At 34.5% G+C, this 112010-nt stretch overlaps 14 protein-coding genes and 2 long non-coding RNA genes across 23 annotated transcripts; 5 read left to right on the top strand and 11 right to left on the bottom strand.

Annotated features, from left to right (window-relative positions):
• Positions 1–3293: 3293 nt before the first annotated feature.
• On the bottom strand, positions 3294–4012 carry LOC122592003. Its single transcript, XM_043764221.1, has 2 exons — positions 3689–4012; positions 3294–3527 (listed from the first exon to the last, which is right to left on the bottom strand). The coding sequence occupies exons 1-2, from the start codon at positions 4010–4012 to the stop codon at positions 3294–3296; spliced, it is 558 nt and encodes a 185-aa protein (XP_043620156.1).
• A 6453-nt stretch (positions 4013–10465) lies between these two features.
• On the top strand, positions 10466–14650 carry LOC122591083 (mitogen-activated protein kinase homolog NTF6-like). Of its 3 annotated transcripts, none has more exons than XM_043763282.1 (7): positions 10466–10738; positions 11508–11637; positions 11797–11934; positions 12026–12358; positions 13359–13542; positions 13636–13859; positions 14300–14650. In XM_043763282.1, exons 1-6 carry the CDS (start codon positions 10575–10577, stop codon positions 13812–13814), a joined length of 1128 nt encoding a protein of 375 aa, XP_043619217.1. In that variant the 5' UTR covers positions 10466–10574; the 3' UTR covers positions 13815–13859; positions 14300–14650. The 3 variants fall into 3 exon arrangements, with proteins under 3 accessions (XP_043619217.1, XP_043619218.1, XP_043619219.1); XM_043763283.1 differs by having other exon boundaries at positions 14297–14650; XM_043763284.1 differs by having other exon boundaries at positions 14268–14650.
• Positions 14651–14935: 285 nt separating this feature from the next.
• LOC122592726 (enoyl-[acyl-carrier-protein] reductase, mitochondrial) lies at positions 14936–19004 on the bottom strand. Its single transcript, XM_043765021.1, has 10 exons — positions 18702–19004; positions 18509–18606; positions 17107–17238; positions 16716–16859; positions 16537–16639; positions 16292–16391; positions 16051–16127; positions 15898–15976; positions 15352–15470; positions 14936–15195 (listed from the first exon to the last, which is right to left on the bottom strand). Exons 1-10 carry the CDS (start codon positions 18890–18892, stop codon positions 15102–15104), a joined length of 1137 nt encoding a protein of 378 aa, XP_043620956.1. The 5' UTR covers positions 18893–19004; the 3' UTR covers positions 14936–15101.
• Positions 19005–23126: 4122 nt separating this feature from the next.
• On the bottom strand, positions 23127–25529 carry LOC122593175. The gene is made up of 3 exons (XM_043765545.1): positions 24623–25529; positions 23528–24070; positions 23127–23265 (listed from the first exon to the last, which is right to left on the bottom strand). Exons 1-3 carry the CDS (start codon positions 25481–25483, stop codon positions 23164–23166), a joined length of 1506 nt encoding a protein of 501 aa, XP_043621480.1. The 5' UTR covers positions 25484–25529; the 3' UTR covers positions 23127–23163.
• Positions 25530–27872: 2343 nt separating this feature from the next.
• On the bottom strand, positions 27873–33127 carry LOC122592002 (putative respiratory burst oxidase homolog protein H). Its single transcript, XM_043764220.1, has 14 exons — positions 32845–33127; positions 32587–32746; positions 32455–32503; positions 31896–32009; positions 31011–31814; positions 30693–30782; positions 30496–30611; positions 30315–30417; positions 29782–29873; positions 29547–29694; positions 29365–29502; positions 28811–28939; positions 28639–28717; positions 27873–28156 (listed from the first exon to the last, which is right to left on the bottom strand). The coding sequence occupies exons 1-14, from the start codon at positions 33125–33127 to the stop codon at positions 28047–28049; spliced, it is 2415 nt and encodes an 804-aa protein (XP_043620155.1). The 3' UTR covers positions 27873–28046.
• A 1788-nt stretch (positions 33128–34915) lies between these two features.
• LOC122591049 lies at positions 34916–40779 on the top strand. 5 transcript variants are annotated; one of them, XR_006322663.1, is made up of 10 exons: positions 34916–34977; positions 35123–35269; positions 35721–35802; positions 35947–36354; positions 37268–37364; positions 37481–37576; positions 38101–38215; positions 38291–38678; positions 38759–38871; positions 38949–39307. It is a non-coding gene; the product is annotated as an uncharacterized LOC122591049 (long non-coding RNA). The 5 variants fall into 5 exon arrangements; XR_006322666.1 differs by lacking the exons at positions 34916–34977; positions 35123–35269 and adding an exon at positions 40491–40779 and having other exon boundaries at positions 35496–35802; positions 38949–39040; XR_006322664.1 differs by lacking the exons at positions 34916–34977; positions 35123–35269 and having other exon boundaries at positions 35491–35802; positions 37481–37714.
• An 882-nt stretch (positions 40780–41661) lies between these two features.
• Positions 41662–42575, top strand: LOC122591050. Of its 2 annotated transcripts, XR_006322668.1 has the most exons (3): positions 41662–41744; positions 41815–41980; positions 42155–42575. It is a non-coding gene; the product is annotated as an uncharacterized LOC122591050 (long non-coding RNA). The 2 variants fall into 2 exon arrangements; XR_006322667.1 differs by lacking the exon at positions 41662–41744 and having other exon boundaries at positions 41758–41980.
• A 955-nt stretch (positions 42576–43530) lies between these two features.
• Positions 43531–45636, bottom strand: LOC122591047 (ubiquitin-like). The gene is made up of 5 exons (XM_043763238.1): positions 45503–45636; positions 45288–45374; positions 44103–44229; positions 43858–43924; positions 43531–43759 (listed from the first exon to the last, which is right to left on the bottom strand). The coding sequence occupies exons 1-4, from the start codon at positions 45603–45605 to the stop codon at positions 43858–43860; spliced, it is 384 nt and encodes a 127-aa protein (XP_043619173.1). The 5' UTR covers positions 45606–45636; the 3' UTR covers positions 43531–43759.
• A 2897-nt stretch (positions 45637–48533) lies between these two features.
• LOC122591048 (putative respiratory burst oxidase homolog protein H) lies at positions 48534–52281 on the top strand. Its single transcript, XM_043763239.1, has 14 exons — positions 48534–48888; positions 48970–49132; positions 49234–49282; positions 49394–49507; positions 49609–50442; positions 50544–50636; positions 50715–50830; positions 50942–51044; positions 51137–51261; positions 51357–51504; positions 51582–51695; positions 51796–51924; positions 52001–52079; positions 52170–52281. Exons 1-14 carry the CDS (start codon positions 48570–48572, stop codon positions 52277–52279), a joined length of 2496 nt encoding a protein of 831 aa, XP_043619174.1. The 5' UTR covers positions 48534–48569; the 3' UTR covers positions 52280–52281.
• Positions 52282–52696: 415 nt separating this feature from the next.
• Positions 52697–59686, bottom strand: LOC122591046 (kinesin-like protein KIN-5D). Its single transcript, XM_043763237.1, has 23 exons — positions 59554–59686; positions 58980–59179; positions 58760–58889; positions 58441–58596; positions 57864–58340; positions 57127–57224; positions 56870–57026; positions 56715–56784; positions 56544–56620; positions 56368–56421; positions 56201–56281; positions 55986–56097; positions 55748–55834; positions 55476–55651; positions 54870–55031; positions 54680–54787; positions 54407–54565; positions 54241–54324; positions 53957–54162; positions 53771–53872; positions 53572–53681; positions 53304–53455; positions 52697–53165 (listed from the first exon to the last, which is right to left on the bottom strand). The coding sequence occupies exons 2-23, from the start codon at positions 59132–59134 to the stop codon at positions 52944–52946; spliced, it is 3135 nt and encodes a 1044-aa protein (XP_043619172.1). The 5' UTR covers positions 59135–59179; positions 59554–59686; the 3' UTR covers positions 52697–52943.
• Positions 59687–62759: 3073 nt separating this feature from the next.
• Positions 62760–63759, top strand: LOC122590462 (chitinase 2-like). The gene is made up of 2 exons (XM_043762663.1): positions 62760–62820; positions 62912–63759. Exons 1-2 carry the CDS (start codon positions 62760–62762, stop codon positions 63757–63759), a joined length of 909 nt encoding a protein of 302 aa, XP_043618598.1.
• Positions 63760–65544: 1785 nt separating this feature from the next.
• On the bottom strand, positions 65545–66077 carry LOC122592564 (histone H4). Its single transcript, XM_043764824.1, has one exon. It carries the CDS (start codon positions 65998–66000, stop codon positions 65689–65691), a length of 312 nt encoding a protein of 103 aa, XP_043620759.1. The 5' UTR covers positions 66001–66077; the 3' UTR covers positions 65545–65688.
• Positions 66078–76599: 10522 nt separating this feature from the next.
• LOC122592001 lies at positions 76600–77490 on the bottom strand. The gene has a single exon (XM_043764219.1). It carries the CDS (start codon positions 77488–77490, stop codon positions 76600–76602), a length of 891 nt encoding a protein of 296 aa, XP_043620154.1.
• A 418-nt stretch (positions 77491–77908) lies between these two features.
• On the bottom strand, positions 77909–78964 carry LOC122592563 (chitinase 2-like). The gene has a single exon (XM_043764823.1). It carries the CDS (start codon positions 78926–78928, stop codon positions 78011–78013), a length of 918 nt encoding a protein of 305 aa, XP_043620758.1. The 5' UTR covers positions 78929–78964; the 3' UTR covers positions 77909–78010.
• Positions 78965–80001: 1037 nt separating this feature from the next.
• Positions 80002–80516, bottom strand: LOC122592565 (histone H4). The gene has a single exon (XM_043764825.1). The coding sequence runs from the start codon at positions 80426–80428 to the stop codon at positions 80117–80119; it is 312 nt and encodes a 103-aa protein (XP_043620760.1). The 5' UTR covers positions 80429–80516; the 3' UTR covers positions 80002–80116.
• A 1106-nt stretch (positions 80517–81622) lies between these two features.
• On the bottom strand, positions 81623–88072 carry LOC122591051 (calcium-transporting ATPase 4, endoplasmic reticulum-type-like). The gene is made up of 9 exons (XM_043763240.1): positions 87941–88072; positions 86061–87493; positions 85550–85622; positions 85339–85460; positions 84772–85053; positions 84131–84508; positions 83259–83368; positions 82933–83161; positions 81623–82409 (listed from the first exon to the last, which is right to left on the bottom strand). The coding sequence occupies exons 2-9, from the start codon at positions 87462–87464 to the stop codon at positions 81831–81833; spliced, it is 3177 nt and encodes a 1058-aa protein (XP_043619175.1). The 5' UTR covers positions 87465–87493; positions 87941–88072; the 3' UTR covers positions 81623–81830.
• Positions 88073–112010: the final 23938 nt, after the last annotated feature.

Raw genomic sequence — 112010 nt, 5'->3', positions numbered from 1 at the left:
AGAGCTTGTACAATCCCTTTTAATCACACCGCCACCGTTGTTGCCAACACCGGCACCACCATACCGTTGCTTCGTGTGGATTTGTGCCTAGTATCATATATGTTTTCAGAAGAATGGCTTCAGTAAACATTGATATTTGCCAATATGTTGAAACAATTGTTCATATTAATTATGGAAAATGTTAAACGCAATCCTTAGGGTTGTATTTAACATGCAAAAAAATTTGTATCTTTTATTTCAAAAGTCCACTTTCTAGAATTTTATGATAAGTGTACAACTATTTAATACATCTTAAGTGCAACCTTAAAGGTTGCGTTTAGCAAAACCCTTAATTAATAACTAACGAATAATTTGTTTTATATTTATTTTTAAAATAGCGTGTAAAGATGTTTCGTGTTATAATCTAGTTTTAATTTAAGAAAAAGAAATCTCTAACAATAATTTATAACATCTTGTGATTAAGATTCTATAAGACAGGTGGGTGATAATAATAATTGGATACGACAGTTCAAACGATGATAACGATGATCAGTGACTATTTAAGGAAAACACTTTAAATGGACCAACATGTGACGCAAATGCATAAGTGTTTAAGAAAAGAATAACACTTGTGTAACAGAAGAAGTTAAGTACGGAAAAAGAAGAATAAAGAAATGTATACTTTTTGTTTATTTATAGATTTATGAGTTTTTTTTTTTCCTTTTCTCTTTCAAGGCAATTGACCTTTGGGGCCTTAATTGGATCATCATTAAAGATTAAATGGGATCTTATGACTACTTTTTAGTTTTTTTCCTCGATGGCTGGATGCTAGGGAGGAAGACAATCTTGAACGGTTGTCAATATATCATCATACATAGTGGATTAGTTGAAACAAAGAATTTTTTGAACCCCAAGCTATACACACGTTATAATTACGTAACATTATCTGATTCCTATAGTCATTGAGATGAAGCCTTAATGGCAAAGGTAGCCCCAATGAAAAGGTTTGAGTCTAATAAGTAATAAATGTAGGTTCAAATCTTGGAGTAGACAAGAGTTACTTATATTTATCGTGCCTTTTGGCAAACTAGTATGAGATTTTTCTTTCATTGGGTATTTAAAATAAATATTTCTGCTTCGAGAGAATTTTATAGCGCGGATCCGGTTAACACAATGTTTGTTAGACCTTCCACTGTTGAATTGTGACACGAAGCTTCAATCGAGATCAGTGCCGGCTCAAGCTTTTTCGAAGCCTTAAACAAGATTGATTTTGGCGGCCTACCTTACTTAAATACAAAAAAAAAAAATTAATCTTATTTACAAATTAATTAGCATTAATGACAATAAATAAATTAAATAAAAGAATTACAAAAGGCGAGCAATGAACCTAGTAGCACGCACGCCACTGGTGGTGGTAGACATGCTGACGTAGTGGTGCCGCCGCTAGTTTGTAATTTGTTGCGCATTGTAGTAACACTAATATCTAGCTTACAAATTTAAAGTCTAATTAAAATATTAAGCCTAAAATATAAAATTGGAGGCCTTTGTATTTTGGGGGTCTTAGGCTCATGCCTAACCCATAGTAATAATTAAGCCGGCAGTGATCGAGATCCACCTTTTAAAAAAATCTAATACCTATAGAACTGTGAGGTTGTCATGGTCACTCTAATTTCGCCACCGAAAGTCACTACTAGTTATAGTTGTCTTTTTCAGAAAATTTAAAACTACATATGGAAATTCCCATATATCATCTGAATTACCTTTGTACATTGGGCAATTTGCCGTTTTCAATATTTATACTCCCTTATAAAGTAAACTAGTTTAAGTCATTAAGAACCTGATAAGTCTAAAATGCCCCTCACCTTAAAACATCTTTTTATACCCACCTCTACAGTTGAACTAAACTACCCCTGAATCTATCTCATTCTTAAAACAAAATTTCGCCACAACGTACGGGTATTATGCTTGTGTCTAGTAATAGGCAATCAATCTCAACTTACAACTTATGTCTTATAGAAAGTTCTTGTATAATGTGCGAACCAATCAGAAGACATAAAACTCTTGCATCAATACTAGATCTGGAGTTCTGGACCATCTTGTACAAGTGATTCATCATTTTTATATCTACATAACTATACTATATTGAGTATATTCAGTTGGGATGTGCACTCGTTCTCATTAAAAATTTCAACGTGGTATTGGTGAAAACAATTTTTGATCTACTTACGTACTTGTGAATTGTCAAAGAGCTTAATTAACTTGAAGATGTTTTTAAAGTATGTATATATGATCCCAATATATTTATGGAATGAAAGAGCTGAACACGAGTAATTAGTAAGCAAGAGTCACATGTACAGCAAAGAACATCATAGAATAGCATATATTGCATTATCTATCTATCTTCTTAAATATTATTATAAGCAAAACACACTAAACATCGGAAATTACAGTTGGAACATAACCATAAACTTATATTTAAGTCCCACATATATATTTTCTCCTTTCTTCTAAGCAAATATATATATTATTGTATTGATGATTTATGTATTATGGGAATAGATTCCGAGGAGCTTCTTGATTGCAATTAAAGAAATGTTATAGTTAATTATTTTTTAATTGAACCGCTTTGTTTGTTAAAAATCATTGAATTGGGCACTTTAACTCGTTTCACTAGTCAAGCTTAGGCCCTCCTTATACTACACACTTCTTTCATTATTCATCAGTTTTTTTTTATAGAACACTCCAAGATCACCCCCTCCTTATACTACCTACTTCTTTCCCACTTCTTCCACTATTCATCCATTATTTTATTATTTCATTTTTCTTTTCACAAAATTAAACAAACACATTTTATTATTTAAAACAAACACATTACATTTATTATAAAATTAAACATTACACTACAAAACGGAAATTAAATAAATTATAAAAATGACATTATTAGGAAATAAAAAACTACGCATCAACGTTGACGGCCGTGTTTTTGGAGGTTCCAAACATGTTCAATCAGAGCTTTGCGGAGTTCATGATGAGCCATTCTATCGCACAACTCCCTGTACTTAAGAAGCTGTGTTGAACACCTTTCAGTCCACTTACGGGTTGGGACGACAGTATTAACTATCAACTCTTATTCAAACTGTGTGATTGTGCGCCCGTTATCTTCAATGATCATGTTGTGCAGAATCACACAACATAACATGATACGTTTTATCTTGTTCACACTGTATGGTCGCGCATGTTGTTCAATAATCTGCCAACGACCTTGAAGTACCCCGAATGCTCGCTCGACATACTTTCTTGCAGCTTTTTGGTATCTATTGAACTTGGAGGTTTTCGGGTACATTGGGCACTTGAACGACTTCACAAGAGTCGCTCATTTCTTGATAAATACCATTAGCTAGGTAATATCCCTTTCCAGACTGGCGGCCATTCACCGAAAACTCCACTCTAAGATCCCTGACCTGAAGCAAATCGTCAAACAAATCTGATTCATTAAGGACGTTGATGTCGTTGTTCGAACAAGCAGGGCCAAAGTAAGCATGCCAGATCTACAAATCATATGAAGCAACCACTTCAAGCATGATTGTTGGATGTCCCTTGTCACCTCGCTTGTACTGCCTTTGCCTTGCCACTGGACAATTCCTCCAACCCCAATGCGCAATCTATGCTACCAAGCATACCATGGAAAGATACCCTGCAAGCCATGAACCTCAACATGTTTAGCAGTTAACTGTTCGATATCTGCTTTTGTTGGCCTTCTCAAGTACTCGTCGCGATACAGGTGTATCACACAATTATAGAACTGGTCTAAACACTGGTAACCCGTATCTTGCGCCATTGGCAAGTACTCATCTAAAGCATCAGCCTCAAAGCTATACGCTGACTGGCGTATGGCATAAGTGTATTTTTGGAAAATGTTAAAACCGGGACGACCTGTAGCATTTATCGTGCCTTTGTGGAAGAACTGAAAGTGCTTTGGTAACGGTTCAATACTGTCAAAGGAGTTTATATCTCGTGCTATGCGGAGAAACATTTTCTTTCTCATTCGAAACCTTCTACAAAACATGTCGGGTGGGTAAGTTGGTTCAGGCGCAAAGTAATGACCGTATAAAAGCTTTGCGGCACTGATGTGTAAAATCTAGTCTTAAATTTATAAACAAGAAAATACTAATAGTTACACTTCTACACACAGACAGTGTACCTTATCATGTATAGTAAAGCTATCAGTAAGTCCAGGATCGAACACAGGGACTGATTTAGAGCAAGCAAGTTTAATGCAGTTTAAAAATAGTTTTGGATTTTAAGGACTCCCGTCACCTTGGATTTTGAAAAGTTAGTTTAAAATTAAAACGAGTTAGAAATTCCGTAGAATTTATTGAAAAGAGAAATTTTAATATCAATATTAATTAAAAGATCATCTACTTCGACTCCATGACACAACTTATTTACGTTGCACTTAAGTTAAGAACCAATTCAAATATGTTAATTAATAACCGAGAACTAAACAAAGACTCACCCCGTACCCGTCAAGTTCGTTACTTTATTCAATTCCCTTAATTAACTAGTTCCATTACTAAGACCGGTACTCCGATACGCCTTTCATAACTTTCCTAGTCAACTAATTGTTTTGGTTATATTTAGATAACAATTGTGTCTATTGATTGTACCCAACCATTAACCCGTTAACTCTTATTAACTATTAATTACTTTCTACCGTACCCGTCATGGAAACAATCGCTTCTAACTAAGCAATCAAAATAACTTCTACACAACCTAAGTTACCACTAAGATCATGCAAAAACTATCCGCAATCAAGAGTTAAATAACAAAGAATTAATAAGCTAAGATTACGACACAACGTTAAATCAAATCAACTTGAATTATAAAAATAGTGCAACTATCATTAATTGTATCACTTCATCTAAGTAGATGATTTAGCTACTCATGGTAAAATAACTAAAACTAATAAATTCAAAAACAATTACGGATATAAAAGAGTTCATATTGAATGATGACTAATAGTAAGTAATATAAGAAAGAAATCGAACAAGTGAATGATGTCGTGGTGGAGTTCGAATGGCTGCTGCAGCATGAAAAATCCTAGGCAGAAAAGTTTTTCTTTTTTTTTTCTCTTGCGGCCGAAGACCTTCACCGACCAACCACCACTCACGTACGAATTAACTCCCTAAAAACTCCTTACCAGCCGACCTCTCTCTAATCCCCTATCTAGCCGACCACCCTATAAAACTCGACACTTACAAATTTTTCCAACACCTCTCCAATATATATAGTTTTGATGCCTGCCGACTTCCAAGAAAAAGAGGCTGCGGCCTCTTTCTTTTTTTTTTTTTTGGACTGGACAAACACAAGGGATGGGCCAGCTTGTTTCTTTTCATGCTTCCTGGGCTTGCGCACCACAAGGCTCAAGGCCTTGAGCCTTTTCTTCTTTTTGGCTGAGAAAACCACGAGACCACCATCATCTTTTATTTTCAATTTCATAAATGTGGTTGAATTTGTTCGACAGCTTCTTGCACATTAATTTTGACTTTGTTTGACTTCCTCTTGTAGTATGATCTTTCATCTAGCCGAGTCGGTATAAAAGGGATTTGGACTTTTATTCTTCAAGTTCATAGTTCAAGTAATAGATATTTCATCCTTGACTCCTTATTGACAAATAATCTTCATTTGGTCTATTTTTGCCAATTTTATCTTATACACCTATAACCCAATAAAATCACATATTAAGTATAAAAAGTTTAGAAAAGTGATAACAATTCAAGTATAAAATAAATAAAAGAAATAATATCGCGTAAAATAAATATATATAAAATAGGTGATATCAGGCACCGATGTGATCTCGCCGGATCAACCTTCTAGTAAACTTGGGTCTTGAAGAGCTTGACACTTATTGGCTCTGATTTTCTTCTTCGTCAAAGATAACGTTAATACATGCGCCTATGGCTTCGAGATTGAAAACTGCATTCAATTGCGTAACAACCCAATTGATTGATTCGTAATCGTTTGATTCGTAATCGTCGCTAGAGGATGATGATGAACTAGACATTTTTAGTAGTGGTGTGTGATTGAAAGGCTTTGAAAATGATAGAAATATGTATATTTAGATTGTTGTGATTTAAAATGGTAGTGTAAATGGTGTATAAATAGGAGTAAGGAATTAAAGAAAAAAGAAGTTAAACAACCAACTAACCGTTGGTTTTAATTTTTGGTTTGAAAAATGTTTTTTTTTAAGATTTTGGAACGACACACTCAAAAACGGGCCCCACCACACAGCAAGCCGCACGTCTAGAGTTGGAACAAAGGGGTTGGACGCGAGCAAGGACGGAGGGCGTGCTAATAATGTCTTCCACCTGTGGATGGACGTATATATTCATTTGAATGCTACTAAAATTTAAAAGGAAAATGTTAAATAAAGCTTCATTTAACGTGCATAAAAAATTATATCTTTCTATATCAAAAATTCACGCTGAATTTTATGGTAAGTGTACGACAATTTAATGCACTTTAATGAAAGTTCTTAGGGCCTTGTTTAACGAAACCCAACTTCAAATCAACCAAACTACTAAAAATACTACAATCAAATGAAAATATACTTATAAATTTATAGTCCACTCAAAACTAATACCGAATATTACAATCTAAATCAATATAAGTTTTACAACCTTACAATAAACCAAATCATGACACCATCACCATATCAAGTTATCAACAAAAATAGTGCTAATTTATACATTCAATCATCATATGAACAAGCAAATAATAATAGCATTCAATTTTAACAGTACAATCAATAGAAAGTTACAAAATCTAAATCTCAAAGTTAACTTCAAAGGATGTTTTAACCTTTTTCTTTTATATACAGAAAAATAAAATAAAAACCTATTTGCTTATTCGGATGCCGAATACCAAAGCTAGCATGATGGTTTCATGATTTCCCTGCTTAAAAACCTCCAAGAGTTAAACTGGTTGACTCACTAAATACCAGTTCAACCGACCGATTCGAACGCTTTTAATTTAGAACATTCAAGGAAAGTAAACAATTTTGGAATCTTAATCTTAATCTTAATCTTAATATATACTATAAGACAGTTGAACTAATGACTTATTAACCAATCACATCGTTCGATTTCATCAAATTGACTTTTGATGATGTCATCATTTAGATAAACTACAAATTAAAAATCTTAATAATCATTATCCAGATATATTATTATATTAATATTTATATTAATTTGTAGAAAAAATCTCATTAATTTACATTTTTTTTGTTTTCTATCAATAATTTACACTTTTTAACCCTGAATACTTAATTTATATTTATTTTTAGCCATTGACTTGAGAGAATTTTTTAAAATTTACAATCATTTAATTAAATAAAAAATATTTTAACATATGAAATATTTTATTAAAAAAATTATTTAAAAACCTAATTGTCTACAAAAATTTATTTCAAAACCTAATGACTAATTAACAAATATTAGATTAGATTTTTATAAATTATAAATATTAATATATAGTTTAATATTTAATATAAACATAATGTGAACTGTAGATACATATCCCAAACATAATAACAGATAACGATATACAACATCATTATCCTAAACACAATAGGAATCACATGAGATGAGATGATCATAGAACCAAACATAATTTACAACAGAAGGTTACTTGAATCTTAAATCCAAATCAATATAAACTTCATTCAAGATTCATTTTATCTCTCAATAAAAAAGGTACATAATTTTCTCCTTTTTGTATATTAGTTTTGCATTTTAATGTTTAAAGTTACAGTTGTCACTCAAATCAAGAGTCCTAATTTTTATCAAAGAATATAAAAACAATCCTAATTGTTATCATATCATCATAGAACAAGTGATTGAAAATAAACATATGCGTGTTATGAACGCGCATCGTGATTAAATACATATACTTGAATGTCAAGTACAAGATCACAAATATGTTTATATTTAAATTTTTTGATTATTTTTCATAATAATATCACATTATGAGTACATCTGGTTTCAAAATATTCTATAACGGAGAAATTATTATATGTAGCTTGTGCCTTGTGGAATGACTACGACAAACACTTCCATCAATATGTCTAGACTAATAATGACAGTGATAAACCTATTATTATTGTACTACAACTTGCAAAATATAACACTTAAAACCGTATTTTTTCAAAATTATAAGCCTTTATGACTTAAATGTATGAAGATCTAATATTGATAATCTAAAATCTAGTCAAATAGTAAAGCTGCAAGTGACTGAACCTATTGTGATTTAGATTGGTCCGTATCAATCTTAGAAGCTGGGCCCATAATAACTGAAGAATATAGCCTACCTAGATTATGCTCACAATTCTATTCGTAAGCCCAACTTTATGGGCCAGTATATTTAAAGTGGTGGACATATCAAGTAATCAAACTATCATGCTAGAAAAACACCCGTCCCGCACAATATTAAAATGCAAAACCGTCATTTTAAATGTTGGGTTTCGGATCATTCTCATTGATTCTCTTTTCATCATGTTTGGTATTAAAAAGAGACGGGCTTGAGAATTTTGTGGGAGAACTCGTAACTTTCAAAATAAAACCAAAAGTGAAAGCAGAGAATAAAATAAAAGAAAAGAAAAAGATAAACCTGATGTTCTTTTTCAATATACTTTTAATCTATTGAAATAATATTCCAATTCACACGAACCATTTCCTATAAGTATATAGGTTTAGATATCTTTTACAACTTTACAAGCACAATGGTGTTTTAGAAAACTTGTAGAAGCATAAGTTAGCAAGAAGAGAACAAACTACTCCGTATAATTTTTGATTTTAATCACGCGTCTGAATCTAAACTATTATATCTCAATACTAATTAACGCATCTTACCTCAACTCACTTTAATTATAACTTGCCTTTCTGTCTATATCATCTGTTTTAACCTTCAATTTCAAGTTTCCAATTTCCATAATTTAATTAGTATCTTGTTTCTATCTAATAGCACAAGACATGCATGGTCATATGAATAACAATAATACTCCAATCCCAAAAGAGGAAAGATGAAAGCTCAAATTTTCAAAGATATGCATTGTCAGTAGTCTTGTTAAGCCATCAAAAGCGGTGGCTTTTTTGGGCATGATTGAGAAAGAAAGTGAGATGGTTTTGTGCCGCCTTTCTAACCCCACTGACCACACCAACTAGTATCGAGTAATAATAATTACCAAGATTTTAGCAAGTTTGTTTTTTTTAAAAAATTCACTAAGCCGATGGGGGTAAAAGTGTTTATTCTTTTTTATAAATGAGATAAAAAGTTTGTGTGAATTTATTGGAAGGAGCTTTCTAATTTCTTTATCTATATCTATATCTATATCTATCTATATCTATACTATATTAATAAATAAACTATCCTTCCTATTTTCAACTCTCTACCTTCAAAATATCCAAAATATCTTAATTTTTAACACATTTCTAACTCACACACTAAATCTACCCAATATATCCTTAAAATATTTTACACTCATATTTATCCAAACTATCTATCTCCTTTATTAATTAATTTAAATATTTATACTTAATATCTCTATAATATTCATAATAAAGTTATTTACCAAAGATACATCTCTTAACCATAAAATAACTACACTACCATTTACGTCAATTACTTTTAGATTAATACCCACATCGTTACCACCACCGCTACTAGCACCACCCGTTGCCGTCAGCGCCGCCGCATTGCGCGGGTTACCCATCTCGTATGTATAATAATAGTACTTGTAATGAACACTTTTTATATGATTCGTTTACCGTTGATTACTTTTAGTATCTATACTATATTAAAAAAAAATAGCCCTTTTGTTGAAAGTTACATATAGAAAATTGTCTAAAATGTCCTCAATGATTAAATTACACTATAAGTCTTTTATCTTTTAAAATAACTCTATTAACCGTTTACATCAATTATCTACACAACCTGACGTCACCCCACCACCACACAATCGCCGCCATAACCACCGCCGCATTGCGCGGGTTCCGTGCTAGTTTTTGTTAATTAATATATGATCTTTATGGTTATTTTAATACGATGTGTTTGATAATATCATATTTTTAATATGTTGTTATGTTACTTCGGTTGTTATGTTGCCATTAGTATTTAATAATATAGAGATAGTTATAACTTATAAGCCAACTTTCATGACCAATCTATATAATGATACATAAATATATAATTTGATAAATATTTATATTTGAAAAGTTGGTATTAAATGTTCGAATACAATAGTAAGAGATATTATTGTTGGTTACTTTACTTATGTCGATAACCACAACAAACGCCGTTATACGATTCTGAAAGGCAATCAATCAACTTTGAAAATAAAGAAAGCACAAGGGCCTGATATATAAATTATTCAAAATGTCATACACTCATACACATACAGACACACTCTCATTCAGTAAATCCCCCAAAATTCAAAAATCAAAATCCAAAACCCTCCTCCATTTTCAATTCTAAATCCCCCTTCAAATTATCAGATTTATTATTAATTAAACAATTAATCAAGTATAAGAATAGAATAAATGGAAGGAGAAGATGAATGTAAAGGAGCAGCAGTATTAAAAGGTGTTCCGGCATACGGTGGTAGATACATACATTACAATGTACTGGGTAACCTTTTCGAGGTTTCTTCTAAATACGTTCCGCCTATTCAGCCCGTTGGCCGTGGTGCTTACGGTATCGTCTGGTTAGTAATACAATTAAATTTATATTTATCTCTTTTTGCTACTGTTTTTCCTTTTTTGTTTAAATTTTCTGAGCTGAAAGTAAGTTGTAGCATTAGATGTTATTAGCCTGATTAATTAAGTTATAAATGAGTTTGACTTTTCTTGACTTTATATTGACCAATATGGATATGTCGGAATTGAAAATAAAATCTCAAGACTAGGAACTTACTCGTACATATTAGCAGAAAAGAAATATAAATTTGCAAAATGGTGATAGCTAGCAATCATTGTTCACCTGCTGGCCCAAATGCGTTGCTCCGTTAATACGTGGAAGCCAATTGGGAAAAAGTGACCGTAGAGAACCGACTGACTACGCGCCTGATGACTGGTCCGAAAGTTGCAGATTCCCACCTACGGATTTAACTTAGATCTCCATTGCAGATTATTTAAGTTAGTGTAAATATAAGTTATAAAAAGTAGTTTGTTTTGGTTTTGGAGTTTTGGGTAATTGGAATTATTTGAGTGAATGGACAAAGAGGGCAGTTTTGCTTGAAGCAATGGATGGGTTTGTTAGAAAGTTACGAGTTTGGTTATTGCTGCTTATTTATTACTATGGTGTCAATAGTGTTACTGTTAATGGAGGAAATTGTATTTAATGGTGGAAGAAACGTTGTTAATTTGACCCCTTATTGTCTCTCCAGCCGCTTCTTTGTTTTGAAATATTCTCTGTCGTGTTTGTTTCTTGTTCTACACAATTTGACTCAATGTCACTTGTCTACTTATTTATAGTTGTGCTAAGAATTCTGAGACAAAAGAAGAGGTGGCAATCAAGAAAATTGGGAATGCATTTGACAACAATATTGATGCCAAGAGGACTTTAAGGGAAATTAAACTTCTCTGTCACATGGATCATGAGAATGTATGCACATTTTATTACATAATTTACTCTTTTTTGTATGTAAAAGCATGACTTGCATCTAATGTGGATGCTAACTTTTCCTTTTTGGCTGTACCCTCTTTTTGTCTTTATATACTGAAATGCACTGAATTTGTACCATCTAACTCAAATATTCTATAGGTTGTCAAAATTAAGGATATCATCCGGCCACCAAATAAAGAGAAGTTCAATGATGTTTACATTGTGTATGAGTTGTTGGATACTGATCTTCATCAGATTATCCGCTCTTCTCAGGCACTGACAGATGACCACTGTCAGGTAAGTTTATGTAGATCTTCATATTTGTTTCCCTTGAAATGAATCGATAATGTGTAGTTGTGTTCTAACACTTTCATTGCACCTGGCACAGTATTTTCTGTATCAGTTATTACGTGGCTTAAAGTACGTTCACTCTGCAAATGTTTTGCACCGTGATCTGAAGCCAAGCAACTTGCTTCTGAATGCAAATTGTGACCTAAAGATTTGTGACTTTGGGCTTGCAAGAACAACATCTGAGACAGATTTCATGACTGAATATGTTGTTACTAGGTGGTATAGAGCCCCTGAGTTGTTGCTAAACTGCTCAGAGTATACCACAGCCATTGATATCTGGTCAGTTGGTTGCATTCTGATGGAGATTGCTTTGAGGGAGCCTCTATTTCCTGGCAAAGACTATGTGCAGCAATTGGTACTTATTACTGAGGTACTGCCTTCTTCATTCCACTTTTATGGACTTAGATTTTCAGATCTCAAAAGTTTGGTTGAACCTGACGTATATCTGTTCAATACATCTCAGACAATTCAGATCAATTTACCTTTTGGTATTTTTCTCATTGACCTATATGTCAGACTATTTTTGGTGATAGTAGAGTATAAACGAAGCGTGTCCTTACATTAGTTATACTAATTTACTTATGAACGGGATGTTCTGTTTATGTTTTATCTTTAGTGGTCAATATGTGTAAAATAAAGGATAGCTTTACAGAGAACTGTTAAATTTGGTCAAAAAGGTAATAGACTAGTAGAGGTCAAAAGTCATTCTTTTGATGCATAAAACTTCCTACATCATCTTATCAAAATTTTGAGATTGTACCAAAACTATATATATATTTTTATTTTTATTGACTTTGAGTCTTTGACACATTACTTGCATTTTGTTAAGCTCAAACTTTTTGAACAGAATGTGTCTTGGGTGCCCCCTGCCTGTTACAACAGTCTGGGCCACCTATTTTGCAACCTGTAGTCCTATACCAGTCAAATTCCAGTTGTGATCCCCTGACACTTCCAGTGTTTGACCTGACAAATAGTTTAAGAGAAGTGTTTGACCTTTAATGAAGACTATAGAGGAATATGTGGACCCAGAATCATTCCATTTAATCATTTATCATTCTTGTATTCATAATATTGAGTAAAAAAGTAACTTTAATGTGGTAATTTCACAAAGAAATTATAAGGTTGCAAGTTTTAGTTTCGAACAGACATAAAAAAAGGTGAGCTAGATAATTTTATTGCGACGGAAAGGAGTGGAGGACATGAGAGATTATTGGATATAACATTGACTTAGCTAGATCTTCACGCTTTTGTCCCTACTTGCTTGACCATGTTTTAGCACCCTCTTTATCCATTAAAAATTTGCTCCAAGCCTCCAATATATGTCATGATTCCCGAAGTGGGATGATTTTTAACTTGACTGTTTAACACAGCTTTTAGGTTCACCAGATGATTCAGATCTTGGGTTTCTCAGAAGTGATAATGCTCGGAAGTATGTCAAACAGCTTCCGTATGTCCCAACCAAGACTTTTCAGAAGAAGTTCCCAAATGTATCTCCCCTAGTGATAGATCTTGCAGAGAAGATGTTAGTATTTGATCCCTCGAAACGCATAAGCGGTAAGGATTCTTTTCACTGTTAAAATGCCATAAAAAGACATTCTTCGCTTGAAATCTGTTCCAGTATATGCTTTCTTAACATGTTTATTACAGTTGAGGAAGCTCTTAATCACCCGTTTTTGCAAAGTCTACATGAGATCAACGAGGAGCCTACTTGTTCATCTCCTTTTGTCTTTGATTTTGAGCAAGCATCTTTAAGTGAAGAGGACGTGAAGGACCTCATTTGGAAAGAAACTTTGAAGTTCAATCCAGATATTGTAGTTTCGGAGTAATTTCTACTCTAAATCCTTTGATTGTTGTCCAATGACGACTTACAGGTATGATCCTTATATATTTAGTGACAAACGATATTGAATAGACGGGGTAGTTTCACCTGTTTACCTGTGAACAGGGGTGTTTGGGTTATGTGTTATCTCAGTGGGTCAAATAGGTAGAAATGTTTGAAAGTTGCCCAAATCATGTTTCTAATGGATTCAACCTCCTATATTATTCTTTTGAAAATATTTGCATTATTTTTAGTCATATTAAAAACATTACTCGTATCTTTTATTATAGAAATGCAGGAAAAACTGAAAAAGTAATCGCGGGTCAACCCATGCCATGTTGAACCATACTAATAAATTACTTGCTTTGACTCAAACCTGTTGCATCCCACCCATTTTCCCACCTATGTATTATTGAGATTCCAGTACCGTTCAATGTTTTATTAAGATTCTGATAAGCAGAATGATTCAAGCGAGTTTCTTGATTGTAGCAGAGCTGAACTGCCTTTTCTTTCATGATCACGATTCACTAGAAGGAACCAATGAACCATTTTGATTCAGTCGGAAGATTACAAAACGGATAATCTATTGCTGCTTCGAAAAGATCTGTTTGACTTATTTCTACATGTCTTTTGTCACTCTCGGAACTAGTCTGAGGTTAGACTCGGTTTCTATTTGTATCCTAAAAATTGAGCTTGTGTAATGATTTTTTTTTCTTTTGAGAAGGGATGAAGGTTAATGAAAATAACCCGTTCCTTTTGACAAATCTTGAGATAAACGTTTTAGCGGATTGTACTTTGTGCATCAAATCAAACCATTCATGTATTATAAAGAAGTTTATTGTATTCTTTTTGTGTTGATAATTTTGGATACAGTAATTATGCTCAAGAGTGGTTTAATTCAATTTGGAAGACACATTTTAACGGTTACTTTGGATTAAAGCTATAATCAATTTCAGTTATGTGAAGATTTATGTAGCATTTGGGGGATGGCATTGACTAATTGCCAAGTCCGAAATCCAACACCAACAGTTATGTTCTTATCAAGGAAAACTTTTGGAGTTCATCTAGAACTACTCGTATAAAACAAGCAAAGCCTTAGATAATACATTTAGATCCACTAACACCAGATTCAATGAAAATGAAGAAAACAACATAATGACCAAGAATCAAAGGCAAAGTGTTACATTGATCATACATGATACATCTGCTCATTAAGTTCTACTTGCTCCTATCCTGAAGCTCATTTTGACATTTTACCTAATTATCTATTGTAGTAACTTACATTGTTGAGCTATTAGAACTTTATGACTTGTTTGAGTTGGCTTCCGTGCTTTCCAAGTGCTTTGTCTAATGCTGTGTGAAATTCACTAAAAGGAGTAAGCTCCATGCTGCAAAATCAACATTTTTGTGCATCAATATCCAATAAAAAACAAGTGTCAAGGGGCAACATTTAAGGGAAAAGAATGAAGTTATCCATCATTCTTCTTTAATTTAGGGAGAAAAAATTGATCAGAGAAACAAAGATACAAAACAAAATGACTTACTCGTATTTCAGTTTTTCTTCTCGAACTAGGCCCAAAAGGTATTCTAACATTTCCCTGCACTCTTCTGTTTTGTCTGAACTAATCCATTTTTGCAACCAGAATCCTTTTAAGGAAAGCTCCTACAATTCAGGAATTAGAAATATGGCACAAGCATAGCAACAAATGTACTTAAAAAGGAAGATTTCCTTTTTACATACATAAAATTTTCAACAGCGAAACATGTAACTTAACTTAACCTAATCACTTGTTCAAAGAACATGACTTAATATTTATTGTCTTGTGGAGAAAAGAAAAGGCATATACATTGTTTACTAATATGCCACATGGACTATTATTGATATTAAAAAGCAGATTAAGTTAAAATGTAATTTCCCTACATATAAGAAAGAGAGAGCATCTAAAACTATATAATGGTAAAACGGGTTAATTGCATAAAAGGCAACCAACTTTGGCCATATGTCTTCAGAGAACTTTAAACAACTTTGAATAATACATGCAGTAGATTTGATAATCAAAGTGTCAACGAATGATAGATCGATTACATACTTTAAATATGAAGGATGAAGTTGATACAGTAATAGGCTTCTTGGACATACCACCATAAGTCACCATCGTTCCACCCTGCCTGAAACCATTATTAGCATTCTACATAAAGAATAACCTTTACAGTTAAACAAATTATAAAAAGCCTAATCTCACCTCAAGAACTTGAGAACCAGAGAAGCAGCATTACCACCAACACAATTAAACCCTAGAGCAGGTTCAGGTAGACTACCCTATGGCAAGCATGAGAAGCGTGAGATAGAGAGAGGAAACGTTGTAAACTAGTAAAGGCATTCCATCATCAAGTAAGTATTGCATGCTCAACACTGGAAAGAATTAACAAGAAAATAGCAACATGTAGACTAATATATTTAATCACTTTCACATAACAGCATACCAAAAGACTCTTGATATTTTTCACATCCAGCTGGCTTTCGGTATAAACTTCATCAGCACCAAGTTTCTTAAGTTTTTCTTTCGCGTCATCTGAGCCAGCCCTACAAGGCAAAAGAATTTACAGATTAGTTTTTACAAAAGTTCTATCAAATAGATTTAGGCTGTAGCAAGAGGATGACTCATCTCGTAAAATGATAGGCAAAACATAAATGCTACTTATACTAAAACAGAAAACTGTGTATTGACCTGTCCCTTATAATGTTGATGGTATGAATTCCACGAAGTTTAGCGAGCTGGATGACACATTGCCCAACCATGCTGGTTGCTCCATTTTGCACAATTGCATCCCCTACTCATGTAGGAAACAAACTTCATCAGGTAAAATATGCAAATTGAAGGTCAATTGTCAGCAGACATAGCAGTACCTGATTTGAGATCCACAAAGTCCTCTATCATCCTTAGAGCAGTCAGAGGATTAATTGTAACTGTGGCAGCATATTCAACAGGTGTATCTTTATCAAGTTTGTGCCAGACACTTTTATCTTTTACAACATGCGTCTGCCATGTCCCTAAGAGAAATTAATTTTGAAATTTGATCAATAGTATGGACATAATCGTATGAAAACAAAAACCTAGTGAAAGTACTTAATGATATTTCTGAGCACAATGGACTTAATACAGTTGCTTTCTGCTAAGAAGCAACCATCATCAACTGATATGAAAACTTTAAAGTTCAAAAACTGGATTTTTTTTTAGAAGTGGAACCAAAAAGCATAACATAAATAGCTATAGAACACATTAAAACTCCTGACTTACCAGGTGATGGAGGAGATGCCATGACCAAATCGCCTGGAGAAAGCCCCTGTACTGATGAGCCTACAGAGTGTACTTCTCCAACACCCTCATATCCTCCAACAGCAGGCACCGGTGGCCTCACAGGGTAGACACCTAAAAGATCATACAAAAGGTATATAAATCTAAACAATCATAAGTCAAAAACAACTGAACTGCACCAATCCATATATACCAAAGCTTAACTCTTCATTAATGAAGCTTTTCAATGACCCAAACGGAATGACTCCATTAACCTGAAACCCAACCTAATGAACACCCATCTTCTTAACAACAATTCTTATCTAAAGCAACCAAATCCCCTATCTATGTTTCATCAACATAAAGCTATTATCAAGGTAACATATCTTTAAATCACTGATATCAAAGATATGTTAACCTAGGGTCATCACAAGACGACAGCGATGATTAAAAGATGAGGCCTTTTCAGTTAGATTTGATATTTACTTTTATATCAAGTTTTTTTTATATATATACTAGCATTTTTTATGCAAAATCATGGATATAACAGGCAATTATTCTTCATAACATGGATGGATTGAGAGTAAAATGTATCAAGGACGATGAAGAGAAAAAACCTTTATGAGAGTAAAATTTACCAAGCCCCAATATATAAGGCTGCATAAAAATCGGGGACTTGCTCACGGGCCTAAAGCCTTATCTTTAACAGCTTTACTACCAATTCTTAAGCACCATAATCATGGTAGTGTGGTTAGTTTGTTTAAACACGTGAACAACGTGCAAAAAGCCCGGGTGCTAAAATCCGTATTAAAAAAGACGATGCTATTTTTAATAGATGAATAAGTTTCATTTTAAGGCAACACATTAACTATCTCCAAAGTGGCCTAGTGGTAAGAATATCTCAGGTTCAAACCTCACTAGATAAAAATCTTGCGATGATCAGGTGTAAAAAGTTTTGACACGGCCACGGGAATACCAGTTAGGACGCGTAACTGCGTAAATGACTTTCCCCTGGCAGTAGATATAGTATTTGGGCAACATATTTAATTTTCTCATTTTTACATACAAGTATACAGAAAATGCAAAAAAGCAGCATGGTTGGATCAGTGGTAAACACCCTTGCCTCTGGAGACAGAGGTCATGGGTTCGATCCTCATCCCATGCAAAGGTTGGAGGGCCTTTTCTACAATTTAGGTAGAAACTGGAAGCAGCTTTAGGTAGAGGTAAGGTCTGCCTACATCTTAACCTCCCCCGTACACCGTCGAGGTATTGGGGCTCAAAACCCGCGGAAGGCGGCACTGAGCAGTTACTTACTTACTTACTAAGTATACAGAAAATGCAAATATTATTATATATGATGATAAAAAAAAGTGACATAAATAATAAACACAAAAAACAAAAGAACCTTGAATTCTGTTAATATCAGAAGGATTGATAGGAGCAGCAAGCATTTTAACACACACATCATCTGATTTAATTTCAACTGGCGGAAGTTGTACTATTCTGCAACCGCAATTTTTAGCAAACAGTTAAATTAGTAACAGAGTAACGATACAGATTAATTATTAATAATTAAGAAAAAAATATGAGTGACTGACTTGGTGACAGAATCTGGAGGGCCGTGAGTTTCGTAAAAGACTGCAGTTGACGGCGGTGACATAACGGAATATGCCCTCCTTTTATAATTAGCATTACTTTGATTATTGACGGAAGTTGGACGGAGGATTTGCGTTAAAGTCGCCGTTCGATGGATGATGGGTTTTAGAGTGAGATACCTGGCGCACGCCATTGATTTGTGTATTCCGAGTAAATGCCAACAAAGATTAGATTACAAATCCGTAGTCACAGCCACCGTGCTGCTTGACGCACATATGGGATTTTGGGCTATTTCCTATTCGATATAAACCATTTGTATTTTTGTTATGCAAAATCTTTATTTTGGTTTATATATGTGAAGCATATTTTTTTTTTATTGAAATAAGATGCTAACAACAATTCATTAAGTGTAATTATCATTTCACATAATTTCAAAACTTTTCTTTTATACTAGCACTTTACCCGCGCAATGCGGCGGTGGTCGTTACAATGTCGTTGTAGTGGGGGGCCGAGTGTTGGTGGTGGAGACGACGTCTAGTGGTGTGGATAATTTATGTAAATGGTTAATGAAAATATATTAAAGAATAAATGATTGGTATATATATAGTTCAAAAGAGAATTTAAAGCGTTTTAAGTTGGTTAAAAGGTTCGACTTTAGGCTTCGTTGATCACCGGCAATGATAATAATTCTTTGAACGATTGTTTTTGAGTAAGGATGAATAAACATTTTTAAGTCTCCCTCTTGTCTAGATCTCGGTATAAAAAACGGTACCAAATGCAAGCGCAATTAGGACTGGTATCCACTTTTGTTAATTCCTATAAGTTGGGACCACGATACCGACAAATGGTACCAACAATTTGTATGTTACATCATAGATTTACTCCATTTAACATAAGTATTCTCATGTGAGACGCCATTTAATTGGGAAGGGGCAAATACACACGCCCTATACACTATTTCAATGTTATCAATTTCGGAATAAACTTAATTTTCCGTTAAAAATCTTCTGAAGTCAAAATTCAAATTTCGAATCTTATTATATCCAGACTATGTTTGACACAAGTTTTTTAGTAGCTTTTTATGAGGTCTAACTTTTCACTTTAAACTAAAAACTTCTAAAATTTTTAAAAGTTTGTTTGGTTGAAACTGATTTAAGTTTTTAATTTGAAAAAAAAAAACAGGCGCTTCATATTGGCCAGTGGCGGATCCAGAAATTTCAAGTGCCGGAGGCTAAATTTTTTTCCTAAATGACTTGGCCGTTTTTAAGGATTCATGAGCCTAAGAAGAACCGAAAAAAGGCCCTAGGCTAGACACATGAACTAAATTATTTAAACTATTTTCTAAAAAACATCGATAAATATTATATAACCAAAAGTCATTTAGAGATAAAATTATACAAACATGTAATTGACAATTAACATATCATGCTTTAAAAACTAAAATATATAAGAAACCAGTGAAAGTATATAAATAATAAGTTTGACACTTTTATTTTGGGACAAATTAAAAGCTCACAAATGTTATAAAAAAATATAAAAAAAGAAAGAAACTTTAAATCCCTTAAAAGAATGGTGGATGTCTAAAATCAATATTCTACTCAATATTCAGTAATCAACCAATTTTAATATCGTTTTGAAGTGTTTTAATTGAGTAATTGTTACTTAGTTTTATTACTGGGGTGAAACATTTTCTTTCATGAGCTGGAGTCATAACTTATTTTGGTCTAGGTTAATTGCATACACTGTATCAAAATTGTTAAAGTTGTGTTTTGGCTGGGGTCTTACTCCCTCCCATAAGGTTGGATCCGTTAATAATACTGACTATAGCTTTTAAGAGGTAAATTTGCTATAATATCCGTCCAGCAGAGATTACATGTAAGTTTGTTAGGTGGCTGACAGAGTTCACAACCTGTTTTTCAAAATTCTTTCTATGATGTTGTATGTGCTCACAAACATATTTCAAATGGCATAAAATACAATATTTAGGTAGTGAAAAAAATGTTTTTGAAATAAATATAGAATTTTAAGCAATGGTGTATTTGGTAATGCTAAATATTATATTTTTACAAATGCAAGAAATAAATGACTAATTATATATTTTATTTGTTTGTCCTTTTTATTCATTTTATATTTTATTTTGTAAATTTTAAAACACTCAATTGACAACTCTAAAAAAAAAAAAAATCTTACAATTCCACTTAAAAATTACAGATATTAACTAATTTTGCTAAACATAACTCCAGACTCAAAACTAATTATAACATACTTCTACTAAACTGCCTAAAATATAAAATTACGTTCATGAAATGTATAATTTGTCCATACAACAAATAATGTTTTTGGTATCGCCGATCACGTGATAGCACGCGCAATGAAATTTGGCGCCTAAAAACGTTAAATAGGCAAATCACAAAAACTTAAACCTGATTTTGCCTCAAATTTTCCCTAAAATCAAAATCACACAGAAACAAACACACTCTAACAAACTTCCGATCGGAAAAACCCTAACCCTAATGAATCGGTTTGAGATGAGTAAGCAGCCACCGCGGAAGAGATCGATGTCTGTGGCAGACCTCGCCGGCGGACTTCCGATCTTCAATCCGGCTTCCGCCGTCGGCCGGAGAGAGAGTTCCAGGTTAGCGATGAAATACAGGTTGATTCATCTCATTCCTGTTGTTGTCATACTCTGCTACTTCATCCTCTGGTGCTTCAGCTCTCCAGGTATATACATATATACATACAGTTATATATATCTATATATCCTTTATTTAGCTTCTATTCTAATTTAATTTTAATTTATTATATTGAGTTGCATCCTTTTAATTGTGCTTATTCATGTTGTTCATACACACACATATTATTTGATATGATTTTGTATATGCAGTCAGGTTTGTATAGTAGTAATTGATTGCTGTAATTGTTACATAGCAAGGAAAGTTTATTGAAATATCCTGTGTTTGGCAAAAGTAAATAAATAATGGTAAACCAAAGTTACTCTGCTACGGGCAAAAATAGAAACTTAACGTATTGGACACCGCTAATAACGCAAAGGAATCTAAAAAATTATTCTACTGCTGGCCAAATTCAAGGCAATTTGACATTGCTAAATACGCAAATGAAAAACATATGGTAAAAAGTTACTAATTAAGTTTAAGCGGCAAGATATAAAAAATGTATACGGTGCATTCTGTCGCATGGGGTAAAAAACTTTCGTGAACTATAAAATAGCTCGGTTATGGAATGTATGTACAAGACATTAGAATAGAATGCCACACGCTAGGTGTATTACTGTTTATGGTGAGTAGAAATAAAGCTTTAATTGGCAGAATAATTTTGAATAATGGAGAGTGAGTGTGGTTAGTTTTGTAGATTGGTATGAGGCGTTTGAGATATTAAGCTTACTTTGAAGCTTTTCTGCTACGAATTTTGTCAAATATGGAATTGTTGGAATTTAAAATTTGTATCTGATGAAGAATACTTATTGTGCTAGTGGAGTTGAAAATCAAGGATGGAAGAACTGTTTTTGTGCCAAGAACCAAGAAGCCACCTAAAGAGAGTGAAGTGACGGATGTTGATCTAACTGTATTGGCGTTAGAAAGTCCACCAGATACTTTCTTGTCACTTTCTGATGCACCATATGCCTCATTAGCTCTTAATCAGTCAAATGTGTCACTCATGGATACTCACAGTCACAATGAATCGTTGACAGATTCTGATGTGGCAAATGCATCATTATCAGATTTTAATGAGTTAAAAGTGCCATTCTCAGTCTCTGATGAACCAAGTGACTCATTATTGGTTGGTCATGAGCCAAGTGCCTCAGTGTCTGATTCTCGCGAGCCCAGTGAATTGTTCTCAGATTCGCATGTGCCAAATGCCTCATTTTCAGTTTCCAGTGATGCAAATTTTTTGTTCCCAGTTTCTGATGAGCCAAGAGTTTTAGATCCTGGCACAAGCAATGAAGCTCTACCACCATCTAGTGGTGAAGGCTGATCAAGGTAAGGATGTTCCTTCAGTTTTCTCAGAAGAGCTGTATGGGAAACTGTTACTGCTAGGATCTTCTGATTTCACTCATTTTCTGCTAGGTTTAGACTATAGTAGGATTATCCATATAAGAAGAAATAGATAAGCTCATTTTCATATACCTTAGCGTTGAATAATATAGATCAAGGGTATACAAATAGTTTAATCTGGAATTTACACACACAATGTATACAAAAGACTATGATGAAACGAACAAAACAAGAAAATTGAAATTTTTGGTACAATGATTAATCAATGTTTGTTTTCGTATTTTGTTGATGTATATGTTTGGAAGTGGGGAAACATCTGAAATCTGAATCTTCTAAGGCTCAGTCTTTTTGACTTACAGAATTGTCATTGATCCTTGTTCCCTTATGCAATCCATTATTCCAAGTACGTGATGATAAACATCAATGAGAATCTAGCCACCCTTCTAGTAAACTATAACTCGATAACCTCATTTACTCGACAATTACCAACCCACAAGTATAGAATTCCCTTCTTATTAGCTGGCAAGACCCTACAGCAATCCTTTCTTGGTGCCTGCAATACACAAATGAATCAGTTAGGATATGGCTGTAATGTCACAGAACTCTGTTTCATGATTCATAAATATCTAATTCATTTTTCCATGTCTTTTTACTTGTCTATTTGCCTTGCTAAGATTTATATATGCCTGATTCTACATGTAAACCCTTGAATTACTCTTTACATTATACTAAATGAATTTGACACATTGACAGAAACATATCGAACATCCCTGCATGCTATATAGGATACATATATTAATTAGACAGTTATGTACCTTTGTCCAACGACTACTATCTTCCTTCTTTAGGACCACAATTGTATCAATTATCTCTGGAGATTCCATCTTCCATTTGCAAAAAGGGTAGCGTTCTTTATGAAGAGTATAAATCCCAATGATCTTTCTCCTAGCTTTGTCATACCTAGTTGAACTCATGTAGTACACAAAAGGCTTCTGGCATGGGTTCCTGGTTACAGGCCTAGTGTTAAATGAATATGCTGTATAATCGAGCCTTTTGTACCAGTTTAGAAAGGTGCGTGTGGGTATCTCAAGTTCTCTTGGAGACAGGATTCCCCGTACAATTTGGATTGCAAATCCCCATGAGACCAAAATGGACCATTCCCTTTCTTTGTCATAGCAGATGGACTGTTGTATAATACTAGCAGAATCGTACTTGGCTGATTCTAGCAAGTGTTTGATGCCTTGTGCTCTAGGCATGCCCGGGAATATCGGGTCAACCACATCTAGGTGGTGGAGTGAGACCAATGGAGTTACAGGATGGGCTGATAATAGACCCAAAAGACTCCCATGCACGTCATACTGCATGTACGGTAAAACAGAATCAGTAACATGAGAGCTAAGTTTCAGGAAAGTAAATAGTATTACGATTTCAGATCATATCTTTTACTAGGATATATAAAGATCACACAATGGGTGGGGGTCATGTAACAAGTGAGGTTCTGATCAAAATTGACAAATTTTGATATATTTCCAAATGGGCTGGGTTGGGTTGACCCCAAAATTCTTAGAGTTTCTATAACTATGTTTACATAAATTATATTGTCTTAATTGATAAATAATAGTCTTAAATTCTGAATTTAATATTCGAGGATTTCTATGCATGAAAAATACACTTTGGGGTGAGTGGGTAATTTCCAATCCTCTTGACCTGTTTCCTTTAAATTATTTTTCCAAATTTACCAGTATAACTATCTGAGATAAATCAAGGCCTGGATCAAGTTTCCATCTTTACATTTCTTGCATCAGATGCATTGGGCTGTCATTTACAGGTTTAGTAGATTGAATTACTGACTTGTACCCAATACATTTTTGGATAGAAGTCAATATTAGCTAGATGTGCTTAAGATTAACCTGATGAAATCCCAGTTCTTTGGTGAGAGGGACATTAAGTTCAGACATGCAGGCATGCATTCTATCGTCACTCCCATAGTAACCAGGATATCTTTTAAGACACCGGTCCTGCATCTTCTCTAACTCCACAGCCAACGGGTAACTAATGGCAAACCCACCACCACCAAATGCCATTCCGTATGAAAACAACATGTTCTGAAAATGACTTTCCGATGTCGTCCCAATATAATGAAATTGATTATGATCATATTTAGACAAAATCCTAACTAGATTCTCCACAATAAATACAGTGTCATCATCTCCCATCACAAACCACCGCACATCCTTCATCCCCAATCTTAGTGTTTCAGAGACCACTCTAGATATTCGTATGGCTGATCTATCTCCATGCGGATTTGTGTATTGAAACTTTGAGGTATCCTCAGAGAGGTGGATGTCAGGTAGGTTTTCATCTTTTGTGGTGCTTACTTTTTTGTCTAACCAAACTGCCCCTCGGGTCTCCCCACGGCGCCACCATTGTTTTAGATATTCTTTCCTGGTCCGCCATAGTCGGGAGGAGGCAGCAATGCCGAAAGCAATGTGTTTGAGTTCGGTATCAAACCGAAGCACTCGTGGTTGGGTATCTAACAATTCACCTTCGGGTTTGCTAGTGTTGCTTTGAAGGTTTTCAGTGGTGGGAAGGCGGTGGTGATCAGAATCTTGGCAATCGGTGGCAATAGGGGCTGGTTCAAAAAGGATGGTGGAATAGTAGACAATGTAGAGGAAGAGCAAAGAAAGGAAGAGCCAGGAGATGGTGGAGCGGATGGTAGGGATGTTAGAATGATGGCGGTGTTGGGCGGCGGTGGAGGATGAGGGTGCCATTAGAGTGGTGGTTTTGATTGGGAGGCATACCCATTGCTATAGCTAATTTGCAATACCAGGGTAATGTTTGGAGAAAAGGCCTAGGCATGGGAAACTTGGATGGAGAGAGAATGATTTGGGTGGCGAGTGATATGCGGATGTTGTGAGGGTGACAATAGAAGATTTTGTTACTAAATTTGTAATTACCAATCAAAAAATATAGGCTCCTATAAATTTTGCTTCTAACAAAATCCATATATACACATAACCATTATATTAGATACGGCCTCTACAATTCATAACTTCTAAACCTAGTTATTAGTCAACTAAAATTCACCAATCCTTATTATAAAACCAGGTTTATGTAGCAGTACAAGGGCCATGACCATACTGAGGCATATCAGCTTGGCATTGTTTAATTCCTGGTCTAGAATCAGTTTGGTGCCGAAATAAGACCATGGACCATATTCGGATTTTTGCTCTTGCTGGGGACTAGTGATTCAAGTCTTGCCGAGGACCAATGATTTTAGCATACATTGTCTTGCCGGGAGTTTATAATAATTATGTCAAACTATATTAGGAGTCTTAATTTTTAAATATCTTAAGATCTGTGATTTATTATACTATCATTCCTTTCAAGTGTAAAAAATTTCATAACAAATAGAAATTGTTTTGGACACTTATTGACTTATTTCTATCTTTATATGTTTCACCAAAAATGAAAACACAATTTAAATATACCCATGTCGGTTGCCAGCCACTGTTACCGACTCTTAATAACATAGTAGCATGAGACAAATCGAGAAAATCATTAGAAGTCGCTTAATAATCATCCTAAAACATTAAAAAGGTGACACATGGTAGTGGTATACTGGTATCAACTAAGACTGCCAATTTTGACACGGAACCTGTTAACACGACACGACACGACCTGTTCTTAACAGGTTTCGTGTTTGACCTTAACAGGTTTTGTGTCTTAACAAGTCCGGACATGTTAAGACCTGTTAAGATTCGTGTCTTAACAGATCCGGACCTGTTAAGACCTGTTATGACATGTTAAGATTATACATATATTATAAAATACCAAGAATTGATATTATGATTTGATATATGATTTTTATAAGGTAAGATGTTTATGAACTTTTGTAATGTAAGGATTATTGTCGCTATAAAGTAGTTGAGATTTGTAAGAGTTTTTGTATCCTTAAGGGTTTTGTTTTTTCAATATTAGTCAAGAATTCAATAATATACATGTTAACAGGTTCCTTAAATGGTCTTAACAGGTGCACCTGTTAATTTTCGTGTCGTGTTTGAAAAAAATGACACGATTAGTTAACATGTCGTGTTCGTGTTTGACCTTAACAGGTTCGTGATTTAACAGGTCCGCGTCTTAACAAGTTTCGTGTGACCTGTTATGCCAGCCTTAGTATCAACCAATTCTCTTTACTACCCCTGATATTTTACATGTCATCATCTCATAATTAGTAAGATTATTAGGCTATTTGGTTAGGAGGATTTATCATTTCCCACGTAAATCATATCCGCATAATGTGTAGTGAAATATTTATTACGAAGTACTTTTTAGTTAGGACACTCTACAAGAGGTGACAACGGACAACTTAGCCAAATTTTTAAAAGTTCGTCATTGCCAAATGCAAGTTTGACTAGCAAAGTCAAAAAAGAAATTTATTTCGTCATTTTACTCGTTGAAAAAAACACTGTCGCTAAAGCTTCCTTGTAGTGTTTGTATATACGCATGAACACTTATTTCTGATAAAAGATAAGAAGTCTCTGAAGCTAATGATCGGGTCAGAAATATAGGTAATAGTTATTGTATACTTATAGTTATATAATAATGTGAAGGTTATATTTGATACAATGCTTAATTGGTGTAGGTTATTATCAGTTTAACAGATGAACTAATGATGCTATTGTGATTTTATGCTATAGAATCTTGCTCATTCTCTCTCTTTTTTCCTTTTTTTTTTCTTGTCTTTTGGCATACATTAGTTAAGATCATTTTTAATCTTAAATGGAAAATGGAAGATATCTATTAATTGTTCATATCATTTTTAAAACCTTTTAACAACTCATATGCTCTAGACAAACAATAAGAGCCGGAAAAGTACAATGAGCCGAAAAATGCAAGGCTTGAGCCTTTTGGATCATATACCTAAGCCTTTAATTCACCCAAAACTGGTCACTTCACTTCACGCACATATGCTGCATGCGCATTAATTATTGGAAGCAAGTAAGACCGTAAGAGGATATGAGAAGCTTTAGACCATCCACTGGAATAGGATGCATCCTCTGCGTCACTCAAGTTATTTTCATAATGATGTATTGTATTTCTGGCAAGGACAAACACTGTTTGGTTAGTGTACATGAATATTCTTTGTTATCTTGCCTTTTGGGTGAACGATGTTCTTGATCAAGATGGTCTTAGATCCTCATCATTCTTTTTCTTTTGGATCAGAAGAAGAGTTAGGTTTGAGAATTGTCATAGCTTTGATTAAAACCTGGAGACCTACAATTGAACTCTTTATGCCAGAATGAAAAAAGATTTGTTTATTTTCATATCCTTTTAGAAGTTCTCCTTATGGAAATCAAAGCGAGTTGTGTTTTGTAGGCTAAATTCTTTGCAAAGATTTCTCAGCTGTCGTGTGAGTGCTCGAGCCCCACAATAGAAAACACCTGCAGTTTATTCCAAACTAAGGTTAATAAATTATCACAAGTAGAGGTGCCACCTGCCAAGATGGGCAAGTTGGGTAATGGGTCAAATAGGTGTGGGTTGAAAAGGGTGTAATAAGCACAGGTTAAGTTGATGATTTGATCCTCTTAACACTATTCTGTCCGCTTTCTGTTAGATCAACAAGGTTTTATTTATGATTACAGAAACAATATCATTACAATAACGGATCAGATCTTTGTATAAAACAGTTTACGTGATTATATGTATTAAAGTTTACCCCTTCCCATCTTAGTTAACATATTGACAAGTTTATCAATCTACTGATAAGTTAATGAGTTCTAATTGCCATCTCTAGTTTCTTTTTCTTTTTTGGAACTAAATTGCCACCTCTAATTACAATCAAAACAACACAGAGTCTGATACTAAAATGAAATATAAAACAATTAGTATTTGTAAAGATAACTGTAATGAGTAAGAGACTTACCAATTTTAGCACCCTCATGTGTTTTTGCCAAGTTGTGGAACACTTTTCTCCAGTTAGGTCTAGCAAAATGTGTTTTGATCTGTTTTAAATGCATCATTGTTAGACAACTATTCTTTAAAAGGACACCACAAGTTAGTTTTTCACAGTCATGTACTAAGATAAAAGGTAGTACCCGACTCTGGGAGACTACATCAACTCCATCTTTGGCATGCTGAAGAGATTGCACCATAGAAATAAGCGCGGATCTCACATCCCCTTCTTCATACACACTGGTAAGGTAGTTATGCATTTCGATAATGTTCTGTAGTGCACATTCAAAAACCCCATCAAACGTATAATCTCTGTTTATTAATATGTTATATTATATTGAGGGTGAACTGCATAAAAAGTTACTCGACTTGTATCAATTTACCATTAAGGTACTAGGATTCTTTCTATTGCTAAATTAAGGTGTCAACTTGTTTTTTTAATTCTACAGAAGACAATGGGATTAGCTTCACGAACCGTAAATGCACGATAGAGGCGGTGACCTGCAAAAGTCCTTTTATAGTGTGTGCCAAAAACAAGTTCAATACCATAATTTAACAAAATATGTTAACTACCTTAAACTGTAAGTTGTTTAAATTGAGTACCTTTTTATGCATTCTGCCATTATATGAACTGCCATCTGCTATTCTACTAATAATTAAAACCATAAAAGAATTATAAGTTAACTTAATGACTAACATCGTGATCATGCTCCGCAATATCATCCATGACACCTTTGAACCATTCAAATGAACCCTGCTCCCTTGTCACCCAATAAAAATAAGCTCTTTTATCCAGACTTCCGCCAAATTTCTGCAGTAAAAGTGAATCATGTTTCTTTTTCGGTACATACATAGGTATTTATGTAGGACTTAACTCACTGATTGTTTTAAGTGATGGAGGAGGTCGTTTAGAATGCTGATGAATGGGGTGGCTCCAATTCCTAGGCCGATTAGTAATAGTACGTTGTAATCTTTGTAATGCTGAGCCGGTGCACCGTAAGGTCCTTTGATGTAAATTTTAGGATAACTACCAAATGTAAGGGAAGTAATTGAGAAATTTCATTGAGAGTTCAAAAAATGAGGGGGTGATAGGCTAGATAACAATGGCACTCACATTGCTTGTGATTCCTCTATGGACAAGTTAGTATTAGTTTTCATTTTCTCCATATTTCCTTCTGCTGGGATCTGCAGCTGAGGCTCACAGGCCTGCATTTCTGTGTTTTAGAGTTCAGATTAAGATAGAACAGTTGGTGAAAACCGAAAAATGAATGGAGGTGGCAATCCTGATGTGGGTTGCTTTTCTTAATATAAAAATCCCATGCGGGTCAAATCAAATAAGGTTTAAACTACACATTAGATATATACTTTATGTTTTGTCCCAATGTATGTAATCAACTCCAGAAAATAATTTATATAATTTTCTTAGGAAATCATGATTAGTGTATTTATTATTATTACAGTACTTAAAACCAGTCAAAAAAGTGTTAGCGAGTCAACCCAACTCGACCCATTCTAACTCATACTATAAAAAATGACTTGCTTAACCCAAACACTTTTTGACTCATTATACAACCCACTATCTTGCCCTTCTAGACATAAGTAGTGGTTGAAAACTTGAAATCCCTTTACTAGAACACAATGTTTGACCTTTGCAAATTCTTCCCGAAGTGCTTTTGTCCAATCTCCCAAAGTACGAATATGAACACTTAAGTAGTCATCTCCTGGAGCAGAAGTTATGGTGAAAGGATGCCTAGCACGGGGCATGACTTATCAGTGTTTTAGTGAACATATTTTAATAAAAGAATTAAGATTAAAGTAATAGTCTTACCATTCAAAACGAGAGATTTGTGGACACTGTACAAAGAGGTACATTCCACTTTTGTACCTGAATCCTAAAGGTTTGGTCATGTAGAGTGCTAGCACATTTCCGGTATATATAATAGCCTGAATTAGTTAAATGATACAAAGAGTAGTTAGGATCTTGTCATTTGCAATGAAAGATAAGGATCACCAGTATCAAGTCACCTTAATGATGTCGACGTGCAGTGTATGATCAGTTGTAATGAGCCTTTCAGTCGCATAACACAGCATGGGAAGTATGAGATACATCCATGTCTGCAAAAAGGAGTTTGTCAATCTTGAGTTTTATATACAACAACGAAATTTGCACACATTTTTGGTACTTTAACTAAGAAATGTGTAAGTTTTTGTGAAGTTATTCACACTTAGAAAAATGTTAATTACCAGAGTTAAAAACATTTTCTCTATGTGTAGAAAAAGTTTGTGCAAATTGAGTATTTGTTGTGCTATGGTTGTGTAAAGACAAGTTGTAAAGTGACATACGGTTTTCCTGAACCATCCTATGGTGAGGACTAAGAAGTAGCCATGAGCGATGAACAAGAGGTAAACGATTATCAGCAGATGATGAGTGTACCAAAAGGAAGTGAAACCAGCTAAATTGCTGAATGGATGAGGTAACTTAATAACATTTCTTCTGAAAGAACTTGTCGCGAAGAGGAAGCAAATGGACATTAACATAATCATGATGATTCCAGTTAATCCCGGGATGCTTAGTACCAAGTCCATGTAACTTGGTTGCGTGGCAAACAAATTTCCAAAAACACGCATGAATTGGTTATTAGGGCAAGTTGAAAGGTGAATGAAGTTGCAAGCCATGTGGGCCACGGTGTGGACTATAGTTCCTATTACAATTGCGAGAGCAATGATTTTGTGGAAGTTGATGTTCTCATCCACAGGTAATAATTTACCAAGGAAAGTTCCCCGGATAGATGTAAGTGTTCTTCTGCACACCGGTAGGAGAATGAGAGCCATATTAAATTTTAGAGTCTCCCCTGCACCCTTAGCTGTGCAGCTACAATACCCCAAGACTTCAAATGATGGCATTAGCGCATATTGGTGGAATTTCCACATGAATAACGCAATGTTCATTTCCCAAAATAGAAATAATACCCAGTACACTTTCCAGTTTTCAAGTCCGGATTCAAATACTTTGGTGAAGAATTTTCTCATTGGATCCCTATAATCTTCTGGGATCATTGTTTTTGCAAGATCGGATGTGTCATCAGGGTTCATCCTTGTAGCCTTGGGGGTAGCCATGGTTTTCAGTAACGTCTCGAGTTGCCACATCTGTTATAATGACATTAAAAAAGCATGTTTAGATTACTTGAGGATTTACTATGCAGAAAACAAAGTTCATTTATCTATTACCTCTATGTAGCCATAGTGGTCTGGGTCGAGTGTTTCCATGATTAGAGCTGCATATGTTCCGGCTTGTCTCTTAAAAGTTGAAAGCTTGTTGGCTGATGCACTCATTATTAGGACCTTTAATATGAGAAAACCAAAATAATTGAACTTAGACCAACGATTGAGTTTGGGAAGAACAAAAAAAACCAAGTAGAGAAATGGCTCCTTGAAAAGGAACAAATGGGCAAGATTGGGTAAATTTACTTTTTCTTCTCTGGGTCAATTTACTGGGTTTGTTTGTTGGGAACAACATACTCAAATGGGTCAATCCTAAAAAAATCTTTTAAACTTGCACATCAAATCAAGGCGAAAATGAGTTGGCATGAGTACCTAACCCACTAATATGTTCGACCCGTTCAATCACTACTGTAATTTGTTTAGTAATTCAGCTGCTAGAAATTCTTATAAGTATTAGATATGAAGTGATAAGTTTTAATATGACATTTAGCAGATCAAACAGACACGAGTCTGTTTTGACTCTTTGTGCAACCTGCCCATTTTGTCACCTCCAGGCTCCTTGTACCTCTTTGACATCCTCCTCTGTTAGCAATCCATCCCCATTCTTGTCACACCTAAATAGAACTTTGTTTATTAGGCTCTAGATATTAACATTATGTAGAACAAGTTGAAGAACAAAATCGAATTGTGATTTTACATATCAAAGAAAATATGAATTCGTGTATCAAGGTCATCTTTGGTCAAATCTTCCCAAAATACTTTCAGTTGTTCTAATGTGATCCCATCGGATCCATCTATCCCTTTTCGCCTCACAAGTGCATCAAACAATTCTGATGCGAAATCACCTTCACCCATTCCTACAAACAAACATAACAAAATAACAAACAAATTTACAATGAAATCATTCAAGATCCAAAACATGTATCAAACTACTCCGTATTAGTTATAGTCTAACCAACGCATATCCCAAATTTTTCTCTAGGTAGCTTCCCATCTGCTGAGAATCTTTGAAACCGTTTCTCAGTAGCCGACCATGCATCCCCTTCTTTTCCAGTCATGACCCTATCGAGAAACCTCAAGCCATCGAGGCCTCTAGCTGCCCCCGACCTTTGCCTTTCCAGTTTTGGTCCCTCATATCTCCTGCGGCTAGCTGACTTGCTTAAGTTCCTGCTTAGCCTCCCTGAGACCGATAACTTCACCTCATCTCTAGATATAGCCGAGTATCCATTGTGATCCATCTTTCTCTTCTTTTATTTATGTATATTTTCGAATGTAAACAAAAAATGAGTCTAGCAAATTAATACAGTGTCTTTTCTTTTAAAGAAGTGTTTATGAAATGAAAGTTTATCATTTGGCTAAACTGATTGAGAAAGAGTTTAGGGAAATAAATGCATATGAACAACTCTTAATGAATGGACATGCTTATAATTAGTCTTGGAGAAAAACATGGTATCCTATACTTTAGGATTTCCAAATGTCATTAGACAATTGTGCAATGTTGGTGCATGAAGACCAGCTCTTCCTCTAGTCGATCCTTACGTTATGAGGATCGTGTTTTTCGTACATTTAACACCATGATAAAACCGATACAGTACTTAATTGCGAAACAAAGAAGAAGTGTTATTTTTCTATTCTATTTTAGGTAACCTAATGACAAAGATAACAACCTATTTCTAACTTATTTAACGGTAAATAACAACCTACTGCTAGTTGATTGCTTAAAATAGTTGTAAAATCTATATTACTCGACTATTCTTGTAGGAAAACTTAAATTTCCCTTTTAGTTAAGAATTCAATGAAAACTATGTTACACAAGAAGGCGTGTCTTGACAACTTACATGTGCTTATACCATTCGTATTTGACATTTTTGGTTTTCTTCTACCTGAGCCTCTGAGCTGCTTGGTAGGGTCCAACGAGTCATAACGTCTTTTTTGCCAAACAAAAAAGTTTAGCAACACAATCTGTTGTCCGTTTATCTTTAATTTCTTGAATACTTATAACGGCATCATTAAATAAAAAAAAATGAAAACTTGAACTACTCGTATGTTAAAGCTATGTTATTATTCTTAAATTTTCCATAAGAACACATGAAACTTGTCACTGAAAATCAAATGCCACTAAATATATCTTGTATTTCATTTATGCATAGCTAAAAATGTATGTGGTAAATTCGATGATCAAGGTTGTAAAACTCGTTTGTCGATACTTGACTAGCCACGGACTTTGAATGAATAGATAGACATAGCTGGAATGTATTTGACCACTTTAGAAATACTTCCGTCTCACAATCACCAGAGGTGTTTGGTCTAGCTTTTATTTAAGGACTTTTAATTTTTATGGTTTTTCTTTTTATCAAAGTAAATAAGTTATTATGTAGTAATTTTTTGTTATGGGTTTATGTAAGCAATTTTGAAAGCCTCTAGAACCACAAAGTCACTTAAGCGTGGAATCCCTCACATACTAATTTTTTAATATTTGTTGAATTTTTAATTAAATCACATGGCCCCATGAATTTTATGAATTAAAAAAGTTATATATAAGTGTTCCACATTTAAGCTTAATTACTTAACAACCTTATATTCTCATCCCCATATATATAACACACACATATTTTTTGAGGGAAGTGAATATGACCCCATCTAAGCTTAGATAAGGAACCTCTCACAATTTGATTTTTTTATCCATAAATATCATTGGGGGTGGGGGTGGGGCATCATTTGTTCAAAATACAAATACTAATAAAATATTTGGGTGTGAGAGATTGAGAGGTTCCCCATCTAAGCTTAGAAGGGGATCAACCTCATATTCATTTTTCCCATATATATGTGTGTGTGATAAATAGAGTTTGATGATAAGATATAAATGGAGGTAGGAATAGATCTTGGTTTTATCTGTTAAAAGAAGGAGGAAGAAGAAAAATATGAAGAAGAAAAAGAAGAATATGGTGAAATGATGAATTTGCCCATCCTAACGGATCAAATAGACGGCATATAGATGCAGAATGAAAATTAAAAAAAATTGACCAACTTATGCTTTTTTTTTTTAATTAATTCACCTTAAGAACAATAACTGTGAGGGCCCAAAAATGTAAGATTATTTATGATTATGATTATGACTAAGATTATTTATGATTATGATTATAATTATAATTATTAATTAATATTTTAAAATTGAGATAAGTTTAAGATTAAAATTAAGATATGAGCTAACTCGGTCTCTCTCTCAATCTCAGTCTCAGCTCCGTCATTCGCCGCCGTCGGATTCCGTACATCTCTGCCGCTCGCAGTCGCTTCACAGCCTCGTCGCAGCTCGCCGTCTCAGCTCATCGTAGATCATTGTTTTATAAACATATCATCCGTTTGCATCTTCATAACCCCCAGTAAGTTTTTTTTTTTCCTTAACAATTACTGCTTTATTTACTCATTTTACCACTTTCATCACTTGTAAATACAGTTATTGCTATATATCTAAAAACCACTTTTCTTTGTTAATACTTAAAAAAAAAAATTGATCTTGGTGCTCAGTATTGCATACCCAGAAACCTGAATTTTATTTTTTTTTTTATCAATAATGGGTCAGATTCATTGCCATTTATCAGTATAGCGAAAGTCGAAAACTTTGAAGAATAATATGCAAATTACAATTGAAATCAATAATGGGTCAGATTCATTGCCATTTATCAGTCTAACAGAAGAGTCCCGTTAACTCGGTTTTGAAAGTTATATGAACAAAAGGCGGTTTAAGATTAAAGATAACTATGTAACTCATTTGGTTTCCAACGGCAAGGTTGTAGAACTTGCTAATCTGTACTAGACCGGCCTTAATATCAGATTGTTACAGCTGTGTTCTACCGGAACCATGCCAAATGATGAAAAAAGCTTATAACTTTAACGTGTCGACGCTTCATTAAAGGTACGTTCACCTTTAAAAAAGATTATGTTCATTTTTATTGTTTGGAATGTTTATGGTTGAAATTGGTATGAAGGACTACTTGGACAGTCGGATGGCCTCAACATACTTTTGCTACTGTGATATTCATTATTGCATTATAAACAGATAATTCTCTGCTGAAGATGGGTACTGATGGAAGCAAGCACCTCAAGGACCCTGTGATACCTCCAAGCAAGCTGGCTGTGCATAAATTTACAGAATCTCGAGCTCCTGAACTCGAGTCTCACTACTCAGCTATCGCCAGACGGTTGAACAACGATTTTAAGTCTCAGAGATCTAAGAGGAGAAGAACTACTAGTTTTGATAATCGAACTTCCAGGAGTAGGTTTAGAAAGAAGCGATAAGTGGGGGTTTCTAGCCAGAGTAGTGATGGAAACACGATGAAAAATGTAAAAAAGCCTCCTCGTCACATTCGTTGTAGGAAGGAGTTAACCAAGAATCCTGAAAGTGGGTTTTGCACTTCAGGCGATGGGACCAGCCATGTTTGGCATGCAAAACGTTTTACAATGGCAGGTAATGGTCTATTAATTTTGAAAATATACGTTAGTGATTTCCCTTATAGTCCTTTTGGTTACAGTGAAGTATGGTAAAATAATAGAGGTGGCAAAATGGACGGATCAATCGGATTGGTCTAACAGGCCAACGTGTTGTAAGGGTTGAGCTGTGTTGGGCCAAATTGCCTGCACTTTTTAATAAAAGATGTACTGGTATACTCTTATGCATTTCAAATGCACTATGAGTAATTTTTAACCCATTTAACCTGTTTCCATTTTAAATAGAATGTTTGATATGACCCATTTGACCTTTTAGAGACGAGTTATAACCCAAAACTGCGTCAAAATTGAATTTAATATTTAATATAAAGATAAACATGACATGAACTGTTGTATGTTGTCTAAAGAGGTATGTCTGGGAGAGATCTTTGGTAGTTGTGACTGTCTGGGTTGGCATGTGGAGTATAACATGTATTTTTACACGATATTTCTTATTTAGTTTTAGTAGCATAGCCAGCAACCATACTAGTAAAACCATGTGGTTTTTCATTATACCTCATGCTGCATCCTATTATTTGCTCTATTATCTCCATGGGGTCAACAATCACTACTCTGACTAGGAAGTATGAGATATTCTTTGCCCTCAGAAATGAGTCATTGACTGACACACATATTAGTGCTTATTTAATGCAAATCTATCCAAATGTTTCAGTCTTTATTGTGTTGGTGGAATGCAGGTAAAAGGTGATAGGATATAACTAGATGTGAAAGTAATCTGGCCGGAAGTTTAAACTAGTTTCTCTCTAGTTTTTGGGCAGACAAATGTATTACAGAATATTATAGGACTAAACCGGGGTCGCTTATATGTTTGAATATTACATAAAGTCTTGTGGTTATCATCATTTCATATATTCATGATTTGTTTTACGCAGCGGAAGAGGGTCAAGAGCACTATTGAAGTGGTTAAAAAGCAGAACCATTATTCATGATGCAAGCTATCATAATGCTGTTCAGCTCGAACGTTCACAGGTCATAACTCTCTTGCTTATCCCTCTTTCTTGGGTGTGAAACTTCATATATATGATTGTTTATTTTCTATCTCAAGTCTCAACAGTGTTGATGGTTTTTTTTTTGTCCGTTTGCAGGATTCATTATTGTTGCTTCTAAGCAATGTAATGGCTCCTTTTCCTTCACCAGAGGCTGAAGATGTACTTTCTGGTTGTACTTAAGCTAGTTCAATGGTGAGTGGATATCTGTATGAAGATATAAAAGATATCAACGTTGAGAGTTTGGTAGATGTGGCAAGATGGGCAGGTGAAGTCTAGTATGTGTTAGATTGAGCTGAATTGGGTTGGCCTGTAAAGTGTAAACACTTATTGGTCCATTTATCATATATATATCAAATGCATTAGCTATGATTACATCATTACAAAAAGAAATGTTTACAATAATAGATTGGATAAAACAAATTTAGAGTTTGTGGATAAAAGAGTAAAAAGCTGACTTTGTGCAACTTTAAACCTGTTTGACGCTTTCCCCTTTTAACACATTTGACTCGTTTGGTTGTTTTCTTTTTAGTTAAATTTAATTACTACACATTTGACCTGTTTGAAACTACACTTCTTGTTCATGAGTAAATAGATCCAAATCGTCAACTCTATTTTTCACCCTCAAGTTATTCGATTGTTTGTGATTGTATAAAGTTTCAGTATGTTTAAAAATTGATTTGCATAGTCATGTATGTCACTATGTCCTAATATTTCAGATGGACGAAGGCGTTCCCTTACTTAAAAGTACTTTACCCGAGGGACAATTTGGGACATTGGAAGTGATGGGTTCAAAAGCATTTCAGCTTCTTCAAAAGATACTAAACTTAGCAGGTTACTCATCAAATTGTTGATTCATGTCCTAAACTTTATTTTAATAAAGTATTAATATTGTTGGTAAACATGCAGTATGTCTGAGAAAGCGCAGGGTTTGGTAAAAAGTTCATTAATGGAAGCCGATGGTATTACTTCATCAAAAAATACAGCCATCTTAGAGAATGAAGAGCATATACCTTTGTTTTGGAATAATTCCACTTGTAGTTAGTGATCCTCGTGCTTTGACCAAGAAAAGCACCGAGTTTGACTTGAGTTATACTGATTTGTGGGATGTTGGAAAAGGGTTGTGCTGTCCAGTTGAAGAAAGTGTTCTTTGTATGGAAAAACATTATCAGCGCCTCTCGTCATTTTGTCTTGCTGATAAAAGTTCAGATGGCACTAATCTTGCAATCAAAATGCATTTTTCCAGAATTTGCCCGGTTATTCTTCTAAGAAGGAACAACCTGAAGGCAATTACAAGGTTCACTATTTTTAACTCTGCATTCTTGATACTGCCTTGTTAATGCATTACTCTTAAATAATCATCTGATTACTTTTTAGGTGGTCTATTATACTTCTTTTAAGCTGGATCAAAGTATTTTGGGTTCTTCTAGTGTCGATTAGTGCTCAGGCTATTGGTTTGAGAGAGAGATCTTGGGTTGCTTTTGAAATAGGTATATGCATTTGCTTCTACAGATATACATGACTGAATGTAATACCATACTAAAAGTTTACTCTATCAACTTTGCAGGCTGCGACCCTGAGTTTTCCATTTGAATTTCCTGAATGTAGTTCTTGTTGGGATAATCTTGACATAAGTGGGTCATTAAGTATGCTGTTAAGGTTTAATTAGAATGTCTTTGTTATGTTATTTAGTGTCGTTAGTATAAGTTCAATTATGCACATGTCATATGTGTATTGCTAATATGTTTGGCAGCAAGTTTAATAGTTTTGAATGAGTCATTGGCATGTAGTGTAGTGCCTTGATTTCAGGAGTCAAAAAATGTGGAGATGCTTAGCCACGATCTAGTCAGTTAGGAGTTGGTTAATTTGTTTTCCTATTTAAGCATGTATTCTCCTTTATGAAGAAAGTAAGTTTTTCAGTAGAAAGTTCTCATTTTCTTTTCTCTTTGAAAGTTCATTATACATATATATTTTGTGAGTGTCTTGTGTGTATATTTTGGGGCCTGAATCCTACACGTGGTATCAAAGCAAGGGTTGAAGGAGGCTGCTGGTTTGAGAGTCGTTGGCAAGAAAGAGAGCGACCCATGGCTGTGGGGAAAAACGCAGCAGAAAGATAGCAAGTAAGGCTGATTAAATCAGCAAGAAAGAAAGAAAGGAAGGACATAAAGAAGAAAGAAAGAAAAGGATCCCGCAAGAAAGAAGCAAGTAGCAAGAGGCGCGTCATATCAAGAGCAAGATATCGGGCTGCAGCGGTATGAATAGCAAGACCAAAAGTAAGGTTTGGTGGTGGAATCGTTTGATTGTTGGCATGATGAATGGAGAAGAAAAAAATCAGGTTCTTGGCATGTGAAAACAAAACGTTTAAAGCCACGAACTGAAAATGAAGAGCAAGAGTGGGTGTGAAGATGGTGTGGTTCTTTGGGCTGAGTAACGAGCAAAGGAGGCTGTTTCGAGGGTGATTTGGTGTCATTTTGTGGCTGCCTCAGGGCTGTTTTTACAGCATGTTTGGGTGGAAATGAGACTAACCGATGATAATTGAGAAACGAGGAGAGTAGGAATGCAGGGTACCAACTTTGAAAGCTTCAATTTTAGGCGATCAAATGGGTTGAAAGATGAGATATGATTCTGGCCAAATCATGACTTGTTGAACAATCCAGTTTGTTGATAGAAGAACAAAGAAGGGATGAAGTGGTCAAATGGTTGAGTTCATGTCGTTTGGTTTCTCTGATTGTTGATAAGAAGATAGGTGAAAGGCTTCATATAAACCTGTTTATAGAATGGTGGGAAAATAAATGATTGAAGTTGATTTCTAAAGTCAAACAAACTAAACACTTTGTGTTGTACGTGAGCAAAGTCAGTGAAAAAAAAAGGGGTTAGTTTGTTTTTTCAGGTTGTATAAAAGCAAAGAAAAGGAGATTCTAAGAATGCAAACAAGAATGAGTATGAATCAAAAAGAAAGTGGCAAGTTTGGTAAGGCAAACGATTCCGGGTCTACTATGAAAAGCAAGAACGAACGCAAAGAAGAACGAAGTGAAGATCGATGTCAAGATTATGGGGGTGATTGTTGGGATAATCTTGACATAAGTGGGTCATTTAGTATGCTGTTAAGGTTTAATTAGAATGTCTTTGTTATGTTATTTAGTGTCGTTAGTATAACTGTATAAGTTCAATTATGCACATGTCATATGTGTATTGCTAAAATGTTTGGCAGCAAGTTTATTAGTTTTGAATGAGTCATTGGCATGTAGTGTAGTGCCTTGATTTTAGGAGTCAAAAAATGTGGAGATGCTTAGCAACGATCTAGTCAGTTAGGAGTTGGTTAATTTGTTTTCCTATTTAAGCATGTATTCTCCTTTATGAAGAAAGTAATGCAAGCTGAAGCTGCTGATTTTGATAAAGAAGCTGTTCTTCGTCCTATTTCTGTGAAACCTTTTAGTAATCCCATTCACCTCCGTGGAATTGTGTTCGTCTTGCCTTTGGAATGAATGCTACTGAATCAGAAAGCACACAAGTTTCTTCAGCGAATTAGATTCAGTTGCTGAACCAGCATTAGTAGACAATCATATGGTTGTTGCTAGGTCATCAAGAATGTTGGCTTGTTTCATGAAAGTTATAAATGGTGATCGGAGACTCATAATAAAAAGAATAGCATTTCTAAAATCATAGAGGATGAGAATATACTCAATCAAGGCCCAAATACGGCTAGTTTTCTACTTGTAAGGAAGATGTCATTGAGGACGGAGCTGTTGTTTGTGCACCTCGCTTGGCTGATATAAACCTTTGGACTTCAGGCTAATTGTCTAACTGTTAATCACGTGCCTCTTTAGTTGCCATGTTTATACCCATAGTTTGTAATGTCGTGTGTCATTGAATGTTGAGGGGGTGCTTGGCTATTGTTAGAATTGCTCGAAAATGGATGGGTTGGGTAATAAATCAAAAAGGGTTCATATACAACTTATGTTCAAATATCATTAGAATAAGAATCTATATTTTAGATCAGACGATCAATGAGGTTTTATACATCTTAAGTACGACTTTCAGCCCGTTTGATTGCTTTTTCATTATAGCTAAGTTTTTGCCCATTTGACCAGCTAGGAAACATTGACCCAAGTTGACCTATTTACTCATAAATGGGTCCAAATTGCCACTTGTAATTGTTAACATTGGTCATTGACAAAATAATTATGGAACATATATCTGTGGTTCTTTCATAGTATTCTTATATGAACCTTTGTACAAAGATGAAAGTGGGAACATGTTTATAAGCCAAACAGAAATGAGTAAAAGTGAATGATGAAATATCCATTTTAAATTTTAAATTTCATTGTCAGACAAGTGGGTTAGATGGGAGAAAATGTATCAGGTGTTATATCCACACAACATTCTATTCATAAGTATTATCTAACTAGATAGTTATATCTGAATAAATGCAGGTCAATCAACGAGGCTGCACTTCAGGTACCCCAGTCATCAATGTCGACATACTTTGTGAAGCAAGATTCTAGTAAATGGGAGTTTCTAGTGCCTGATGATCCTGCAGCCGTGGAGTCGAATAGGTGGCCAATTGGTTTTGTCACGAATGGATTTGTTCTAGGGAAGGTTAGTATATTGGGACATGACTTTTGTACCAAAATACAAATATGCTTTTTGCTAAACAATCTGTACATGCATGCTAACAAAAATAAACATGTGATCAGAATATGCTTTTTGCCTTAATTGATTTCAATGGCTTTTAGTATAACTCTAGTAAAGTTGAGTTTTGTTGACTTGCAGCAAGAAACCAGCTGCTGGGGCTCTGTGATGCAGTGTTGCTTGCTCATCTTAAATACGAGCAGTGGAGTTCCGTACCTTTGAAGCGAAGGAAAAAGGAAATATACGTTCTAACAAGAAATCTAAGATCAACGACTTATAGACTTGCCCTTGCAAGCGTTGTTCTCGAGCATCAAGAAGAAGATTTAGATCACATTTAAATTTATATTTGTGATTTTCTGGGTTTCTATTTATTCGATTGGGGTTCTGTATCTATGTGATTGGCTTCAATTTGATTTCCAATTTTAATTGTTGGGTTTTTGGTAGAGTAGAGAAATTTATTGAACAGACCATGGACTATTTCCCGAAAGAATGCTGCAAATATGTTTCTAGTTAGAACTTAGAACACATAGTATAATGATTAATGAGATAAGCAAATGCCTTATTTTTCAGTATTAGTTCCACAATATGTCATTACTTTGTTATACTTATTAAAAAAAAATGGCCTCATGAGATATTGAAATAAATAAAACTTTTTGGTGAAACCTACAGGACCTTTGAAGTTTGAACTAATGTGACAGTATGACCCATCCCAGTTTGTGACCTCTGGTGACATTAGATGAAGATGGAAGAAGGGAAAAGAGCAATATTAAGCTAAGCAGATGGACGTGATGCATCAGATATGTCTGAGAATGCTTGCATCTGTATATTTATATTTATATGTAATATATACAACTTAAATCTAGTACCTATGCTGTAAGGCTTAAATGGTAAGAAAACTACTAGTGAAGGCTTTACACCAAGTTTGTAATCTAATGGAAAGCATTTGAAAATGACCTTGCCACGCTGTTTTTCTCTCTGCAACTGCAAATGAAAATTCATATTCTCATTTTCGGTGACTTTGTTCATTTATACTTTCTACTTATAAAAACAGTTCAATAAACACCGGTCCTCAAACAGAAAACACCCATGGCCAATTCTCAAGTTGGCCTTGCTAATCTGCTCCTTACAATGTCAAGATTGATTATCACATTGCAAGGTTTGTATCAGAAAGACACCAGAAATCACGGCAGTTAACTTCTGGAGGTATAAAGATCGTTACATCACTTGCATGTCTACTTTGCAAAGTATAGTATCAGAAAGACATCAGAAATCTAAGATGGCAGTTAAATTCTAGAGGTATAAAGATCATTACATGTCTACTTTGCTATCACTTGATACTATCTAGGCAACAAATTTCAGACAGCATGTATCATTATGGATATTCTGGCAATGGACTGCACAGAAACGCATACCACCAGATATCGGCTAAAACAAAGAAAGCCTTGCTAAACATTAAAATTAAGCTTAGAAGAGGGGGGTATCAGTAAATACCGCACCATTTGACTAGAGAATAGAAATTTCAGACCAACAGCGATTCTTGAATTAAACAAAAGATCCGGTAAGTTTACTGGAAATAGGTACTTAACAGCAAAACATGACATAAAAAACGATGCATCTGTTCTAAGATTAAGCAGACAAATGCCTTTTTCAACAAGCAAAATAAACATAGTCTTCCTCAGCTGTGAACAAACATAGTCTTCAGCCTTTAACATCACCATAAGAGTCCAAAACATGCTTTTTCCTCAGCTGCAACCACAAAGAAGAAAGAAAGACCAAATAATGTATATAAGAACCCTGATTAAGCACATGGAAGGATAATACTAAGAAATTAAGGAGATAATCACTTAATTGCTGTGGCCACACTTCTTCTTCCTGCAGTTCACAGCCCTTGGGGGAAGACGTGCATAGCACCTGATAAATAAAGAACAAATTCATCTCAAGTCATTATAGGACACAAAATTCAGAAGACCATAAAAACCACAAACCACAAGTTCAACTACAAATACCCAATTGCAAGTAAAGAAGAATTTTCTTAATTGGTTGGATTGTTGGAAACACAAGACTAATAAATTTGCTTTTGACAACTTACGTGCGACAAACGGCTGTGTTCTGGTACCTCTTCTTAGCCAAGTCCAGCAAAGTAGAGGGGGTATTTTTATAATTTTGCAATCCTCCCTTTCCCCCCCTCAGCCTCAACACCAAGTGAAGTGTCGATTCTGAACAACAATGAGTAAAAAAACAAATAAAAACAAAAACTTAATCAGAGATTGATAATAAGTGCCATCATATTCCATTCCAGCCTAGCTAATTCTCAACAATTCAACAAAGGATTGAATAAATGCATTCTGTTTTACAAATAAATGACAGTACGTAACAAGTAAAATAATGAGATAGAGTAAATACAGTTTCAATAGTGAAGCATAGTGTTCATAGATTAACAGCCTAGCTATTTCTCAACAAACCAGCCAAGGTATAGAAACCACGTTTTAAAGTAAACAGAGAACCTAACCAAAACAACTTAACATAGCTTCTAGTTCTGGTTTGGTATTTGGTTTTTGCACAAGAAGGTGACATGATTTGAATTGTAAAACTACACCTTATAGACAATACTTTCACAAAAGTCAAGCAATTATGAATCCATGATACCAAATTATATATCGCTAACTGAAGTAAAACTAGTTTCAGATCCACAAATGAGAGAGCCGAAATCAATCAATAACAACAGCATGATACAAGATAAGTAGTCAACAAATTTACCCAAATTATGGTAATATACAACATACTGTAAAGCTCTTAACAGAAGAAACACAAAATCTAACCAAAGTTAATATATATCCATCAATATTTGTAAAGTTTTTGAGTACAAAATGTATGCAATCCTGACTCTCCATCTATATTTATATATTATCATCATCATCACTATTATCGATCGCTAACAACAACATAAACATGTATACAGTATACATACAACATACAGTAAAACTTTTAACAGAAGAAACACAAATAATTAAGTCTAACCAAAGTTGATCTATATATATATATGGAACAATATTCATAAAGTTTTAAGTCCATATAATGTATGTAATCCTGATTCTCCATCTATATTTATATATATTATCATATCATTATTATCGTTGATAAACAACAAAATATATCATACTAGAAATTATGTTATAATCATATATATTGTAACTTTTATGGAAATTTGATAAAAGTTTTATTATATAAAACAAAATAATAATAACAATAAAAAGAAAGGAAGAAAGGAAAAGACCTTTCTGGATGTTGTAGTCAGCAAGAGTACGGCCATCCTCAAGTTGCTTTCCGGCAAAGATCAAACGCTGCTGGTCTGGTGGAATACCTATACATGTACATATATATACAAAAAATTCAGTATTATTATTATCATTATTACTTTAAAAATGAAAAAAAAAATGTTATAAATAAATAAATAAAAATAAGAATGCATGTAGATGATACTATATATACCTTCCTTGTCTTGAATTTTGGCCTTGACATTGTCGATGGTGTCACTGGACTCAACCTCAAGTGTGATGGTTTTCCCTGTCAAAGTTTTCACAAATATCTGCATCTTGATTTTTTTTTTCTTTCCTTTCTTTCTTCCTTCCGAAATGAATGAGATGATGACCGTTGTCACAAATGAGACCCTTTTATATTCATTTTTCCGTACGTGGGGGTTACGGTACCTGGATTTTGGGCCCTATGGGCTAAAGGGCATAGCACCCTTGTTAAAGGGCCCAATACGTTTACCTTTATTTTTTGAAATATATATATATATATATATATGGTAACACTCCGTTGAGACAGTTTTAAAATAAAAACGGTGAGAACACCTTAAAAACATCATTTTGATGCATTAAAAGTCCATAAAACTAACATAGTGCAGGACTAATTATCTTTATTTAAGTGTTTAACAACACATTCATCCATCAAAATCAAAATAATCATGTTTTTTGTTTTGTGCATCCATCTTGGATGCATAATCATCAAAATGATGCATCCAACAAAAAATGTGATTTTTTTGATTTTGATGAATCAATGTGTTGTTAAACACTTAAATAATGATAATTAGTTATGCATTATATCAGTTTTATAGACTTTTAATGCATCAAAATAATGTTTTTTAAGTGTTCTCACCGTTCTTATTTTAAGACTGTTCTTATTTGATTGTCCCCCTATATATATATATATAATATATATATATAGGGGGAAAATCAAATAAGAACAGTCTTAAAATAAGAACGGTGAGAACACCTTAAAACATCATTTTGATGCATTAAAAGTCCATAAAACTAACATAGTGCATAATTAATTATCATTATTTAAGTGTATAGCAACACATTGGCCTGTCAAAATCAAGAAAATCATGTTTTTTGTTTTGTGCATCCATCTTGGATGCATATTCTTCAAAATGATGCATCCGTCAAAAAACGTGTTTTTTTCGATTTTGACGGATCAATGTGTTGTTAAACACTTAAATGATGATAATTAGTTCTGCACTATGTTAGTTTTATGGACTTTTAATGCATCAAATTGATGTTTTTTAAGTGTTCTCACCGTTCTTATTTTAAGACTGTTCTCACCGGAGTGTTACCCTCTATATATATATATATATATATATTTGAAAATAAAAAAAAAGTTTATTGTGTAGTGTTCATGTCAGGGGCGGTATCACATGGCCTCAAAATTTAGATTTTGTCATTTTTAAAAAAAAGATTTTCATCGATTTTAAAAATTTTCTTACAGGTTTTTAACATTTTGACCCATTTTATATTTATATTTCAAGGATTTTTTTAATTTTGCCCCTTCTGAGATTTTTTCTGATACCGCCTCTGGTTGATGTAGGGGGTAATTAGATAAAAACCCCTTATTCAATATACCATTTGGTACCTATTAATCCCAATTCAAGCTAGTGTTCAGATGAATTTATAAAAAGTAGCGGTTGGTGGTCACTAGGCTATTACCTAGTGGTTGTTCAGTGTTGATGTATTAGCCTTAATAACCTGATTCATTCATAAAACCTAATGATGGTGATTTTTTTAATAGCACTTTTTGCTATTAATCATAAGCTTATTAAATAAGCCTAAGTCATTATAAAGACCAATAAAATTGTGACACAATATCACATGTGTTATACTGTAACTAGCTATGGAAGTTATATATGTATCCTTTTATTTATTACACAAAGATCATAGGTGCATTTTGCTTCCTAGAATAATTAATGGCATGTATTTTCTTAACGAAATTTCAGTTGTCATACTCTTAACCCATGTCAAGACCAATAAGATGAATTGTATGGTGACACCCATATGAAGTGTACTTGCCAATCAAATTTGTTTTTGTAATTTGGTGATCCATGCCAAGTACTGTATTATGTATCTATAATTATTTATTATTTATAGTTTTATACTGAAATAGTGTTCTAAAATTCAAATTTTTCAAAACATTTTTAATATAACAAGAAATAAATATTGATATTCTTTAATGTGCGGATAGATCTATGTCTTTTGGACAGAATGTCATTCTACCTGACATATAATCATCCATTGCAATTTGAATAATAAAAAAAGTAAATTTTTTACTATTCATCGAAATAATATATTTAACCAATACCAATATAAAAACGTCTTTCAACATTTAAATATACGATCCTACGGGTACTCTTCTCGTTTATATATACAACTTATACAACTAAAATGTAGTGCCTGTTTCAAATGTAGTGCTATATATATATATATATATATATATACTAGCTACAAACTGGACAGGAGATTGTAGGCGTTCTACAAAACAAACGTACGTACAAACAGATCGAATTGAAGAAAGAAAAGTGATTGTGTCACATGCATCATGCAAGAGCGAGCTCAAGGAATGTCCGATCCAGTGCTTTCGCCTGACGTGTTTTACGTTTGGTACCTTTGGATGATTGCTTTATATGTAACATCTCGCTGAACACATGGGTCAAACCATTTTCCATGCATAAATTAAAAGAGATTTTTAGAGTTGGAAAAATATATGGTTCAAATCCCACACATACAAATAATGTTGATATATCAAATATATATGTATCACGTACTTTTAGCCGGAAAACTATGAAAATATATAATCATAAAGCAACATAATCGGGGTCGAGTACTACTATACTATACGTTGCTATATATGCATGGTTCAACTCATCAAGTCAAAAGTATTACAGTATATATGTTTTAGCTAGCTAATAAACACATGCATATATATATTTTATTTTTCTTTCTAAATTTGGAAAAGTAACATAACAACCTCTCCCCATCTTTAGTGGTTTATATATTTTCTCCCCTACATTTACTCATTATACAACATTCATTCCATTCTCTTTTCTTACTTTCCTTCCTTCCTTCCCATTTCTTCTTCAAAACAACACAAGACGGACACACTTTATCATTATTATTATTATTCACGTCAATTAATTAATGGTAGAATTATAAGCTAGCTAGTTAACCAAAAAAACAACAGTACAATGAGAGGGGCTGATCTTGAGAGCGTTGAGATCGACCCGATGGATGGAAAATCCCGGCCATCTAAACGCATCACCTCCATAAAGGATGATGGGCACAAACCTGGCGGCTTGCTACCAATGATGAGCCGTACATCTAGTAAGGCACCATCTATTCGGAAGAGGGCACCGCCACCGAGTAGTGGCCCACCTAAGATGGGCCGGACAACGTCAAGTGCTGCCAAAGGGCTTAACAGCTTGCGGTTTCTTGATAGAACCGTGACAGGAAAAGAAGGGGATGCTTGGAGAGCAATTGAGAGACGTTTCCAACAATTTGCGGTTGACGGGAAGCTGCCTAGAGATAAATTTGGAATTTGTGTTGGTAATTAATTAGATGTATACACTATCTAAAAATGTTTTCTTGTTATGTTTTGTTATTGTTTTTGATATATTGAGTTTGCAGGAATGGGAGATAGTATTGAGTTTGCAGGTGAGTTATATGATGCCATGGCTAGGCGCAGGAATATAAATGCCGAAGATGGGCTTACCAGAGAACAAGTGAAAGATTTTTGGGAAGAAATGACCAAGAAAGACCTTGATGCCCGGCTCAGTATCTTCTTCGACATGTAAATCCCACGTTTGTTTCATTATTTATGTTTTCTTTTATACCGGAATCGATCAATATCTAATATATAGCTTAACCTTATACTCGAGATTATAATGTCAGGTGTGACAAGAATGGAGATGGTATATTATCCGAGGAAGAGGTGAAAGAGGTGAGAAATTACTCTTAAAAGACCCAATTTCTTTGTATTAATTTGCCTAGCTAGCTATTTGGTACTCAAAAGCTCAAACTTGCACACGTACTTTTTTTGTTTTTCCTCAAGGTACTTATAATGAGTGCTTCCGCTAACAAGCTTTCGAATTTCAAGAACCAAGCCGGAACGTATGCAGCTCTCATCATGGATGAGCTCGACCCTGACCACCGGGGCTACATTGAGGTTCTAATGAAGAGACCATTCACCATTTTCTCTTCTTTTAACATTTACATCCAATTTTCCTTCTTGTTATTAATTTAGTACACTTTGTTTTTGGGACACAGATGTGGCAACTTGAAATCTTACTAACAGGCATGGTACTAAAGACCAATGGTGATCAGACAAACCCAAAATCAAAGAATAATACTAAAAAGAATCAAGATACAACTAATCTAGCATTGTCGATGATCCCACAAGAGTATCGTAACCCTGTTAGCAGACGCATAAACGAAGGGCTTGAATTTTTACAAGATAACTGGAAAAGACTATGGGTAGTAACCGTCTTCATCTTGATTAACGCCTTACTTTTCGCATGGAAATTCCATCAGTATACTCTGTTACCAACGTTCCAAGTGATGGGCTATTGTGTATGTTTGGCCAAGGCAGCCGGCGAGACTTTAAAGCTTAACATGGCTCTTGTTCTGCTTCCGGTTTGCAGAAAAACACTAACTGGTTTAAGAGAAACATGGCTAGGCAAACTTTTACCATTTGATGATAATATCAACTTCCATAAACTTATCGCGGGTGCAATTGTGATTGGAACTATAATTCATACCGTTGCTCATATGGCTTGTAACTTTGTAAGGATTAGCAGTTGTCCGCCAGACACTTTTGAACGTATTTATGGAAATTTGCTACCGGCACAGCCATCCTACACGGATCTATTACTAACAGTACCAGGATTTACGGGCATAATCATGGATATATTGATGTTCTTTTGTTTTCTACTAGCAACACATGCATTTAGGAGAAATGTGATTAATTTGCCATGGCCATTAAATCATTTAGCCGGTTTTACTTCCTTTTGGTATGCTCATCATCTTCTGATTATCGTGTACATCTTGTTGATCCTTCATGGTTACTTCCTAGTCTTCGCCACTTTTTGGTACAGAAAAACAGTAAGTCTCTTTACAATATATATAGTATATATATGGAGCATTTTCTGTATGACTTATTTATTGATTCAGATTATAAAAGTCTGTGTGAACTTGATTCGCAGACATGGATGTATCTTGTGGTCCCAATGTTATGTTACGCAACCGAAAGAGTTCTTACTTCCTATGATCATAACTACAGGGTTAATATCGTGAAGGTAACCATCAGATAATACTTTTTCCTCATTTTAGTCACCTAATATCAAAAAAGCTGATGTATACTTCTTAATTTATAGGCTATTATTTACACGGGGAACGTGCTAGCGCTCTATATGAGCAAACCTAATGGATTCAGATACAAGAGTGGGATGTACCTATTCGTTAAATGTCCAACTATATCAGGTTTTGAATGGTAAAAGCCTTGTTGATCCAATCCAAATTTATATAACATGTCAAAGACGAATACTGAGTTGCGTTCTTGATATAAACTGATCTACTAAAATACAATGAATATTGGTTGCAGGCATCCATTTTCTATAACTTCTGCACCTGGAGATGACTATTTAAGTGTACATATTCGTACGTTGGGAGACTGGACAACAGCCCTTAAAAATGAATTCGAAAAGGTACGTAAAATGAACAACTTTACTTGCCATTGTTGGTTCTTAAAACCTATTGTTTTTTCTGTTAATCTAAATTCTAAAACACAGAAATGCAGGCCTGTGAGCCTCCACCACAAAAACCTCAAGTCGGTGCTTCTGCTTCACGAGCTGTTAGAGGAAACCTCGTCAGATTAGAAACTAAAGCAAATGTTAACGTTCCTGTAGAGGAAGCACAAGCCATGTAAGCATCTAACTAAACAAGCCTAAAACTTTACAATTTCATATGTAACTTCTTTTCAGTTAAGTTATGATCAACTTTGGCGCTTCATCGTGCAGATATCCTAAAATCATAATCAAAGGACCATATGGAGCACCAGCTCAAGATTACAGGAAATATGACATTCTATTACTAATTGGTTTGGGAATTGGAGCAACTCCATTCATTAGCATTCTCAAAGATCTCCTAAACCACCAAAGAGAAGCAGTAAGTTGTCAAGCTTATATATGTACCATTATATATGGCTTAAACATGAGGGTATGCTAAAGATTTTCTTTTACCAGGGTGTTGAAGTAAAAGTTCCGGATCGAGCCTACTTCTATTGGGTGACAAGAGAACAGGGATCATTTGAATGGTTCAAGGGAGTTATGGATGATATCGCAGAGTATGATAAAAATGTAAGTTCTGCTATTAATTAGTAACGAATACTTGGCTATTACTTTATTCTAATACAAGTAAGGTGGTTTAAATTGGAGTTATGAATGTGATCAATTGCAGAATATAATTGAAATGCATACCTACTTAACATGTGTTCATGAAGAAGGGGATGCACGGTCTGCACTGATCGCAATGGTGCAGTCTCTGCAACATGCCAAAAACGGAGTTGATGTTGTCTCTCAAAGTCGGGTATGTTTTGTTGAAATGGTTTTTGCTAATTCCCAGTTTGTAAAAAATCATGATTCTAATGAATAAAACATAACAGATAAGAACACATTTCTCAAGACCTAACTGGAAGAGGGTATTCTCTACTTTGGCAACCAACCATGATTCAGCAACAGTTGGTAATTTAATCAACACCTGCTTGTATCAAATATCTGATACAGTGTTCCTTGATATATTCGGGAAACCTCTTAACTGTTGGTGATTTGCAGGTGTTTTCTATTGTGGAAGCCAAACGCTCGTCAAGTCACTAGAAAGTCTTGCCAAAGAATTTACAGTAGAAACCGACACTCGCTTTGATTTCCACAAGGAGAACTTCTAATGAACAAATGGTGGAACTTTGGCTTTTGGCTATGAGAAAATCAACTTGTATGTAGAGAAACCTGCTGCTATTGGATTTGTAAGATTTGATCGAAGTTCCAGTATTGCTCATGCCTCGTGGTTTCAAATTGATCATATTCTTCTGTGTATACGTGATCTTCGTGTACTAAACATAGGAATATATAGTATTGTTAACTAGAGAAGGATCCTTTTTTTACTTTTACTATAACGTAATCGTGTATATGTACATTGGTTTTATCACAATCTTCCATCAACTACATCTCCTCCTGCCTTTGATCACTTTAGTAGGGTGAAAAGAGCCAATTTTATACTATCACTTCAATCAATATGTTTATCAAATAATGTGGAAAAACTGAAGAAAAGTACCACGACATATACCATAAAAAACACATAAATATAATGTGCTCAACAAAACCTTTCTATTATATTACTAACAAAGTGCCTGTATATATTCTTAAGTAATACATACATTGTTTAAAGTAATGTGTGCAGGTAACAAACAATAGCAGAACCCCCAAAACACTAATTTAAACCTATATTTGAAACTGCTGTGTAAAATCGTTCAATAATCAATGAATAATTTTGTATTACATGTATTTATATACACTTCTTTATGACATGTTTTTAATATTTATAAGTGATTATCAATTAACAGCAGTGAGACGATTGCGTGGGTCTCTCATGGAATGAGCAGCAGCATCTAGATGCTTAGCATCACCATTTGGTAGCCTTGGTGATGATGATTTTGAATCCCAAAAATATTTCAGTAGCTCATCAAATGGTGGAGTTCGTAACTCTTCGATGGATGTGGTGCTAGGTAGATTGAATGACCTCTTTCTCGGTGTCGAACATGATGGTTCATCAATCTACAATACTCAATAGCCATTAAATTAGAGCACCACTCACTACAAGTATGTTGTGGGAAAACAGATACAATAGTTTTTCTTTCTTTTGACGGATAACAGATGTATACTATGTATGGAGGTTTGGATGGAGAAACTTACCGTGTAGTCATTTAGTAGCCTTTTTCCTGCACTATCTGTGATACCTACAATCTTGTCATAGTGCCCACCCTTCAGTTCCTTAAGTTCTCCACAGCAAGGAACAATCATGGAATCAAGATTATGATATGCATCATGATCAAGTTGTAAAGAATCTGCATGTAATTGTAGAAAAAATGATAAAAGGTTAAAAGTATGTAATGAATGGTTTAGTAGTCACCATGAAAAACTGAGCTACAATAAATGAAACTCCAGAATGAAAAATACTCACGGTCAATAGAGGAGAGGAGGTGATTGCATGCAACATTTGTATCACTAAGGGTTGATGACGCTGCAATTGAGTACTGAGAACGCAATTTTCCATTGGCTTCTAGTCCACCCCTAAAAGAAGGATGAAAAGAGGTATAAGAAATATATAAAAACCTTAGAAAGACCTTTTAAACTTTTCATTTCTTCATATCAGAACTGACCTAACTATTTCATTCATAGAAGCCACATTATTCTTCTCTAAGCTGAGTAAAGATTCCTGAGCACTATTCCATTGTTGCGACCCCATTTGCACCTTCTGTAAACTGCATAACAAATGAAAATTGACCAGTTAAAGATTAATTAAAGATATTCAAAGAAATAACAATCGTGGCAACAAGAGCACCCACCAAGTATGTAGAACCTTATCCAGGTTCTTCTTTCCATTTTCAACTGCGGCAGTGTCTTCAAGGTAGTGGATTTCAGCCTTGCTAATGTAATTTGTCCATTCAACTCTCACGGAAGAGCTTGATTCTTTCATGGTTGACATTTCTTGCTGGAATCTATTGGTCCTACCAGCTGCACTTTCCCGTAGACCACTCACTGCTGTTGTAACCTAATATATAATCAAAATAGTGTTTTAGATAATTAAACAAATTCTGAAAGAGAAACACCAATTAAGTAAGTGACCTACCAGTTCTTTCTTCCTGGCATTTGAACCTGCAAGTAGTTCTGCAACTTTCTCTAGCAGTTGTCTTTCTTCATTGGCAGCACACTCCTGTATATATATATATATATTATATAAATAAGAAGACCGATTTGCTTAAACAGATAGCATGTCATTGAAATATTATCATTACCTCAAACTTTCTTTCAAGTTCACATAATTTTTGTTCATTGGCAGTTTGGCCCTCTTCGATAATTTGTGTCAATTTGGTTGCATGCATGTCTAAGGTATTGAAAAAGTTTGTGGTAATTTTAGAAATTGACCGTGAGGTTTCAACAGCTCTACTATGTGCCTGCATGGAATGTGAAAAGAAGAACTATGATTTGCATAATTTTTTAGGAAATGACATCGATAAAAGCTACCACAACAAAAAAATCCTATTATCATGCTAATTGACAAATCTAACCTCCTGTTGTTGTTGGACAAATGTGGCTAGTTTATTTTCTTGGCCATGGAGAATGTTTTGAAGATCATCAAGTAATTCCTCAGCTTCTGATGCAATACCTTTGAAAAGCTGTATTGAATTTGGAGATGTCAATGTATTAAAGAATGAGAAACAAAAACCTTCAAAAACTATCAAACAAATTAGCACATACATCCCCAAGAGCATAAGAATTTTTTGAAACTTGAGAATTAAGATGTTCAAGTGTTGATTGTGAATTTCCATCAAATTCATTCGCTAGATTATCTAGAGCTTTAATACCAGAACCATGCAATGTTCTCAACTTCTCTAGACCAGCTCGAAGTTCTTCAGTAGCCTGTATTCCACAAAAAATAGTGAGTATATTGTTTCCTAACATTAAAGGGGGCAAAGATGCTTGCGGTGGGCAGGTTGCGTAACAGGTCAATACGTGCTCAGGTTGACAGGGGTCAAATTTCCAGTAAGGCTCAAATCAGGCTGGGTCATCTTGGGTTGGCCCATAACATTTTCTACCGATTTTCTAAAATGATGTATAAACATTATTGTATCTATTATGATTTGACGTGAATATTTTGAATCAAACTTTAGTTTACTTCCAACCTGTTTGACTTATTAGTGGTGTTCCTTTTGAATTTATAATTTACTTCGTACTAATCGACTACTTTGACAAATAACACAACCCAAACTGACAGAACTTACAAGTAAATAGGTTGAAAGTTGAAACAGCCATCTCTATTAATCAAGGTAAAGGCTGACTAAAGTTTTTCAGGCTAAATCATACCTGATCCTTGGTGGATACAAAAGATTGCATATCTTCTTCCATGCCTTTCAGTTGTTGCTCGTGTTGTGTCACAGATGCTGCTACACTTTTATGCAGGGTGTCGAGTTGTTTAGTAAGCTGAGATTGAAATTGCTGGACAAGAAGTCTGTTTCCCTCTTCTATTTTGTCCTTGCGCTCTGGAGCAATATAAATGTTCATAGAAATTAGGATATTCCTTGCAAAGTTTGATAGATATATATATATATATATATATTTGTATTGATAATACGTACCAATCTTGGTGAACAAACTAGACACGTCTGATGAAGCATTCTCAAGCTCTGCTCGAAGGTCAAATGCACGCTCAACAAGGGCTTTCTCTGATGAAAATTAGAAGGCCATTGTTACAACTTGCAAGCATTCAAATTTGAAGTCATTTTGTTATTTGTAAATGGGTTAAGATTCTGTTCAGATGCATGTTTATTTGGCAAATCTATATAAAAGAAAAGAAATTTATGGAACTTGACTTACCAGACTTTAGAAGGTTGGATATAAGGAATTCTTTCTCTTTGATTGTTATATTTGCTTGTCTATGTCTTTCTTCAAGATCCAACAACGAATTTTCAGTTTCTTGAAGCTTTATCTAAAGGTGCAGTAAAGAAATGATAATTTAATGCCCAGATAATTAGAATTTGTCTAAAGGTACACTAAACAACCGAGAAGCAAAAACTTGAGTAACACCACACCTCTGTCCTCTCAAGCTTTCCAGTTAAATTTGCATTCACCAATTGCTGAGTATTAAAAAGTTCCTGAAGCTCCACGAATTGCTATTGACAATAGTAGATTACAGTCAGCAGTCAAAATTTTCCAATATATAGTAGTAAATGCTGTCAATTCTATGCCTTGATAATACCTTGCCGCTTGACTCAGCATCCAACTCCATCCGCTCAATTTTTTCCGCCATTGCCTAGAAGAAGTAATTAAATAGCAAATTCAGTATCGTCGGTTACTTATGATTCCTTGTACTGAATGGCAGCCTTTAATCAGGTTGTGTGGGCAACAATTATAAACAGACTAAAGGAAGTGTACCTTCTTTTCCTCTTCTTCCTGTAGATATCTGTCTTTCGGTATATAGATTCCATTCTTCTCTCTTGTAGCGTATACCTCTGGTCAAGTCAAAGTCAAGTTATGTAAAAGAGTAGAGCATGGATTCATCTAATGAAGAAATAGAGATGAGAGTGGTTTCCACTACTTTCCAACCTTGCTTGAGCCTTTCGATTTCAGAGTACAAGTCTTTCATCAATGCAGATTTCATCATCTTCTGATTAATCTGAAACATCATTTACACAATATCAAAACTGTATACATAATGAGAATCTTTCTTCGAGTAAGCAAATAATCTTCACTCTGCTGACCTCTGGTTTGTTCTTGATATTTTTTGCTCGGTGTGCATAGTCTAAAGTGCTGAGGGTTTCCTCCAAAGAATGGATGGAAGGAGAGATAGTGGCAATAATGCAGGTCTTTGTTTTCCCTCCCAAAGAATCTCTCAACAACCTTGTTAGTTTACTATCCCTGACATTAAAAGCAAACATTTATGCAGTTCACTTAGCCTTATGCAATTCAAATAATGTTTTTGTGCATCGTTAATGTATTATATGTGATTAAATAATACCTATAAGGTATATGCCCTGAGTGCTCAACTAATGTATTTATGACACGGCCAAGTGTAAGCAAGCTCTTATTTATCTCACCAGCTTCCCTGGCCCTACCCTGCACAATAGCCAATAGGTATTCATGAGGTTTGAAGAGCAAACTATTTAAGTTTGATTAGACCATGTAAATTGGCACATATGCAATAGCCCAATAAAGTGACACTCCATAGAAAAAACATAGGGAAGTTAGATGAGGCAAATTCTGCTCATTATTTTGTGAATGGGTCTGATTCGGGTTATGTTATATTCTAAAAGGGTAGATGGAAAGAATCAATTAGAACTTAGAAGGGGTCAAAACTCAAAAGCCTCCCATTATATGTTCTTAATGCACAAATCTTCCTAAGTTGTGCTGTTCAAAAAAGTTGAATCATTACTGAGATAATTTAATTTATGTAATCATTTGACACACTAATTATAACTAATAATAATAAACTTAGAACATTTTAGTCGACCCAACCTGTTTCAACCTGCACCAAAAAAAGGTATTGCTTTTGGCGCTACCCGTTTTGACCTGTTACCCAACTCACCATATTCATCACCTCTAATGGAAGGCAATGTTTTAGTTAACACTTGACACGGTAAATATAACTAGAGCATCCGCATGCGTAGAACTTCTTTACATATTCAAGCAAGCAGACATGCAGTATACTCATTCAGGACATTTGATGTATTTGTATGCACACAAGTTTCTATTTACCTCTCTAGCACCAGACCTCGAAATATTCTCTGAACCGGCAAGATCAACAAGATTGAGCTTGCCACATCTAATAATCTCTTCACCTTCTGGGGTCCGCTCCTTAATATGAATTGTGATAGAAAATATTGAGTGAGAGCGACTACTTTGTTTATTCAGAAGGGTCTCTGCAGTACGCCTTTTAGCTGATCCTTTCTCTAAGATCTTGTAAATTTCATCTGCAGTGGAAACCATCTCTTCTTCCAAACCTCTTACAAGTACTCCTCCCTTCCCATCCTCCATGAGAGCTATCGGTTTCTTTGATTTGTCATCAGGAAATTTTGAAATTTCTTCTGGAGCCAAAAGATCTGATATTTCCTCATTGTATAACTCTAAGAACGTAACTTTCATATTGTACTCGGCTTTTTGAGCTTCTAATATATCGAATATCTGTTTTACAGCTCTGGGAATAACACCTGCATCACTTGGGAACTCTCCGTTCTATACAGAAGACAAAGTTAACAGGTTCAGTATAAACCCAAAATAAAATGTAAAAAACTAGATTAACTATGTCATTTCACTAACAAACAAAAGTTTATACCTTTTTCCTTCCCCCTCCTTCCATTGTATATGTTTTTCCAGTTCCCGTCTGGCCATAAGCAAATATGGTGCAATTATAGCCCTCAAGAACTTCAAAAACTATGGGAGAGACAGCTGCATGATACAAGTCCCTTTGTTGTGAGTTTGGACCGAAGACCTATAGACATTTTTCAACATTAGCTCTAGGAAACTCTTTCATCAACTTCTTATATACAATAAAAGGAAGCTAAAGGAGTTGTTTTTTGAGATTCTATGCAATGGATTCTCTAGCATCTACCTAGAAACGTATAAGCATAAACGTATTCAATTAGATAAATCACCTTGTCAAACACGAACGATCTATCAATCTGCTTGTTAGCTATATTCTGAACAGCACAAACTTCTTTCCTGTTCTCAGTACACGTAATCACAACCGGTGTATGCGATTTCACCTCATCATCATTCAACGGTCTACACAACATGAAACACGAAAATCATTAAATTCTTGAAAAAACAACCGAAATCTGATCTCACGCATATTTCAGACAAACGTATACAAACCTGCACCGCACAATAACTTGAACATTCACCCCTTTCTCTCTATTGCCATTCATATTCGCTTCTGCCGCCCTTACATCTCTCGTGCCACCCTTATCCATAGACCTCGGTGTATTCGATGGCGAACTCGAGACCACATTGCCTCCTCTTCTCTCCATAGCTATATTTTCGCAATGATCTAATTGGTTTTAATCACCCAGATCCTAATTACGCGTAAAATGAGTCTTTAACATAGAACACTTTATCTAACAAATAATCATGTACTAAAAAAGACAAACTTAACAACATTAATGTTCTATTATACACACACACATATATATACACACACAGTTTAAGCTCAGTATAACGAATTACTCAGTTGAGCTCACTGAGTCAACTCAATCCAAATCTGGAGATAATTTTTGTAGAGTGATAATAGGTAATTATAGATGCATTAAATAGATAATATACATTCAATTAAAAGCTGATATAATGACATATAAACTAGTGAGTGATTTGGTCCGATAAAAGCGCATTGAAATAATTAATTAATTAATTGAACTGAATATAATATAAAAATGTAAGGAAAGCGTGAAACCTGGAATGGCCGGACGTTGACTAGTCAAAATGTTGCCGACTGAGAGATTTGAAGAATAAAAATGGTGAAACTTGAAGATGAAAGAAAGAGAGAGAAAGGAACTTCAAAATATTATGGCCGTTAATGGAGGGAGCGTTTTCAAGTATATCTCGTTAAAGATAACGGAGAGTGTGTAATTAACTAGATTTAGACCAAATATTTAAGATAATTATAAAATTTGTTACTATTAACACTTTTATTGATTAATGGAATGGAATGTTTAGTTGGGGATGATAATAATCACCATTTGGATATATGTCTAATGATCAAAATACAATTAATTTTTGTATATGTCTATATAGATTAATCATAACTTCTAAACTTATATTTGTTATTTCTGATAAATTTTTGAAGTGATATAATAATATGGTAATTTGCCATATCTGTTGTTGAAACATATTCAGATACATTTGTTCTTATTATTATTATTGTATAAAAGTTTTATGATGAATTCAGAATGTAATGTTATTTATGCTTTGAGCCTTTAATCATTTTTCAAGTAATAGGAACGAATGTATACATTCAACATTAATTTTTAAAAATGACATCTATATCGAAAGAAGATTTGTTTTGACGTTACCATGAAATAGTATAATTTGGCTTGGGACTGTTGGGATTTTGAGATCTGAATTAAACAAATAGGTCAATATGCAAACAGAGTTTATGGGCCAAAAACATTTATAATGCTTTATTACAAGTAAAATTAATTTTGAGAAACTTGAAAACAAGTATTAAGAAATGTAAGGGACAAGTTGGGTTGGTGGCAGGTGTCTAAGAACGGGACCATATGAAAATGAAGGATGCAATGCCGGCACATGATTTTCGCAATTTAGTCCCCTTCAATAAAACAAAAAGGTCATCCAAAATTTCAAAAATTAAATTAAAATATTCATTTGGTGTGGTACAATATAATATTGATTTTTGAAAGTGAAATAAAAAAAGACATCAACCAGAAAGTGAGGATTTTACTGCCGAATTCCATGTCTAAAAGCAATTAGGCGATGTGTCACAACTTTCAATCCTAAACAAAGCTTTTTGATTTTAACCAGCGGGTATAAGCTTTCGTGGTTCGATGGATGTGTAGTGACAATCGGAAAGAAGTTAGAAAAAGAAAAGAAAAAAACTAAAAATCACAAAAAAAAAAAAAAAACACACACACACAAAGTTAAGAAAAACATCAAAACAAAAATATCATAAATACACTTTAAAAACATTAACTAATTACATGTATATAAAAACATGTTTTATTTAAAATATTTGATGTTAACAATCTAAAACTAATTGTAATGAGGTTTGTGGCTCTTTCACATTGAAAAAATTTGTTTTGGTTTGAGTTTCACCCTTTACATGTGTGAGAGTACATTGTTGGAGTAAGAATATGAGATTATCTCATTCGAAAAAAACAATCTAAACTAATACGAGTATATGTGAATTTTATAAAACATAAAAGGTAAGGGTTATATATTGTGAAATGTAAACTTCAAGAATCACAAAAGAAAACAAAAAAAAATTGAACTAAAATAAAGTCAAACCGGGCAAACTGAGACTGCAACCCAATCGTTTTAGATTTTAAAAACGGAATTATATCGGTTTGGTTTTCGTTTTTAGTCAAAACCCAATCAAAATCGAACCATGCACACTATTTGTTCGATTGTATCAACTTATCTCCCTATACAACTAAAGAAGGAATCTCCATGACATAAAAAAAGCTTATGTGTCAGCAACTTAGGCTAGCCAACAATGTTCATGCCTTAAAGGAAAAAAATACAAAAGAAAAATATAATATCCACGGACAACTTGAAGTTTTCCGACGAAATATAGTGGTTGCTAGCACATAAAAAGAACATATATATGCAGTTAGAATAAAAAGACATTTTACTCAAATATTAGTTATTTTACTGCCTTATCGGTTATAATGAAAACAAGTTTATTCCTCGTACTCTCGTTTTACGCGGAATCTAAATCTATATATTGCTAAAAGCAAATTGTAATCACGCAAATTTATATTACCTCTCAACTCTTACCATCTTTGATGTCCATGTATAAAACACATCATGAGTTGATAGATGAACACATGTTTAGATTGTTAGTGAAGATAAGAAAAGAAAATATTGAAATTCATATGTAAAAAAAAAAAAAAATACATTAAACATATTTAGTCCAATGAATTTTAGGTGCACAGCCTCACACAATGAAACCGGCCACGGCCAATTCTGACCCTGATTTTAATGTTACGTTGATTAGGACTGGTTGATGACATAATTACGTCTAATATTGCTTCAATGTTATACATTGATTGATGAATGACGAGGAATAACTAAAATTCGTGGCGTTTCAAAATAATGATATGATAAAATTCTAAAACTATTTTAAGTAGTAGAGCTATATATATAGTCTCGCAAACGAATCAAACGAACACAAACTGGCTTGCTAGCTAGCTTCTATACCCCGAGTATATCATTGTATAAGTACCAAGAATGTTAATTTAATCTTGATCAACCTAGCTAGGAGATTTTAACTAACAGGGTTGGAAGTCTCTTTAAGACTATCAACAGAAATTCAATCCCAAGTCCATGGTTCACCCAAAACCGGCTTAAGTACTTAGGACCGCCATCTAATACTTGACGTTCAACATATCTTAAATCGTCACGTATCATATATTGTGTGCAAGCTCCCTTTGTTCGTGTCCAAATTCCAACATGGATATATTACGCATCATCGGTCTTGGATAAGGGTTCTTATGATATTAAACATAATTTTGTTTTTCTAGGATTTCCCATCTTCCTGATTCGACAGCTATCATACAGAGGACCAAAAATGTAGCGTACTGCTTCGTCCTACATGTATATGGTCTTTGTCTCTTTAATATTTTGTTGCATCTAAAGTCGTCGTTGGGATCTAATCCACACAACCAAAGTCCAATAGATTCAATATCAAAATCTTAATTTCAGTCAAGGAGGTACCACCTATACAGATTCTATGAATAATAGAATGTCATTGTCTCTGTCTATAACAAGAAGGTCTCTTTCTGCTAAATGATAAATCCAGCATTACTTTAACTCCAAAAACCAAGCCTATATCCATATCGATAGACTATATATATAAGCTATAGCCATAATGCTCAACAATACATTGATATTGTATTACACATTCACAACAGAGAAAACATGGAGCTTTTCAATGTTTTCATGGCCACAATCTTTATGATCTTTATACCTTTTTCCAGTGGTAAGTCTTGTTCACAACATAATGCTTTTATTTTTCTTGTCTTTTCTGTAACTAATTAACTAACTAATATGTTTTCTGATAGTGCATGCAGCTGCTAATTCAAATCTTTTTCGGGAGTATATTGGGGCTGAATCTGATTCGGTTAAGTTATCAGACATGCCAATAAACAATAAAGTTGAAGTCCATTTCATCCTAGCATTCGCAATCGACTACACTTCAGATGATAACCCATCTCCAACCAATGGCAAGTTTAATGTTTTCTGGGAAACCAATCATTTGGGTCCTTCAGAAATAGCATCCATTAAAGCCAAGAACAAAAATGTTAAAGTGGCAGTTAGTTTGGGTGGCGATAGCGTTGTTCATGATAATAACAAGGCTTACTTTTCTCCAAAAAGCATTGATTCGTGGGTTCAAAATGCAGTTTCTTCATTAACTAGCATGATCAAGCAATACAATTTGGATGGTATTGATATCGATTATGAACACTTCAGGTCAAATCAAGATGACCAAATTTTTGTGGAATGTATTGGACGCCTTATAACAGTTCTTAAGAAAAACCGGGTCATCAAATTTGCCTCTATTGCTCCCTATGAAGATAACGGGCCAGTTCAAAGTCATTACACGGCTTTATGGAAGAAATATAAAAATGTTATCGATTATGTTAATTTCCAGTTTTATGCATATGATAAGCTTAGTGTCTCGCAGTTTGTGAGTCATTTTAATCATCAGCAAGCTTCAAGTTACGCAGGTGGTCAGCTTCTAGCGAGTTTCATAACCAAGGGTAACTTAGGCTTGCGTCCTGAGGATGGATTCTTTGAGGCCTGCAAACAGTTAAAGAGACAAGGTAAGCTTGGAGGCATATTTGTTTGGTGTGCTGATGAATCTAAAGATTTCGGTTTCAAATATGAAAAGGCATCTCAGGCCTTGTTGGCGGCGTGATCAACATCACATCCGAATATGGATCATGAGCATGATATTTTATATTTCACATGTCCCATGTCCGTACATAGATGGTTTCCTTTCTTCTTACTTGAAAATAAGACATATTGTATGATATTGATGTCACTCAACTCGAGTCATTCTAATGTATTTAAATAACACTGTATCAAACTGATCGACCTATGAATGCGCTGATGGGCTCTTTAGGTCAAGACTCAAACCATTTTGGTGCACTTTTATATATATGATTGTTTCTGCTATAACCTCAGTCCTCATGCCTGTTGTTATCACTACTTGACTTATATAACTTAGTCTATTTGTATTTTATCTGTCTGGGCTAGCTGGATGAAAATTATTTATTGGATTTTTGGCTTGTGTTTTAGTGTAACATATAGCTGGACACCCAGACTTGCATCTGAAGAAGACAGTTTCATGACATATCCAGATATTTACGTTCATTACCTGCCATTCATTAGATGGTGACACCATCTTTGAGCTCAAGACCAAAAAAATTATGAATTGATGCTGACAAAGTCTACTTTTAACGCTACATATTCAAATTTGGAAGTTAATCCAAGAGCGTGCTTATGTTGAATAATTGTTTTGGAACTACCTAGCATTTGTTTAATTTGATCACAAAAAGACATTAATATGTTAATACTTTCACCAAATGCAAGATGATAGCCGTTGGCAATTCCCATGGTTACTGAAGATTCAAACCAGCTGTCGAACAAACAATGACAAACCAGAAACTAGTTGCCTAAATTGGACACAAGCTAATTAGGCCAAAAATGCCAGAGATTAATGTATATATGAATTAGATTGATCACTCTATGCCATGACCCTAGTCTGCTTGAAGTCAGAAATACTTTTAATTATAGTTATTTACCAAAAATGCCAGAACAGCTACACTGATGCATGCTGGCCTCAACATCGAAATAGGCCTGAGCCTTGAAAAAGGTCATTTATGTTTCTGAATAAGTCTTAGGCATGTTTGTCGATTGTGTAGATCTTAAATAACAATCTATGTTTCATCATATCATATCGTCTTCTGCCTAACACTTGACTAAAATTGATATAACAGACAAGTAAAGAAAATATTCCATATATCAGTAGTAGTCTAGCAGATAATCATATTATACATACATAGTAAGCTCTCGGACCAGGCTCAATATCTACATATAAACAAGACAGTAAATATACATACATATATGTTGAATAATTTGTGGAAGTATTTTCTCAATAAATCAAATGTAACTTCCTCCATTCACTCTGAAATCTCAACTCCTAAGCTCAAAGCTACTCTCTACTCTGACATAAGAAATTCAGAATGTTGACTTTTGATTGACCAAACTTTAGGACCAAATTTATCAGTATCCCAATATACCATTAGTTATAACTTGAAAGCAGTGAATGAAGTTGTATAATCGATTGAAACAACAAACAGATAAGCAAAACAAGCTCAAATAGATTCGCAGAAAAGACCCAATTTGGTGATGCGGCTTAAATGTAATCCAAATTCATAGGTTTAAAACAAACTAAATTAAAAAATTTCACTTGTCTCTTCAATTTCAAGAACTGATTAACTTTAGATCCAGATTCAAAATAGACTCAAGTCGAATTAGAAAAACGCAATTGACCTAATTTATCAATCAATTTTTTGACTTCACAATATTTCTAATTACATTGAGCTTCAATCACATTAAAAATTAAACACAATTTGACCTAATTTTGTTAATCCATTTTTCTAATTCAATAACAAAATCCAAATTAACAATAACACGATAATAGAAACAAACACTTTCATTTCATTGCAACATATTAATTTTCATAACAGAAAAAAACCCTAATCACAAAAAACTAAACTAAAAACATACAATTTCCCTTTCTTTCTTGACAGCAAGACTTCCAGAAACCAAACCCTAAAAACTAACCACCAAAACCATAGAGAGTACGGCCTTGTCTCTTGAGAGCATAAACAACATCCATGGCGGTGACGGTTTTGCGGCGAGCGTGTTCTGTGTAAGTGACGGCATCACGAATGACGTTCTCCAAAAAGATCTTCAGGACTCCACGTGTCTCTTCGTAGATCAGCCCGCTGATACGCTTCACACCGCCTCTACGTGCCAAACGACGGATGGCGGGTTTGGTGATACCCTGGATGTTATCACGGAGGACCTTACGATGTCGTTTTGCTCCTCCCTTTCCCAACCCCTTTCCTCCCTTTCCTCTTCCTGACATTTTTTTGTTGAATTTGAGATTTTTGATTGAAAAGTGAATTTAGATCGGAAAATGTGTGTGATGGTGAGATCTGAAGTTGGGTATTTGGGGGGGTTTTATATGCGTGGGGGGTTGGAATGAAGGGCGGGAATTTGAAATTATTTCGGAATGGAAAAGTAGAAAGAGAAGGGGAGCCGTGGATGTAGATTGAAATGGACGGTGGATGAGGTGTTTAGGATTACGATCCGTGTGATGTGCTTTCTCTGTGAGTGAAAATGGAATATTTTTACTTTGGGGATTTTTATATAGCATTTGGATGGTTTTGAATTGTGTCCAAATTTTTGCTTTCCCGAGTGTAAAACGGAAATTTTTTATTCGACTTTTCTACATGGTGTCATATACTCGTAATAAGCACTTGTTTAAAGTATTAATCTACCTTAATATTTTTTATATAACTAATAAATATTTAATAAGCCAAAACATCTTATTTAAAAAATGATATTTTATTTATATGGATGTATAAACATACCGAGAGATAAATAACTCAATAAATATATGTATATAGCTTTATTCAGGAAAAAAAAATACCATAATATACCTTTACATTTAACATTCATTAGTGGTATTTCATTTTTTTTTGTATTTTGGTCCGGCTATTAAATTGTCCGCTCGGCTTTTGCGCACCTTAATCTATACACTTATACGTCTCTTTTTCATACAATAATGCACTTTTTTTTGAAGATTTAATTGCAGGATTCGTCCGGTGATTTACTCGTTTTCATGGGTTACATCCTTACTTTGACTTTTTCAGCTAAATACATCCAAACTACCAAAATTTGTTGCAGGATTCGTTCTTTTGACTGCCGGGATTTCTTTCATTTTGTGAAGTGGGGTCACGTGAGTAGAAGACGAGAACACTTTAGTATTTTTTTTTTCCAGCCCACACCTGCCCATTTTAGTAGTTGCAATAATCATCCCTATGGTTTGACTATTTTTTTCACCTTTCTTCCACTTACTGATTTTTCATCTCGTCAACGAAATTCAACAGACACAAATATTGAGTTCTTGTTTAATTTTATTACTTAAATATGTCGAGCAAAAAATAGGTGGCGCTTTTGGACAATTGATTCATCTAACTTAAGAAAGATTATGAAATCAACAAAACTCATATCAAGTCCATGAAGACAAACTGAATAATTCCAACCACCACTAATGAGGTTTTTAAGAAGCAATTTGGGAAACAAAAGTACTAAAACAAAAATCCGAACGCCGCCACTATCTGCCGTCATAAATCAAGAAACAACTCTTTGCCGATTTTTAAGAAAACAAAAACCCAATTGATTTCTAACGTTTTAAGCAAATGGGTATCTACGAAAATTCCACCTTATTAAATGATTTTCCAGTGGATGTTGGTACATTGGTAAGTGTAAAAGGGAGTCACCAAAAAAATGGAGAAGAACAAGAAAAAGAAGTGGAAGAACATATTAATGAAGGGTTGATTTCAAAATCACCTTCTGTGACAACCGTCATCTGAGCGATTTTCCCTGAAGTACTTTCCGGTCGTTTTTAGTTCGCTTCGTTTATGTACGTCATTAGTTTTTAAGACTTTATCATTTGAATAAATGGATTTATATTTTATTCGGGCTTTATGAACATTTAGACTTTAGAATAATAGTACGTGGACTCGAGAACAGGAGAAATGCTAGTTGTCTTGTGGAAATGCCAAATTAAGTAAAATACTTAAAATTAAATGAACTAAAGATTTAATAAACAAATATATACATGTTTATAACCATTGGAAAGTTACATTCAACTATGTCGACAAAATAAATTTATGTGTCGTGAGTCTTCATGAATTATCGAGTCAAATGGAAATTTGGGAGGGTCAATTGTTGGTCAAAATTCGGCCAAGGGGTGGCAGGGGTGAACAAAACCCTAATTTCCTTAACCTAATTCCTCATTTTCTCCCAAAACTCACCCTCACTCCTCCCTCTCTCTATTTTTGGCCGCCCCCTTTCCTCTCACCCTCTCTATTTTCGGTTTCATCAACAACAAACACCAATCTTCACGAAAATCTTCATTTTCTACTAATTTTCTTTTAGTTTTGGGTAAGTTACGTTTAAACATAGGAATCTAAATGGTTTTCTTCTTAGAATCACGGATTTTCTTTCATTTATATATATAATTTTTCGGTTATGTATATTTATAAATATATAAATCTGAAAAACTTCACTTTTTGGATATAGATAAATCGGTTTGGGTGTTATATGTATGGTTTTGTCCGAAAATCTTATATATATATATACATATATAAATCAAATTTGAATATTTTATATATATTTAGATCCGAAATCCTTACAAATATATGTATAAAAGTCGGTTTTGGGTATGTATATGTGTATATATGGATCGAAATCTTTCAAAACTGAGAACTATACCCGAAAACTAATGAAATTCGAGATTTATTTGTGTAAAAATCATTAGATCCGAAAACTTATACCAAAAATTCTTCAAGATCCGAAAAGTATAGTCCGAAATCTTTGGATCTGTAAATTTAGAATCTGAAATCTTGTTAGTCCGAAAAGTCTATATCAGAAATCTTCATCCTTGTCAAGATTTGATGTGTTCTTTGTAATTTCGGTTCATGAGTTCATGAATATATACGAATTTAATTAAAACCGAGTTTATATATGACTTTTGAATGATTTTGGGTAGATATTGTACAAATCCAAGTTGTAAATCAGGTTGATGGTCTTGAAATCGCGTTGTAATCCTTCGTTGTAACTGGATCTAAGCTTGTTTGTGGTTTATGGTTCGGTCAAAGCCGGTCAAACTGGCCGGAAAAATGCTTTTGGTTCAAAAATTGGATTTGGGTTGTATTTTGGGGTTAGATCTAGTTTTTGGTTCGGTCAAACTTGGTCAACGACGGCTTATTGATAAGGATTGGGGTTTGGATATTATGTTGGTATTTTCAGGTGTATCTGAGTGTTCGTGTTCTTGTTCGTTGATCTAGGATATTTATACTTGTGTTGCTTTCAGGTGAGTTTCGTAGCCCCTCTTTTTACAAGTTTTGGGGTGGAAAATATACTTGTTCTTTTTAAACAGTTTTGTCGATTTTTGTTTATGTTCAATATTGAGCTTGTGCGTATTGAGTTACTGATGCCATGTGACGTGCTTGTTCTTGTCTGTATGTATGTGATTATGTGCTTAATGATTGTGCCTATTGTGACGTACTTGTTGTGTGCATTAGAGACTTATACTAAGGCAAGTATCGTAAGACTAGACTTGAGACTTAAGGCAGGTTGTTTAACTGTAAGGCCACGTATCATTACCAAAGGCAGGTTGTTGAACCGTAAGGCTACACTTTGAGCACTTGGACTATGGCGTAGCTCTGCTCACGATATGTTGAACATTTATTTATCTTGTTCCTAAAGAATCGACATAAGACTTATATATTACTCTACTTTTTAACTAAACCCTACGAACTCACCAACCTTTGTGTTGACACGTTTTAGTATACTTTTCAGGTACTCAGACTAATCAGGGATAAAGACTGCTATGCTAGGCCTAGACTTCGGAGATTTGTGCTCCTTTATTTATTGTCAGACTTTAAGGCTACATGCCTTGGATTATTTCTTTTAGACTTGGTTATAATAAGCTATTTTAGCACTCTTATGACTTTGAACTCATGTTTTTGGGAATATATTTATTATATTCTACTTCATTTAGCAGTATCTATGTAATTTCATGTCGTGCTGTACTTTTCATGACACCTCGTGTTTCCGCCAACGGTGGGGTGTTACACCTTCAAAAAATGCATTTTTGTTAACAAGATGTAGACTTACATCATACAGATCTTTTTCTTTTTTGTTAACAATGTTATTTTGAATTTATGATATTTAAGTTTCTTTTCTAAAAAATTTAAGAAAGATGAAATGTGCGAAAATAGTCAAACCACATGGACGATTCTTGCAACTACTAAAATGGGGTGTGTGGGGGGGGGGGATACTAAAATTTCCTTGTCTGCTACGCACGTGGCATCACTTCACGCAATGAAATAAACGCCATCACCTAGAAAGACGAATCTAGCAACAAATGTTGGTAGTTTGGATATATTTAGCTAAAAAATTCAAACAGAGATGTAAACATGAAGCTAGGCAAACCACAAGGATGAATCCTGCAATTAATTCTCTTTTAAATATGACAAATTACATAAAAAAGATAACTTTTTTCTAAAATTCCTAAAAAGAGAAAGTTATTTAGAGTATATTTTTTTTAAAGCACTAAATTATCAAGAATCAATCAAAAATTAAAATATCATTAGTTTCATCGTTAGTCATGCCTTAATCTTTCGTGAAATGCAAACGTGGCTTGACACTTCTAGAAAATTACACTAGGGAACCGATATGCGAATAGTACCGACTGAAAAAACCAAAGTAAGAAACGACTACCCCTTAATATACTATGAAAACCCAAAAAGACCGAAAAAGTTAAGCCTAGTAATTTGTAAGCTAATTACTAGTTACAAAATTAGCATCAGTAAGCTCAAGGGAAACGGGTAACCGTGAACTCGTGGGAAGGCGAGTACTCTTTGAGTCTTTTCATAGAGTTCATAAACCGATGCCTTTTCTCATTAATATCATCTCTATTTATAGTTACAAAGGATCTCCTACTTTATAGTAGAGATATACATGACATATCAATGTTCCTATATTTTAGTAATCTAGAATTATCTATTACACCCCCGCAGTCAAAGCAAAAGGAGGTCGAATATTGAGACTGGATCTGAAATCATCAAATAGAACCCGTGGTAAACCTTTAGTAAATAGGTCAGCAACCTGATATCTTGAAGGGATGTGGAGAACTCTAACCTGGCCCCACTGCACTAGATCACGAACAAAATGTATGTCCAATTCAATATGTTTTGTGCGTTGATGTTGAACTGGGTTACCAGATAAATAGACTGCACTAATGTTATCACAGCAGACAATACTAGCTCTAGTTAAAGGTCTGTGGAGTTCCAAGAGAAGGTTGCGTAGCCAACAAAGTTCAGCTACAACATTTGCAACACCTCGATACTCAGCCTCGGCACTTGAGCGAGAGACAACCGGTTGACGTTTGAAGGACCAAGAAAGGAGATTGGATCCTAAATATACATAGTATCCCGAAGTGGAACGACGAGTATCAGGACAGCCGGCCCAATCGGCATCTGTAAATGCTCTTAAGGAAATATCTTTAGACGAACTAAGAGTGAGACCAAAAGAAGAAGTACCCTGTAAATAGCGAATGATTCGTTTCAGTGCATTCCAGTGATCAATGCGGGGAGAATGCATATACATACACACTTGTTGAACTGCATAGCTAATGTCGGGTCGTGTAAAAGTAAGATACTGAAGAGCACCGGCCAGACTTCGGTAGAGGGTCGGATTATCGAATTCAGACTCTGATGTAGCACTAAGTTTAGGCTTAGTGTCAACTGGTGTAGCAACAGGCTTACAAGAATGCATACCAACACGTTCAATAATATCCAGGATGTAAGATCATTGTGAAAGAAACATTTGAGAACCTCTTCGAGTAACCTGGATGCCTAAAAAATGGCTCAATGGACCAAGATCTTTCATGGAGAATTCAGCAGTTAATAAAGACATAATGTGGAGACGTAACACATCAGTGGAAGTGGTAAGGATTATGTCATCCACATAAATGAGCAAGTATGCTGTATCTTGACCGCTATGATAAGTAAACAATGAATTATCGCAGCGACTTTGATGGAAACCGATGCTGAGAACAAAGTATGTGAATCGTTGATACCATGCACGTGGAGCCTGCTTTAACCCATAAAGAGATTTCTGAAGTTTGCAAACAACATCTGGAAATTGAGGGTGACGGAATCCCATGGGTTGATACATGTATACCGTCTCATTTAAGTTGCCATGTAAGAATGCATTGGTAACATCTAGCTGGTGTATGACCCAACCCTGATGTAACACCCCAACAAGGCGGAATCATGGGGTATCACAAGAAAAGCACAGCACGACATGGAAATTATGTAGGGTAAGTCTATATGCATAAAAAGGATCAAGTAATCCATACGAACCATTCAATAATGCAAGTATCCGGATCACACATAAGCATAACCCCTAATTCGGGAAATGAATCACGGATCCAAGAAGTCCAAGTCTAGCATGATCAAGCAATCAACTATTCAATACGTCTATGAGCTAACCTGTTCACCTGAAAAGTGTACTAACACGCGTCAACATAAAGTTGGTGAGTTCGTAGGGGCAAGTAATAGGAAACAAGTGTGTCGGGATAACAACCGTTAACGATATACGAGGATTAGATTACTTTATCACGTTCCAAGGAAACCCTAAAAGGTTTCACGTTATCACAAATCAATACAAGTCAACGTTTACGTTCAATTATAGTTATAATGACACGATTTACATAATAAATAATGCACTATAAACCGGCACGACTTACATGATAAACAATGCGTATAATACGTTTCAGGCACGACTTACATATATTTCAAATGCGTAAACTACGTTCCAAGCACGACTTACATATATTTCAAATGCGTAAAATACGTTCCAGACACGACTTACATATATTTCAAATGCGTAATATCACGGCAGGACTTACATATATTTCAAATGCGTAATATCACGGCACGACTTACATATATTTCAAATGCGTAATATCAACGTTACGTTACAACTAAGCATTCATATTCAATATACATGTTAAACAATATCGTTAACAACAAAGTTATGCCACAAATCATGGGCTTATCGTTATGCCATCAACATGGACTTAATCATTATCACAATCACAAATCTATAATACGTTAAGGGAGAAAATGTTATCATGCGAGATCCTATGTCCCGATCCTTATCAAAACGTTTTCCATCATCCAACAACACAATGCATATACACTTCATACGATTTTACTTTCAAGGAACCTTTGATGCTTATATATAGGGTCACCCGCAGCCTTCCCACCACATTTCCAATTCATTGAAAGTAAGATCGTCTTATATGTATGTACAACTAACCAAATCACAACGTGTATACATAAGCGAAAGCATAATTAACCAAGCAGCAAGTCGATGTGTCGACGGAACGATCAATCAATCGATTAAGCAACAATAACAAACACGTACACTTTTCAGCCCGAATCTCAATTGAGTAGGGAGGGTTTACGAAACTCACCTTGATTGGCAAATGCAAGTTAAGAAAGATCACAAGCGTATAATATTCGCCCCATGTTCACGACCTATAGTTATACATATATTCATATCAATACACGTTCATTATTTCCTTATTCGGGACTCGTTCTATCATGAGAATCAAACTGATGTTTGTTGGATTGATACGAGGTTAAAAGGATGTTAAGAATCGACTTGAAAAGGATTAAACGAGTTAAAGACATACAAGAAGGAAGTAGGCTACAACATGGGTAAGAATGGTTTGACTAAAAAGTCAAACCTGACCAAGAACATCCAAACCCTAATTAGACACTTGAAACCGGTTTGTAATGCTTCAAAACTGAATTTCATGCTTTATTAGACATGAAATAACATTAACGAATATAACCCACTTCAAAAGTTTAACCAATGACTCAGAAAATCATCAAAAATTCGTTTTTGACCCATTTTGACTTTTGCAAAAACCCTAAATCAGCCAAATTGCCTTTTTGAAGGCTTGGAACTCATTTGGAAGTATATATGAATGAAAATTAGGTACATCTACTGCAAAAATCGATTTAGAACATCCATTTTTAGTTTAGATTCGGATTTGACCTAGTTTACCCACTTTGAAACCCTAATTTCGACCCATTTCACTTTTGACCTACAATTTCACTCAAGAACACTTGGATTTGACTAGAAACATGATTATAAACATAAAATTGTGGATTTGAGATGAGTTTTACTTACCAAAATTATCTTCAAGGAGTCAAACCCGAATTTTAGCTAGATGGAAGAATTTCTTGGACTTTGACCTTCAAATCTTTGATATGTTGTTTAGAAGATCATGATGATTATTATTCTAGTTTTAATCTTGCTTAAATTTCCATAAATATGATAGAAATCTAGAGAGAGGGAGATATGTGTTTGTGTGTGTTCATTGGAGAGAAGTAGAGAGAGAAAGGGAAGATAGAATGAGATGGGTGGAAGGGAAATAAGTCTAAGATAAGGGGGTGTGGGGTTCCAGCACTTAGCCTAATACTCTATGAATTAGTCTCATTCTGTCTATTTAGACTAATACTCTACGAATTAGTCTATTTTCTAATTTCGCCACATTTAGTCTACTAGAAGCATGAGTTATACACATGAAGGATGAATCCAGAAAGAAAATGCAAATGTTACCTGCATAATTAATGAAAGTCAACGGGTCCATCACCACGGGTGTTACAATTAATCACATTATCAAATAGGTCAAAATTCGCGAATGTTACACCTGAGTTAAAGCAAGTGATAGGACGCACCGTATTGTAGCAGGTTTAACAACTGGACTAAAAGTGTCACCACAGTCCACTCCAAGTAGTTGATTACTACCATCACAAACCAATCTAGCTTTATAACTTTCCAAAGTGCCATCAGACCTGAATTTATGACGAAATAACCACAAACTACGAATAACATTCATTTCAGGTCGTCGTGGAACTAACTCCCACGTCTGATTTTTAATAAGGGCATCAAATTCTGTGGTCATGGCATTATACCATTCGGGTATGGACAGGGCATCTTTAGGGTTCTTGGGAACAGGAAATAGGGTCGAGGAATATAGGTTAAAGAGTTGCTTAGGTTTGTGAATGCCATCCATAGCACGAGTACGGATGGTGCGAGTAGAGGGAGGAGGTGAAGACAGTGGAGATGTAATAGTAGAGCTAGGTAGAACATGAGACCGAGGGCCACGAGAATAGGTGCGAATAATGGGAGTGGTTGTGCCGATAGGTGTGGCAGCATGTGTGGCGGTTGTCGGTAAGGGGGAGGCGGGTGACATGGGATCGACATGGGGTGGGGAAACAAGTTCGACACTTTGCTGGTCATTTTGGGAAGTAAATGTTTTTGGAGTAGATGGAGATAGGTGAGGTTGAGTATGCATTTAAAAGAGAGGATGTAAGGAACTAGTGAGGAAATCATAAGAGTGAAGCGAGGGTTGTGGGTTGTTAGCGAAAGGGAAGGTGGATTCGTCAAAAATGACATGACGGCTGATGATTATCTTGTGATTATGGAGATCAAGACATTTGTATCCACAATTATTAGGGGGGGGGGGGTAGCCAATAAAGACACAAGGCATAGAGCGGTGAGTAAGTTTATGAATTGTGGTGTGAGGAATTAGAGGGTAACAAAGGCAGCCAAACACACGAAGGTGTGCATAAGAAGGTTGTCTTAGATACAGGCGAAGAGTAGGTGATTGGTAGTGATGAAGTTTGCTAGGTAAAATATTGAGAAGGTAAGTGGCTACTTCTAATGCGTGATGCCAATAGGTGTTAGGTAAAGAGGATTGAGCCAAGAGTGTGCGAATCATGTTATTAATAGTTCGGATTTTCCTTTCGGCTTTACCATTTTGACTTGAAGTATGCGGGCAAGAAAAACGAAAATGCATGCCGTGTTGTTTGCAAAAATGTTGAAAATTTGAGTTGGCATATTCTTTTCCGTTATCACATTGAAACTGTTTAATGGACGGTTAAATTGGGTGTAAATATATTTGGCATAGGTAGTGAAAATGGTAAACACTTGAGATTTATTGCTTAGAGGGTATGTCCAAAGAAAGTTTGTAAAATCATCCACAAACAATATATAATATCGATGACCACCATTACTTAACACCGGAGATGTCCATAAATCACTGTGAATAATATCAAAAGGCAATAATGTAGAATTCAAAGATTCAACAAAAGGAAGTCTAATATGTTTTCCAAACACACATGGTTGACAAAAGGTGGGTTTTGATGTACGACAAGTAATAAAATCAGACTGTCTAAGAGAAAGCAATAAATTTGAGCCCAGATGACCCAATCGTTGATGCCAAATATCTTGAGAAATTGCAGCAAAGGTGGAATGAGTGAAGGGCTTGGAGACTTGTTTAGGATCGAGAGTGTAGAGTTCCCCGTAGCTATCGCAACGGAGGATAGGGGTCCGGGTCTTGAGGTCCTTCACAAGAAAACCATATGGGTCAAATTCAATGGAAACTTGATTATCAGTAGTAAAACGACGTACAGAAAGCAGGTTTTTGATTAAAGATGGAGCATAGAGGACTTGGTTGAGTTTAAATGGTGGGATGGGAGGGGGTAAAGTTTGATTGCCATGTCCAAGAACAAGAATGGTATTACCGTTTCCCACAATAATATTATGAGATCTGCCATTATTAAAAAAGGACGAGAAGTTACCTGGGTGGGGAGTCATGTGTCCAGTAGCTCCTGTATCCATATTCCAATTTTGGTCAGGTAGATTAATGGACATAGTAGAAAGGGCCTGATCCAAATCTGGTGGAGCGTAACTGGCAGCATAAGATTGAGGCGGTCGTGGACCAAAAATGTCTGGGCCTGAAGTATGGTTTGTATGGGGAATGTTGGAACGCGGGGTAGTAGGGTAGGGGCAAGGAGGCAGATTATTCCATTGGCCCCATGGGGAAAGCAAAAGGTTTGCTGATGATTCGGCCCATGGGGAAGCTTGGGTGGACCAAGGTCGGTAACCATAATGAGAGTAGGACTGGTAGGAAGTGCCTCTTCCACGGTAGGACCCGGCCACGACCTCGCTCACTATATTCATTGCGAGTATCCTGACGGGGGAAAGAAGTAACAGCAGGTTCAGTAGTAGCTGCAAGGGCAGAACCAGAAGCTTGGGCAGCATGTCGTGCTTGATTTGATTTTCGTTTCTCGGCTATACATAATCTTGAGCGTGTCTCATAAAAATTGGGTAAAGGTTTGGTTTGTTGGATGTTATCGGCTGTACCTTCGTACTGTTGAGGAAGACCAGTTAGAATTTGTAACACGAGTTGTTCTTCAGTGATTGGGGACCCAACATTATTGAGTTGATCAAAGATAACTTTCATGGCCTGGCAGTAGGCGGACATGGAGCTAAATTGATCAAAGCAAGTATTGGTGAAGTTGTTGTTAAGGTCAATGGTCCTGGTTGCACGGTTATCTTGAAACAGATTAGCGAGGGCGGTCCATGCGGCATGAGCTGTGGTGTCAGTTTTAAGGATAGTATGGAGAAGATCTGTAGAGATAGTGCCATATATCCATTGGAGAACAATTGAATCAATACGTTCCCATGATTCGGATGGTGTCTGTTCTTTTCCTTTGTCTTTGTCTTTGTCTGGAGTAGATGTAGAAGTTGTTTCTTTTGGTTGAAGATGATGGAAAACCTGAAAAGCTTTACAGTGTATTTTAAAGAGTTCTGACCAGGTTGTATAGTGGCCAGTTTCGATATCGAGAGTGATAGGGATGAATGTTTTGATGTTTGAAACGGTGACTGTGGGGTGGATAGGGGATGCCATGATGAACTCTGATTAAGTGATTCAGAGAAAGTGAAGAATAAAATAAAAAATAAAGAAGAAGGGAGATTTGCTGAGAGATAGAGGGGTTGGGGTTTAGGATCAGGTATTCTCTAATACCATGATAGAGTTCATAAACCGATGCCTTTTCTCAATAATATCATCTGTATTTATAGTTACAAAGGATCTCCTACTTTATAGTAGAGATATACATGACATATCAATATTCCTATATTTTAGTAATCTAGAATTATCTATTATCTTTGACCAAAGTAAGTAAGTAGCTAGTGGTCCATTTAATCCATCTATATAACCAAAGTAAATATTCTGCATGTTTGTCACTTGTACATAAATCAAATATCAATTTATGTTTCACATATATACATCACAAAGAACATTAATTATAAACTTTTCACTAGTAAATAATTATATTTTACATGCATAGAGGTTGAACTAGACTCATTGACTCGATATATATAGCCACAACAGAAAATACTCGTATATATATGTATATATACATTTACTAACGAGGGACTGCGAGCAAGGCTTGTGATTGCTTCTCGTATTTGAACCCTAAAGTCTTTGAATCATCAGCAGACCACACAAAGATCCCACCGAGCTTCCCTTGACTTCTAAGCCTACTACAAGCAGTAAAGAACCCACTCTGAGGTGCTAAACCTCCACTTCCATCACTAATGAAGCTAGCCAACATACTACCACCTCCATAGTTCGACATTTGTGTCTGAAAGTAATTCATAAACTGAGACACTGTCGTCCCTTCATCATAAGCGTAAAACTGGAAATTGACATAGTCTATGAGATGACCATAACTCTTCCACAGAGCCTGATAATGGCTTTGAACATCATCATCATCAAATGGAGCTATAGACACAAATGAGATGACTCCGTTGTTTTTAAGGGTGGTTATAAGCTTCCCAATGCACTCTGCAAAGGTTTCAGGGTCTGCATGAAAATGCTCATAATCGATATCAATCCCGTCCAAGTTGTACTCTTGGATGATCTTAGTAAGTGAAGAAACAGCATTAGAAACCCAGGAGTCGACGGATGAAGGGCTAAAGTAACAACTTCCTCCATTCACACTGTCACCTCCTAAGCTCACGGCTACTTTGACATTAGAATGTTGACTCTTGATTGAAGATACTTGAGAAGCGCCGAGATTATCTGTGTCCCAAAACACATTGAAGTTTCCGTTGGTTGGAGAGGCAGAAGATGAAGAGGTATAGTCGATTGCGAAAGCAAGTATGTAGTGGAATTCAACATTTGGGTTGATGGGTACATCTGAAAACTTGACATTATTAAACTCTGCTCCAATATATTCCCGAAAAAGGTCTGATTTTGGTGCAGTTGCTTGTGTTGCTGATGCCATGGCTAAAACGGCTTGCAGAGCGAAAAGAAAAATGAAAAGTTTGGAGAAGGCCATTGTGATAAAAGAGCAGAGCAGATAGTGTTGAACGGTTGATGAACAAAGATAGGAAAACTGCAGTTAAATAGAAGAGGGATGCGAGTGAAATACGAATTAGTACAGAGCAATATTCTAAATTTTATGGCGTAATTGTGCTTCTGCTGTTGTTGAATGAAAATATGGTTTGGAGTTAGTTCTGCAAAAGAACAAGAAACAAGTCTATTTTTTGCTTCTCCTTTGTTGTGTTTCGGTCATTTGAAATTTTGCATAACATATTCAGAATGTGTTGCTATTTATTTATTCTTTGTTATAACTATTTTAACAACAATGTTTGTATTTACTAAAGTAAATTATAATAGCTATCGCTAACGTCCGTTGTTAAGATTCTAAACAATAACAACAATGTTGTTGTATCATTAGCATTCCTTGATATAACATTGTTTTCACCAATAACTTTTAGTTAGTTATCGTCTTAATCCCTAAACTTAGAACAATTATCATTTTGCTCTTTTAAGATTGGACAGCCAAGTTCCACAAAATAGGTAAAACATCAGTTTGACGAAAGTTTCACACTCATCAGTAGGTTTTACTAGTGAAATGTAACCTTTGCACATCTTTACCTACGAACAAGGTAAAATGGTATACTACTTGTTATCACACAAGTTACTTATTAATTGTGTTACTCGATAGTACTTCCATTTCTTAACGGTGAGAGAGTCCTTAAACCTCAAACTATCCGAGCCACATACCATCCAATTAATAGTTGAAGGCATCATCCAATGGTTCAAAGTTAAACAAACAGCACCCCAACGCACTAGCCCAATTATTCATGCTACAGATATTCAGCTCAATAAAAGCTTGACTTGAACCTAACCATAACTTAGACCTAATTCAATAAAAGGGCTCGACCCCATCCTACAGAAGCTGATGACGGTTAGGATGCCAATTCACAATCAACAGCTTTTATTTCACAGTATATCTAATTTCTTAATTAATTATCTATCTGTAACCAATACTCAGATAAAAGGATAAAAACAATTGACCTAATTTTCTTCAATCATTTTTAGTGAATACAAATAACCGGATCCAACTTCACAATAAAACAACATTTTCATTTCATTCAAACATTACCCTAATCATAAAACCTAAAAAGCATACAATTAATTTCTTTCTTGACAGCAAGACTTCAAGAACCAAACCCTAACACTAACCACCAAATCCGTAAAGAGTACGGCCTTGTCTCTTGAGAGCATAAACCACATCCATGGCGGTGACGGTTTTGCGGCGAGCGTGCTCGGTGTAAGTGACGGCATCACGAATGACGTTCTCCAAAAAGATCTTCAGGACTCCACGTGTCTCTTCGTAAATCAGCCCGCTGATGCGCTTCACACCGCCTCGGCGCGCCAAACGACGGATGGCGGGTTTGGTGATACCCTGGATGTTGTCACGGAGGACCTTACGATGTCGTTTTGCTCCTCCCTTTCCTAACCCTTTTCCTCCCTTTCCTCTTCCTGACATCTTTCTTCAAAAACGGTAAAATTATTTATGTATTGAGTGTGAATTTGGTTAAATGATTATGGATTGAAGATAAGATGAATGTGTGTGCATTTATAGTGGCGGAGAATGAGAGATGTGGAATGGGGGTGTGTTACTTTGAGGGCCGTTGATGAAATAATCAACGATGAGGATATGTGAATGATCACGCGGATCAGTGACGTGGCAAATGTAATGAATTTTATTTTGAAAATGGGGTTGATGTTTTTGTGGGAAAGGTGCGCGGGCTGAAACACTATGTTTAATTTGAAAACACTCAAAAGAATTTGGTACACAACGTGTATGGTGTATTCAAATTCATTAACAAGAGAACTTTGGTATATCTTTATTATAAGTTTAACATATTGTGATTTTTTAACATAAACTCATCTCTATTGGTTTTAACTTGAGGGAATCTTTTAACCCATTAACAAATAAAACTTCAATAACTTATTTTTTAGTTATGGCCTAAAAAACATATCTTAAACTTTTTGATTCATTTAAACTCTTAAAGTATCATATATATACTCATATAGTCATATAGACATATACAATACAAATACATAGTAACTTTCTAAACTATAATTCACCTTTTATCTATTATGAGTAATATATTAGTTAGTATTCTGTCATATTGCAGCTATCGTTACTTCAAGTCTTCAACTGTTTGACAGCGATTCTTCAGGCCTTTCCTTCGTCATCCACTTCGGCCTTAGATCCAACATTCAAGAGTCAGCTCCCGGTTATTGAGAAGCTATCACCCCCAGAAAGCCCCTGCAGTTGTTCAACTACAAATGACTACATCCCTTGTGTCACATTTTTATTCCTTTCAAACTCTTGCAAACTCGTATATTTTTTTAGCATCCGTTAAGGATTTAATTGTAGTAATACTTAACAAAGTTTCATAAACGGTGTGTGTTGCACTTTGATGTACATGTTTGAGCAGAAACTATAATTTCCAAACTTCGAGTAATTTGCAACACTTCTAGCATTTCACACTTAGAATCTGCCTACGCTACAGAGGCAACATAATTTCTAATTTGATAAAACACACCACGACCAATTTATATGATACCTTTTAAACAGAAAAAGATCGTTTATCCTCAGTACCACAAAATTACAATAGGCAACTACTTTCATGTAAGCCTGCAAAAGGAAGAGAAACACGACACACACAAATACAAATATGGCAGTGAAGGCAGAGACCAAAATATTAATTTGTTCCAGTTTTGTTCCAAAAACCAACAAGACTGAAAACATGAATAATATAGCTTCTAATAACTTGTAATCAGAACTACTATATAAATTAATGCCACAGGATCATGTGTTAGAAATAGAATAACTGTAAGAAATATTAGCAGGAATTCAATAATTTGACTATGAATGTTTACTCCGCCTTGTGCTTGGAAGACTTTGACCTCGTTTCACCCCCAATTGTCAGCCTACCCACAAACTTTAGGATCTCATCAATCAAGATGACGGGCAAGGCAACAGCCAAGACTAACAGCCACTCGTTCACACTTAGAGGAACAATTCCGAAAACTTGAGCAAGAAAGGGAACATACAATATCAAAAAGTGAAGCCCGAATGATACCGACATTGCAAGAAGTAACCATGGGTTAACCCAAGGAGGCATTGTCAACAGGCTCTCGTCTTCAGAAAGGGCATTTAGTGAATTAAACATCTCAATGGCAACTAATACGGAGAGAGAGAGGGTCATGCCTTTAACTTTCCCGGTACGGAAGTAGTCACACGGGTCAGATTCAAAATTGAACACTTGGTCTCCAGCTTTAAAGGGAGAGACGGTAAAATTCTCCCATGACTTGCACTGATCCCAGTTTCTGAGTTGGGAAAAGGTAACAAGACTGTGACCGTCCCTGCTGAGGTCGATACCTAAGAATGAGTCTTGAGTGTACCAAATGACAAAAACCCCTACAGTTGCTAACCCAACGTAGAGTCCAATCACCTGCACAATAGAAGACATGAGAACTAAGTTATATTGTATGCATTTTGGCCTCAATTTGTCAACATTAAGCTTTTAAGACAAGGTGATTGCATAATATTTTTAGTCCTGACTTCTACTTTATGAGTAAGTGGCTTTTTTTGCACTCACAAAGAAGCTTGTATTCTCGGAAAGTTCTTTACAAAAAATGTTATAAGTTAATCGTCTTCTGACAACATGTCTGTACCACACAGAAAAAGTCAGCATTGTCAAAGTTACGATATATCAGATGCCACACCATTATTAATGACCAAGTAACCCAGGTTAGTTTACCTAAAATCAATAATCTTTACTAAAATAAAGAGCCTTTTTATGGGTAAAAACAAAGTGTGTTTGCACAACTTAGTAACAAAATTGGTTCCTTTTTCTTCCAAAAATAGCTTTTTTATAATCAGAGAATTAGAACAATACTTTCAACATCTTATTTTTGAATCATCAAATGCATGTCATAACTCATAAAGACTTTCGGGAATAATTAAAGAAATACCAGATAGCGAAATAAAATCCATGGGCTAATCAAGGAATCATCACTCCTCCGAGGTGCCTTTTTCATGATGTATTTGTCTGGAGGATTAAAACCCAAGGCTGTTGCAGGGGGGCCATCAGTGACCAGATTCACCCATAGAAGCTGCACAGGAATAAGGCCTTCTGGAATCCCAATGGCAGCGGTCAAAAATATGCAAGCAACCTCACCAATGTTTGAAGATATCATATACCTATCACAAGGGGAGAAGAGGCAATACAATTAATCACTGAGTTGGCGAGGTTCAGAAGTATTTGAACACTATAAACCAAAAAAGAAGACAAACTAACCGGATGAAGGCCTTCATGTTGTTGTAAATGGACCTGCCTTCTCCAACTGCAGCCACAATAGTGCTGAAGTTATCATCTGCCAGGACCATGTCGGAAGCTTCCTTTGCAACCTAGACAAAAGATCCGAGTTTCAGGTCTCTGGAGATGCATATAATATACAGGTTCCACATACTAATAACTCGAAAACAGTATCTAGCATCAATAGATGACGAGACAACTTCATAAAGCATATTAGAGCAGTAACTACCTGAAAAGTCATTTTAGTAACTTGGAGCCAAAAAAGAAGGATAACCATATGAGAAACACGCAACTAACTTCACACTTGCATGCATTACATTATGCTACTATGAGCCTATATATTCTCATAATTACTAAATGTAAAACATAACTGCCATCACTTGACTCCTCCATTAAGTGAGGTTCGGATATAATTAATTTCTAGTATTTATGTGAAATTTGGTCAATTGTTCATAAATCACTCTCCTCAAACTTCCTAAAATATGTTACTTAATTATAGAAGTACCCAATTCTTTTTTTATCTAGTTTTGAAGTAGAATTTAATTCTCAAGTAGGCCCATCCGACTTGTATGGATACTGTGAAGTCAATGATATCAAAGTTATAGTGTGGCATAGTTTACATAGTAACCATACATCGATCTAAAAACCTAAACTGACATACTGAATTAGAAATTACTTCAATTTATTATCTGATTGTGACCGTATGTAATATTGGATCCAGGTGCACGGAAAAAGATATTCAAGGAATAGAAAGAAAACAGTAAGAATTACAAACTATCGTGTCATCATTCATCAAATGCATGTGGTTGCACAAAAAGAAAAGATACTCCGTATTATATGAGAAACAAAATTACCTCTGTCCCAGCAATGCCCATTGCTATTCCTATATCAGCCAACTTCAAAGCAGGTGCGTCATTCACCCCATCCCCGGTCATTGCAACCACTTCACCAACATCTTTAAGCAGTCTCACTATCTCTTGTTTGTGACGTGGCTCAGCCCTGGAGAAAAGGAGGCCCCCTGTTTGTGTAAGATGACTTTTTGGGTCATGATGTTCCATGAATTGTCTTCCTGTTATGCTTTTTGAACTGATGTCCTCATCAGGTCCAAATACACCTATCTCACGGCAAATTGCTTCTGCCGTATTCTTGTTATCGCCTGTAATAACCATTACTTGAATACCAGCAGCTCTGCAGTCTTCAATTGCTTGGCGAACCTCTTTACGTGGAGGATCCTGGAAAGACCACAAATCAGTTATGTCTTCAATATAATCCAAATTTTTAACTAAAAAAAGGAGGATTTATGCATAAAACTAAACTTGGAAGGTTTCAACCCATTTAACATGTTATTTTTCAAAGACTGCTTTTCTTTTATACCCTTCTGATCAGTTAGAGATAACATTGGCAACAGACTCATTCATAAATATGGGTCGAAATTGCCTAATGCGTTATCGATGGAATACATAAGAAATCAAAAAGATGCGTATTGACTGCTCACCCGCAGTCCTGCCAAGCCAGCAAAAGTAAGATTACTTTCGATTGAAGAATAATTGGCTGGATTAAGTAAAAGGCTGTGAGCAGGATGGTCTTCATCACCATTATATGTTATGAACTCTGGAGGATCATACTTGTATGCAAAACCCAAAACACGTAATGCACTCGTTGACATTTTGTTAAGGCTATCTAAGATAACCCCTTTAGCACTCTGATCAAGTTCGACAACAGAACCATCTACCAACTGAATGTAGGAGCTTCTTTCCAACAAATTCTCCACTGCACCCTGTTAAAATTAAAGCACATTTTCACAAACAGTTAAATCATTATATCTCTGAATAGCATCAAGGCAGAAACTTGGTGTCGGCTAATTAACTAAATCGATCGTTACTATTAAATATTGCATTCTAATTTAACTTACAAATCCAAGAATATGTTACCAGATCACAGAGAATACAGTCAAGAATCAAGATCATCAAAACCAAAGCTGTTCATTGCCACTCCACTATACCACTAAGATTTTTCATACCCTATAAAATATATACTAAATCCAGCAATAAGGATGCATTACCTTCACAAGCAGTGACTTTTTGCCAGAGTTCGAGGACACAATAACCCCCATTGATTTCCTATCACGGTCGAACTCAAGAGTGGCAATCCTGTGCTCAATTGTATCCCAAGCCTGAGAGCAACCTAAATTTCACAGGATTATATAGGAACAGATAAGAACACATGCAATAACCAAGTAATAACTAGCGGTGAAGAAAGCCATTACGACATACCCATGAGGTCACTGTAACCTGTAGACGAACCAGAATCCAAACCAGAAGGAAGTCCCATTTTCTCAACAAGAACCTGAAGAACAGAAAACGTTGATTGAGCTAGCTGTTTGTTCCCAAACTGGCATTCCCAGGGACATGTATGCAGAGGGGACCACTGCCTAATGTCTCAAGAAGCTACTTTGCACTTACAAAACGAACCAAGTGTGCATTCAACACAAATACATTTTTTATGGGATAGAAAATTTTCAAATCGGTTGGCCCGCAAACACATTTGTGCAAATTTATGGAAAGTTAAGGCGTTAAAATTGTTCATAAGAATAGATTTACAAAAACTTTAAAAAACAATTTAGGAGGCTGTATACATTATATAAGGACTTTGGGTGACTGTCAACCCATTTAATCCATTCCCCATTAAGCTTCTCTATTTTAATTCACCTATTTGACCTGTTTTAATTATTATATAACCAGTTTACTAGTAGCAGAACCAAAATTGCCACCTCTATAAATGTACCTTTAGAGCTGCCTCAGTCGGCATTCCACCAGCAACATAGCCTTTCTCGGATCTCTCAATGCTAGCATCATTAGCTAAAGCAGCAATCTTTGCAATAGTTTTAAGGTTAGCATCCATTTGCCCAGCTGGCCAGTCTTGTATTTTTCCATCCGATGGATTATATGTACTCCCTTCGACATTAAAGGTTCGGACAACATTTGCAGTATGACCCATAGCAACAAGCTTAGCCACAGCCATCTGGTTAGTGGTCAATGTACCAGTCTTGTCAGAACAGATCACTGTAGTACACCCTAGAGTCTCGACACTAGGTAATTTCCTGACAAGAGCATTCTTCTGTGCCATCTTACGCGTGCCAAGAGCCAAACAAGTAGTAATCACAGCAGGCAAACCTTCTGGGATAGCAGCAACAGCCAATGCCACAGCAATTTCAAAGTAATATGTACACTTCTCAAACGAAAACTTAAAGTTTGTAGGCCAACCATCAACATAATCCCAAGAGAGAAAATACTTTAGGTTTATAAGCCAAACCAAAACACAAATTAACCCTATCATCATGGTCAATGTTTCTCCAAACTCGTTCAATTTCTTCTTCAATGGCGTGTCTTCTTCACTTTGAGAGGCCTCGTGAATCTGTAAGTGCACTTTCCCTAACTCGGTATGCATACCCGTATCTGTAACCAAACAAATACAGTTCCCATTTACAACTGTTGTCCCAGCGAACACCATACATTTCTTTCCTTGGATATCTGTCTCCTCGGGAACCGGTTTCGTAGTTTTACCAACGGCCTCACTTTCTCCAGTTAAGGAACCCTGCTCTACCCTAAGTGTTGAACTAACTAGACTTAAAACCCTCATATCAGCCGGGACTTTATCCCCCACACGAAGCTCCACAATATCACCCGGGACAAGTTCTTTCGCGGGTAAATCCGATATTTTTCTACCATTACGTATAACAGTTGCATGTGCTGATTGAATCTCTTTAAGAGCCTCTAAAGCCTTTTCGGCATTACTTTCTTGCCAGACACCAACAATCGCGTTAACAATCAGTATCAAAAAAATCACCAAAGGCTCTACAAATGCGGTGATCTCCATCTCGCCACCCTCTTCACCATCATACCAGGCCAAAACAAAAGATATCACCGCAGCAACAAGCAAAATCCTAACTAAAGTATCATTAAACTGATCTAAAACTAAACGGAAAACGGACGCCCCTTCATGCTTTTCCAACTCATTCAGCCCATGAATCTGCAACCGCTTCTCGACTTCACTATCCGATAAACCATTCTTCCTATCCACCTTATATTTTTCTTCACACTCACTCACTTCTTTCGCCCAGGAAGCATAACCACTTGCATCCGAACCCGTCCCGTCTTTCTTCCCATAGTTTTGGGCTCCTTTACCCATCAATACTCAAATCACCACACGCAAATCCCCTATATAACACAAATTCACCAATACCTTACATCAAATAACAATACAAAATTTACGTTTATTTTAACAAAAAAAAAAGATAACGATTACACTCTACACTTAACAGCAAACATATATATGTATTGTATATTATATATACAGCCTTTCTACTTGCGAGAACTTGTAGATTCCGCGATATATCACATGTAATTAAGTCATTTAAAATTAAACCTAATTGTAAGTACGAATGAATCGTAGTTAATAAAACCTAAATACTAAGCAGATTACAAATAAAGTATAGTTAAATGTAAATAAAAGTACTAGAAAGATCTAGAGCATTATTAGCAGCATAAAAATAAGATGAGATTAGAGTAGATTGGATTACTATAATAAGATAAGATGTGAAAATAGTTCTCGTAAGTAAGTAGTATTTGACATGACGATGGTGATAAAAGTGGATTTTTACTAACCAGTTGAAGATCGGGAGGAAACAAAGTGGTGGGAGGAAGGGAGGGGGGGCTTTCTTATTACTGTGATGATGTTTGATTGATACTTTTTTTCCCCCTTTTACAAGAGTGTGTGTGAGAGTATGAATCGGATTAAAGTGAGAGAGACAAAGAGAGATCTATAAAACCCCGTGATGGTATTGGGTCATGGCCTTTGATTTACCAGTAAAAAGCTTTCTAATTACCCGCATTTTATTTTTTATGTAAATAAGAAAATCGGTTAATCAAAAAAGAAAAAGTTAAAAGGTAGTACGGAGTATTATATACCCTTACTAGCTAATCAACATGATTAAGAAAATATGAGATAAATTTTTTTAAGTATACTTAAACCAATTATAAGCTTTATGTCTCGTATCTTGATAGTAATAAAATGTCACTCTCACTATAATCATTATAGTGTGTAAAAAGCATATTACTTTGAAATAAATTTATTAAAAAGATTAAAAGAATACAAAATACTATGCACATTCCTAAAGGTACTATATTAGGATAAACCTTTGTACTTCAATATCATTTACCTGCCATTATAACTATCAAATGCCTAGCAATTTTTTTGTTGAACATAAAACTACTACAAATTACATACTCTGTAATTCATAACTAATATAAGCCAACTCAAAGCAAAACCACAGTCCCTTTTGAAGCCCATAACTATAACATCCTCATCGGCGTTGGTTCATATTTCTCAGAAGCCGGTGTTCCTTGCAAAAACATTAAAACTCATCTCTATATTTCAAGAGTCTAGCTCTGAACTGTCAGTCTTTAAGACACATGAATAGATTTTGGGGCTGATGGGTGGACCACGTCCTCTACCATCAGTCCCACCACTCTCATGGAACATGGCAAGTTTAACTCCGAACTCTTTTGTAACCTTTATTAGGTCTTTTTGAGCCTTGTAAAGCTGGCTAAACATGATGTGAATATCGCATTATGTTGCATTTTTGAGATTTTAATTAAAAGAAAAGAGATAATAGGATTGGATAGAGAAGGGAAAAAAAAGAAATTGTATGGATATAATGTATTCTTGAGTTTAAAAAAAATATGAAAGAAAAGAAAAAAATCTAAAAAATTACTTTTATTCTTGAGTTTAAATGAAAGGAAAAGAAAAGAAAAAAAAATTAGTTTTACAAAGATACTCTTATTAAATAAATTATTAGAAATAGATTGAAGGATAAAGTAGTATTTTTCCATAATTATTCTTTCCTTTCCTTCCAAATCATGCCAATTTGGCAAGAAAATTTTAAGACTAAAAATCTATAAGTTTTCTTATCTTCCATTTCCTTTCTTTTATAAAAAGAGCTCAAAAATAAAGATTTAATACTATTTCCTATTATTTATTTCCCTGTCCCATTAAAAAAACTCATGAAGTGTAAGAAATTGTTCCACACAAACTGATTATGGAAAGTGATTGTAAATTTTTAAAGGACTCATCAATGGGGCCCGAAAGACTAACAGTTGATTGCAATTGTTATTTGTTAGATTTCTCAAGGCCCACATTAAAATAAGTTAAGCCTAGTTTCAATAAATTTTGAGGGCCTTTATCATTTGGGTTCTAGGCTTATTGCTTAGTCCAACTTTAAAATAAGTTAAATACATTTTCTATTACTTTTATTAGTCGGAGTTTTTACTTTTAAAATTTTTATATCAAAACTTTTTTATATTCTCCATATATTAAAACTTTTACTTATGCGCCATACAACTTAATTTACGTACATAGAGAAAAAGAAAAGAAAAAAAAACAGTCGATGCTAAGCCATGTATTGTGTTAGATCTTTAATAAAACCGTTTTCAGATCAACCAAAGTATAAAAAAAACTAAAAATAAAACTTGATTAGACTTTTATATCTGTTTTAGAACAAAAATATGTATACCCTGATTAGTTGTCAACGATAAAGATCATACTAAAAAATGTTTATTTCTTCAATAGTATTCCCTTTGAGTTTTCCTTATTCGTTCTTTCCTCCAAACCAAAGGGTCCCTAACCATTAAAAAAAATACAAATACAATTACAACTATCCAACAAAAAAAATCTTCTATTTGCTAGTTGATAATTACTAATCAAATTAATAGTATCTTGATCTTGCTAATAGCATGTAGTTTATGTTATTTAAAACTACCACACAAAAGTTTATACATAATATTCAAACAAGTCGTGTTATCAATGATTTTAGACTAATTCCTATTTATTTTAAATTTCTGCCAACTTACATCTCTCAAAGGTCTTTTCTATCATGTTAAAGTCAACTAATATATCGACCATTTAAACTCACAACTCAAATGCTCAAACTCCCGTCACCATTACGTACTATTAAAATGGCCGGAGTACATTTCAAGTTGCTGCCGCTTCTTCTCTTAGTTGTATTTACATTCCCCGTTTCCGGCCAATGTAAGCTTGTGATCACGACTATCTAATTACTTTCACTATAAATAATACTCTATTAAAGATATGTTTATTGTATATTCATATGTGCATTACTAGCTAGCTAGCTAGAAATGTAGGAGAAAGAAATGCAATCTAAATATCGAAATTCATGCTATTAAATTGTGCTTTTATTTTAAATGTGTTATTTGATGTTTGTAGTGATAGCTAGTATTGATTGTGGGGGTACGAAGTTCACGACCGATGTGAACTTGATAACTTGGAGTCCAGATGATGATACTGTAGTCTCAAATGGTGTTGCTCGAGTGGTTCAGTCTACTTACTCGATATCTACAGTACTAGACACCCTTAGGGTATTTACCAGTCGTAAAAAGAACTGTTATTCTGTAGGTGTTACACGGGGTGAAAAAGTTCTAGTTCGGGCAACTTTTAACTATGGAAACTATGATGGATTGTTAAATCCTCCAGCATTTGATCTCCACCTTGATGGGAATATTTGGACCACGGTTCAGACATCGACTAGTGAGGTAAAGAGGTATGAAGCCATTTTCCTTGCAAAAAGAGATGAAGTGAGTGTATGCCTCGCTCAAACAAATTCGGGTCAGTTCCCATTTATCTCGTCTCTAGCAATACGTAGTGTTGACGCAGACGTTTATAGCGAAGTTGATGAGGATCGAGCTTTGTTCCTAGTTAGTAGGTTGTCTTATGGTACAAGCGTATCCACAAGGTATGTTATGCACATATATATATATATATATATATATATAATTTTCTTTCTTGAGATAAATAAGCGCGCTTTTAAGTTATATATCAATAATTTTTTATATCCAGGTACCCAGATGATCGTTATGACCGGATATGGGAAGCCTCCCCGGCCCTTGGAGGTATCGAACAGGTCACGAACGATGCACTTTCTATTGATACAGCCGCACCCAATAATCCCCCTAGAGGAATATTTTCCAATGCAATCACCGTTGGAAGCACGACCCAAACAATAATTTTTGCCCAAATTCGACCTTCCTTTCCTCCTCTCTACATGAATATGTACTTCTCAGAGGTTAGCAACCTCGGTTTCACTTTAACAAGATCTTTTAGGATTTCTGAGACGACGTCAACCTTGGTGAGTAACCCGTTGCAACTCTCCATTTCACCGCCATACAAGGCGGTGGCCGAACGCTACCTTTATAATTACAAAGTTACTTTCAACACAAACATTTCTTTAGTTGCTACAACTGATTCGGATCTTCCTCCACTCATAAACGCCTTTGAGATGTTTATCATTAGCGAAGTTTTAGCTGATGGTACCGACGCAAATGATGGTATGTCTAGTAGCTAGCTAGTACTTTTGAATATTTCCATCGTTTTATAAAATGAGAATGTACTATCATTATCGCACGTTTATGTTTAAACCTTATTAATTAATTTTAATATATTCTTAATTAATGATGACAAAACAGTAAAAGCTTTATCTTTGCTACAAAGCACATTCAAGTTGTTAAAAGGATGGAGAGGCGATCCATGCCTTCCCGTAGGTTACTCGTGGGATTGGCTCAGTTGCAGTAACGACGCAACACCTCGCGTAACTTCATTGTAAATAATAACCTCAAACTTTTTGCGACTTTGTATTAAATATAGACGAAATAAATAAATTATTCTAGCTTCCAATATAGTGGCAATTAATTGTATTTTGATAAAGAATTTTGATTATATATGTATCAAAATTTATAATTGCAGGCATCTTGATAGCTTCGGTCTTTCGGGTTCACTTCCGGATATTAGTACCATGGATGCTCTTGAGACAATGTGAGTTGAATAATTAAGATCGTTACATTAAAACATGCCTTTGGCGATATCGAATGTCGAAATCGATCGACCAGACCACTTTAATGGAACGATCGAATGTTTTTTATACAATCATCGCGGGTTTTTTTAAACTAGTTCAATGTACGTACGGGACAAATATAAAGAGCATTAACTTATATCTGTTTTTGCGATGCTCATCCTAAAGTACAATTTAAAAGTTAGAATTTTATTATCTATATTCTATTTTTTTAAACTTTATTTTAGTTTTAAACCACATAGTTTATGACTTTATTCTAAAGTTTTCTATTTTCACTGCAGTGATATGCACAATAACAGCTTGACTGGCACAATTCCTAGTTTCCTTGGTACCATGACTAATCTACGAGAATTGTAAGATTGATAATTCATCACAGTACGTTGTTGAAAACCTGGAAGTTTTAATAATAAGTTTGTATGATATATGTTTGTGACAGAACTAGGATTAAATGGACCTTTGTGACACAACGTTAAAATAATAGCCTTTTATTAACGGCTAATGACTTTGAGTAGTGTAAGAGTCACAAACCAACCCGACCTGCCGTCCGTACAAACTCATGACCCCCATATGCACCAAAACTGGAACCGAGAACCGGCCCGTTATCCTTTTGGTGGGTTTCGGTTCTCGGGTTTAAGGAACTTTTGTCATTTACGTCTCAAATACCGACGGGCTCGACCTGGCCCAAAACTTGGTAGTGCACCAAAACGAAAACTATGAACCAGGCCATTACCCTCTCGGGTGGGTCATAAACTAGTAACGGGTTTTGGGTCCACATCCCCAAGTAGTAGTATTAGGAGCCTATAGTTGACACATGAATTCTAATCATTTTCATTATTGATCAATCTTTGATCTACTAATGTGTCAGTGTCAGTAGTACATTTTTTAACATTTTTGTAATACTCTCAAATTAGTCATATTTATCATTTCTCCCATTAATTTCAATACATAACTAAATACAAATTTCATTATAAACTAGAATTCCCGTTTTAGTGAAGGATTGAAATCCTTTAAAATTATTATCAAATTTATTAGTAAAGTTGATAATTTTGACCATTAAATTAAAATCAAAATCAAGATTCACAGATGATTTTTAAATCATAATTCTTAATTTTAATCTAAGAAATGAGATCTTTTTAACTTTATTGGTAAAGTTAAAACTAACTTTTAAAAATTCTAACCATCGAATTAAAATCAAAGGTTACGATTCAAAGATGATTTTTAAATCATAACCCTTGATTTTAATATAAGTGATAAGATTTTTTAATTTTATTGGTAAAGTTAAAACCAAAATTAAAAAGTCTTCATCCTTCGATGAATACTCGGTAAAAGTTGCCACAATACGAGTTACCAAAACTAAAATGGGTAAATGATGACTTAATAATTGTATGCCTTTTTACAACGTTTATTGAATTGTTTATTACGGAGTAATTATTAATTTGCATGTATAACTCTTACTTTATAGGAATTTGGCGAACAACCAGTTTAGTGGATCCATACCCACTTCAATATCAAGCAACAACAAATTGAAATTGACGTAAGTTGGTTGTTAATTATACTTTAAATTTGAGTGTTGCAATTTTGATATAGAATTATCGAGGCAATATCCAAAAAGTACAACTGATCGTTTTATGTATTGTATATTTTTTTTTTCTTTGTTTCAAATAGAGTTACAGGAAATCCTTCTTTGTGTACATCTGGTAAGTCTTGCTCGAGTACTCCAGGGACCATAAATTCGTCACCGGGTACTAGGAAGAAGAAGAAAAGCAGCATGCTACCTTTAATACTTGGTATCGCAATTCCAACATTTGTGCTTATATGGGTCGCAATCGGTGTTTCTATCGTCATATACAAGAGAAGAAGGCCTACCAATGCCAATATGTCAGTCATTACTAGAGGTTAGATCTCTAATTATAATGATAAAGAAAATACAGTTTATTAGCTAACATGATATAACAAACTTATTTTTTGCAATATATCTTTTGAGACAAAATTTGTTATTCCTTAATATGCCTATCATTGTTTTCTTTACTGTATGCATAATGCATTGTAACAATGGTGATTTTTGACTTTTACAATCGTCGGTTGACTTTCAACGATGTATTTTTTTATTTTCAAGAAAATAATTTATTTTCTTATAATTAAATTTATTTATATTGCTTTCATCTTAGATAAAGAATTGCTTCTCATTCCCATAGAAAAGTACTGGTTTTAAATTTTCACAATATTTATTTATTGTTTGTTATATTTAATACTTGATAAAATTTACTCTAATGGTAGGTATACTTTTTCATTAGAAACTATTTTGGTGAAAGTTAAACTATAAAAATAATAGGTTTTTTTTCCTTAACAGATGTTCTAAAAATAATTCATTTATTTTTTAAGAATATATTGATAAAGAAGATTTAACAAATTTTTAAAACTAAATGTATAAAGTATAAACAGATTTTTTGGAATAAGTTTTTCAAAACTTTTATTCTTTTTTACAAACTCCATGTCACTTGTCATGTGAGCTGCTGAATTAGCAAATTGTTCAATAATCGCCACATAAGAGATTAAAAGTTAACATTGTTAGGATGATGCCAATGGAGTCAACTTTGGTTAGGTTTTTGGAAAATTATTGAAACTTATTATATGTTATTAACCTATAAAAGAAAAACATATAGCCAACTTTTCTTTTCTTGTTCCTAAATTGCAATGTTACATGTAAAGCTCCAATAGGAAAGAAACTTCATTGCAAAGTGTTTAATACATTAAGTTAATTGTGGGTGAATAATAAACTAGATTGATAATCATAATAATTCATATTAATGACATATAGGTGTGGAAGCAAATGGGAACACAAACCGGGTGCAAAGTATCGATGAAGAAATGATCAATGTAAAGCAGCAAACTTCTGAATCACACTCACCTCCACAGCCTGGTCAAACTAGCAATTTATATAGTCAAATGGGAGTACACAATCCTTGATTAATGGCTAATTTGAACTTCTTTTTATTTTTGAAGCCCGTCCAAAGCTTTATGTATTATGTTGTTGCATAAGATGTTTGTGTGTATTTGTCCAATTCTTTTAATGGTTGTATCAGCAAGTGATCATTAATCACTTGGTATCAATTGAAAAAAATTCAAGAAATGAAATGAATTAGAAAAACAAATGAAATGATTAAAAATGTCTTTATTTGCATGTGTGATAACACCATACATTTCTTCCCTTGGATATCTATCTCCTTCTGAACAGGTTTAGTAGTTTTACAAACGGCCTCACTTTTTCCAGTTAAAGAACTTATCCCCACTCTCCCCTAAGCGTCGAACTAACTAGACTTAGAACCCTCGTATCAGCCGGGACTTTATCCCCCACACGAAGCTCCACAATGTCATCGGGAACAAGTTCTTTCGCGGGTAAATCTCATATTTTTCTACCATTAGGTATAACTATTGCATGTGCTGACTGAATCTCTTTAAGAGCTTCTAAAGCCTTTTCGGCATTACTTTCTTGCCAGACACCAACAATTGCGTTAACAATCAATATCAAAAAAAAAAATCACCAAAGGCTCCACAAATGCGGCGATCTCCATCTCGCCACCCTCTTCACCATCATACCATGCCAAAACAAAAGAAATCACCGCAACAACAAGCAAGATCCTAACTAAAGTATCATTAAACTGATTTATAACTAAATGGAAAATGGACGCCCCTTCATGCTTCTCCAACTCATTCAACCCATAAATCTGCAACCTCTTCTCGACTTCGATATCTGATGAACCATTCTTCCTATCCAACTTATATTTTTCTTCACACTCACTCACTTCTTTCGCCCAGGAAGCATACCCACTTCCATCTGAACCCGTCTTGTCTTTCCTACCATAACTTTGGGCTCTCTACCTATGAATACTCAAATCACCACGTACACTTAAATCCCCTATATAACACAAATTCACCTATACCTCACATCAGATAACAATACCAAACTTGACAATTTTACGTTTATTTTTACAAAAAACAAATTGAATATTATTACACTCTACACTTAACAAAAACATATATATATATATATATATATATATATATATATATATAACATATATATATATTATATATATACAACCTTTATTCTGCGCAATATCACATGTAATTGGATAAGAAAAGAAGAAACAAAATTTATACATATGTATTGAGTTTAATTAAAAATGCAAGATTGAAAAATGAAAATGTTAATTGATTACATGTTTGAGTTTAAATGAAAGGAAAGGAAAAGAAAAAATATTAATTATACACGTTTACTCTAATTAAATAAATTATTAGAAGTAGATTGAAGAGTTGTATTTTTAAATAAGTACGAGGGCTCAAAAGCCCGTGCTACGCACGTCGAATGTGAAATTCGTTGTTTGCATGCATTTTGTTGTCGATGTTTATACAGTAATATTTTTTAGTGTCTAAATCAGGTTAAATATGTGTATAATAATAAACTTCTTATGGTATGTAAAAAGAGGCAAGACTTTACGGAGGCAATCTTCATAATAAAGAGTAAATAGTCTTGATATGTGTGAGAGACTTATGTCTTCCATCTTAGATCTTACCTTATTAAAAAAAAATTCAAGTAATTTTATGCGATAACATTATGCAACCGTTTGCAGTTAAGACCATGTCGATGCCAAATAAGTCGACACACACCTAATGAGCTTATTGGGGTAAATAGGTAAAAGTATTACAACTACTATTGAAGCGGGTGAAAACACTCACCTTCTTCCACGAATTCCAATCAGCATAACCCAACAATAATGACGTTAAAGAAACTCGACGGCAGGAGACCCTTCCCAAGAGATGTCAAAACATTATGCAATAGTGCCTTTAGTGATTTACTGATTTTCCTTTGAAGTTGGAACATCATGCTACATTCTACTTGACCCAGTCAGTTGCAAGTACCTTTAGACTTGACCGTTCAGTTGCAAATATGTGGCAAGACACTCCATTAGTGCAGAACTTGTTGCCTATGAATGTAAAAGAAAAGAAAATAGTCCCAATGGGAAAGCGCACAATTTGATTAACAGGGATATCCTTGACACAAATAGAATGTCCTGATATGTTTGAAGTGATAAACTTCGAAAGCATGTAAAAGTAGAAGCCGTTTCAGTATGTGTTATAAGTTCTCTATGAGTCCTTGGTCATGGCATCTCCAAGGAACCTATATGACACATCGGAAAGCAATTTTGGGCTGAACAGAAACAAATCAATGACATGTTCTCTTTTGTGTCTTACACACAGCGAGTCTTTGTTATCTCGGTATTGCTCAAGCTTTGAGCCGCCGCCTGAGAAGTGTCAACATTAGCTTCAAAGTCTTGATAAACAATCTTGGCGAATCAACAAATGAAAGGGTCATTATAGCTTGGGTCCATATGAGTTACCATCTGCGGTTATTGTGTCACTTAATATTTTCCTTTTACTGGGTTCGTCCGCCTTTATAATCATAAATTTTAACCCACTCAATTATATGATGATATACCTCTATGCTCATGTGGTTTAACCGTTCAGTTATACAATACTCATTATATAATGAAACACCTTTATGCTAATGTGGTTTATAACATATCATTATTGTTGTTTGGAAGTATGAGATAATAAAACAATTGGGTAGAACTAAGACCTCATATATAAGCCACACTTCTATTAACATAGCTTCTATTTATATTCTTTGAGTGATGGTCCAACTTTCGGAGTAAAATTCTATAGGAGAGTTATGCGTTGAAAGTGAACTTTGAGAGATTTTTTACCAGTTTGACCCATTTCCTTGATTGGTTTTAAAATGTACTAAAATATGCCATGTTTCAACTCAAACCCATCTTGAACCATTACCCACTCTGCACAACCCACCCATCTTGCCGCCTATAAAGTATTGGAATTACACAAATTAAATACTTAGCCACTGGCGTAAAAACTGCCATTTTAGTATGTGCAAACAAATTTTGTGAATTGGTGGTCCATTAAAGTTGAGTTACCCTGTTTTCAGATTCGTGATCCAAATTTGGTGGCAATTTGGTCTTTATAGAAGAAGATCATCATTTTATGTGGATGGGGCCTTTTGCACAAATCTTGTGAGTTAGTGTCTAAAAAAAGTAGAAATAAAACTTAATAGTTTATAATGATCAAAGTGATTATTGTAAGGATACCTAAACATCGCATTGTAAAAAGCACACACGTTAGGTTATCAAAACTTTTGACAACTACAAAATTTGTGTTTACCATGTGCATAACATATTGTGATTTGCTATGAACCATAAACCTCATGGTGCTTTCCCTTCCGGGTCTGTGATATGCCACGTAAAAAAGTTCCCTTCAATAATTTATACACACACACACACACACACACACACACACACACACATATATATGCCTGGATATAATTTCAATAATGTTTTTGAACTTTGAAGTAACTGTTATAGTTAAACATACCAGTACTAATTTCTATATTTAATATAACTGTTGGGATCCATTAGCTCATTTGGTGTTGTGTCCACCTTTTTGAATACGCGTAGGGTTGTATCCACCATGGCAGCCGTCGATAACTCCGTGCCAAAGTGAGCGTAAGCATGCATAAGGGTCTTGTTGGAATTGGGTCCTCACTAATATTCAGCCTTTTAATGCTGCATTTGTTGACGTTGTCGTCGCTGAAATGCCCAAGTAAAAGAATCTCGTCTCCGGGAAATGAGTTGCAAAACGATGCAAAGTAAGAAAGTGTTCTTTCTTAAAATCATAACCCATAACCTACATTTGTTTTGTATACTGATAAATAATTCTTTTAAGATATTTTTAGATCAAAACTACTTTGCCAGCAGTTCTAGATGCAACTCAACCATTCAATTTAGTCGAGGTGGTGAGTCAATCCAGTTACCCAGGTATCGGTTGATTACATTTTCTCTCAGAAATGAAAGTTAGCTTTATAGGCAATAGGTCTAACGGGTAGAAAGTAGCTGATGTATGCTTTAAAGCAATTGTATCTCTTATATCAACTTTTTTCCAAAATTTAGATTATTATGATAATAATTTTATTAATAATTCATAAAATGAATTTAAAGTGGGCAAAAGGTGTTTTCATGTGAGACCAAACGGGCACACTTACATCTACAAAAAATTGACCCGTTACCTAACCGGCTTACCAGCCCATCTTGACACATGATACTACCACTGAATCGAGACAAAAAAGTTAAACATAGATACATTCTTGGGGGGTAACAGTTTCCTTTTTAATGAATCAAGAATGTTCTAATAATACATCATTGTTTCCATCATATGGTAATTCCCTATTTCACACATTTAGGTAAGGTGTAGTTACCTGAACTTTTGACCGAACGACTAATGACATCCCCCGAATATAAACGAAAATTAAAGTCCAACAACGTGTGATCAATGAGACTACTACTATTGTTTTCGTGTTGTTCGATGAGCCTGCAGAGAAACAATTAAAAAAACCTACGAAGATGACAATTACAAAAATCCATTGGTATGACGTATGATTTTAATTTTTAAACTTCATATTTGTAAAAGATTTTCTTCGACTCTTTATTTGAAACATGTATTTTGTGCCGATGCCGGCAAGACAGATGCATCGGGATGCTCTGGCAAAATAGATGCATTAGGTGAGTCATCCCGCACCTGTAAAGGGTGAACTGGCATATTACATCAACACAAAAGTGCACATTGTTCACCCATTATCTACAACATCGCATTGATGCATTTATACCGTAAGGTGTTCTTCCAACAGTGACTTAGCATCCCTATGAGCAGCTTCTCATTGGTTTCATCATGCCATCATCAATCTCAAGCTAAATCCTATACATGTGAAACAATGCAGAACCACAACAGTAATTCTAGTCAAAGCGTTCATCATCTAACATAGACAATGTAAGTAAAACTGTTACTGCATGCTAACATAGGGAATCCGTGTAGGTAGAATCAATACCTTGTCCGTGGATGATTGACTTTCGCTTTGGAGCCTTCACAATTAAAATGCCCATCCTCTCGCTTGAGATCTTTCCCACACAAATTCAGATGATTAGAACATTGAACTTACAAATTTAAACCCAAATATGAGTAGTACTTTAAAACCAATAGCTAAATATTGAAAGCCACAATCCAAAAGAGGCATGAAGAAACAACAATAACAACAAATAAGCTACAAAGTCATGCTGGCAAGAGGTTTATTTGACGACTGATTTTGACCACTAAATTTCATAAGCAACCATATAATAGGATGATGTGGTTTAATGCAATACCAATTAAAAGGGATGAAGGAAGGCTGGAAGGGTCATGTGTTTAATAGAATAGTTATTTGTCAGAGGCAAACAACTTTACCCTTAACTATGAGAAAACGAAAGATACTTCTAATTAAGTAAGCTGCTTATGAATTAATTAAAACTACATGAGATAATTAATAATACCATACTGTTAACGTTTCCAATTCCCAAATTTCACTAACTAATTACATTCTCTTTCAGCTTCCAGCGATCATAACTCACTAACTAATTACATAACCCATCATACATAATTCACTAACTTATTACTAACTTATTACATTCATTTATATACATAAACCGGAAAACGAACAACTTATATATATATATATATAAAGATTGCAAAATTTAAAAAGACACTCAATAATTCATGAATCATTCCATTAATAACAATTAAACAAAATTTAACACCTACATATACATAAAAATTTTACTATAGCTCCGAATAACCCAATCACCACCATTAATAATTAGTAAAATCATAAATCCAAGTAAAATCATTAAACCCCTAATTAATTTTTAAGTCTTAGCATTGATTTCATTTTTACAACTTTTATATATATATAAGATTTTTTTTCATCCAAATCATATCAAATTGTCAAAAGAACATTCATATTCTAACATTTTTTTTTCTTTTATATAGAAATTTTTTTTGAAGATTTAATATTATTTTTTTTTATCCTTTTTTCCTATTTCATATATAAAAAAAACTCAAAGTTATATATATGAATATTTAATATTGATAACGTAACTAGCTAAATAACCCGGGTTCAACCCGGACATTTTAATTCAAATTTTGCTAGTCAATATCCAATAATGCTTAGTAAAGAAATAATTGCATCTTTGTTTAATTTTTATATATGAAATATATGAACACAGTGCAATAAAGACATAAAGTAGTTTCGCATTCATATATTTCACATATATGAGACAAACTGATAAAATAATGCACAAGAATGGGAAAAAAAAGTTTATAAACATATTATTGTATTTAAAGCTTTAAATAGATATCATACAATATAACTTTTCATTTGCTAAACACCTTCAAATTCAAGAAATAATAAAAAGCTTTATAAAAATTATTACAATACTGTTTAAGAAGAAAAATCATGGTTAAAGCTAAAAATCTTATAAAATACACACGAATTTATAATTATATTCCTTTAGTTAAGCTACAATTAAATAATAATAATAATAATAATAATAATAATAATAATAATAATAATAATAATAATAATAATAATAATAATTAAGCTACAAATTAAAATAAACTATAACTTTGTATTACTAATAATAATATTAGCATAATGATAATAGTTAATTACTATATAAGAGAAAATCTTGACATGAAATTTGTATGACGAAGATTTGGTTTCCAAATTAAATCAAATTACACAAAAATTTAAAGAAAAGAAAAATCAAAATGATTTATGATGTCATAATTTTTTAAAATCTTTGTAGAAAATAATATGAACTTGACACATAAGATTTTTGTTTAAAAAAACCTTTTAGAAACAATCCTTATTTATTAATATAAGAGATAAATCACATATTTCATTTACATTGATATAAATTAATAGAAATGTTTAACAGGTTATTACATGCATAAAAAGTTGTATAATAGATATCAATCCGTAAATATAAAAGATGTTTATGTTCAATGTACAAGTCATTGATGCATGTAATAAGCAGGGCTATGTTCATCATTTCCCATAAATTAATTCTATACCGCCTCCTTTTCCTTATTCGTCCCGTCCTTCAAGCCAAGGGACTCTAAATGATAAGAAGGGGAAAAAAACACATATACAAATGCAGTTATCCAAAAAAAGAATTCTTCTATTTGCTAGTTGATAATTATTAACTAAATTACTATATATTACTAATATCTTAATAATCTTGCTAGTCGTATTGTTATCGATGATTTTAGACTAATTCAGATTAATTCTAAATTCTTGGCAACTACATCATCTCTCAAAAGTCTTCCCTATCATGTTAAAAGTCAACTAAAGTATCGTCCATTTAAACTCACAACTCCATTGCTGAAACTCAAACTCCCGTCACCATTACTATTAGCTAGCATGGCCCGACATTTCAAGTTTCTACCTCTTCTTTTCTTAGTTCTGTTTACATTCTCTGTTTCCGGTCAACGTAAGCTTCTGATCACGACAATCTACACTACTTTCACTATAAATATTTAAGATATGTTTTTTTGGTAGTACTCGATCCATCCGTATTACATTTCATATGTACGTTAGTAGCTAGCTAGAAATGTATGTAGGAAAAAGAAAATGCATCTTTCATATTAATTAAGTTTCATACTCATCAGCTTATATCATGACATTAACATGTGTGCTTTATTCTGAATGTGTTTTTGATAATTTTAGTGATAGCAAGTATAGATTGTGGGGGTACGAAGGTCACGAGTGATGTGTTCACAATAACTTGGACTCCAGATAATACTAGTATAGTCTCGAATGGTGTTGCTCGAGTGGTTCAGCCCGCTTACTCGATATCTACTGTACTGGACACCCTTAGGGTTTTTACCAGTCGGAAAAAGAACTGTTATTCTATAGGTGTTACACGGGGCAAAAAAGTTCTAGTTCGGGCAACTTTTAACTATGGAAACTATGATGGATTGTTAAATCCTCCAACATTCGATCTCCACCTTGATGGGAATTTTTGGACCACGGTTCAGCAGACATCGACTAGTGAGCCAATACAGTATGAAGCCATTTTTCTTGCAAAAAGAGATGAAGTTAGCGTATGTCTCGCTCAAACAAATCCGGGCCAGTTTCCATTTATTTCATCTCTAGCAATACGTATTCTTGATGCGGACGTTTATAAGGAAGTTGACGAGGATCGAGCTTTATTCTTAGTTAGTAGGCTGTCTTATGGTACAAGTGAACACACAAGGTATATATGTTATGCGTCATTTTCATTTTTCAAGGGAACAATATATATTACTCGTAATAGACGATGAGTTTGGCGACCTACCAATAAGGTCTTTGACCTTAATACATTTGGAATTGATCCTCACCTTTTACATTTGTAGGGGGCAATCATTGAGGGTTAATAAAAAAAAATCAAGTTAAGCAGGGTAATTAGGCTTTTAATCTAAAAATATATGGGGCAATGTTAAGTAAAACATGTGGTATTTATCTTAGGTAAAACAAGGAAAATTATGTAAAATTCAAGGGGAGGTTATGTAAAATTCAGGGGCTATATGTATTCAAAGGTTTAATTTGTAACTTTTTTTAAAGTGTCAGTACCTAAGCTTAAATAAAGTATGCAGATCCATTTTCCAAAATATATATATAATAACCTTCTAAGTTTTATACGTTATATAGAGTATATCATAAATTTATATCTAACATCCAGGTACCCAAATGATCGTTATGACCGGATATGGGTAGCCACCCCAGCCCTTGGAAGTATCGAACAGGTCTCAAACGATGCAACTTCAATTGATACAACGGCACCCAATGATCCTCCTTCAGGAATTTTTGCAAATGCAATTACTGTTGGAAGCACGGCCCAATCAATTATTTTTTCCCAAGTTCGCCCTTCCTTTCCTCCTCTCTACATAAATATGTACTTTTCAGAAGTTAGCAACCTCGGTTCCAATAGAACAAGGTCATTTAGGATTTCTGAGACGACGTCGACCTTGAAGAATAGTCCTATACAACTCCCAATTTCACCACCATACAAGAAGGTGGCCGAACGCTACCTTTATAATTATAAAGTCACTTCTGTCACAAACCTTTCTTTAGTTGCTACAACCGATTCTGATCTTCCTCCGCTCATAAACGCCAAAGAGACGTTTATCATTAGCGACGTTTTAACCGATGGCACTGATAGCAATGATGGTATGTAGTCTAGCTAGCTATAGCAGTACTTTTGAACGTTGATTTAATTTCTTCCGTCTTATAAAAGTAAGTAAACGTTAAATTAATAGTATATAAATCGCACCTTGATGTTTAAACCTGATTTTAACATCTTAACAGTAAAAGCTTTATCTTTGCTACAAAGAACGTTCGATGTGTTAAAAGAATGGAGAGGCGACCCATGCCTTCCTGCAGGGTACTCGTGGGACTGGCTCAGTTGCAGTAACGACACAACACCTCGCGTAACTGCATTGTAAATAATCTCATCTTTTTCGACTTTGTATGATTAATTAATTATATACGAGATAATATATATATACATATTCTAGCTTCCAGTAGAGACATAAGTTACAAATTAATTGTATTTCCATATATCTTCTGCTAAAGAACTTTTATTGATAGTAATATATATTATATCAAAATCTATGAATATTGCAGGCATCTTGATAGCTTCGGTCTTTCGGGTCCAATTCCGGACATTAGTTCCATGGATGCTCTTGAGATAATGTGAGTTGATTATTATTAAGATCGCCACACGTACGTACTACAACAAAAACAAGCCTATGACCCCGAATGTACATGGTCCAAATCGACCAGACCACTTTAAAATATGGAACGAATGTTCGATCATACGTACATTAATACAATTATAAACTCAAGTTTAATGTTTAATTCATGATATATAGCGCTTTATTTAGTTAACGTAGGACGAATATAAAGAGCTAGCATAGAAATATATCTCTTCTAATTGCGATATCCTAAAATACAATTTAAAAGTTGATAGAAAATTTTATTATGATCTGTGTTATATACAGTATATATATGCTATTTTTATAAATTATGTTTTACTTTTAAAACCAAATAGTCTATAATCTATTTTTTTTTATACCTTATACAACATTTAATCCCTCTCATTTTATCAAAAAAGAACTTGATCTACCTAAAGTACTCCCCTCCTTAATTCACTAATTTCAATATCTTCGCATAATATATCTATAATATCCTTAATGAAATTATTTACAACATATATCCCTCAACCCTTAAAACACCATATTATCTCCTTTTACATCAATTAGGTTTTACATTAAAAACCACACCGCTATCGCCAATGCCGTCGCCACCACCACCACCCGTCGCCGCCGCTACCACCACCACACCGCCGCATCGCGGCTCGCGCAGGCATGTGACTATATATTATAAAGCAAATGTACTTTTGATTTTCAACAATGTACACATTCTAATGCATGATGTACCATAGATCACAACCACATTACATCAATAACTTTCACTACTCACCGACACTACCACCGCCACCACCACCAATCTCTGCCGCCATCACTACCGCCATTACATCACCACCACCGCAACCACCCCATCACTGCCGCAACACGCGAGTATATTTAATTCTCTCATTTATTCTAATGTTTTTTTGTTGTCACTGCAGTGATATGCACAATAACACCTTGATGGCCACAATTCCTAGTTTCCTTGGCACCATGCCTAATCTCCGAGAATTGTAAGATTAATATACTTTGCCATATCTCATGATAACCTGAACGTTTTAGTAATAAGTTTGTACGAGTATTATTATTATCATATATATGTATCGCTAGTGGTGTGGCGTAACACAACGTACGTCTTTAATATTAGCTTTATCTGAACAAATTTTATTACACTCACTAATTTTCGAAGATTATTAGTGGTTTTTAAGAGCAATAACATTTTTCACAACTTCAATTCATAAACTTCATATCTTAAAATAATCTATCAAAAGATTAAATTAGTTAACTTTACCAATTCCGCATCACTTATGCTTAAGACAAGTGACACCAACAAGAATAACAACCTTACCTGAAGATCCAATTAATTAAGTTACCAAAACTAAGATCAATTGGCTATAGTCATTTCCGGGTTTACCTTTGGTGTTCGCTTTTTCGGAGTGATGCGTCCTAAGGATTTTTCCTTTGAATTACCTGTAATGCCTCATGGTTTATATCTCGTAATTTAAAGTACGTGTGAGTTGTGACATTTCACCGTTATATGACGAGATGTTTCTTGATATCAAATACTGACCGCCTATTATATATATAAAAGTCCTTCACTGATTACCTCAATGGTTGGACACCCGGATTTTTGTCCAAGAGGTCACAGGTCTGATATTCTCGGCCTGTGATTGTCCGCCAGGATTTTGTTCTGGCTTTCGTGGAGCTTTTACCGGGTGAGGCGGGCGGGGGAGAAGGGATCGGGTAGGTCCACGGTATCTAGTCCGGATACCCGTGATCCGGCCCTTACTGTTCTCAAAATATATATATATATATATATATATATATATATATATATATATATATATATTTAAAAAAATGAGTAAATGATGACCTAGTGATTTTGGACTTTCTTACAACATTTAGTAAAGAGTTTTTCACTAATTTACATGTCTAATTCTCAATTGATAGGAATTTGGCGAACAACCGGCTTATTGGAACCATACCCACTTCAATATTAAACAACAACAAATTGAAATTAACGTAAGCATCAAGTGTCTTGAACAATTTTGATATTGAAATTTCAAGGCAATATATATAATATATATATATATATATATATATATATATATATATATATATATATTTTAGGGACTCCTTATTTTAGGGACCATTTGAGACTCGTGTTTTTTGTAACTTACACACCACTATCATCATCTACTATGATATACAAGACTTTTTTGTAAAAACGCTAAGACTTTCCGGGGACGGGCCCACCGGAAAATCATGTGTAAGTTAACTTACACATGTGTAAGTTACTTTCACATGTGTAAATTACTTACACATGTGTAACTTACACATGTGTAAGTAGTTAACTTACACATGATTTTCCGGCGGGTCCGTCGCCGGAAAATCATGGTGGTGGTCGGAGATGATCATGGTGGTATGTAAGTTACAAAAAACACGAGTCCCAAATGGTCCCTAAAATAAGGAGTCCCTAAAATAACTTTTCCCTATATATATATATATGGGAAAGGGGAATATAAGGCTGTTCAACACCTAAGATTAGGTGTGAAACCTCTCACATACTAATATTTTATTATTTCTTGTTTAATGAATAAATGCTTGGGCCCCCATGATATTTATGGTTTAAAAAATTAATATGTGAGTGTTTCACACCTAAGCTTAATTAGATACCTGACAGTCTTATATTACCATCCCCCATATATATATATATGGAAAAGTGAAGGTGTGAGACAACACCACCCAACTTGGGTGAAATCCCCCTAACATGTTAATTTTTTAATCAATAAATATATAATGAATAAATGAGGGCCCCCATGCTTTTCATGGTTAAAAAAATTAGCATGTGAGGGGGATTTCACCCAACTTAGGTGCCTAACAGCACCACCTTCACTTCCCCCTATATATATATACCCAACAACCTTATATATATATATATATATGGGGGATAGTAATATAAGGTTGTCGGGTATCTAAGCTTAGGTGTGGAACACTCACATATTAATTTTTTAAACCATAAATATCATGGGGGCCCAAACAATTATTCATTAAACAAGAAATAATAAAATATTAGTATGTGAGGAGTTCCATACCTAATCTTAGGTGTCGAACAACCTTATATTCCATTTTCCCATATATATATATATGGTTGTTAGGTATCTAAGCTTAGGTATGGAACACTCACATGTTTTTTAATCCATAAAAATCATGGGGGCCATGTGATTTAATTAAAAGTCAACAAATATTAAAAAAAATTAGTATGTGAGGGGTTCCACACCTAAGCTTAGGTGTCGGACAACCTTATATTCACTTTTCCCTATATATATATATATATATATATATATATATATAAAGTGATGTTTTAAATGTATTGAAATTTTTTGGTTTTGTTTCAAAAAGATATACAGGAAATCCTTTTTTATGTAACTCTGCTAAGTCTTGCTCGAGTGCCCCAGGGACCATAAATTCATCACCGGGTAACACCAACACAGCTCGGAAGAAGAAAACCATTCTGCTACCCTTAATAATTGGCATCGTAATTGTGACAACCGTCACCTGAGCACTCCCATTTGATTGTACCTTCCATTCATCATTATGGAAGATTATATATATATATATATATATGTTCGTGTCCATATAATTCAATTCATTATTATTCGATCCGAGTTTATGTACGTGTACTTTTGTAAATACTTAATATGAATAAAGCGGGTTCATGTTTATTCAAGTTCTAGTACATTTAGTGATTGAAAGTTGGTGCGAGACTTTAAAGATCGAAAGGAATACTAATTGCTTTATAGAAATGTCAAATGACCGAAAAACAATCAAAAAGGGCAAAATTAATATAAAGTAATCAAATATAGTCATACTTATATCCGTTAAAAAGCTAATAAAAAATATACTCGTTAGTGTCATTTAAATATTTATACGAGCATTGGGTCTTCTTAATAATTGAAGATCAAACCGTTGATCGGAAGTCAAGATGAGTCCAAAGAGTCAGAGGAAAAAATGCTCCCTGGTCTTCCATTTCTCCCCTCATCTCACAATTTTTTTCCCTCTCTTTTCTCCCCCTCTCTCAAGAAAATTCACTAACTTTCTCTTAAATTCGGTTTTGTATCGTGGAAAGGTTCAAAGGATTCATCATTGCCATCATCATCTAGCTCGTTTTCATCCCCAAAATTCTAAGTATTCTTAGTTCATATATGTCAACTTGTTTTTCATAAAAAGTGGACACAAAACCGGCTTAAAACATGAAATAATAGTTAAGAAGTTGTTTTCAGTTTTTATCTAAATGGTAAAAAATGACCTCTGACCTTTGCATGAGATGAGAATCAAACTTCTGATCTTTGTTTTCAGAGGCCGAGTTGTTTATGTAACACCTTAATTATTTAAAATATAAATTTAGTGATTTTTATTATAGTTTTAGCTTTAAAATAATTTCCTGGTATTTAAAAGTGAGTTATGAAACCATTGGGTAGTATCCCAGTGGCCACCAGCTGCCGCTTTCCAGGGGTGGTCTTGGGTTCGAGTCTTGCCAAACTTGAGATAATCAGGAAATTATTAAGTGGTTGAGAATAAATGGTACATGGGATCAGGGGGTTTTCGTCTAATTAGCCTTTTTTAAAATTGATTTATGAGGCTAAATTAGTTAGAACTTTAGTGGCTAGCAGGTATAATACCTTTTTTTTAATGAGGTCGTGGCATGTGGTGGATATGTCAGCCAACTCTTGAATTTGTGAGTCATCCTCGATATTCACCTACATTTTCATTACATCTTCTTCTATTTCTTTTAATTCTTCATTTTTTGCACGTGTTCATATCAAATGAAATCAAGTAAATAATCATGTAATGATAATAATAATAGCATTCAAATTAATAGAAAGTAAATTTGGGAGATTTTAGTGTGGTTGATTTGTATGGCCGAAAATCAAGAGGAGGAAGGAGGAAGAAACTGGTTATTTTCCTTTTTAATATTTTTCAAGGTATGATTTTAATTATTATGTACTTTGAGAAATTTAGGGTTCATGGAAACCAATTGAATTTGGGGATTTTTAGTAGGGGTGAGCAAAAACCGAACCGGAAAACCAAAAACCGAAAAAACCCAAAAACCGAACGAAATCCATTGGTTTGGTTTTCGTTTTCTAAAAACCGAACGAATCGGTTCGGTTTTTGGTTTCATATGTCAAAAAACCGATCAAAACCGAACCGAACTGAACTAAATATATTTTAATTTATTTTATTTTTATATCATATTACATTTATATTTATTACTTATAATTTATAAATATGTTAATAAATTAATTTTTTTATCTTTTTATTGTACAAATCTATACAAATTGTAAATTTTGAATAAAAACGTGCAGTAAAAACAATTCGTTTTATAAAAGTTATACAAATTTTAACACCTAAAAAATATAATTACTTAATAAAAAGCTTCTCTGCATTTGAATTTTTATATCATATTTTTTTCTTAACAATTCAAAGTTAAATTTATAACATAATATTTAAAAAAAACTTAAAAAACAAAATTTATTAAAAAAACCGAAAAAAAACTGAAATCGATCCAAATCGAACCGGAAAACCGAGAAACCGAACCGAACAAAAACCGAATCCAATGGTTTTGGTTTTCTAAAAACCGAATGGATCGGTTTTAGGCAAAAACCGAACTAAACCGATCCATACTCACCCCTAATTTATATATTGAACAGCGAGTTAGTAGTTAGTAATTAGCGGTTAGCATTCGATACAACACAATGACATCCAATTGGGCAGTATGCGGTACACGAACCACGCAAGTCTAGAATGAAACCCAAAACTCTCGAAACCCCCCATATTAGTCACGTACCTTTGAGTTTTTATAACGACATATACTTTATTTTTGATGTTATTACTTTAGCCACAAGCCTTTGGATTTTTACAATCTTACATATATTTTTAATTAATATACTTTGTTACCAAAGTTTGGTGTTATGTAATTTATCCACCAAACTTTATCATTTATAGTTTCATCATCAAACTTTACATTTATCATATTTTAACCATTTACTATGTTTTCTTATTTTTGCTTTTAATTTTTGATTTTTCATTTAGTCCAAACTTTTTCGTTTTCTAGCACATTCGGAATCACAATTCGACAGCAAAACACAATATTTCTTTGATTTAGCGTGTCGTGACCTTAAGGTATTTGAAATTTACGGTACATTGTTTAACCATGTTTTTATAGTTAGGTGGTAGTCGTTGGCATGTTAAAGTTTTGGATTGGATTCGACTCCATATATCTTTTGTATTTTTTTTCCCCAATATATTATATAGTTAACAAAACTACTTATTTTGCCCAATATATATTTTGTTTATCCCCGGCCAATAATCGAGTATAACATTAGTTTATGCTATAAATATCATATATAACGAAACGACATCAATCATATCAACGCGGGCTACTAAACCATCTAGTTTGTAGCAATACGGATCGAGTATATATACGTGTAGTTCGCCGAAAAGTGGAAGGATTAGTCTGCAATTTTGTCTTAAGCGCGGGTTTTGCATGTAAGAGGCGTCGACTTGAGCGTTTTGATGCACACAAAAGTAAACGTTGACTATGCCATTAATTAAATGTCAATCTTGTTGATCGAATATATAACAACAACGTACCCCATCACATTCTTTTACAGGCTTTTAAACCATACATAGAAGCAGTCAAAGAAGGAATGTTCATGTCACTTGTCATCAAACAGCGAATACGTACGACTTCCATAACCAATTATATATATGCCAAATTTTTTAAGGTTGACAGATTTCAACTTGTTTAAGAATACTAAGTACATGAATCTATTTTTTTAAAAAAAAGTAAAGATATCAAGAGAACTTTTATACAGTTCAAATTTACATGCAAATCTATAGATCTGTAACTATATATATGACCGTATATTTAATGTATTAATATAATATGTATTTATAACAACAAGATTATAAAACCTCAAAGGATTGGTGAATTGAAGTAAGATTCGATCGAGATCTTGTACTTTCACAAGGCAAGAATTAGTTTAATTATATCATCCTTTAAACTTGCACTCGCTAGCTAATTAATTAAGTTGATTGACGATATATGTCCGAACTTAGAGCATTGGCCGGCCGGCATCGAT

The sequence above is a fragment of the Erigeron canadensis genome, chromosome 3 (assembly GCF_010389155.1).
Source record: "Erigeron canadensis isolate Cc75 chromosome 3, C_canadensis_v1, whole genome shotgun sequence".
NCBI lineage: Eukaryota > Viridiplantae > Streptophyta > Magnoliopsida > Asterales > Asteraceae > Erigeron > Erigeron canadensis.
The sequence above is the reverse complement of the archived record's forward strand: the minus strand, read 5'-3'. Positions and strand labels throughout refer to the sequence as shown.

Coding starts and splice junctions, on each gene's coding strand:
- LOC122592001 (XM_043764219.1), bottom strand. CDS start 77,490: ATGGCATCCCCTATCCACCCCACAGTCACCGTTTCAAACATCAAAACA.
- LOC122592564 (XM_043764824.1), bottom strand. CDS start 66,000: ATGTCAGGAAGAGGAAAGGGAGGAAAGGGGTTGGGAAAGGGAGGAGCA.
- LOC122591083 (XM_043763282.1), top strand. CDS start 10,575: ATGGAAGGAGAAGATGAATGTAAAGGAGCAGCAGTATTAAAAGGTGTT. Junction 11,638..11,796: donor GTCACATGGATCATGAGAAT/GTATGCACATTT, acceptor AATATTCTATAG/GTTGTCAAAATTAAGGATAT. Junction 11,935..12,025: donor TGACAGATGACCACTGTCAG/GTAAGTTTATGT, acceptor CACCTGGCACAG/TATTTTCTGTATCAGTTATT.
- LOC122591051 (XM_043763240.1), bottom strand. CDS start 87,464: ATGGGTAAAGGAGCCCAAAACTATGGGAAGAAAGACGGGACGGGTTCG. Junction 85,461..85,549: donor AGGTTACAGTGACCTCATGG/GTATGTCGTAAT, acceptor TGTGAAATTTAG/GTTGCTCTCAGGCTTGGGAT. Junction 83,162..83,258: donor AACATGAAGGCCTTCATCCG/GTTAGTTTGTCT, acceptor CCCTTGTGATAG/GTATATGATATCTTCAAACA.
- LOC122591047 (XM_043763238.1), bottom strand. CDS start 45,605: ATGCAGATATTTGTGAAAACTTTGACAGGGAAAACCATCACACTTGAG. Junction 45,375..45,502: donor CAAAATTCAAGACAAGGAAG/GTATATATAGTA, acceptor GTACATGTATAG/GTATTCCACCAGACCAGCAG. Junction 44,230..45,287: donor TGACTACAACATCCAGAAAG/GTCTTTTCCTTT, acceptor ATTGTTGTTCAG/AATCGACACTTCACTTGGTG.
- LOC122592726 (XM_043765021.1), bottom strand. CDS start 18,892: ATGGCGTGCGCCAGGTATCTCACTCTAAAACCCATCATCCATCGAACG. Junction 16,128..16,291: donor AAAATATCAAGAGTCTTTTG/GTATGCTGTTAT, acceptor TGCTTGCCATAG/GGTAGTCTACCTGAACCTGC. Junction 15,196..15,351: donor GAAGAAAAACTGAAATACGA/GTAAGTCATTTT, acceptor TTGATTTTGCAG/CATGGAGCTTACTCCTTTTA.
- LOC122591048 (XM_043763239.1), top strand. CDS start 48,570: ATGGATGGAAAATCCCGGCCATCTAAACGCATCACCTCCATAAAGGAT. Junction 49,283..49,393: donor CCGAGGAAGAGGTGAAAGAG/GTGAGAAATTAC, acceptor TTTTTCCTCAAG/GTACTTATAATGAGTGCTTC. Junction 50,637..50,714: donor ACAGGGTTAATATCGTGAAG/GTAACCATCAGA, acceptor CTTAATTTATAG/GCTATTATTTACACGGGGAA.
- LOC122590462 (XM_043762663.1), top strand. CDS start 62,760: ATGGAGCTTTTCAATGTTTTCATGGCCACAATCTTTATGATCTTTATA. Junction 62,821..62,911: donor CTTTATACCTTTTTCCAGTG/GTAAGTCTTGTT, acceptor TAGTGCATGCAG/CTGCTAATTCAAATCTTTTT.
- LOC122593175 (XM_043765545.1), bottom strand. CDS start 25,483: ATGGCACCCTCATCCTCCACCGCCGCCCAACACCGCCATCATTCTAAC. Junction 24,071..24,622: donor AAGAACTGGGATTTCATCAG/GTTAATCTTAAG, acceptor CCGTACATGCAG/TATGACGTGCATGGGAGTCT. Junction 23,266..23,527: donor ATAGTAGTCGTTGGACAAAG/GTACATAACTGT, acceptor TGTGTATTGCAG/GCACCAAGAAAGGATTGCTG.
- LOC122591046 (XM_043763237.1), bottom strand. CDS start 59,134: ATGGAGAGAAGAGGAGGCAATGTGGTCTCGAGTTCGCCATCGAATACA. Junction 55,835..55,985: donor ATCCAACCTTCTAAAGTCTG/GTAAGTCAAGTT, acceptor AATTTTCATCAG/AGAAAGCCCTTGTTGAGCGT. Junction 53,873..53,956: donor GATAAGGTTCTACATACTTG/GTGGGTGCTCTT, acceptor TTTGTTATGCAG/TTTACAGAAGGTGCAAATGG.
- LOC122592002 (XM_043764220.1), bottom strand. CDS start 33,127: ATGGATCACAATGGATACTCGGCTATATCTAGAGATGAGGTGAAGTTA. Junction 32,747..32,844: donor AAAATTTGGGATATGCGTTG/GTTAGACTATAA, acceptor GTTTGTTTGTAG/GAATGGGTGAAGGTGATTTC. Junction 32,010..32,454: donor CAGAGGAGGATGTCAAAGAG/GTACAAGGAGCC, acceptor CTCATATTAAAG/GTCCTAATAATGAGTGCATC.
- LOC122592563 (XM_043764823.1), bottom strand. CDS start 78,928: ATGGCCTTCTCCAAACTTTTCATTTTTCTTTTCGCTCTGCAAGCCGTT.
- LOC122592565 (XM_043764825.1), bottom strand. CDS start 80,428: ATGTCAGGAAGAGGAAAGGGAGGAAAAGGGTTAGGAAAGGGAGGAGCA.
- LOC122592003 (XM_043764221.1), bottom strand. CDS start 4,012: ATGTTTCTCCGCATAGCACGAGATATAAACTCCTTTGACAGTATTGAA. Junction 3,528..3,688: donor TAACTGCTAAACATGTTGAG/GTTCATGGCTTG, acceptor TATGATTTGTAG/ATCTGGCATGCTTACTTTGG.